The sequence below is a fragment of the Mobula birostris genome, chromosome 2 (assembly GCF_030028105.1).
Source record: "Mobula birostris isolate sMobBir1 chromosome 2, sMobBir1.hap1, whole genome shotgun sequence".
NCBI classification, from domain to species: Eukaryota; Metazoa; Chordata; class Chondrichthyes; order Myliobatiformes; family Myliobatidae; genus Mobula; species Mobula birostris.
This window is the reverse complement of record NC_092371.1, coordinates 41602614-41716529: the sequence shown is the minus strand read 5'-3', so window position 1 is coordinate 41716529 and position 113916 is coordinate 41602614. Positions and strand designations below refer to the sequence as shown.

General features: G+C 39.7%; 1 protein-coding gene across 1 annotated transcript; it reads right to left on the bottom strand.

The window, feature by feature from the left end:
• Positions 1-7038: 7038 nt before the first annotated feature.
• On the bottom strand, positions 7039-72112 carry dpm1 (dolichyl-phosphate mannosyltransferase subunit 1, catalytic). The gene is made up of 9 exons (XM_072239963.1): positions 71797-72112; positions 29831-29930; positions 22733-22766; positions 18268-18344; positions 18166-18191; positions 16051-16146; positions 9837-9905; positions 8881-8995; positions 7039-7327 (listed from the first exon to the last, which is right to left on the bottom strand). Exons 1-9 carry the CDS (start codon positions 71919-71921, stop codon positions 7223-7225), a joined length of 747 nt encoding a protein of 248 aa, XP_072096064.1. The 5' UTR covers positions 71922-72112; the 3' UTR covers positions 7039-7222.
• Between the last annotated feature and the right edge of the window lie 41804 nt (positions 72113-113916).

Below are 113916 nucleotides of genomic sequence, written 5' to 3'. Positions count from 1 at the left end.
CTTTGATGTGAAAAGATGAAGCTTAAAGCACCTAACCATTCAATTCAACATGAAAGCCCAACATTCATGCAGCTTGACACTGGTGCAGTGAGAAATCAGACAATGTAAGGTTTCACTAACTCTGAGTTGCATAACTTGGTTAAACAAGTGGTCAACATCTCTGATCATATAGATCATGAGCTGGCAACCACAACTTTCAACAAGAACCAATTTTTTTAACTTAATGTATTTGAACAAAGAGATATAGTGAATGTGATGTGACAATTATATAATTGTGAAATTTTTCAAATATGAATATTATTGTAGTTGGAACCTGAACATAATCAATCACAACAAAAAATCTGATTTTACACCAATAGAAAATGATGAAGCCAGAGAAGTCCAATCTGCTTTCCTCTCCACAGATGCCGCTTGCCCTGCTAAGTATTACCATCATTTTCTGTCTTCTCAGAAAGGTACCTCATCCATAAAATAAATGAATTGTAGATTATTGATTATTCAAATGTCAATTTGCCTCCAAATTACATTTTCATTTGCTTTTAAAACATAGAACCACCAATACCCAATTTTTCAAATGAGACTTTAATCAGTGATCCAATGTCTTTATTTTTATTCCTCAAATATACGGTATGCCTAAATTTTACCAATAAGGCAAACCTATTGAGTTGGTTCAGATTACATACATCAAAGTTGCTGGTGAACGCAGCAGGCCAGGCAGCATCTCTACGAAGAGGTACAGTCGACTTTGATGTGTGTAGCTTGAATTTCCAGCATCTACAGAATTCCTCATGTTTGAGTTGGTTCAGATGATCTATTCACCTTCCTAAAAACAAAAAGACTAAATATACCGCAAATCTCCAAATCTGACAACTGTTAGTTTTGTCTCCTCTGGATACCAGCAAGAAATATAAACATCTCATGATATTGAATCGATGTTTACAAGGTGATGGTAATAACTTTTCACTGGATATAATTCACTTAAAAATTTCACTTCTCTGAACATTGATGATCACATTTACATCTTTTTGTTTAAAAAATATTTGAACCCAGAAGTCCAAAGCCAAAATTATTTACCAATCTAAGTATCTATAAGACAAATGAAATGCTAGATTTCATTTTGTCTAGAATAAAGATACCAGAGCCATTTGTACAATATCTTCCTAGGCTCATATCTGGAATCAGGTCTACAACCTGACATTCAGGCCCAGTGACAGATTTTGCATCCATATTCATCTCAAATTACTCTGGGTCAAAGCAAAGTGTTAGCGCTGTTGAATCTTCAAATAAAGCTGATGGAAAAATAGCAATGCACAAATCACTTTAGCTTAAAACGAACCACTTACTTATTTACATTCCCTGTGCAATACAAAATTACTATTTTATTGTTAAATACAAAGCATGGGATTATTGTGTCAACATCAAATTTGTACCACATTTATGCCAACAAGGGTAATGTCTGTAAACATCCAAGTAAAAAAATTAATAGTTTCAAAGATTAGAGTAACAACTGGAGCAAACTTTATTTTTTTTACAAAGCTAGCTTTCTTTAAAAAAGAGCGGAAAAGAAAATGGAAGGCCTTAAGATACAAATGTTTACCTAAGATCAGATGGCATGATATTTACATTTGAAGATAACAAGCAACTTATCTACGGTGATTCCAAATGGCTATGATATTAGAAGGCTATTGTTTTGTATTTATCCTTCTTTATTCAGAAAATTTTGAGCTTACCTGATGAACCACTGCCCAAATTATTGTATGAAGGAAGATCAGAAACTTAGCTTGAAAGATTATTCATGCTCGCTGCACTCATATACCACCATTTTGTACAACACATCTAGTCTTCTTTATTATATTGATGCTTTTGCAGAGTTGTAGTTTTGATTAGTATATAATTAGATGTCCCATTTTTATTTTAAGGACACAGAATCATTGACTATGTGTTATAGTGATTTGAATAAGTATTTCTAATCTCAGCTTAATTTGTTCTAAGTAAAATATTAAATGGAGGCACGCTGGCAAGATGCTTTGCTTTATACTTTGCTTGCTGTTGTCCTAATCATGCCTAGTGTAATGCAATCAATATTAATGTTTTAAGACAATTGCTAAGGTAATTTCTAAGCTCAGTACTTTTGGGATGAACTGTTAACATTATATCAAAATCTGAATTTAATAAATTCCTTGATGCCCTTTGTTCATTTTATTAGCTTCACAGGCGTCACATTGCAATTCTCATTTAAAGAGTGAGCAAGTTCTACAGTCACATCTTTGTGAGCAAACCCAGAAGTCTAAATGAATTGTTAATTAAACTTCCAACCCAAATTTAGCATGTTTGTCTCATGAGTCACAAAGCTACAGATGTTAGAATTACCATGTTTTACATGGATGCTTTAAGAGAATTTAAGGGGTGCTGCCCTTCAGTTGGCATTTTAAAGCAAGGACCTGTTGGCTAGTTCTGAATTCCAAATCCCACACTCCAAATACAAGCAGTTATTTACTCTTCCATTTGGGTATAAATTGCCTACACTTTCACTTGCATGATAATGACCACACTTCAAATATGATCCATTGCTTGAAAAGCTGGTTTAGAATAGAGAAGATGTGAAAACTGATAAAAATACAACTTCTGGCTTTCTAAAGATTTTATTTGTGTGCATTTAGATCCAGAACTTTAGGAATAAACAGTTGTTCTAAACACAGTGTTTTCATTGATTAAGTAAAACATTACTTAGAATATATTTGGACAACCATGCCTTGAAATCTTCAACAGACACACAAATAAACATTGCTTTTACATGGTCATTCAAAATAGGTTACAATAAAGATTTAAATCAACATGAGGCATGCATGCATTGTGACTAAAGGTGAAAGTTATCTTAGTTTTATGTTGTCTGCTTACTCCACTGGAACAAAAAGTCACACCTTTCACAATCTTAGTGGAAAGGCAGCACAGAGGTTAGCCATCGAATAAGTACTTGCAAAGTCATGACAGTTGGAAATATCTCTCATAAAAGTCTGCAAGAATTTGGTATTTGTTGACTGATAATTTGTTTACTCACCACAATCAAGTGTATATAACAGGTCCAAGAATAGTTATTTTCAACAGATCAGTATCTGGTCAAATGTGTAAGAATCTAGTTAAAGAAAATCATTTTGTTTAGACAAAACCAAAAGGAGCACAGAATTCACTAAGGAAAGAAACTTTGACACATCTTAACATAAGTTAAAATATACCATGTCTTGATGTTACAATTCATATAAACACGACTGTACATCACAGCATAGATCAATTACATGAACTTAAAATGCAATTTTCAATGAGACTATGCAATAAACATACCTGTGTAATTTTCACAAATAACCTGAAATAATGCAAAGTTAGAAGGTTAACATTTCTGGATCCTATTTAAAAAAACGAACTCAAAAATATGACATTTTGTATGCAAACATGCATAAATCAGCAAGTGCAAAGCATGTCCTATTGAAAGTAAAACCCATACCAATTTTAGACAAACTTGTCAACCTGTAATTACACAAAAAGTAAGAATGCTAGTTTACATTCCCATCACAATCAGAGTCCCGTTAATGAAGATGTCAATTAAAGACTAGGAACTAGGACTAGAAATTTCTTCAACTGAAGTAAAAACCAAGTAAAACACCCACTGGATTTCCTTCTACCAATTATTAAGGTATTGAGATAACCTTGAGAGCAAGTTCTCCTGAATGACTCTTAAAAATCTGGTCCAGTGGGGGCAGTGGGAGATTATAAGGGAGTGAAAAGACAAAGGGTGCGCTGGGGGCGGGGGGAGAGGCAGCTGAGAGTTTACAGACTTCATATTTACAAAATTAATTACCTATTATATTCATTTTCTCCTCAGTGTCTCCTTCTTGAGTACAATGATCACGTAATCACCTCATCCCTTGCGAATCACCATTCTCTTAGACTTTGCTCAAAGCATGTAATTGTTGTTGAAAAGCAATGTGATGCTTCTGTATTTGGTATATCATGAGAATTCTGGACTGCAGAAATAGTGTTATTTCTTGGCCCAGCCTGTGCATTATTGCTATTCACTACTTTATTAGCTAGCATGTTTCAGCTACGCAATTCCTCCAAATTAGGTTATGGTGTTCAATGGGGTAAAGTTCAGAATCTGTCCTTTTAAATGGTCTTTACCACATTTCTGCAGTCCAAAGCCCAAATGAGCTATCATTGCCCACTTTATGTACCTTCATGCAGTCAGGTTTTGCCTGAGCTATTGTAACATCATAACTTCATCCTTTACTGACCACAGCGCTTGAGGTTGGATTTAAACAATAGATGATTGACCGTAGTCATTAATCCATGACAAAACTGGATTTTCTATTAATCTGTAATAAAAATGAAGCAAACCAAATGAAAGTAAGTGTGCACAGTATAGAGTGGAGTATTTGTAATATTGATTTCTACCAGCACCATGCAAACAGCAGTCAATTTGTCTGTTGTATTAGTAAGTTTTCCAAATCAGGCAGTGAAGCCAATGATTGTCATTAAACATGTGAAGAGAACATACTCTGATAAAGCAAACAAGAACTTGGCTTATTTTCAGCCACTGCATGAACATTTTCTGAAATGGAAAACACTTTAAAGCATTTTTGCTAGTGCTTCATAACAAAACTGTGATGGTTTGCATGCTTCACACAACTTTTCATTGTTCATTGCTAAATCTGGAAAGCCCAATTGGAGAACTGATTCTGCCAGCAGTAAGGGAGGTTCTGAGTACAGTTTTGAATAAGTCACCAACCAAATAATTAAAGCAATTCCACTCAGTGACAACTCCGTTCAAAGACAAATAGATGAAATGTCTGAGAATGTGGAAGACATGTTGTGCAACATACTTAGGACACCAGAATTTGCTTTGGAGTTGGATTTGTCAACTTTGCCAGGCAACAAATCTTTGCTTTTTGGCTGTGTTTGCTTTATAAAAGATGAAAGCATGGTTCAAAAGTTATTTGCAAGATGACTAGAAACAGATATGAAGGAAAGAGCAATCATTCAAAGAGAAGGACATTCCGCTCAACTCCATTCTTGCTTGTGCAACAGACTGGGCACCATTAATGACAGGATGCCACTGTGGGGTTATTATATTCTTGAAAAAGCTGTACCTAACGTATTTACTGTTCACTGTGTAATTCAGAAACAACACCTTGTTGCAAAAAAAAACCTCAGCGATCGGCTGCCCAAATCATTAAATACTGTTATCACAGCATCAAATAAAATCAAGTCCTACCCTCTCAATTCTCGACTATTTTGAGAGATTTGTATTGAGAAAGAGTTTGAACGCTTGCTGTTGCACACAGAAGTCAGATGGCTTTCAAAAGGAAACTGCCTGAGACATTTTTACATGCTTCTCTAATTTCCAAGCCTCTTCAAGTTGGAAGAGAGAAAGAAAGAATACCAAATGATGATCTTCAAGTAGACCGTGCCTACCTGGGTAAGCTGCATAAAGACATGGTCCATGGTCAGAGTGTTTTCAGGATTTTATCTCGATCTATATTCTAGATTGGGCAATAAATCTATTTCTAAACAGCTGCAATGAGGAGTTAACAGGAAGGATGAAGGATGAATTGATCTTACTACAAAGTTACTTTGAGCTGAAGCTGATGTTCAAAAAACCATATCAAGACTTTTGGTTGCAGAAAGAAATCTCTGTCCTGCACTGTGGAAAAAAGTCAAAATATTCTTTATTACCTTTGTAACAACATATTTAGTAGAACACGATTTCAGTGCAGTTGTCCAGCTTCTATCAAAGTAACAAAACAGACTGGAAATTACTGAATGAGGGGATCAGAGACTGCTTCTGACATTCAGTCTGACAATGAGAAGCTGATCTCACAGCGCTAAGGCCATCTATCTCATTGAAAAGGTGAAAACCCAGTGAAGTAATAAATAGTTGGACTAATAATGCACACTTAAATTGTTGATGGAACTATTTTATTTGTAGCTTTAAATATATTTGAATAATATTTGCAATTATTTTTCACTACTTTGAATTTCCAGTTCCTATTTTCTTTCACTGTGTGTTGTAAATCAAAATTCTTTATAGTTTTAATGTAATGGCTGAAAAGAGAGAGGGGGTGCTGGGAATGTGGTCTTGGAGACAAGGGGGTGGTAGCCCACAAGAGTTTGGGAACTACTAATCTAGAGGGATACAAAATTCTAGAGATAGAATTATTGAGGCTATTGACACAAAAGTGAAACATGTAAAACCTATACCCAAATGGGATCTGTCAGTATAGAAAATAATGTATTTGCATGAATATATAGATATTGGTACATTTTAATTTATCTTTGTGAGAATTTACGATAATTCCTTCAGTAAAGATAATATACACGGTTAAAATGAATATTATAATGAAATGAATAATAGAAAAAAGTGAAAATGTCTAGAAATTTAGTTAAATGGAAAAACTTGGAAATCTCAGAATATCTTGCATAGTTCTTTGGGGGGAAAATAAGAATAAATCACTAAACACAAGAGCTTCTGCAGATGCTGGAAATCCAGGACAACATACACGAAATACTAGAAGAACTCAGCAGATCAGACAGCATCTATGGAGAGGAATAAACCATCAGCATCTCGACCAAGACCCTTCATCATCAGAACTCCTTCCCCTTCCCCCACTTTCTTAATCTGTCCCCCCACCACCTTACTTCTCAGTCCTGATAATTGTCTTGGCTTGAAATGTTGACTGTTTATTCCTCTTCATAAAATAAATCACTAATATTAGAATTTGTATGTGTAAATTCTCAGAACAAAATTGAATAATAAAAAGAATGTCCAACTAAATCATACCTGATACGAAAAGTATTATTCAGATGTTACCATAATATAAAATCTATTGCTTTAATTGGGGACTAAAAGATAAATATTGGTATCAGCAGGCAGTGTTGGTGATTAGTCAAAGCTAGACCATGCTGTATTCTTAACAAGTTACAAAACAATTTAGCAATATGATTTGTGGCAGGAGGTCTATCAGCATTAAAATGAGTCAAACAAAATTAATATTTAATGAGATAGTAGGAATGATTTATTTCACGTATTACAATTGTTCACTCACTAAGGTGTGCTACAGATTTATACAGATTGGAATTTACAATGAGGCTGTGAAGCAAGGAAACATTACAAATCTTAAGACATTCTAGATACATAATATTTCAGCACCATACAGTATATTAGCTTCGATCATGTAGTGACAAAGAGATGCAGCAGTCCTTTCAAAAACGAAACTATTTCATTTCCTCCCAGTTTAGATTCACCATACACACGGTCCACAAATGTTATAGGAACCTGCAACAATTGGGAGGGGGTGAAACATGTTAATTGAATGTAAATATGAACATTACCAAGGGATCTATGTATTAAGAATTAACTGACTATAGTATATACATAAATTTCAATAATAAAAAATAGTCCAGCATTACATTATCTACCAATTTTACAGACCCAAATTTTATTAATATTAATACATTTTTAATGTACCTGGGACACTGTTGATATGATTTTGTGTAATTTCTTTTTGTTCGCTCTGTCATACTTGTCAATTTATCACGTGATGTCATTCACTATGAGTCATGAAGAAATAAGAATGGCTGTATTTTTCATGCAACTTTAACTACGTTTTAGTAAAACTAATCCCACAGCAACATGGTGGTTAAGCACAGTGCTTTACAGTGCCAGCTGTAAGATTGGGGTTCAATTCTCACTGGTATCTGTAAGGAGTTTATATGTTCTCCTGTGAACACGTGTTTCAGTTGCTCACAAGTGCTCCAGTTTCTTCCCACATTCCAAACAACGTATGGTTAGGGTTAGTAAGTTGTGGGCATGCTATGTTGACACTGGAAGCATCTCAACACTTATAGGCTGCTCAGCACGATCCTCGCTGATTTGATTTGACACAAACAAAACCTTTCACTATATTTTTCGATGTATATGTGAGAAATACAACTTAACTTTAATCTTTAGGGCATTATCAGCTTCCTTTTTTTAATGTTGTTAAATGTAGACAGATATTTGGAACATATCACATAATATACATACTGCCAAAAAGACTGCCCCCCCAAACAGTATATTATTTTTTCTGATAATTAATCAACTCTCAATCCATGCGAATAAAATTACATCCAGTTCTACACTTGATACTGCACGAGCCACATACTTTTTTTTTTACATAACATGGTTCCCTAATCATTCCCATATTAAAGAGGAATGAGCTATTCAAATTAGAGTTACATACAATGTCTAAAAATAAATAAACAATAAGGACACTAGGAAGCCAATCAGCTCCTTGAGCTAGTTCCACCATTCAATTAGATCATGGCTGATTTCTATTGCAAATCCATTTACTCAAATATATCCATTGATATATATACCCAAGAAACTTTAGAGATTGTAGCCTTTAAAGGTTCCATTGAATATCCGCATAATATTTCCCAGTTTCACCAAAATCTATTGGATACATGCTTTTTTCCCCCCACTCCATCACACCTAATTAATTTTCCTATTACATCTTTTTATTCTGGATTATTTACCAGAGGAAGCAACAACTGTTATATTCATTTCTATCATTTAAAATACTTATATAGCACCTACCTGAAACACCCATTCCCATTGATATACAAGAAACAGCTTACGTAATAGACTACCTTCTCTTCCTCCCCATGCCCCCCAAATTTCATCATAAGGTTTTATTATACTTGGGGTAATTTTGTAATAATATTGCAAACCGACCATTTTATTTTTGAAGCATGTAGAACAGTCATATATCAAGCAAGCTATTTTGTAAAGGACAAAGCTGACTTTCAATTAATCTCCATAATTATTTTGAAATTCTCCTTTCATACCTCTCCAATACTGTAGTTCAGTTGTCGAGCCCTAATGATCATCTCCATTTGAAAGACATAGCCTTTGGATACACACTTCTCAACCAGTTTCTGCAGTACTTCTTTTCTGTATAGTCTGTGGAAAGAAAATACTTTTAGAATATACAGTATGTAAATGCACTACTTTCAACAAGACAATTCATATCCAAAACAAGCAACACCGCCTCAACAAGTATAAAAAAGCCGTTCTCGAGTGGTATAAATCTTTCAACTCTGGAAATAGATGTATTGCAGAAATGATTGACGGGAAATTTAGTGATATTGTACTGAGCCATGGAGGACAGAGAGCTCAATATTTTGATCTGTATTGCATTCTGAGACAGTAGCAGGATAGTGCCAGAAAAAGCAAAAGGAGAGAAATGAGGCAGGTTTCACTTCTCTGATTCCTCTGTGTTGGCCTGTTGCTGGAAAGTGCTGAGTGCTCATGTGATATTGGAGGATGATTAGGATCAGCTACGATGCTGTAATGTTTTCAAAAACAACTATGACACTAAATGTTTCAGAAGGAAAATCGGAAAAAGCATTACTCCTTTTTATAAACAACGAAATATTGATGTATAAAGAAGAGGGAGAAACGAAAATTTCAAATGACTTGCCAGCTAGTGGACCATAATTGTAGCACATTAAAACACGTACTGATCTCTTGTCAAACCAATCTACCTGTACTAGTAGCCCATGGCTAGGTACAGATATAAATCAGCTAACTATTCTTCAAAGCTAGCAAGATACAGAATTAACTTTTCAATTCCTTCATTACATTTTCTTCTTCATCACTCTCCCTGTACAAGACAGCACAATGAAAAAGTGGAATTCCTTTGCTGTGGTCTAGATTATATATAATTACTTCAACATGCCCTGAAGTTAAACAACTACACCCACACAAATATAAAGCATAAGTTATTAAACTGCATTCTTACCTAAAGCTACCGGTCAAGTCTGAAGCACCAGGTCTCAATAACACCTGAGTGATAAAATTTGCTCCACGGCTACATTAAAAAAAGATTGAATACAAATTAAAAATTGAAGTAATTTCATTTCTTCAATTAAACTTAAAACAAATGCCTTTTTTAATTCCACATTTATTAGCTGGATAAATTAATCTGATCTAGAAATACAGTAATGTGCAAAAGTCTTAGGCATATACACAGTTGCAAGAAAAAGTTTATGAACCCTTTTCAATTACTAGGTTTTCTGCATTAATCATTCATAAAATGTAGTGCGATCTTCATCTAAGTCATATTAATAGGCAAAGAATCTGACTAAACTAATACACACAAACAATTGGACTTTTCCTGTCTTTATTGAACACATTCTTTAACCACTCACAGCCCAGGCTGGAAAAAGTCTGTGAACCCTTATATTTAAAAATGGTAGAACATCTTTCGCAGCAATAACCTTCAGCAAATGTTTCCTGTAGCTGCTGATCAGACTTGCATAATGGTGAGGAAGAATTTTAGACCATTCCTCCATACAAATCTGTTTCAGTTCATCAATACTTCTGGGATACCTTGCATGAACAGCCATCTCCAAGTTATGCCCACGGACCTTAATTTGAGTTAATGTCTGGACTCTGACTTAAGCCATTCCAAAATACAGATTTTCTTTAAAAAAAAACTATTCTGTTGTTGATTTATTCTTGTTTCAGATTATTATCATCCAACTTCTATTAAGTTTCAAGTTACGGACCGCTACCCTGTCATTCTTTTGTAAAATGTCTTGATACAATTTTGAATTCATTGTTCCCTTTTTTGGGGCAGTAAATATTGCTGAAATGCAGAAAGAATACAGAAGGAACTAGTGGGTCCTCATAGAAAGAAAAATATAGAAACCTATTTAAAGCTATCATTAAAGAAGGAATAGTGAGGCATCTGGAAAGGAATGGATCCATCAGGCAAGTGCAGCATGGATTCAGCAAAGGCAGGTCCTGTTTGACAAACTTACTGGAGATCTTTTGAGGATATAACTAACACAGGGGATAGAGGGGAACAGATGGACATTATTTACTTGGACTTCCAGAAGGCATTTGATAAGGTGCCACATAAAAGACTTACCTATAAGATAAGGAAACATAGAGTTGGGGCTGATGTATTAGCATAGATAGAGTATTAGTTAACTAATAGAAAGCAGAGAGTTGGGATACATTGGTCTTACTCTGGTTGGCGGTGAGTGGTGTGCTGCAGGGGTCAGTGCTGGGCCTACAACCGTTCACAATATACATTAATGATCTGGAAGAGGAAACCAAGTGTAGTGTATCTAGGTTTGATGATGATACTAAATCGAGTGGAAAAGCAAATTGTGCAGAAGATACAGAGAGTCAGCAGAGAGATATAGATAGGTTAAGTGAGTGGACAAGGGTCTAGCAGATGGAGTACTATTTTGGTAAATGTGAGGACATCCACTTTGGAAGGAAGAAATGAAAGAGCAGATTATTTTTTAAATGGTAAAATATTGCAGCATGCTGCTGTGCAGAGGGACTTGGGAGTGCTTATGCATGAATCACAAAAGGTTGGTTTGCAGGTTCAGCAGGCTATCAAGAATGCAAATGGAATGTTGGCCTTCATTGCTAGAGGGATTGAATTTAAGAGCAGGGAGGTTATGCTGCAACTATACAGGGTACTGGTGAGGCTGCACCTGGAGTACTGTGTGCAGTTCTGGTCTCCATACTTGGGGAAGGATATACTGGCTTTGGAGGCTGTGTTCAGAGGAGCTTCACAAGGTTGATTCCAGAGATGAGGGGATTAGACTATGAGGAGAGATTGAATCACCTGGGACAGTACTCCCTGGAATTCAGAAGAATAAGAGGAGATCTTATAGAAACATAAAAAATTATGAAAGGGATAGATAAGATAGAGGCAGATAAGTTATTTCCACTGGTAGGTGAGAGTAGAACTAGGGGACATAGCCTCAAGATTCAGGGGAGTAGAGTTAGGATGGAGATGAGGAGGAACTGCTTTTCCAAGAAAGTGGTGAATCGGTGGAATTCTCTGCCCAATGAAGCAGTGAAGGCTACCTCAATAAATATATTTAAAATGAGGTTAAATAGAATTTTTGCATAGTAGGGCAATTAAGGGTTATGGGGAAAAGGCAGCTAGGTGGAGTCGAGTCCATGGCCAGATAAGCCATGATCTTATTAAATAGTGGAGCAGGCTCAACAGGCCAAATGGCCTACACCTGCTCCTATTTCTTATGTTCTTATGTTCTAACATACAGGTGGATGTTTGTCTTCATCACAAAGCAGGTAGAATATAAAGTACAGATGGCTTGTTATAACGGTACACAGGATAGATGAAACCACATCTGGACTTAGTCTCTTTGCTGAAGAAGAAATATATTTGTATTCGAGGTAATTCAAGAAAAGTTCACTAAATTAATTCTTGGGAGGAAGGGTTGGGGAATTGTTCAGCAGATTGGGTCTAAATTCACTGAATGAATGGCAATAACCTTACTGAAACATACAAGATGTTGAGGGACCTTAACAGGTTCAGTAATGTCGATAGGGTGACAAGAACTGGATACAGGCACCAATGATGTAAATGAGTGCACATTTATAAAGACCTACAATTGGAAGTTGGCCTAAGAACATTGTCATAGTTCATCATGAAAGTAGTACAGGATGGCTTCAAAAGCATGTTAGCTGAAGCAGAATCGGAATTAGGTTTATTATCACAGGCACGTGATGTAAAATTTGTTAACTTAGCAGCAGCAGTTCAATGCAATACATAATATAGCAGAGAAAAAAATAAATAAAATAAAAATAATAATAATAAACAAGTAAATCGATTACATATATTGAATAGATTAAAAAATGTGCAAAAACAGGAATACTGTATATTAAAAAAAGTGAGGTAGTGTCCAAAGCTTCAATGTCCATTTAGGAATCGGATGGCAGAGGGGAAGAAGCTGCTCCTGAATTGCTGAGTGTGTGCCTTCAGGCTTCTGTACCTCCTACCTGATGGTAACAGTGAAAAAAGGGTATGCTCTGGGTGCTGGAGGTCCTTAATAATGGACATTGCCTTTCTGAGATATTGCTCCCTAAAGATTTTCTGGATACTTTATAGGCTAGTGCCCAAGATGGAGTGGAATAGATTTACAACTTTCTGCAGCTTCTTTCGGTCCTCTGCAGTAGCCCCTCCATACCGGACAGTGATGCAGCCTGTCAGAATGCTCTCCACAGTACAACTATAGAAGTTTTTGAGTGTATTTGTTGACATGCCAAATCCCTTCAAACTCCTAATAAAGTGTAGCCGCTATCTTGCCTTCTTTATAACTACATTGATATGTTGGGACCAGCTTAGATCCTCAGAGATCTTGACACCCAGGAACTTGAAGCTGCTCACTCTTTCCACTTCTGATCCCTCCATGAGGATTGGTATGTGTTCCTTCACCTTACCCTTCCTGAAGTCCACGATCAGCTCTTTCGTCTTACTGATGTTGAGTGCCAGGTTGTTATGGATTAGTGTTGCAGAGGGAGCAGTAGAAACTTTTGAGATGGGTTGAATATAGGATTGGAAGCTCAGCTCCAGTTAAATAAGACACTGGGATGCTGCAAACAGCCTGGTGCAGATCAAGTCAGTGAAAAGTAATAATTGAGAGGGACATTCAAAGACAGTAGTTTCTTCTTCATAGTTACTAATCATGAATATTTCTGGTCTTCATATTGTGGAAAGTACATAGAATGGCTGGAAGAGGTGCAAAAATAGAGCTAAGACTATAAGATCATAAGAAATAAGAGTAGAATTAGGCCATTCGGCCAATTGAGTGTGCTCCATCATTCTATCAAGGTTGATTTATCATCCTCTCAACTCCACTCTCCAGCCTCCTCCCTGTAATTTTTAACACCCTTTCTAATCAAGAACCTATCAACCTCCACTTTAAATGTATCCAATGATTTGGTCACCAAGGCCATCTGTGGCAATGATTTCCACAGATTCACCACTCTCTATCCAAGGAAATTCCTAATATCTCACTACAAGGCATTGGTTGGACTGCACTTGGAGTGCTGTGAGCAGTTTTGGGCTTTTTATCAAAGAAAGGATGTTGTGGCATTGGAGAATATCCAAAGGAGGTTCACAAGAATGACACCGGAATGAAAGGGTTAATATGTGTAGTGCATTTAATGGCTCTGGACCAGTATTGACTGGAATTTTAGAAAAATTGGGGATGGGGGGGGGTGGATATCATTGAAACTTATTAAATATTGAAAAGCCTAGACAGACTGGGCATGGAGAAGATGTTTCCTAGAGTGGGAGAGTCTCGGACCAGAGGGCACAGCTTCAGAACTAGGGTCATAACTAACAAGAAAGACAGAGTAGTGTGGGGCTCTTTCCACTTGAAAGAAAGATTCAACAGTCACTTGTTAGAAGAGGAACGAAAGGATTGGGTATAGAAACTTCGAGAGAACAGACATTTGAAGTGTCCACTAATACAAGACAAACATTAATAAATTTACAGAGAATTTCAGGAGAAATATTTAACAAAGCTTTAGATAAAAGGACAAAATTGCTCTTCAGGAGTCAATGTGAGATGAACAGAAGAAATGTGGTTAAGAAGAAGCTAGAGAAACACAGATGAGATAAATTTAAAAATTTACAGAGAGAAATCAAAGTTTCATGCCATCAGGTTGGAGCTACCTAGATGGAATTTGAAGGTGTTGCTCCTCCATTCTGCGAGCAGACTCATCATTTCAAAAGAGGAAACCATGGACGTGCATGTCAAAATGGGAATGGGGATCGAAATTAAAATGATTGGCCACTGGGAAATTCTGCTTTTGGCAGATGGAGTGGAGGTGCTTGACATAGCCGTTCCCCAATTTATGTCAGGACTCACCAATGGAGAGGAGGCTGCATCAGGAGCAAAAATGCTATTCTCTTTTATCAGTTCCTTCATCTCCGCTGCATCTGTTCTCAGGAAGAAGTTTACCTTTCTACATCATCATCCATGTAATCCTTTTTCAAAGGATGGGCTTTCCCTTCCTCTACTGTTGATGTTACCCTCACAAGTATCTCCCCCATTTCCTGGGCATCTGCACTTAACCCACTTTCCCGCCGCCTTAACATGGATAGAGTTCCTCTTATCTTCACCTACCACCCCATAAGCCTCTGCATCTAACACATCATTCTCTACAATCTTTGCCATCTTCAAAGGGATCCTACCACCAAACATATCTTTACCTCCCCCCACCACTCTCCACTTTCCATAGATATCATTCCCCCTCATGATTCCTTTGCCCATTCGTCCCTGTCCACTAATCTCCCACCTGGCACTCATCCCTGCAAGTAATAGAAATGCTACACCTGCCCACTTACCTCTTCTCTTAGCTCCATTCAGGGCCCCAGATAGTCCCTCCAGTTGAGGCAACACTTCACTTGCGAATCTTTTGGGGGGGGGGGGGGTCTATTGTATCCAGTGCTCATGACGCAGCCTCCTCTATAATGGGAAGACCCAACGTAAATTGCAGGCTACTTTGTCAAGCACTTCCACTCCAACTGCCAAAACCGGAATTTGTCAGTGGCTAACCATTTTAATTCTTATTCCCATTCTCATTCGATATGTCAGCCCATGACCTCCACTTCTGCCACAATGATGCCACTCTCAGGGTGGAGGAGCAATACCTCATATTCCAACAAAGTAGCCTTCATCCTGATGGCATGAACATAGATTTCTCCTCTCTTCCCCCCGCCCTTCCCTCTTCTATTCCTCACTCTGGCCTCTTCTCACCTGCCTATTACCTTCCACTGGTGCCCCTTCTTCTTCCCTTTCTCCCATGGTACATTCTCTTCTATCAAATTCCTTCCTTCCAGGCCTTTACCTTTCCCATCCACCTGGCTTCACCCATCACCTCCTAGCTAGTCCTTCTTCGCCCCCCCACCTCCCCACCTTTTTATTCAATCCTGAAGAAGGGTCTCGGCCTGATACGTCGACTGTTTATTCATTTTTATAGAAGCTGCCTGACCTGCTGAGTTCTTCCAGCATTTTGCATGTGTTGCTCTGGATTTCCAGCATCTGCAGAATCTCATGTTTAAATAAGCCCTAAGTATGAGAGTAGGAGGTGAGTTACGATGCTATTTTACTGGTGTTGCAGTTAATCTTATAGACAGGAATTCAAAGTATTTATGATGCACTGCTGCATACCTGATAAGTTTCCTTCTCAAATCCCAGCCAAATACACCTCCATTTCCTATGTAGCGTGTGCCAGACACTACATCATAATTCCCTTCCTTCTGTTTTCTGTAATATTATGTAATACAAAATAGTGATTAAACCTAAATTAATTGATGTTCTGAAACAGAAAACTGGTATCAAAATCATCCTATAACAAATTGCATTACCACCCTTTATAGTCTATAAACTACACTTCAACAACGAGTACCATTCTAAAATTAAATTAAAATAATAAACATATACTTTGGATAATACAATTAAAAATACATTTCATATATCTTAATACCTAAACTGAAGACAAATTTCAAAGTGGAAGAAATGCAAAAGTTTTTATTGATATGACTACACCCATTTTCAGATTGTCAAGAAGCAAAAGCATAATCAATTTACTCCATACAAAAGATCATTTGGCTATCAAGAAAATTCAGAATAAAAACATCTAAAGAAAATAAGGAAGCAATTCCAAATCTATTTACAAAAGAACTTCTGAAATCCTCATGTTATGAGCTAGAGCTCATAACTTCAGCAATCTCATTCCATCTGAGTGGATTCTGCATGCTCTGCCTGTTTGCATTAGTTTTTTTCCCCCTAGGAATTCCGGTTTCCTCCCACATCCTAAAAACCGTGTTAACACTGTAAATTTCCCCAATGTGTAGCTCAGTTGGAGAATTGGAGGTGGGATTGGGGGAGCAAGTTGATGGGAATGTGTGTAGAATAAAATGGGATAGGATTAGTGTAAACACGGGTGCTTGACAGTTGGCATGAACTCAGTGGGCCAAAGGGCTTGTTTCCATACTGTGCAAAGCTGTTCATAAGACAAAAACAGGTGCATATACAGCTATCCAGAGAAGTATTCTCAACTTTGAAAAAAATCTAATCCACAGCCCCACATGTTGTGAATGCCAGAGAGAATTCTAAGTAGAGAAGCCATTACTTCTGTTCTTGAAGTGGAACCCTGGGAAGTTACCTTACAATTAAAAAAACACCTGCATGATTGCATTTTATGCTTAACAAGAGCAATTTACCAAGAAAAATGAAGTAAAATTAGTCATTCACACTTTCATAATTTGAGCAGATTTAGAATTCAGGAGATGCTATATTTATTTTAGAGTTTGTATTTCAGATTTACATGTTTTGGCCTTTAGCTCTCTTAAAGCTAGGACGGTGCTTTTGTTTAAATGGGAAGATGTTTCTCCTCCTACTCATGCTCAATGGTTATGCGATGTTATGTCATGCTTAGATTTAAAGATTCGTTGTTCAATTTCTGAATCTCGTCTAGACTTTCAAACATTGTGGGGACCCTTTCTGAATTATTTTCAAAACTTTCAAATCCCTCAATTCACTGTTTAAATTTAGATGTTGGTTATTATTAATTTTTATTATATGAGAAGGTATTTTACCCTCTTTTCTCCTTAATAAACAGCTTCGGTCTTGGTAAGGGTTAGATTCTTCTTTTGTAATAAATTAGTATATTTCAATTAAACTTTGACTAACCTACATGAATACAGGGTAATGAGATTGTTACTATGAATAGATATAATGTAATTGGTAGTTGTTTCTTTTGACCTTTATATATACTTTCTTGTACTCTGTATTCTTCTATGTAGAAACTAATAAAAATATTGAAAGAGAGTTTGTATAAACATGAATACAGTCATAATTCTGAATTCATTTATTATTACTATCTAGAATGTTGTTTTCTTATGTGAAAATATTATGACATAACCTCTTTTGTATGGATGGAGAAATGTTAGTGACAATTTTACTCTGAATGTGGACATGGACAAGATCTGAATTAATCAGGGTAAATACTTCAGCAGCAATTTACGAAGAAAGATAAAGTAAAATTAGTCATTCACACTTCAGGTTAATTTATTTCATGTCCATTTTCTTTTTATAATTGTTTCACACGATTATAAAAATATAAAGTTTAAAATCACTGACACTGATGTAACAGAGAAAAGGTAGAAATGAATCACTTATCAGTTATGCTATGTTCAATGATGAAACATTTGAGAAGGTACAGTTACATAACATTTAATATGACTAAGTAATACACAGTTGGAAACAAGGAAAATTGCTTACTTTATGAACTCAGGGATAAACTTTGGCTGAAATAAAAAGAAGGGACTGGTTATACGAATACATTAAATGTGAAATAAACAAATAAAAAAAAGATGAACTTACATGATGTGAAAGATCTGCATCCATGATAAAGACAAAGTTACCATTGGCATGCTGCATTCCATGAATATATGCTGTTCCTAGAATAAAAACAAGCACTCAGGATAAGCACACTAAGCAAATCAGTATTTGTTGACTTTCCTGAACATATTCCACATGTGCCTAAAGTAACAGGTTATTACAGAAAACACATTTTTTACATTATTACTCACTGAAAGAAAATATATTTGAAATTTTTTGATGTAATGTCAGCATACTTTTACAACTTTAAGTATTTTGTTAGAAGAATATCAAACCAATACACTCAGCAGCCAATGGCTGGAGTATTGGACATCATCATAAAATACACTCCATGGTCACTTTGACCACTGACTGTATGTTTGTGGTCTTCTGCTGCTATAGCCCATCAACTTCAAAGTTTGACAAGTTGTGTGTTTGGAGATGCTCTTCTCCATATCACTGTTATAATGTGTGGTTATTTGAGTTACTGTTGCCTTCTTGTCACCTTGAAACAGTCTGGTCATTCTCTTCTGACCTCTCCCAATAATGAGGCATTTTCGCCACAGAACAGCCCTTCCCTGAATATTTTTTGTTTTTTTTCCTCACCTCTTTCAGTAAACTCTAGAGACTATTATGCATGAAAATCCCAGGAGCTCAGCAGTTTCTGAGATACTCAAACCACCCCATCTGGCACCAACAATCATTTTATGGTCAGTCACTTAGGTTGTATTTCTTCCTCATTCTAATGCTTGGTCTGAACGACAAATGAACCTGTGGACCATATCAATGCATGCTTTTATGCATTGAGTTGCTGTCACAAGATTAGCTAATTATATATTCTGCATTAATGAGATATACAGCTGTACCTAATAAAGTGGCAACTGACTGTTTTTAGCTAGGGTTATCAGTATGAAGTCAGCTCTCAAATACCTTTGCTCTCCCATTAAATGGTAGAGTACCACAGTAACATATTGCTTCTCTGAAATGCACAATAAATATGAAAATACATCTTGCAAAGACTAACTGAAAGTATATTATAACAATAGTAAATATTACTTGAAAAAGAAGATGGGTTGTAATAGATGTGGTTTGTCCTACTTTATTACTTACTTCTACTTCAGATTTGGTCTGCTAGGCTAGAAATTCTCAATGAAAAGGCATGTTAAACAGATGCTATGCACAAACTCACAATATTTTTTATATAAGGTCACTCGGAAACTGAAATTCTATTGTATACGAGGCTTGTGTGATGTTGTGGAGCTAAAAGAGGAAGTAGCTGGGCTGCAGATTACAATGAGAGGTTATGGAGTTGAAAGTGAATTAAAGTGAGAGATAGTTAGGATGCAGTGTGATTAGAGATCAGAGGCATGAAGAGAGTTGGACATGCATTTAGAATTAGCAGGAGAGGGACAGTGATTAGATGTTGGGATAGGACTGATGGCCAAATGATCAGTCCAGAAGGATAAGAGATAGAATTAGCAGAAAGCAGTGGTGTGAAGATGGGGGGAGGGATGCTGAGAAGGGATAGTCATGCACGCAATCAAGAACCCAAAGGAAATCAGCAATGAGGGGAAAGGTTTGAGAGCAAACGAAGAAAACGACAGCAAAGCTGTTGTACCTGTAAGGAAAAAAAATGTTTCAGATCAGGGCAGTTCTAGTTAAGATAACCTTTGGTGTGAGAGTCTCATTGCTTTCATTAGCTTTATACGCACAGAAGAATTTTGCATGTGGCTAAAGCTGTGTTGTGTGCTACTTGACATGTCCAGAAGCCACTATGAATATCATACGTAAAAGAGATCTGAAGCAAATTTGTGCAAGTTGCAATGTACAAGCCAACTAATTTCACTTAAAGCTTCGATTTCAGGTTAATTTCACTGTCTATGCATTAAAAACACTGTGTTGTCCAAGAGAATTATAACCATTTATTTTTACTTATAATTTTGTTTTGTGCTTACAGCTATGATACATCATAATTAGCTATTCCTGTTGCTGTATGGTACATCAGCCACTGGTTCAGCACTATAATATTGCAAATATTGTAAAAAATAATATTTGAGATAGGTAGCAGGAACAATTGTAATGGTAGAAACTGCGCAAGATGTATTGTATAGTTGCAAATGATTTTAAACTAGTTTTGTTTTAAACTCATAACACATAAGCCTGCATGACACCCTCTAACCAATGGCCATTTCCAATGTCCTCCCCGTCTGCAACACAATAGTGCATGTGACATCCCAATTGTTAGCCTTTCTTCAAGTCTCAGAAAGGAACACTGACAACACATTTTGAGGCCGAAAAGGTACAATACTTAATCGGGTGGTGGTGGGGGGGGGGGGGGAGTTGGGGAGAGAGGATCTTTAACAACACATGCAAAGTACTGGAGGAACTCAGCAGGCCAGGCAGCATCTATGGAAAAAAGTACAGTCAATATTTTGGGACAAAAACCTCCAGCAGGACTGGAGGAAAAAAAGCTGGGAAGTAGACTTGAAAGGTGGGGAAGGGGAGAGAGAATCACTAGGCTCTCCCCCCACCCCCTTTTTTCTTTCTTCCATGGCCTTCTGTCTCTTTCACCAGTCAACTTCGTAGTTCTTTGCTCCAAGTTTCACCTATCGCCTGGCGTTTCTCTCTCCCCTCTCCCCACATTTCAAATCTACTCCTCAGCATTTTTTCTCCAGACCTGCCAAAGGGTTTCGGCCCAAAATGTTGACTGTGCTTTTTCCCCATAGATGCCTGGCCTGCTGAGTTCCTCCAGCATTTTGTGTGTATAGTCACAACAGTTCGGATTTGCAACATCTCCTCCACAATCACGATCAACCATAAGGCTGTGTGCTTAGCCCCCCTCTCTCCCAATCTGCTCACTTTATATTTTTTGACTGTGAGGCTAAGCTTAGTTTGAATGCCATATTAAAATTTGCTGACGACACAACAGTTATTGGCGGAATCAAAGGTAGTGATCAATCAACGTATAGGAGGGAGATTGAAAATCTGGCTGGGGGCTGCCACAACTCACTTAAATGTCAGCAAGACCAAAGAGCTGATTATTGACTACAGGAAGAGGAAACCAGTCCCCATTGGGCAATCAGAAGTAGAGAGGGTCATCAATTTTAAATTGCTCAGTATTATCATTTCAGAGGATCTGTCCTAGGTCCAGTATGCAAGTGCCATTATGAAGAACGCAGCTTTACTTCACAAAGATTTGGTATGTCATCTAAAACTTTTACAAACCTCTACTGATGTGCTGTGGAGAGTATATTGGCTGGTTGCTTCATGGCTTGGTACGGAAACACTAATGCCCTTGTACAGTAAAGCTTACAAAAAGTAGTGGATATGGCCCAGTCCATCATAGTAATACCTCCCCACCATCGAGCACATCTACATGATTGCTGTCACAGGAAAGCAGCATCCATCATCAAAGACCCCGACCATCCAGTTCATGCTCTCTTTTCACTGCTACCATCAGGAAGGAAGTACAGGAGTCTCAGAACCTACATCACCAGGTTCAGGAGCAGTTATTACAGCTCAACCATCAGGCTGTTGGATCAGAGAGGATAACTTCACTCAACATTCACTCACTCCATCATTGAACTATTCCCACAACCTATGGACTCACTTTCAAATATTCATCTCTTGTTCCTGATATTCATTATTTTTTATTATTATTACCATTTTTCTTTCTTTTTGTATTTGGCCAGTTTGCTGTCTTTTGCACATTGGTTGTTTATGTCTTGTTGGGCGCGGTCTTTCATTGAATCTGTTGCGTGCTTTGTATTTACTGTGAATGCCCACAAACCCGCAAGAAAATGAATCTCAGGGTTGTATATGGTGACGTGGATTTATTTTGATAATAAATTTACTTTCAACTTTGAACAGGTTTTCAACAATGAGCCTCTTAAATGGTATTTAACATCCAATGATGTGGCCATATGGTACACATAGTATGAAGTACTAGCACGCAAACAATAGTATTCAACACAGAATCAGAGGCAGAATTAATACCCTAGCAGTTAATTCATTTAAAAATGCAGATGATATAAAACCATTATAATTTGGAAAAGTAATATAGATTTTCAGGCTTGCATAAAAACTTAGCGTGCAACCCCGAATCACATCATTTTTTTGTTCCTTCCTGATGATACATTTACTCGGCTACATCAGGCTCACATTAATCAAAAATCAACAGTTCTCTGGGCTATTAGTCTCAGCCTTTTAACTGATAATCCATAAGTACAATCAGTTTTTATCTAGTGCCTGATATGCAAAGGAAAATAACACAAAGATTGGCCTGCTGAGTTTTTTTTTGACCTTGCACACAACAATGCCGTCTGATTCTGAGACTTAACAATAAGGCTTAGAATGATTTAAATCAGCATCCAAAAAGCTTCATTTCCAATACATGTTTCAACAATTATTTACAAAACTGAAAACATATATATAATTAAAATAGTTTGTATGCATTCATAGCTCTTACCTAATCCCAACTTTGTTTCTCTAGGTCGGAGTAACTGTGAAAAGATTAAACAATATTTACAGCAACATAATTAAAATTTTAACAGAGGCCTATATTACAGTGAGCCAGATTCCCAAGAGGTAATTTTTCCAAATGGACTGGCAAGTCATAGGCAACTTTGTACATTACCCAAAGATTACATTCATTATCATTAAGACACATCATCTGTGGCATTGTTCTAAAGGTGTCAGTTGCTGCACAAAGAAAAAGGTAGATTTTTGCTGTATGATTCACTGAAAAGATTTAAAAAGCATAATGTTAACAGCAATTCAGCACCAAAACAGGAGTCAAATGCTCTTTCTAATCTTGTTGAAGAAAACCAAATACTATCACAGGTAAATTAATAAATATTTTGCATTATGTATCACTGTTGCATGAAATTAACCTTTATATGTAATGTGAGGTGGTTTTCAATGCGTAGATTATTTGTGAAGAGCCAGAAATAAACCTTTACAAAAAAAATTGCATCATCTCTTCTTTACCAAATACCTTCATGCCTTAGTAATACAGCAAGGCTCCAGTTAGCTTCTTCAACAAAAAAATTACATAAAATTACTTACATAAAAACCAATTAGCATTTCACTTCACAACATGATATATACTCAAGAGTTTGAACATATTATTTAGTCACCTCTCTGTTCAAGATGGTGCCAGCGAACAACGTGACCAACAGCAGCATCCTGCAGACAGCTCATGAAACTACTCCTTTTACTTCTTCTTTCAAATATGATCTACTACTAAGTTGCGTGTGATTAGAACCTGTGATTTACAGTGGTGTGATTGAGTGCTCTGGTGCTTTGCTGTCTCCGAGGGAGTTTGTTGAGGTTGTGAGTCAAGTGTGCGGCTTGGTGGCTTGGCAGTCTGGACGACTCCATTGCTTCTCTCCGATTGAGGCATCGAGCAAGATTGAAGTTGACAAAGAAAAGAATGGAGTGCGAGTGGGTGTTCAGCGCTATCTGCCTGCGTTTTCCTCTTGCTCTTGCTAGCTTCAGTCAGACAAAAGTGCAAGAGCCTTGGGGGTTCCACATTGCAAGGATTGATCAGCGAGGCTTGAGCCTGTGGACTCACCTTGGGAGACTTTGAGGTTCACTCTGCAAGTTTCTGGATTCTGGTTACTCTTTTTTTTAGCTGATTTTGAGCAGTTTGATTGGGGCAATTGGTGAAGACTGGCTCTGCGGCCAGAACTGAATTCAACTCAATACTCCTGAATTCTGGTTTGGTACTTGATATTCTATGTGTTGTTCGCTCACTTCCACTGTATGCTAATTTGTTCTTTTTTTGCCCATTGGTTGTTTGCTGTTTCCTTTAAATGGGTTCCATGGTGTTTCTTAGTTACATGGCTGTCTGCGGGAGGACAAATCTCAGAGTTGTATTCTGTATACACACTTTAAATCTCTCCTTTGGTAATAATATCACTGCCAATAAAATCCCCCAAGCCCTCTTTCCATTTTTCCTGTGTCAATAAACTGGGTGTATGTCTTACTCCCTTCTCAACATGTTTGTTCTGTATACTCCTTTCTGAAATTTACTTAAGTTTGTCACATTTTAAAATTTAGGATGGTATGACAGCTTTATGGTTAGCAAAACATTATTACAGTAACACCAACCTTGGTTCAATCCTGCTGCTGTCTAAAAGGAGTTTGTAATTCTCTTAGTAATCGCACGTGTTTCCTCCAGGCGTGTGAGTTTCCTCCCACATTCCATAGACGTGGGTTAAGAGCTTAGTTGGTCACATGAGTGTAAATGGGCAGTGTGGGCTCATTGGGCCAGAAGCGGCTGTCACTGTGCTATATCTCTAAATATTTTCAGTATTGCCATAACATTGCAGGGCTGTTCAGAGGAGTGATATAAATAAATATTGAAACAGAGCCACAGGCAAATATTTGAACAACAGACTAAAAGCTTTGTTAAAGAAAGAGAGAGAAAGAGAAGTGGAAAAGTTGAGGAATTCCAGAGCTTAGAGCTATAGCATCTATACCACCAACGTCAGACTTAGAAGAAGTGCAGTTAGCTCAGAGATTTATGGAACTGGAGGAGATAATAATGATAAGAAAGGGTGAGAAAATGCAGGGTTTTGAATAAAAGCATGCATACTTTAAAAGCACAGTGTCACTTAGCTGGATTCCAATATCGGTTCGTAAATACAGCAGTAATACCGGAATGTGAATTATCGTAGGGATGGACATAAGCAGCAGGGTTTTGGATGACCTTAGTTTTAGAAAGTAGCAAGAGAGAGGGTGGCCAAAAATGCATTGGAATAATCAAAACTGATTTACTAAAGAGATGATTTATTGCATTTTTGGTATTACAGGATTCATTCTAAAAGGCACTGGTGAATTTCCTTTTCATATAAATGTTGGCTCCTTATTGGCAACAAAAGACTTCTGGTTATGCGTTATTATGAAATCAGTAAACTATCATTAATACTAAAGTCTATTGTGAAATAAAATGCTGTTTAAGTTTTTTGTGGGGAAAAGGAAGATATAAATGAATCTTCGAAGTTCGAATAACTTCATTTGGAACTGTAGGTTTTTGGATTACATTCCCATTTTGAAATCTACCAATACCAGAAGGACAAAGCAGTGGGGAAAGAAACATTCCTTCTCTCTCTGAGATTATTGTCAAAATTAAGTACTTCTAAATTGGGGATTGCTTAAATAGATGCTATTCAGAGAACTTGCACAGTTCTGAAAACAAAAATCAATTGCCAAATATTACTTAGATTCATGTCACAAGGTCTAAAATGTTAAGAGATTGATGAAATGGCAGAAATATGATTACTAATTTATGAAAGAAACAGGACCTCCCTGTAAACGAACCCATCAGAATCAGGTTGATTACAGCTGAACACCAAAACCTGTAGAAGCAGCACTAAAAATAAAATCAATTTATCATTCCCATAATAAAACGTTGAGTTTTTTTGTCCCTTCCCCATATAGCTGTTGCATGAAGTGTATAGCAGATGAAATCTTTTAGCCAAATTGCTTTCTTGGCTAACAGACATGACTGAAAACTTGTAATTTTAACATAAGAGGTTATAGTGCACAAGCTGACATTGAGCAATTCAGACAAATAGAACATGCTACTGATATACAAACAGCAGAAATTTTGGTTAAGTTCAATCACCCATAAATTAGAAGTGGCAATATTAAATCAGGCTGTTTAAGACTGCTGTTGTAAACACCATTTTGAATCACTGAATCCATGACAAATAAAATAAGTTTAATTATGAACAAAAAATAACCCAGTGGTATTGAACCATTTACGCCTGAACAATTATAGACAAACTATTGATGAGCTGAAAATTGTGCTAAGTGACAATATAAGGAACAATCAAAACTGCAAAGGAAATGACAACTACAAAGCAACTAACAGAATATTTCAAACAAAAAATTAAGTAATGACCAATGAAGTACATACCAATGCAAAGCAAAGGGATAAATCATACCACAATTGGTAAAGGGGAAAATGGAGGCGATACTGTGATGGCCAATAATTCAACTGCAACAGAATGAAGGTGAGCTAGACTAGCAATATAGTATCATCAGTACTATTGTCTTAGTCCTGCACACTACTGAAGTGTTGAGGATGATATATTAGAGGACAATCCAGGATTTCCCAAACCAGGAACCACGAATAAACTGGAAAATCCACTCTCTCCTTAAGTCTAGGACTGCAGTTTTGAATTCAGATGTCCCTGACCTTTATAAGAAATCAAAATATAATCTTCGTAAAGCTACAAGGGATGCCAAGAGACAATACCTGTCTGAAATCAATCTGAGCCAAGCTATCAGCTGTGACAGGGCTTACATGCTATAATAGATTACTAAGCGAAGTCAGGCAGCATTGCCAACAACCTGCTCAGAGAAGGGGAATGGAATGTCACCATCCACCATGACAGCCACCAATGCGCCTGAACTCAGTCACCACTGTAGATGCATGATCAGTCCTCTGGAGAGTGAATCCACAGAAAGCTTCAGGCCCAGATGGTATCCCTGGCCATATCCGTAGATTCTGCACAGATCAGTGCTTTGAAAAAGTACTCAGCCCCCACCCTTTGTTCACATGAGTATTACAACCAGGGATTTTGATCAAATTAACTGAGAGTATTTATTTGTGAATCACACGCTCCTTTTCCTCCCCATGGTGGAGCCCAAAAACACAGAAGATTGTAAAACATGAAAAATTAAAATCTCAAAAACTGCAGTGTCAACAGTTCAAAAAGTATTCTCTCTCCTTTGCTCAGTACTTAGTTGAACCACCTCTAACAGCTAATACAGCCAGTAGTCTTTTGGGATAAGTCTCTATTAGCTTTGTGCAACATGATGGAGCAAGATTTGTCCATTCCTCCTCACAAAATTACTCAAGCTGTGCCAGATCAGTTGGAGAGCAGCAATGGACAGCAATCTTGAGGTCTTTGCCTGAGATGTTCGATCAGCTTAAGTCAGGACTCTGACTGGGCCACTCAATAACATTAGTCTTCTGCATTTGCTCTGGCAGTGTGCTTTGGGTCATTGTGACAAAACAATTTAAGCTTTTTGGCAGAGGCTATAAAGATTTCCAGTCCCTGCTGCTGAAAAGCATCCCCACAGCATGATGCTACTTCCTCCATACTTTACAGTAGGAATGGTGCTATGTGGCTGATGTGCAGTATTAGATTTATGCCATACATACCACTTGGCATTGAGGCCAAATAGTTCCACTTTAGTCTCATCCAACCACAAGACCTTCTTCCACATCTTTACAGTAGCTTCTAAGTGATGCTTTGCAAAGTCTTTCAGGGTAAGGAAATGCTTTTTTTTTTAGCCAAGGCTTCTTCCCTGCCACTCTTCCATAAATATTCTTTTTATGGAAGGCCTTAGATTGTGTAGCTATGAACTTAATATCCAGTTGCAGCCACTGACTTAGGCAGCTCATTCAGAGTGACTGTTGGCATTACAGTAGCCTCTCTTACAAAAGCCATTATTCTTCAGGCAACTAAGTTTAGAGGGGCAGCCTGACCTGGGCAGTGTGACTGCGGTTTCATATTTTTCTCCCAGTTTCTCATAATGGACTGCACTGAGCTCTGAGGTATGTTCAGTGCCTTTGATATAGTCTTGTACTGTTCTCCAGATTTGTGCTTCTTTATTATCATTTCCTTGACCTATCTTGAATGTTCTTTTGTCTTCATTTTGGTTTGGTCCTTTGAAAATTTACCATACCGTTGGACCTTACAGAGAGCGAGGGTATTTATCCTTATGAATTCATTGAAAACAACTGATCTTCCAATTTTCTACATGAACAAATTGGGTGAGTTGATAAGGTAATATTGCACCTGAGGAAAGTTAGCGTAGTAATTACAAAGGGGATGAATTCTTTTTCAGACTTACAATTTTGCTTTTTAATTTTTAGTAAATTGTTGACAGGTTTTGGGAATTTTCTTCAATTTGACACAATGTTTTGTAGATTAGCTCAGAAAATCTTACTTCAATACAATTTAAATTTTAAAAAATGAGACAGTAAAATATGAAAATAGTTGTGGGGGCTGAATACTTTTTTAAAGCACTGTATTTGCAGGCATTTTTAACCTTTTCATGCTTCACTCTGAGATTCCATGCTGTTATAAGACCACTATCATCCCAGTACCAAAGAGAAACAAGGTAACCTGCCTTAATGATTGTCACCTGGTAGTTCTGGCATCCACCAACATGAAGTGCTTTGAGAGGCTGGTTATGGCACGTAACAACTCCAGCCTCCCAGTTAACTTTGATGCACTGCAATTTGCCCACCACTGAAGCAGGTCTATGGAAAATGTCATCTCTCTGGCCTAACACTCATCTCTGGAGCATCTGAAAAGTAAAGCGTCTTAGAAACAAGATTTAACTCTGTTTCAAACCATCAAACAACATGAGGATGTGGATCACAGACAGACCAAACACTCACAAGGAGAGATCCTGAGTCTAGGATTCAGAAAATAAAGGGAAGCCACAAGTCCCAGGCATGGATACTTTCTTTGCTAATCAAAACCAAAACTATCCAGTGCAAGAGCTGCCGTTTACTATTAAATGTTAGTTGCCACTGGGTTTACATACTTTCTAGATTTAACTGATTTGATTTCCTTATTACATAGCCTTTTATCAGAATCTTTCTTCAAAATTGCAAACTGGTGGCATTTAAAAAAATTATTTCTCAATTAGTTACACTTGTGGAATTCATTGACACAAACAGCTGTGGAAGCAGAGGTTGATAGGTTTTTTATAAATAGGGATGTTAAAGGTTTTGGGGAGAAGGCAGGTGACTGGGCTGAAAAAGGTAATGATGATAGAATGGTAGAGCAGACCCGATGGGATGAATGGCCCAATTCTGTTCCCATATATTTAGTCTGTCGAGACTAATCACCTCATGTCTTCACTTCTTATACACTGTCTTTGCATTTAAGAGTTTGAATAAAGTTTTGACTATTAGTGTGACTTTTATATAAATGTAACTTTGGCACAACTAAGGAAAAAGTAACAATTTCTTTGCAGTAATCCTGGATTTGGTAAGCCAGCAGTTCTATCTGGTGTTGTAGACAGTCCCCATTTGCAGATGCTTATGATTCATTACTGAAGAACTTACCAGTTAAACTAACATAAGGAAAAGGATTTGATTTTGCATAATGAATGAACAGTTTTTTTTAAAAAAATAGTATTTGACATATTTTGGCTATAAAATCAACTTTTGATTTTAGCTGTGGTTTGGGGTTTAGAGAATTATAAATAACTGCAAATAGGGAACAACTCCAACACCATAAAAGCACCAAATGGAACTACTGTAGATTGATAGCCTTGAATGGCTCAGTAGCTTTGTTAAATTCCTTTGATACTTATGTCATTACTTCCATAATATGACATTTCTACTTCCGATAAGTGATATCCTTATCAAATATCTCTGTAAAGCTGTCTACCAATGCCAAATAATAGGATGTTCTGTTCTTGTAACTTTGCCACAATTTTAGTCCCTTACCAACTGTCAGAGGAAACTCTTAGAGGTTAAAGTCCTAGAAATTAAAGGATTGTACATTCCCACCCAAATACTTACAATTTTATCAGATCCATAAATCTGCTCCAACTGCTTGGCAGCCTCAAGTGTTCCATCAGGGCTTCCGTCATCAATTATTATAATTTCATAGTCAAAACCACTGCAAAGCAGAATAAAGCATCACCATTATAGATTTCACGGCAAATAAATTCAACTTCTATCATTCAGCCAGAGGAAGTGAATTTTTCCAAGCACTGAAAATCTGTGTTCTTCCTTGTCATGTATGCTTATCAAGTCAAATTCCCATTTTATAAAGTGTGAGTTAGGAGATTATTGGAGCTTACTACCCAGAGTGCAGCAACTGCAACAAATCACCTGCATAAAGTTCCAATGATAGGTATTTTCTGCTATTTTCCCTTTTTGGCATTTTCTGGGCCAAGTGAAGTAGAAATATTGTACTTACGACAGGTTAGACGACATTTGTCTTGGGCTCCCTCAACTTGAAAATAAATCCTTCTACACCACCCCCATTAACTGGTTAAAAATAAGTATCTGCCCAGATTTTTTTTGAACTGATGGTTGAATTTACAGCTTGCTTTGCCACAAACGAACTCAATCTATGGCAAATCAGCATTGTCACCTCTTAAGATATTTCAAATTTAAAGTTCTATGAAAATCAAAATACATTCTTCTTCAAAAGTGTTAAACTGCAATAATTGTATTTTCCAATTTTATAACAGATACAACTTTAAAATTAATTCTAAAAAAATTTAGAACTCCTGATCATAAAAATCTGTTATAGCTAAAAAGTTGTACTCCTTCCTAAAAGGCTGAAGAAAAAAAAAGAAAAAAAATATTACAACCACCTTAACTCATTTTTATATTTTCTATCTAGATCCCTGCCTTTTTGATAATCTCAAATGAATACTGCATAACACACTCTAAACCCTGGAGCAAAGAAACAAAGACGCCAGAAATTCAAAACAAAAACAAAGAGTGCTGACAGCCCTCAAACAGCATTAGTGGGAGAAGAACAGTCTACATTTCAGGTCAACATCCTTCTCCAGAACTGGAAAAGTGTGAAAACAAGCATGTTAAGCTGCAGTGTAAACAGCAGGAATGTCTATGATATAGCACAAATCAAAGTTGTTACTATAATAATAACTTTATAAACCACTGTTTGAGACAAATAGAAAAAACACCTGGAGAGAGAAATCAAAGTGGTTACCCAAAATTGTTACATTCAATACCAAGTCCCAAGAGCTGCAGCCTAACCAGGCAGGAAATGAGGTCCTGGTCCTCATGTTTACATGGGCACCACTGAATAATGTAGGAAGTCAAGAACAATCCAGTTCAGTGCACGTGTGTGAGATGGAAAATTAAAGCTGGAGAAGCAGGAGATTCTGCAGGTGCTGGAAATCTAGAGCAACATGCACAACACATTGGGGGAGTTTGGCAGGTCAGCCAGCATCTATGCAGGGCAATAAGCAGTTGACATTTTGGGCCAAACCCCCATTATGAGGACTGAAAAGGAAGAGAACAGAAGCCAGAGTAAAAAGGAGCATAAACTGGCAGGAAAAGGGGAGCCCAGGTGAGAGGGGGAAGGTAGGTAGGTGGGGGGGGGGGAATGAAAGGGAATGATGTGAGAAGCTGGGAAATGATAGGTGGAAGAGACTAAGAGCTGAAGGAGGAGGAGGAATTTGCTAGAAGAGAACAATAAACCATAGAATAAAAGGAAGGAGTTGCTGGCCAGGTCTTGAGAAGTGGGGGGGGGGGGGGGGGAAGGGTGGGAAGAGGAATGAAGGGCCACAGAAATGAGACAAAACAATGGGAAGCGGTTACTGGCAATAAGGAAAATGATGTTGATGCTATCAGGTTAGAGACAATAGAATATGAGGTCTTGTTCCTCCAACCTGCATCTTGCCCCAACATGGCAGTAGAGGAGTCTGTGGGCAGACATGCTAGTGTGGGAATGGGAAGTAGATTTAAAATGGGTGATGACAGGGAGTTCCTGACTGTTGTGGTGGATGGAACAAAAATGCTCAATTAATTGATCCCCCAATCTACAGAGGGTTTCCCTGATGTGGAGAAGGCCACATCAGAAGCATCACATGCAATAAATAGTACCAACAGGTCAAAGTGCCACCTCATCTGGAAGGACAGTTTGGGGTCCTAAATAGTGGTGAAGGAGGTGGTGTATGGGGCACTTGTAGCACTTAGGGAGTGTGGAGGAACAAGTGGACAAAAAATTTGCAGAGAGAGTGATAATTACATAAAGCCAGAGAGGGGGTTGGGAAAAATGTTCCTAGTGGTGGAGGGATCCCATTGGAAACAACAGAAGCTGTGGAGAATGATGTGTTGAATGCAGGGGCTTATGGAGAGGTACACAAGGACAGGGTGAGGTCAAAAGGAGTCCTATCCCTGTTATATTTGGGGAGGTGTGATGGGGTAAGGGCAGATGTATGAGAAATGGAGATGCAGTTGAGGGCAGCATTGATACTGGAAAGGGAAATACCATTTTCTGAAAAAAAAGAGGACATCTCGGACATCCTGGAATGGAAAGCCTCTTCCCAAAAACAGATGTGGCGGAGGTGGAAGAAGCGAAAGAAGGGAATAGCATTCTTACAAGTGCCAGCATGGGAAGTGGTGTAATCAAGATAACTGCGAGTCTGTGGGAGAATTAACATGCCAGGTTTCTGGAAGCTCAAACTGAAGAGAACGTTCAGCATAGGATGAAAGTGGGGATCCATATAATCCATTATCCCATTATTTGAAAATCCCAGTTGTTCAGCATCTAGCTCACTAGGTACAGATATGCCCACTCACTTTAAACACATGGTTTTCCTTGCTCCTTTTAAACTTAGAATTCACCAGAAAATTTTATTATATTGGTGTCATATTTGTTAATTAAAAGGGTACAAGTATTTCACAGCTTATGAATCCCAAAAGTATATACAGCCCATACATACGAATGAGCATTTGGGAGACCAGATGGATGGACTTAACGGCTGCATGGGGTTTTGCTACTCCCTGTTTGAGTGCGTGGTCCATGCTATTTGCGTGGTTCAGATGTGAAAATGAATTTTGTAAGAATGAAGAAATATGCACTGCACACTATTTGACATCACTACACAGGTACAATGGCCATCATTCCCAATGGCTTGTGATAAATGAAGCAAACTCTCAAATGTGCATAACTGAACACAAGTGATCCAACTGCATCATGCAAAACTGATTTTGTCAACTTCTTTTGTATTCACAGCTAATTTCTAGCCCACCATCTTTACCAATACAGCTTTACTTTCTTTTGACCCCTCTTTTACTTTTAAATGCTACTGAAAACTTTTAGAAGTATCATTAGAATCCAAACACACTTCAGTGACATTTAAACTTAATTCTCTCTATGAAGTAACTTTTAAAATATTCTATCATTTACACAGAAGCATTTTAACATGGAATTCTCAAGTTTCATAAATTGGTTTGTTCTCTATGAGTAGTAACCCTAGAATATCTAGAAAAGTTTTAGTCAGAACACCAGAACAACAGTTGAAGGTAAGGCATAGTACTATACATTCAATTTCAGAAAATTGTTTTGGTTTCTCTATACATAAGATGTGCTAAAACAGAGGCTGATGATTAATAAGAGCAAGTAGTATGCAATCCATGCCTTGATACCAGTTGTCAAAAGTTCTATCAAACTGTGTGCGCCACTCATTTTAAAGCAGAGCTTATCTGTCAAGTTAGGTAGGCCTTTTCAGGTAAGTTCATTTGAGAGGACTCAACCTTGTCTATTGCTGAGGTTTCAGAGGCACTGAAAGTCACTCAGTTGGGTTTTCCTTTACGTAGCTGCCTTAAGTGTTTGCTCCCAGTTTCCAGACTCATTGCTGCCTACATCCCCAGGGTACTTGATATATAGAATTAATCTGTCCTCCATCTGCATTTACCTTTCTCAGGCTCCTTCACACTGATTGCCAACTTCTGACCATCATCCCTGCACCCTCTCTCTGATTAGCACCCTCCCAAGCCAAACCCCTCAGAATTTCTACTGTATTATGCACCCAAATGCCCAAAACTCCCAATTGTATCCCTGATTGCAACACAGACTGATTTTTACTTCTTTGTTTATTTTCTCTGGAATTACCTTGAATACCTTGGACTACTTTATGTTTATCATTTTAAAGCTACCCCCTTTATCCTATCCATATTTCCCTACTAACTCCGCAAAACAAAACTACCATTTTCTCATTTTCCCAATTTTGATGAGTCTTTGAAAGTTACCTTTCCACAAATGCTTCCTGATTTGTGGATTATTTATAGTACCTTCTTTTTTTAAAATCCTGAATAACCAGTTAGGCAAACTACTGTTCAGTTCTCATCAAGAACAAGCACAACCACAATCTTGTTCTTCATCCTACCTATCTGACAATATCTGTGAAGATGAGCTCTTCTACCCTGTATACACTATTTCAGAAAACAATAATCACAGGGAAGGGACAAAAGGATAAAATATAGCAGCTAATCTGAATTACCTCCCAGTATGTTCCTATTTATAATATGATGTTTGCAGATGACAAAATAGCAATCAGTGGATAACTGGGTGAGCAGTATGATGTTGGTATCTGGGAAAAAATATCTAATGACTATAATCAATTTATTTGTAATGAGAATAATATAGCTGCAAAAAATTACAAATGCAAAATTGCAGTCAATGACATAAATGTGTTAGGCAGTAAATCCAAATCACTTTGTAAATGTATTTTGTATTCAGATTGTTTGTCTCCCTCATTATATAATCACATGACCAATGTAACAGAAACTAACCAATAGGCAAGAGCACAACTGATTTGCAAACATTATTCATTTAAAATTAAACATTACTGCTTTGAAATTTCTCCCTCCAATTTTAGATCCTTCATTTTCTGGCTCAGATTGCAAACTGTCATCTTGCCAAGATATGGCTAATTTTGCTTTGTAACCAAAGACTGGAAAGCTCTTCAGTGTTTCTACACTTTCTACCCTTTAATTTTTCCATCCAGAATCACTGTATGCTGAAACAGGACCCACATACTTTCTGAACAGACCTCACCTACCTGGCATATCTGCAGATACTTCACCATGCTCTAAGCCCTGAAGACCGCTTCCCACATGGCCACACAGCAAAACACACAACAATGGCAGCAATGAAAGAAGGCTAAAATAGTAAAAAAAAAGAGAGCTTGCTTTTTCAACACAAGTGCTGGTGGAAAAACCAGAGGCCAAGAGGAAGGTATTATGTGCAGGGGAGAGAAGTGGTGGCAGATCCTCCAAGCAATCAATTAGAAAGAAGTGGCAGGAGATACCCAACATACTTATCACCTACAATAATCCCCCAAAATCTGGAGCAATTAGACATTTCATGATCTGGCAATAAACAAAGAAATAAGATAGCTCTACAACCATTAAATACTGTTCCTTCATGACACTTGGATATAAACAAATACATGAACAAATAGTCCTCCTACTCTGCTCTGCCAATCTTTAGAATCATGTCCAATTTTCTATCTCATCAGCATTCTCTTAAACTATCACTATATCCCTTAATTTTATTCCTATTCAGAAATCTTATCACTCTCTGTTTTGAAAGAACTGAATGATTGTCTTTACTGTTATCCCAGGTAGAGATAATTACACATATTTAATTCTGCATGAAGACATTTCTCCTCACTCAATTCTGAATGACCTACCTCTTTTTTTGAGACCATGAGCCCTGATTCTGTACTCCTTAGCCCTTTAAGTTTCAATGTGATCTTGTCTTGTACTTCTAAGCTCTAGTGAACACAGAACTGATCTACCCAATCTTAACCAAGAGAAAATCTGCAGACGCTGGAAATCCAAGCAACACACACAATATACTGGAGGAACTCAGCAGGCCAGGCAGCATCTATGGAAAAAAGTACAGTCAATGTTTTGAGCTGAGACCCTTCGACGCAATCTACCCAATCATTCCTTACACTGAAAACCCTGGAATGTCCCTATCGCAAATACTTTTTTTAAAAAAAAGATAAGAAACCAAAACAAAACATAAATCAGAAGGTGCAGTTTCATCTAGATGCATTAGAATTGCAGTAATCTACTTTACTCTCATGCTCAAATCCTCTCATCACAAATGTTAAAAAAACATTTGTTTCCTTAATTAATTACTGCATCGAAACATGACTTTCTGTGATACACGTACAAAGACACACATTGAAAATGAACATTACCCCAAATTTTCATTTAAAAATACTTTGTACAAGAAAGTGAATTTCACATTTTCCACATTATATTGCATTTGCCACATGCTTACACACTCACTCAAGTTCATCCATATCTCATTGAAGCTTGTACATCCTTCTCCCTGTTCACAGTCCCCCAAGATCTGTATGATCGGAAAACTTGAAAATACGACATCTGGTCCCCTCAGCCAAATCATTAATAAGAATTATGAACATCTGAGCCACAACCACTAACTCCACTAGTCATAGCTTACCAATGTGAAAAAGTGCAGTTTGTTCCCACTTTTTACTTTCTGGCTGGTAACCAATTCTTAGACTAGTCACTATATTTTAATCTCAATTCTGCCTTCCAACCTTCTTGACCGGTTTCCTATTACTCCACATACACTCACCTCCTTCCCTTTCTTTGAAACTTGCTTTCATCCCAACTTGATACTCTAGCTCCTCAACTACACTGATCACGAAAGAAAAGGTTACTCAATGCCTTTGAATTCTTCCATCCAAGTAAAAGTAGTGAGAAAGAGTCCATCCACACAAAGGAGACCCTACCAAGATTAATAGCTAACTATAGTGGTGGAAACTATCCTAAGAATGATGTGCCAACATGGCCCAAACATCATGTACATCTGTTGCCATTCATGTACATCTGCCTTCATTAGCAAAACTTCAAACTGATTATTACAGGCAACACATACAAAATGCTGGAGGAATAATCACAAACTGCTTATTGCAACCACTTTGAATTGATCAACAATTATGTTTGGGCTACAGGATTACTGTGAACATGTTTTGTCACAGCTCATGTGTGGTGTTTGCAAGATACTGGCAAATGTTGCCCCTTTTCCTTCCACTTAAGGAGGGGACAGAAGAGGCAGCAAGGCACAGTGGAGGAAGGGGAGATATTGAAAGGGGCACAAGCAGATGAATGCAGGAGACACTGGAGACAGGGTGGTGTAATAAGGACAAGAATTTGATGGTAAACACAGTTCGTCATTGCACTTGATATTTCCAGCATACATGTGGGTAGAAAGTTAGACTAGATGGACACAATTGTCAAAACAAGGCTGATACAAATACAAACTGAGATGGCATTATGTGCTGTCAGGTCTGCCTGACTGAATGCAGGAGGTTGTGAGAGGAATAATCTCTATGCTTTTCAGGAGATTATACAGAGTCAAGATGCCAGTACTCTACCTCCTTTCTTGAGGCATAAATACTTTTTTTTAAAGCACTTGTTCTTCAAGAAAACCTTAACAGGGATCCCTTTTCACACTGACTCCAAGTCATGTTACAACTACTGTGCAAGCATAGGCAGGAGTCACACAAAGTCTGTCTGTATAATCTAATTTTGACCCAGCTACATACAGTATATCAGAATCAGGTTGATCATCTCTGACTTATATGACATGAAATTTGTTGCTTTGGAGAAGAACAATGCAAAGGCATAAAAATTACTATAAACTACAAAATAAATAATAGCGTTAAAAAAAGGAATAATGAGGTAGTGTTCATGGACCATTCAGAAATCTGATGCCAGAGGGAAAGAAGCTGTTCACAAGACATTGAGTGTCTGTCTTCAGGCCCCTGTACCTCCTCCACGATGGTGGTAATGAGGAAAGAGTGCGTCCCAGATGGTGAGGATCCTCAGTGATGGATGCACCTTCTTGAAGCATCACTTCTTGAATATGTCCTCAATGGAGAGCAATGTTGTGCCTGTGATGGAGCTGGCCAAGTCTATACCCCTCTGCAGCCTCTTGCGATCTTATGCATCAGAGCCTTCATACCAGGCTGCAATGCCAACAGTCAGAATACTTTCTGCTGTATCACCAGAGAAATTTACATACGTCTATGTCCAATTGGTAGAGCTTCAAACCAGCAGGGAGTGGGTTTCATGTTCCCATAGAAATGAAAAATGCACCTTGAGGGACATGCTGTATGTCAACAGATCATTCTCCTGCATAAGCAGAGAGGATTATCCAGGCAGATCACTCCTACAAAAAACATATGGAAGCTTATCTGTTGGAATAAGAATATTCCCCTACTCACATCTCATAATCATAAGCACTGTCCAGTCACAATTGTATAGAGGGCTCCTTTAGAGAAGAATGAAGACAGAAAAGGACCAGATACCTGGCCCTATCATCTGCTAGCAAGTTCTGCAGAATCTAAAAGGTCCCCTCAAAAGGGCATCAGTTCTCCTGTCACTTTTGCTTCTCAGGCAGCACACTCACTCAAACCCAGAGCTAACAATGCTACTTCAATTGACGCTACACAGCAGTCAGAGGCTGGGCTGTCTAAGGCAAGAGCATTTTGTGAGTTACAAAGGAAATCTGCATAGACTCAAAGTGAAAGGAGTCAGCTATTGTATATAATGCTGCAGTGCTGTAACATCTAGGTTCACTTATAAGGTTAACATACATGCAGGGTTTTTAAGTTTTAGAAAATATATTACACTCCATTTATGTTTGGTGTCATTTCCTATCATAACAGAGATGTGAGCTGGTCAGCATTGCTGAAATGGACTCTCATTTTGTGAAAATAACATTCTTAATGGTGCAGAAATATATCATACCAGGGCTATGGCATTGCAATGCCTGAATAAGTACAAAGTTAATTCTGATTGAAATTTGTTTCCTCTGACATATGAAAACCTTGTAAATGCTGGCCTCAACAATTATAAATGCATACCACTGCTGCCATGTTGTCTGGCCATTATTGTCTAAGATGCTTGATGCCAAATTGATTACAGCGTTGTAGTTCATCTCCCTTGCTTGTTCTGCTTCTGAGAGAGGGATTTCTAAAGCTGTCAGAAAATAAGACAGACTTCAGAAAACAAGGACATTCATTTACAACCAAATTGAGGAGGAATTTCTTTAGACATAGGGTGGCGAATCTATGGAATTCATTGCCACAGACAGCTATGGAGGCCAAGTCATTGGGTATATCTAGGTTCTTGATTCGTAAGGATGTCAAAGGTTATGGGGAGAAGGCAGGGAATGGGGTTGAGAGGGATAATAAATCAGCCACGATGGAATGGCGGAGCAGACTCAGTGGACTAAATGGCCTAAATTTTTCTCCTATGTCTTATGATCTTATGGAAAATGTGACCCCCCTCTAGATCCTTAACATTTTATAAAGATGAAATAGAACAGAGTGGAGGAATCTTGAGTCAAAAATAATGGTTTCTGAAGGAAATCATTGAAAACACCAAAGCCTGCAAAGAGACAGTTTATAAGAGGGCAGTATGTGATGCCGAAGACTGTGAAGCAGCCTTTTTCTGAGAAAGACACATCTTTGTGTGCTGCGCTTATACTTCTGATTCACTCTACCTGGCCAGTGATAACCACAGCAAAGCCTGCACTAACAGGTTGTCAACTGCAATGTCACTACTAAGATTCCACAAATTATAAATGCTGGAAAAGCATGTGTGCCAATTGTGGTACAGTCAAGGTATTCTGAAAGATGACTGTGCAAGTTCTAAAGGCATCGATCAAATATCCCAGTTTCACAGCAGTATCTCTTTTAAAACAATAAAATCTCACAATATGCTCCTGGGTTCAACTGTGAGTATTCACGGAAGGACCCTTTTATTCAATTTATGCCAGTAATAAGAGAAAATAAATACCATACACTGAAAATATCATTGAGAGTATGTGTATGATTTTAGGGAAACATTTTATCACGATTGAGTAAATATAGCTGCAAGTGCACAGTCCAATTTTAAGATGGGCAAGAGCTCAACAGGAAATAATTACAGCTGTACATTATTAAAATATAAGCTGAAGTGGCTTATGTGTGTGACTTGCAGATGCTAGGTGCTCCATTTTCTAGGCTGGTGTTCAGTTTTAGTCAATGCTTCCACCAACTTTGCAATCAAAGTTCTTCATGTAGAAATATCCATTTTGAAGATGCTATACTCAAAAGGTAGTTATCCCTCAAGTCACTCAAAATTCACTTAACCAATCTTTGCTATACCAAAGGACTTTATTAATTCACTGCAGTGAAGGGTGGGAATATATTTAGAATCTGGCTTTCAAACTCAAGTCCATGAAAGCCAGTAACATTTAACGGTATTTTTAATAGGCAGAAGGCTGTGAAGTAAATATTTTAAATGGGTGATAAAAACAAAGAGCTCTCTTTGAGCATCTGCATTGATCCACTGGGCAGCAACAAAATTAAATGAATGGCATGTTAATCTTGGCTAGTCAAAACAAGTACATTTGATTTTGATTAACTGCATTCTTATTAAGAGAAGATTGACTAGCTTCTGCATCCTTTTCTTACCATTCACAGCAAGCAGTATCCTGGTGAAAAATGAGATTTTACTGTAGAAGCCATTTATGGATTTTTACATAGAGAATGGATTTTTTAAATGAACCTAACCCTTTCATTAACTCAGGGAATCCCATATATTAAATAAAGAAAAGTGTAATTGAACCATTTTTTCATCAACACTTTTAAATTTATGTCCACAGCTGTGCACAATTTCAATTCAACTTTTATTAGAGCAGAGCACTGCATTTTATTAAAAAAATAACACAATGGATTCTGGTTAACTGGGACACATCAAGATCAGCACATTTTGGTCCCTTTAAACAGCTGTCCCAATTAGCCGAAGTATGATGTAAATAGTTAAAGAGGTATATGAAACAAAGATAAACTGAGTATCAAATTATGTATTTGAATGAAATATAAAACAAATTAGTACACTACCAATACTGCTTCAGTACAATTAAACTGTACATTAGTTCCTAATAGTAATCAGAGGAATTTATCCAATGCACACAATAAACAAAATTATCGCACTTAGTGCATATGACTTCATACAATGCTATCGATGAGCATCCGCCAAATCTTAATTTTCATTCTAACATTCAAGCATTCAAGATGATTGTCGATATCTTCAAATTCTTCACATCTCCTAACTTGTTGAAATAGTGAATTTGTCTCATTTTCACTCCTGACCATTTTCTGTCATCTCCAAGCCTGAATGCTTGAAAACGCACTGAGCAGAACAGTTCTGAATTGTTTTACTGCTTATTCCTCACTAACTATCAGTGACAAAAAAACACTGCTTTTTGAATGCAAATACATGCAAATGATGCAATTTAAAAACGGATCACTTGAAGAATGGTGTAGCTTCTAATGACCGAGACTAACTCCAGTTAGAATTTGTTTGGCAACAGTCTCCTGCCCCAGTTAAGCAGCATAGTGTCCCAAATAAATGAAGGGAATCCTGGTAATTTTCTTGATTAGTTTTTGTTCTTTAAGAATTGTCCCAAATAAGTGGCTTCCCCAATTAACCGGAATCCACTGTATTAACGTTCATGCTAAAATACTCCTGATCGAAACAGGCTAAAAGCAGTCAAATTCCATAGTTTGCTTCTCTATGTGGTTCTAATGATGTTTGCCTTTAGCATCTTATGTTTTTCGTGTGCCCACATTCGTGAATTCCCATTTCTATCTGTGTTGCTAGCCAACTTGTGATGCAAAGAGTATTGAGCCCAGCAGAAAAACTTGTAACCAATAAAGGAAAATGCATGTTACTTTTCAGAAAGTAAAAGTATAGGTTTGAAGGCACCATTTCATACTTCAAGTTCTAGTAACCACAGGCAGCAAAACTAGAGTTTGTAGATTTTGTCAGATTCTAACTTCCTGCGACAACATGATATACTTGCTTCAACTCAGACAAACTGATTTTCAAATTCCTCAGGTAGTATACATTTTTATGGGGCGGAGGGGTGGTGTACAATTTCTAATGTAGGTTTTTAGCATATGTTAGCAACATAACAAATAAAGCTCATAAAATTGAGTGATCCACCAGACTCTTGCTAAAACATGCCTTTTGGTAACCAGCCAAATGACTTGTACACCATACAAATAGCTTAGTTAAATAGAACCATAATTTAACAAAGAAAAATTTAGTGAAACCAATAAGGTACCTAAGATGCAAGATCAAGTAATTATTCAGTACATTATTATCCCATCAAATCTGCACACATGGGGCAAGGCAGAGTCATCTGCGTGCCCACTGTTCTCCAAGTGAGGAACTCTGGAGCACATCCTCAGCGGCTGCGCAAGGGCACTTGGTGAAGGACGGTACCGATGGAGGCATGATCAAGTCCTGAAGACCATCGCCAAAGCCGTCAGTGCAGGAGTTGAGTGGGCGAAGCAGTCCCGACCCTCCAAGCAGACCATTGCCTTTGTCAGAGCTGGGGAGCAGCCAATACCCACCAAAAGAACATCTGCAGGCATTCTGACCTCTGCAAGTGACTGGCAGCTGTTGGTGGACCTCGAAGGACAGCTGAAGTTCCCCAACCATATCGCAGCCACCACCCTGCGACCAGACATTGTCCTTATGTCGCAGTCTACTAAGCAAGTGGTGCTGCTGGAGCTGACAGTCCCATGGGAAGATCGTTTGGAAGAGGCCTTTGAAGGGAAGCTCTCCAAGTACGCAGGACTAGTCAGCAACTGTCAGCAGGCTGGATGGAGAGCGAGGTGTCTCCCAGTGGAGGTTGGTTGTAGGGGATTCGCAGCCTGTTCCTTAGTTAGAGCCTTCAGCATTTTGGGCATCGAGGGAGTGAGGAAGAGGAGAGCCATCCGCAGTACCACCGATGCGGCAGAGAGGGCCTCAAGATGGCTGTGGCTCAAAAGAGGGGAGCCATGGAGTCATTCGTAGCTAGCCATCTGGACACAAGCTGGGGTCTGATCAGCCCCAGCTGGGTCACCTGGAGGAGGTTGTATGATGTTGAAAGACCCGAAACACCCGATAATTCCAGGAACATCACTGAAGATGTGTCCACAGCAATATTATGAGTCTGTTTCAGAAATGCCAAATTAATAAATCATGTTTCTTTTTAGAAAATACTGGAAATATTTAGCAGGTCAGGCCACATCTCTGGAAATAGAAACGGTTAATGTTTCAGGTCAAAGATCCTTTGTCAGAAAGTGATAAATTCTGATGAAGGGTTTCTGACCTAAGATGTTAACCCTGTTTCTTTTCTTACAGGTGCAGCCTGGCCTGCTGAGTATTTACATCCTTTGCTGTTTTTTTAAAAAGTTTCAAGGACCTATATTTTTTAACTTAAGTTCCTTTTCAGTTTTTAATAAAGCGCATGTCAGAGATAATTCAGAAACATTGACTTCAGGTGTAAACTTCTGCTACAGTTACTTTGAACTCTCGTTCATTGTAGCACAATTGTATAGATCCCTCATAATTTATCTTGATACATTCTATGAAACAACTTAAGTGTTACATGAAACACAACTGTTGGTGTAACCTAAGTAGGGAAAGAGAGTTCAATGTACTGTATTTGCTGGCACTCCTGCAAAGCAGGCTACTAACATTATGATCTCATTTAAAGATGTATGAAGTATGTAAAGTGTCAGGAACTTTGTAATTAACAACACTGAGCTGACACCTCTTAAAACAAAATTACAACTGAAAACCTACCCAAGTTATCAAAATTTAGCAATAACTTCAGTTTTAGGGTTCACATTCCATTCTTCAGTATCACTGATCATTCAATACATGACACAACACACAAAAAAGCTCACAATATGAACAGAGTTAAAAGTTTAAACATCGTAGATTAAGCTGATGTGTGTTTTTTCAGATATCTGAATTCTGCATATGATTGAGAAAATATCGGCTCAAAAATGAACTTGGAGCACTGCCATTTGAGAACATGAATAAAGTTTTGGAATTCACACTAATTAAAATGGAATAGAATTAGAAGGAAGGTACAATGTGAAAATACCATAGTAACAATAAGTGCATTTTCAAATTCAATTCACTGTACTATGTTGTGATGGTAACCAGAATTTGGAGCTGCTGCAATTCATTGCCTGCAGGCTATATTTCTAAAAGTGTGAGGTGGATCTTCCGGCAAGCGCCATACTGCCAGTATAAGCCACGTGCCAGTGCTGCTTTTATACCATTTACAGTTCCACCTTTTTCTCTGGCAAACCGCCAAAGCATACTAGTAGCTAAGATTATACCTTTTAATATCATTGCTGGTGGTTATTTCTACCATTTCAGCTTTTACATTTATACAATGAAATTAGGTGGGGGACAATGAAGAAACTGCAGGGCAAACTTTGGGTAGGAGATTGGTGGAGGTAGCAACAAAAGGGAGCATGAGTCAAAAATAAATTGCATGGATTCCCCTGTATGTTCCCAGAGGTCTTTACTTTATCTGTACCTGAGCTTTCCAGATTCAAAGGAAGGAACCACGGTATGTTCTTCCTTTTGGAAGACACTTGAAATAAAATTCCCATAAGAACGTTGCTAGTCAAAGGTTTCAAAGGTACATTCAATGTCAGAGAAATGTATTCAATATACATCCTGAAATGTTTTTCCTTCGCGACCATCCATGAAAACAGATGAGTGCCCCAAAGAATAAATGACAGTTAAATGTTAGAACCCCAAAGTCCCCCCCAGCTCTCCTCCCTACTGCACACAAACAGCAGCAAGCAACTAACCCCCTCCCCCATCAGCAAAAGCATCGGAACCGGCCACCAAGCACTCAAATGTGAGCAAAGCAACAGCAAAGACACAGACTTACAGTTACCCCAAAGACTACGCGTTCACCCGGTATTTGACATACCACAGATTCTCTCTCTCCCTATATAAAGGAGAAAGAGATGTCTCTGTTTCACAAATACATGTCTCCACAAGTATTACAGAATCTCATCTCACTGAAGGTCCATTGAGCCCATACTGCCTACGTGAAAAAGCAACTCAATACTTATTTTCCAGTCCTAAAGATTATTCCTCTTAAAATATACAGACATTTCCTGCATCCAACATTCTTTCCAACAACGGTTTTCAAATTAGAACTCCATTGTGTAACCAAAGTTTCCTTTGCCAATTCTTAAAATTGTTCTCTCTGGTTATTATGTCTTTCACCAGTTCCAAGATTCTCCTCAGCTATTCCGCTACAGGTACTGATAATTTGAACATTGTAGCGGTGTGCTACACACAGCGCTAAAATAACCACACGTAGTCGGTAAGTTAGAGTTGCAATGAAAGAGATTTATTCAAACTTTGCAGCCTGCTTTAAAGCCTTCCTGTTCCCGCCCTCCCTGGGCGGGACTGCTGTGGGGAATGCATATTCCCAGACCCTTTCCGCGCGTGGGATTTTCCCCCTGCTGGTGAAGATGGCCTGGCGCCCTTTTCGGGGCCAGCCTCTCTGCCTGCACGCGCTGTTTTGTGAGCCGGTTCGTGTGTGCTAGAAAGTGGGTTGCCACAACATCTCTGCTAAATCTTTCCTTAGACATACCGTATGTGGCCCACACATTCCAGATTCTTTCATCTCTCCTCAATTCCTTCATCCATCTTCCTGGCTAATCCCCCATGCACCATTTTCAAAGCAACCAAGTCAAAATTTTGCAATATAAAATTATTATTTCTGTAAGAGGACCCATCAACATTCATGATAGATGTGGAAAAGGTGCTAAAGGTGTACACAGCTCCAGAAAATCTTGGGATGTAACTGGTCTTTTCTGCAAGATGATTTAATATTGTCAGTCTAATCCAATAAATTTGAAAAATTAATGAAATTTGACACTGCACTTTAAGCAAGAAAACATTCATTAACTCTGTATTCTTCCTTCAAATTCAATCTTCCAAACTGAATCACTTCACACTTATCCAGGCTAAACTCCAACTGAATTTGAAGATTTGATTGATCCAGTATTATATTTCAAAGCAACAGATAACATTCAACTCTTTACATCAGTAAAATAGTTAAACAAACTAGGATTGGAAGTTGAATTGCCGTCCACTTAATTAAAGGCAAGATTTACTTTTGCTTTAGCCTAATTAAGAATAAACTTAAATTGTTCTTTATGAGTGACTTGGATGAGGAAGTAGAAGGTCAAATTACCAAGTTTGCAGATGACAAAGGTTGGTGGAGTTGTGGATAATGTAGAAGGCTGTTCTCGGTTACAACGGGACAATGCCAGGATACAGAGCTGGGCTGAGAAGCATTAAATGGAACTCAACCTGTAAAAGTGTAAAGTGATTCACCTTGGAGGATTGAATTTGAAGAATACAGAGTTAATGGCAGGATTCTTAGCAGTGTGGAGGAACATTAGGATCTTGGGGTCCATGTGCACAGATACCTCAAAGTTACTGTGCAAGTTGATAGGGTTGTTATGAAGGCATATGATGTGTTGGCCTTCATGAGTTGGGGCACTGAGTTCTGGAACTGTGAGGTGATGATGTAGCTCGATGAATGCTGGTTAGACCACACTTGGAGTTTTGTATTCAGTTCTCTTCATCTCATTATTGGAAGGATATGAAAGCATTGGAGAGGGTGCAGAGGAGGTTTACCAGGAAGGTGTCTGGATTAGAGAGCATGTCTTATGAAGAGAGGTTGAACGAGCTAGGGGATTTCATCTTTGGAGCAAAGGAGATTGAGAGTTGATTGATAGAGGTATACAAGATGATAAGAGAAGCAAATTGAGTGGATAGACAGAGACATTTTCCCAGGGCAGAAAAGGATAATATGGATGGCATAAATTTAAGGTGACTGGAAAAAAGTATGGAGAGGAGGGGTGAGAACATCAAGGCAAGTTTTTAAAAACACAGAGCGATGAGTGCATGGAATACCCTGTCAGGGTGGTTGTAAAGGCAGATACATTAACAACATTTAAATAAACTCTTAGGCATGTGGCTGATAGAAAAATGGATCAGCATAGAGGGCTGACGGTCCTGATCTGTGCTATAATGTTTTAAATTCAAATGAATTCAAAATGCCACTTCCTAAATTTAAATTCATCTCCATGAGAAATATTCAGCCCCCAAAATTGAGAGCACCCCCCAGCTGAAGGCAATTTAGAAAATGTGACTTTCAGCAATATCCCATACTGTTGAGGAAAAGTGAGGAGCAATTTCGATAAGTAAAGAAATCTGTGATACAACAATGCAATTTCCCATCCTTCCTACTCCATATATACTTGAGAAACATGAAGTGAATCCTGTTTTTGTATTGTGGATGAGATCCTTCAAAAACAATTTTGCAAACAGGTTCCCACTTGAAAGTAGCTAGTCCCATAGAAAACATCAACAACTGTGTGCAGAATAAAATTCCTGAGACTGTATTTCTTTATTACACTGAAAACATCTTCACTGTTGATACACCACACACTTTTAACAAGTTTCACTAACAAAATCTGCTCAGGAGAGGACAATAAAATAAGCAGCTGTAATAATTTGAGTAGAAATAAATGATGAATAAACGAACTATTGATTAGTTCAATTGACCCCTTTACCATGATAAGTTACAAGTTCAAACTTCAAAGCTCAAGGTACTTTATTATCAAAGTTGCTGGTGAACGTCGACTGTACCTCTTCCTAGGGATGCTGCCTGGCCTGCTGCGTTCACCAGCAACTTTTATGTGTGTTGCTTGAAATTCCAGCATCTGCAGATTTCCTCGTATTTACTTTATTATCAAAGTATGTTTACTATATACAACCTTGAGATTCATCTACTTACAGACAGCCACAGAATACCAATGCTAAGATTGATGCTTTATTAATGAGAGTGGCTGTGTAGCATCACAAGAAAAAAAAAGTAATTGTACTTTTCTATCTCCTGCTCAGTGGGAGAAGGAAAAAGAGAATGTCTAGGGGTGAGTGAGTGGGGAGGTGGAGGAGGGTTAGGGTCCTTGATAATGTTAGCTGCTTTCGCAAATCACCAGAAAGTGTTGACAGAGTCAATGGAGGGGAGGCTGGTTATAGAACCAGGTGTCACAATCTTAGAACTCAAGGGACAATATTTATGACTCTTTGGCCATAGAGTAGCAAATCTGTGAAATTCTTTAGCTCCAAAGGCTGTAGAAGCCAAGCAGCTGAATATATTTGAGAAGTACATGGAAAACTTTCTCGACACAACAGACATTAAAGGGTATAGAAAGGGAGTGAGAATACTGAATCAGGCATGATTGTTTTCAATGGCAGAACAGACTGAAAAGGCCGAATAGCCAATTCCTTCTCTGATTTTTCTATTTGTCTGTCACTTACATTTACAAACATTTAGCTATTGAGATTAGTTAAATTGAAGTTAAAAATCTGTCCCGAGCCTTATAGGCTCACCAGGCCGGTGATTATGCTGGTTTCCGTGGCATGAAGCGACTGAGAGTACGAGACTCCGATAAAGTTTAATCTCAAGATTCCTGTAAACAATGGATTCAGTACTGACTATGTCTGTGACTGCAGTGTGTTTGAATAACGTCTCACAGCTGCTTTCTTTGGAGAAGATAAGGGTTAAAGTTCGCCCAGATCTACATAGATGTCTCTGGGCTTTTCACACCTTTTGATTTTGACAAAAAGCAATACCTGATGGAAATTAGACAGAACATTCCTTTCTTAATTAAAGCATAAATTTGACGGATGTTCTTACCTTTGTAATTAAATTGTGGCTCCAGCAAACCAGGTAGGATATTCTTTTCTTTAATTAAGGTGGCTGGAGTGTCTAACAAATTGATTGTACTTCTGTATCAATTGTCCATTGACTTGACCAGAATAGTTATCAAACTGATTGTTCTTTTGTATCGGTGGCCTTATAACTTCTGACAATTCCAACATCAGGCAGTGAACTTGCAGAACCGCCAGGGAGATTAGAAAGGTTTTTTCCCTGATGTCGGGTCCAAGTTCACTCGCCGGCTCAGCTCGAAGGAATAAACGGGTGAAAAGATAAGTAACAATCTTTTTGTGCTCTCGTCATTTGATCTAGCAAAGTTACGTTTACAACTCCCCTCCGGATAGGATGCTAGTCTATCGCAAGGTTAACCTCCAGCATTTTTGCCAGGACCCATTCTCAGCTGGGTGGACTGGATTGAGATTAGATAATGAATGAAACTAAAAACATAACACACAGGTAAACATTTAAAATCGACAATATCAATCAACATTTAAAAAAATTATCTTTTTGAGAACTTTATAATCTCCAATAAAACCAACAGGGTCATGACATCTGAAGATGGCTGACCTGGCTCGAGATCCAAAAGATAATTCCTTATAGTGCCTTGAACTTGGCTTGGTAGAGTCCAGGAGAGAAATGAATTCTTCATTCAGTAAGCCCAGGACATCTATGTTTGACAGCTTAAGTAAAAGCAAAATCCTGAATTTTGCCTCCATTTAAGCAGGCAATTTCCATTTGTTCGGTTTGGCCGTGCTGGCATCTATCACTTGGCCATTGCACTGCACATTGCAGAAGACTCTTTTTCATGTATTACTAAAAATTATTGCTTTGAGTGAAAAGCAATAGTTAGTTCTTTGCCATATCATTCCATTAAGCTTAATTAGTTTGGCAACCCCTGATTCAAATTTTGATGGAAAAACTTTGACTTAAGAGTTGCAGCTCAAAAAAATGGTAACATTTATAATTTTAAAAATACAAAATATAATTCAACATTCTGATCGTCCATCTACTATGTGATAACAGTGTTTGCAGCAAAGGTAAATGGTGCATAAATCAACCTAAACTTGCTGAAAATTGCACAACACATTGACAGCATTCTGAGCCACTCTTTTTCTTATTTTAAAGGTCTGCAAATTTTATTTTCCTAATAGTGTTTTATCCTCCTTACGTAATGTATCTGGCCTTTTTTTTGTTAAACCCACTTCCCAACATTCACTATATTGAGGTGACCTATTGCTTTTTTCTGATCCACTAGAAGATTGTCAGAGATGATTATACGACACTGAGCATTTCTGGCATGCTGATGATTCAACTGTGCCAAAAATCTTTAATAAGCTATAATAATAAACTAAAATAGTGAGTCAGGCACTTGATTTGGACACAACAAAGCTGTACCAAACTGATTACTGAAATGGCCAGATTGTCATACAATTTAACATTACAAAGTCCATTTTACTGATAACTATATTCTTAAATCTACTTTGAGATGAGTCAGCATCTTCATTTTTTCACTACTCCCCTTACGTAAACATGTTCCTTTCAGAACATAACTCTTATTGAGTAAGATTACATACAATTTGACATACTGGTGCATCTCATCTTTTAGCCAACACCCCAAACATCTCCATCATAACTCTTGGGTATGTACAGTTAAAATAAGCGTAAAGACCTACCATACATGCCCAGTTACATCACATTACCACCAAGCCAAAGGACTAGCAAACACATAATCATTCTTAAAAAAAACAAATCCACACCAGCATTTCAATTTCAGTTCATCCACCTGTCGGATGGAAAGAATTGAATATCTATAGCACAGTTGAGCAGATTGAAACCAGGTAATTGGAAAATATCAGAGTGCTGGGGGGAGGGGAGATTGCTGTTCAAAGATATCACAGATATAAGGAAGGAAGGGTCTGGACTCAGAGAGAAAGAATGAAGTCAATATAGGAAGAAATACATCCTGCAGGACTTGAGCTGGCTGAAACAATAAGTCTGCTGGAACAGTCCTGCTTTTGAATATTATAAGATAGAAGCAGCTCTGCAGAACTGGGAGACTACAAAGCTGAGAGCTCTGGAGAGAAAATCTAAGGAAATGAGATCTGTAACTATCTGGCAGCTAATGGCCAGATTCGGTGATGCAGCCATGATCCAGAGAGAGAGGTAAGGAAGTAAGTGTTTGAGAGCTAACATCTGGGATTTGTGAGATAATATCAGCTTGTCTGACCACAACTCCATCCCATTCTTTGGTTCTGCTGGCAATACTAGTGTTGGTTTTTTTGTGAAAGTAGTGTTGTGTTCAGAAGGGAACATGTTTGAGTTGGTGGAGTGGGGGAAAATGAAGGTACTGAATGTTGCATCAGTAGTTTACAATGAATAGATCTTGAAACGGTAAGAGGTCAGAGTAATCAGGAATTCAGGAAATGGAAAGAATCGCTATCTGAAGTGAAGACCACTGATCCAAAAAAAAGTGTACAGAGGTGGAGGGAGCAGTTGAAATACTCACATCAGACTCAGAATTCACTTAGATGGGTTGGACCAAGGTGGAAGTCTCTACTGAGGACTGATCCCTTGGGCTTGGTGGGTGGAGGGGGAGTTGGGAATGATTAGAAGGAACTGTTAAAGCTGTAAGGGACTGGGACTGGAGGAAAAGATGGGGCAGAGGAAAGTTAAGGGAAGAAAGTTCAGAACTAATTTGGAATTTAAGAGCTATTGGAGATTGCAGTTCAGTAATTATGGCTGATTATATGAACAGACTAGCTCTGTAAGAAAATAATTGGCTGAGAGTGTTACAGATGGTTTGGAAAAACATATTTCGCATGTCCAGAACACATAAAAATGTTTAAAGATTCATACACAGGCATAAAAGAACACCACACTCCATATATGTAAGCCAATAGGCTTACTCTCTCTTATTTGCCTATATTCCAATGAATAAAGTCCCAATCTGATCAACCTTTCCACATAATTCAATTCTTCATGAACTGTTCTAAGCTAAGCAGGTGCACGGCTGCGCAATAACTGAAATGCGCCAGTACACATAGCATTTGATGCCGTGCAGCTGCAATTTTCTTTTATATAATGCTACCACAATTTTGAAATTACGATAAAAATTTTGAAATGTTAATAGAAATGTGAAATACCCTGTAATTTTGCGTTAATGAATATAACCCATAAATTTTCTAAATAATAAATGTACCATAACCTTTACTTTGAAACATTTTAAGAGCTTTAACATATTTACATCGTCAGATGTTTCAAGTTACAACACGATTATAAATTGTAACAATAAACAGAGAATGGAAGTCGGTAGCCCAATGTTAATAAACTGCTGGCCCCCGAATGCCAACGCTGTAATACACATATTACAAATAAAAGCATGTAAGAGTGCTGCGGTGTTCAAGCCATGTAAAAATTTCCTGTGTAGTCCGTGCAGCTGTAAAATAAATAAGAGAGGAATCTGCGCCCTCGTTTCCCACGAATGTCATCATAAACCAACACCTTGTACAGCTACAACAGCCCAAGGTCTGTACTCAGTGACCAGCCTGTCTACCTTTGATGCCACTTTCAGGGACCCATGTACTTGTACTCCTTAGTCCCTGTGTTCTATAACACTCCCCGAGCTCCCACCATTCACTGTAAAAGTCCTACACTGATTTGTACATTGCCTTGTATATTCTCATCTGACATAGAGAAAAATAACAATTAGTCTGTGAGCCAGGATCCCAAGTTTGGGCCAGAGGTACCATCTGGGGGGAATAATTCTTATAGTGATTTTTGGCGAGGTATACACCCCTAGTGCTAGAAAATTTGTGATAGCATTGCAGCGGTGGTAGCTAGCATGGTAACCTCCATGCTATAAGAACCATGATCCCATGGTGCTTTGCCTATGATGAGATGAATTATGCCAGGTACCTGTCCCCTTACTTTGCTCAGACGATGAACTTCCCAGAGAAGAATCCTTCTGTGTATGAGGCCTTCAAGTCAGGCCAATTCTCAGTGCAGCTGTCAAGTAACAACCCCTCTGGGCAGATCCCTGTGGACCAGGCTATTGAAGCCACAGAGAGCAAAGACACACAGACTCCTGGAGGCACATCATGGTTCAGCCTGAATGCTGGAGCTATCAAGCGTTACTATATAACAGCTGAGCACCGCAGTGCATTCGGGGGACAGTTAAGGGAGATGGTGCAAGGCGACAAGTCAAAGCTTTGTCATGCGGAGTTATAGAGGCCAAGAATCCAGAAAGATGAGGAAGCCATTTCAGCAATGGTTAGCCTCATACATGAATGGGTCAACCCATTTGCAGAGAAGCGGGATCTCATTAGCATCTCTACGGCAAAGGCAGCCCCCAAGGATATTGCCTCCAACCTGAAGAAGGCATAAGAGATTGGTGAGCAATGCTATGCAACCTTTAAGGATGAGAGACTAGAGGAAGGCCCACCAGCAAAGAAATTCCATGACCCAATGAAAACCAACAAGCCGAAAACATTCAGTGATATGTGTAACAAGAGAGAAGTGAAATCAAATGGGAAGGCGATCATCTTGAAAGCAGACAGGTCTTTGTTTGGACGCATCATAGTGATGGCACAAGGGTGCAGTCTACGTATGGAGAATATCCTTTCTTATCCCCTTGGACCATTGCCCGGGGCCCTGTCCACACCAGAAAGATTGCTGAGAAAGACAAATAAAGCTACTTTAGCCACAACCTTGCAGAAAAATGTAGCAGTAGAAGAGTAACTCCCAGGAAACTCTGTTACTGTGGTTGATGGAATGAACTTGGTCCAAAGAGTGAAAGGCGATCAAGTTACTTTCAGAGATGTTGCCACAACAATTCTGGGTATGGCTCTAAGGGAAGGCAGTCGGAGCAGCAGAATAGATGTTGTGTTCGACACATACAAGGAGAACTCTATCAAGAATAGTGAAGGATCTCTACGGGGTGAAGAGACTGGTCATGAGTTGCAAGGTATCACAGACACACAGATGGTGAGGCAGTGGAGGAGCTTCCTCACCGAAGTCAGTAACAAAAATAGTCTCAGTAGCTTCATAGTCCATGAATGGAGGAAGGCGAAGTACAGAGCAAAGCTACAGGAGAAGATTCTATATGCAACTGTGAATGACAAATGTTACAGAATCACATCTCAAGACAGTGAGGAGGTGTCAGCTCTTCAGTGTCAACAAGAAGTAGATGGCCGCCTACTTCTCCATGCTTCCCATGCCACAAGAGATGGATACCAATCTGTTGTGATCTGCTCAGAAGACACAGATGTCTTTATCATGTCTTTAACATTTTGTGACAAGATTGAGGCCCCATGGTTCCAGGAGTATGGCACTAGAACCCATACAAGGCTTGTAGACATCAGGAAGGTTGCTGCCACTGTTGGCATAGAGGTTTGCAGGGCTCTCATTGTGTTGCACGCATATACAGGATGTGACACTGTAAGCACTTCTGCAGGCAAAGGGAAAACAAGTGCCCTAAAACTTCTGACCAGTACCAGGGAAACTCAGGACACATTCTTAGAGTTGGGTCAGGAATGGAACCTCTCGCCAGAACTGATGGACAAACTGGAGGCATTTACATGTCTCCTGTATGCCCCAAAAGCATCGACCACCAAGGTCAATGAGCTCAGGTTATCACCTTTTCTGTGCCAAAAAAGGTGAAATCGAAAGTCATCAACTCTCACCTTGCAAGGACTGCTTAACAAAACATGCACAGCGAGCCAACTACCAGGCTGGTATATGGAGAAGATGTTTGGAGAAGGACCCACAAGCGCCAAGCCCTGTTGGCAAAGGATGAGAGAGAAGAGGAAGCTGAACAACAGGTGGTGCACTGGATGGAAGGCCAGCCAGCACTCACTGCCGTCCTGGATCTACTGGCCTGTAACTGTCCAAAAAAACTTTCACCCTCAAGATGAGTGTGTGTTGCAAATGGCCTCAGGTGTACTGACATGTGTAGACTGGCAGACTGTAAGAACCAGGCATCCACCTCAGAGTGTGGAAAGTTCAGATGAAGATGTGTTAGACTTGGAAAATTATGATTATTAATAGGTTATGAAAGTATGGAAAACAAAGTATGGAAAGCAGTCTTTGATTAAATATATTCATTTTACAAGCAAATGGGGCCTAGGTTATGGTCGTGTGGAACTCCACATTTGAATTATTGTACTGTAATTCTATATGCTATGACAAGAGCTTGATTGTTTGGATTTGATACAATATGGAAAATATCTTGACATTAATAAAACTCCAGAAATCTCTCCAAATGAGGCTTTTTTACCTTTTGTGGGGTGGGGTAACGTTTTCTGCTGTACTGATGTTACTATGGAATATATACAAAAAGTGATTACTTATTTGAAGTAACAAAGCTAACACTGGTGCAATGCTATCACATATTTTCTAACTCTAGAGATGTATACCTTGTTGAAAATCACTATGAGGATTATTCCCCTCAGATGGTACACCACTATTCATGGGCCTCATTCCAAAAAAAACCTTCCATCATCACCCTTTGTTTCATACCATTAAGCCAACTGAGCATCCAATTAGCTGTGTCTTCCTGGATTCAACAGTGAATCCTTTTTGGGTGATTACAACACTAAACTTTACTTTAAAACTTGTTTGCAATGTTTCCATGTGCAGTCTCAAGGATCGTCATGGGAAATCTATTATTTATGCTAAATGTCACAATGTTGATCAAAAATGGAAAAAAAACTAAATTCAAAGAAAATGCTGGTGATTATATTTTGAGTTGCCAGTCTGTACTATTTTGTATTTGAAAGACGATTCACATTACTTACAAAACTTTGTTGTCCATTTGGACACTGAAGCTTGCTATTCCGAAAGTGAGCATCATAAATACAGGTTAGTTGCCAAACTCCTGTTTCAATATTACTATGAAACTGAGCACGAAGCATCCAAACAAGACAATACACAAATTATGGTTATAATTTTACGCAGAAATTTAAACTCTACAGCTGATAGGATGCCACTAAATGGGGGAAAAATGTACTTAACAAATCAATCAGATTTTAAGCCAAGTACATGAACACACGTGGATGAAGATTCAGGCACAAAGGTGGCTCAGTGGTGCAACAGAGAACTGCTCATACATAGCTCCACGACTCACGTTCAATCCTGACCTCCAGTGCTGCAAGCGAATAAATAGCAAAACTAGAATCCCTTAATAGTCAATAGGAATGGGGGAAAATTTAGTTTAAATGGATGCTTGATAATTGGAATAAACTAAGTGGGTCATAAGCCCTATTTTTATGCTGCATGGCTGGCTCAGTATATTTGAATAAAGATGAAGACTTTGAATTGTCTATCCACAAAGAATACAAAGTGGAGTAGAAGAATAAAAGGACCTCAAAAGCACATTTATGGAAGAACTGTTTTCAGAAGACTTGGTATATTAAATGTGTAATGTCTTTTGCACTAGTTATTTTTTTATTTTTCTTATTGTAAGTTACAGTAATTATTTATGTATTGCACTGTACTGCTGCCGCCAAACAACAAATTTCACAAATATAGTATGTCAGTGATAGTAAACATGATTCTGATTAATAGCAAAGAGAGTTAGGATCTAACCAGTATGTCATTGCAAAGCACAACCTGCAAAAGCACTACTCCAGCTGCCTAAATGAGCTGCAACACCATTCCGAACAATGCAAATAAATTACTGTGAAAATAGTTGGATGATTTTATATTAAGTGGCAGTAATAACTCAACTAAGAATGTATGATACAGGAAATCAAAGCTGTCTTAAATAAGAGGTTGCATCATATGAGTAGCAATGGAATAAAGCACTATTCCAATTCTCCTTACCACCCTGCTTCAATGAAGAAGCAAAATCGTCAATTCACGTGTTAAAACGAGACACTGAAGTAACAGGCCAGGGAGGATCAACCGAACATGAAAATAAAACATTTTTTAGCAGCAATGTTTCTAAGCTAGAGATCAACACCACAATCCACAACGTGCTGCACTACAGTGGAAATATTGATGTTTAGACTCATGTCCTAGTTAAATCTTATTCAACCCAATTTAAAATAAGAATGTGGAGCTTCTTCCCCTCTGCCATCCGATTCCTAAATAGACATTGAAGCTTTGGACACTCTCCCACTTTCTTTAAAATATACAGTACTTCTGTTTTTGCACTTTTTAAAAATAATCTATTCAATATATGTAATTGATTTACTTGTTTATTATTGTTTTTATTTTTTTTTCTTTCTGCTAGATTATGTATTGAATTGAACTAAGTTACCAAATTTCAATCACATGCCAGTGATAATAAACCTGATTCTGATTCTGATTCTGAAAGCAATGCACAACTGCAAAGGCCAGCAGTTCAGTTTGCACAATACAGTTCTTGACACAGTCCTGGTAGGTCAGAAATGAGAAGATGGAACTTTTCGGAAATAGTAGAAATAAGCGGTTCTAAGAATAATCTCATAAAGATTGGAAAAAGATTTTTTTTTGAAAATCACATACTATTTGATCCTACACTATGATATTCAAGAGAATACTTAAGACAATAAATAACAACTATACTCAAGAATAAGTACATTCCTACAGGAGAGCCAAAGTGTAAATGTTTCTAAGGGTCGAGATGAGACAACTTAATTAAATCCAGAAATGGGTGATATTCTAGCAATCCTGGTTGGATCTGTAAGTTCAAAGTAAATAGCATTAATACTACTGCTAAGATCACAAAAAAATGTGGAAAAACTGAAATATGGCCAAACTTATAGATATATTAGATCAGTATGTGTGTTTCTTAAAAAATAGAGCTTTTGACAAATGCTACACGTGCTATTGTGTGGAGGGGCAGTGCTAGTAAACCCCTTTAATTCAATGGACACTTAGTTTGATCTTGTCTTTCACATTTAAACAATCTGTACACATGCAATGGACTTCCTTTAAAGGTGCTCATTGATTACATGTACTTGGGGATAGACAATAAACACCCTGCAAGCAATGCTTGCATCTTTGAATTGGTTATAAAAAGTTTGAGTGGTCTTCGGAGGTTATGAGAGCATGTTGGAGTTTTGCTCTCTGTGCAACCTCTGTTCCATTGGTGAGGGCACTCTGGTTGCTGGTAACAGGTGTCTAAAAAGCAGTATCACTTCATTTTGCCAAACTTTCAATCAGTCAATTTCATTAAGCTGGGTTCAAAAATCTTTTAAATACCACTTTTGGAAGCTTAGCTTTTAAAAAAGCATAATTACCAAGGATTATTAGATGCAATTTAAACGCCCAACAAATTTTATCCATAGTACAATATAGCCAGCAAGCTAAAAGGGGAATATTTAAATTATTTTTTTTAAATCAAGAAAACTGAAGCTTTTGTCTGAAAAAAAAATTCATGATTTTACCCTTTGTGTGCACCAATTTCAGCTTTTTTTGTTTAAACAGAATTAGAGCTAGCTTTACCACATCTGGAGATGTGTATACTATAACTGGTTGCTATGTTGGGATCATAGCAACAAAACAACCAATGCCTGGCACTTTTATTATACAACAATGTATTGTTGGCTGTTGTCCACCAGCACAGTTATTTTCCATCTATGCAGGAAAGTTAAGCTTTAGTTAAAGATAGCGGATTGATGTGGAAAAAAAATTATTTGAAATAATTGCCACAACAGTATTTTCAATTCCCCTCTGACCTTCACCAAGATAACAGTTAATACACAAGATTAACATCATAGCATTCTACAACAATGTTGTTAGGGGGGAAAATGGTGTCTACACTACTTTGTAGCATTAATCAACCTAATTGCTTGGAATTTGCAATCAAAACAAAGCCAATTTGTATCTATGGAAAATATTCCATTGACCTGAGAAAGGAAAGCCAATGATTAAATTACAGTTCATATACAGCTCAAGATTTTGTTTTGAATTTTGACAAAACCTGAAGCAACACTCTTCAGACTTACTTGGAAGAATACTTTTATTTCCCCTCTCTGATAAATATTCAAGTCAACAATAAATGTCAAATATGCAGATTTTACATTTTCATTCTTTTTTTTAAGAATGCCACATATGATTTTCAAAAATACTAATCATTTGTTTATTAGATGTGCATGTCACTGGTGTGATGGTAGCCAAAGTAACCAGCAGAGTAAAGCTGAGCAGAAATGGGCAATATTTTGGTGTTCATGATTAGGTGCAAGAACATTAAGAATTAGGAAACAAAGTAAAGCCTGAACTTGTTGGTGATCGATTCTAACACCTTTAATTGAGTAGTGCTTTAGAAATCAAAATTTTTACAGTTCACTATCAAATAATAAAGCACCCTGAACTGAATCAAATCAAACACTGAAACACCCTACTCATATTAAAAGTTTTATTTTATTTTCTTTGATTTTTAACTTTGTTAATTTTTTTGTTAATATGTAAATTGTGATATTGTTTGTACTTCTGAGAAACATTTCAAAATACAGGCTACCATAAAAGTTTCTTACATTTCCATACATTAACAGTTGCTTAAAAAAAATAAATATTGATTTTAACACCTAAAAGGACTGGGTACATTCAAATTTAAAATGATTTCATCATTCTGTACTTATATTTATTAAGAAATTACATAAGAGTGATAAAAGGATACCTAATTTTTGCCTGAAATAAATACAATTCTGTAAAAATATTTTAATATGGGAATCAATGGCTGTTTCATTAGCGACGAATCAGTTGGATGCTAAATCACAGATGGCTTTGCCTTACCTGTTGCTGTTGTATGAAAGCAAAATCTGGACCAATTTTATTGCATTTTATGTCTGACCCCAAAAATAATGTATAGCCATCAGAAAATGTAATAAAGCCATTGAATCTGTAGGTGGTCAATAAATAGGTTTCCAGTATAGTATGTGATAAGTCTCATATCATTAATCAGTTGCAATGCCAGACTGATAGGCAATAAACCAAAAATTTCCAATTTGTGGTAAAGATTCACTACAAGGAATGCTCATTTGTTCCATTGTCAATAGATTTAGTTTCCTGAACCAAACCAGTTGCTCTACCCTGCTGAATAGGCTTTAGTATTCTTGTAGATAGTTAAATTCTGCAAGGTGGAAGAGGTCAAATGAGAGTACCAGAATTACATGAATTGCCCTTTTATGTTTGCGTAGTTGGCAAAATGACTGCAATCATGTTTTTATTCCCTTGCTAACTTGAACAAAGTGGAAAACCTAATCCAATGTTTTTTTCATCTTTTAATATCGCAGTCATCCAGTACTGAAACAGGCTCTTTAACCCAGAGACCTCGCGAAGCTCCAAATGCCCTTTTAAACTAATCCTAACCCCTGTTTATTCTCCCTTTATCCCCTCCCCAGTCCCACTCCTCCCAGATTCTACCACTCACCTTCACACTTTGGAAACCCAAGCACCCAGAGGAAACCCATGTGGTCACAAGGAGGATGGACAAACTCCACACAGACAGCACTGAAGGTCAGGCTCAAATTCAGCTCCTTGTAGCTGTGAGACAATGGCTCTACTAGCTTTGGGGAAACTTTGTTCTATTTTGCATATATGGTATACATAGTGTTCGCAGAACTGAAGTAGTTACATGCATTCATTCTCAAAAAACAAGTTGTTTTAAAGCTCTTCAGAGTTGTGGGTTAGATTGGTGAACAAAACAGATTATTCCGAAGTTTTTAAATGGAATGGTGAGGAAAACATATGGAATGCTTATTTTTATAGGTCAGGACATAGAATATTAAATTTGGGCTGTTACATTGTAATTTCACAAAACACTATTTAAGGTTGCGCAAGGATGTGATTGTACGGTAGAGAGTGCAAGAGGAGATTTACCAGGATGTTGCCTGGAATGCAGAATCTTAGTTACGGAAAGTGATTGAATCGACTGGGCTTACTTTCCTTGGAGCAAAGGAGGCTGAAGGGATGGCCTAAAGGAAGTACAGTTGCAAGAAAAACTTAGTGAACCCTTTGCAATTACCTGATTTCCTGCACTAATTACTCATACAATGTGGTTTGATCTTCATCCAAGTCACAATAATAGACAGACACAATCTGCCCACAGCTCTATTGTTAATTCCATAATATTAATATTTCCACAGCATGTAATTATTTTTGTCCTTTTGTTATATAGAATAATGAATTTGTCACATTTATGATCAACATTATCCATTTATTGCACCTATTATGTTCATTAGAGAAATAAGACCAACAGACCATACAATATAGGAGAAGTAGGCCATTTGGCCCATCGAGTCTGCTCCGCCATTCAATCATGGGCTGATCCGATTCTTACAGTCATCCCCACTCCCCTGCCTTCACTCCATACCCTTTGATGCCCTGGCTAATCAAGAACCTATCTATTTTTGCCTTAAATACACCCAGTGACTTGGCCTCCACAGCCGCTTGTGGCAAGAAATTCCACAGATTTACCACCCCCTGATTAAAGTAATTTCTCCGCATCTCAGTTCTAAATGGACGTCATTCAATCCTGAAGTCGTGACCTCTTGTCCTAGACTCCTTTACCATGGGCAATAACTTTGCCGTATCTAATCTGTTCAGGCCTTTTAACATTCAGTTTCTATGAGATCCCCCCTCATTCTCCTGAACTCTAGGGAATACAGCCCGAGAGCTGCCAGGTGTTCCTCATACGGTAACCCTTTTATTCCTGGAATCATTTTCATGAATCTTCTGAACCCTCTCCAAAGTCAGTATATCCTTTCTAAAATAAGAAAACTGCACACAATACTCCAAGTGTGGTCTCACGAGTGCATAACAGAGCCTCAACATCACATCCCTGATCTTATATTCTATACCTCTAGAAATGAATGCCAACATTGCATTCACCTTCTTCACAACCGACTCAACCTGGAGGTTAACCTTTAGGGTATCCCGCACAAGGACTCCCTAGTCCCTTTGCATCCCTGCATTTTGAATTCTCTCCCCATTGAAATAATAGTCTGCCCGTTTATTTCTTCCACCAAAGTGCATGACCAGACACTTTCCAACATTGTATTTCATTTGCCACTTCTTTGCCCATTCCCCTAAACTATCTAAGTCTGTCTGCAGGCTCTCAATTTCCTCAACATTACCCGCTCCTCCACCTATCTTTGTACCATCAGCAATTTAGCCACAAGTCCATTAATACCGTAGTCCAAATCATTGACATACATCGTAAAAAGCAGCAGTCTCTACATCAACCCTTGTGGAACTCCACTGGTAACTGGCAGCCAGCCAAAATAAGATCCCTTTATTCCCACTCTCTGCTTTCTGCCGACCAGCCAATGCTCTACCCACACTAGTAACTTCCATGCAATTCCATGGGACCTTATCTTGCTAAGCAGCCTCATGTGCGGAACCTTGTCAAAGTCCTTCTGAACATCCAAGTACACCACGTCTATCGCCTCTCCTTTGTCTACCCTGTTTGTAACTTCCTCAAAGAATTGCAGTAGGTTTGTCAGGCAGGATTTTCCTTTCAGGAAACCATGCTGGCTTTGGCCTATCTTGTCATATGCCTCCAGGTACACCATAATCTCATCCCTAACAATCGATTCCAACAACTTCCCAACCACTGATGTCAGGCTAACAAATCTATAGTTTCATTTCTGCTGCCTCCCACACTTCTTAAGTAGCAGAGTAACATTTGCAATTTTCCAGTCATCTGGTACAATGCCAGGATCTATCGATTCTTGAAAGATCATTGTTAATGCCTCTGCAACCTCTCTAGCTACTTCCTTCAGAACCCGAGGGTGCATTCCATCAGGTCCAGGAGATTCATCCACCCTCAGAACATTAAGTTTCCTGAGCACCTTCTCAGTCGTAATTTCAACTGCACATACTTCACTTCCCTGACACTCTTGAATGTCCAGTATACTGCACACATCTTCCACGGTGAAGTCTGATGCAAAATACGCTTTCAGTTCCTCTGTCATCTCTGCATCTCTCATTACAATATCTTCAGTGTCACTTTGTATTGGTCCTATATCTACCCTCGACTCTCTTTTACCCTTTATATACTTAAAAAATGTGTGAGTTCCATGTTCAGTCAGCATAGGAATTGTGGTGTGATTAGACTCTGGATATATTGCCTTATTATTTAGACCTTATTTCATGAATCAAGGTCTCCAACTTATGCTTAAGACCTTGTTTTTCATTTCAGCTAATTATTTTTAGCACACAAGTTCTGTTCAATTTCGACAAGATTTATTTATCTGTGAGACTACTGTTGCCTTACAGTTGGACATCATTTTTTATTGGAAGAATGGAAAAAAATTGTCAGGATTGGGCTCACTTCATCATGGAATCAAATTTCATTAATAATCCGTCATAAATGCTACTCACATCAATAAGCCATCAGCATAGTTTAGGTGCTGAGGGAGTCAACTATGAAAAATGAAGAAGTTAAATCCTAACTGAATCTATAAATGGTTTGGCATGGACTAGATGGGCTGAAAGACCTGTTTCTATGCTATACTTTTCCATGCCTCTATGATTCTATGAACAGAATAACATTGTAAAACAAAATCTTATATTCATTAGAAACTCAGACGAGTTACGAATTCCACTGAACCCCAAACCAAGCCAACAACAATTAATCTCAGGTTGTGTTTATATATTCCCATTAGTTTATGTGGCTTTTAAAATGTTAGATCACTTCCACAATCAAATACATAACACATTATATGCTGTAAATGTATAAAAGTGTATTTTCTAATTTACTACAAGCAAATTCAAGTAAAACCAAATAATAGAAAATATTTTTAAACTATTTTCATAAATTTGTTTTTTTGTTGGCACTCTATATTCTGTAAAATGTAACTGATGTGACTATATTGCAAATATAATTTCATTTATAAAATAGAACAAAGGAATTATAAAAATAAAAAGTAAACTTAGTTGAAGACATGCAGATCCTATAGTGAAGGCTTCATTACATTATTGCCTAACAACACTTCAGAAAATCATAACTTTTAAAAAGAGCAGACAGAGAAAACTAAAACAAATGTAAACAGCCAAACTGATAATGCTTTTGTAATAACTACCTAACCATCTTTATGAATACGGTGCTACTTCAAGCACCTTTACATAAGATTCACAGATTCAATATGGCATCCACTAAATTATTACCAAACCTAGAAAATAATTTCAAGTATATTTTCCTTAATGATGCCTTTGATATTATCAAAGACATCATGTAATGAATTCATTTGAGAGTAGTGTTTATTAATGCAGGAAAATATGGAAGTTATTTTTATATATTTTGAAACTTAGACTTGGGTCCTTAAGGAATCTCCAAATTTCTCTGATTTCTCTCCTTCAGGGACTGAACTGCTCTTGAAATGGGCATAACACCTATTTAGGGCTTATAATTGTCTTACAGGTCTTTCACAGATCACAACAAAGGTGGCTTGAAGTGCGTCAATAATTCCAGAAGGACACTTACTTTCTAATTTTAAGAACTACTGATGTACAACAGAATTCCATAAATAGCAATAAGAACATTAATATGTTCTTTAGGGAAAATTGTGCCCTGGGGAAATGAATAAATTCCCTGGTGTTCTTGGAATAGAGTCACAAGATTTTTAACATTCATTATGAGCCATACAATAAGTGGATGTAATCTGTTTAATATTTCATCTGAAAAACTCAAACTACGCACTCCTCCCTCAGTACTACACTGTGTGTACTAAACGCTCAAATTAAGGGCAGGCAGAGGTAAAGTTGTAATCAACTAATTAAACTGAATCTTTGGAATATTCCTAATACTGCTAATAAGGATTCATTTTGCTGCATGGGCAAAAAGAAACAAAACACTTTACAGCCATCTGCTGTTTCCACTTGTACAAATTCAAGAGGAATATGTTTTAAATCTCCTTTTATGAACTGTTTAAAATTTATAAAAACGTATTTCATTGTGGCTTAAATTGAAAATACACCACCAATAATGACATACAACTTAAAAAAACAGATAGATGAACACATTGTGCACTGCAAGTGTCTCTGGCTTTTCAATTTAGTCCACGAGTTAAAATCCAGCTCTCATTATTGGGTTGACAGTATGTTTTCTCTAATGGATGTAAATGCCTCTGTGTTTACTGCGATCTCTACGATCAAAGTAAAGTCTTTAAATGCCAATGGCTCAGATAATGGTAAGTTGAAATCTATAGCTCTGGCACAATTCAATTTAAGATGTTCATATTGTTGCAGCACATCTTCAGATGCCATAATTTTCATTACTAGAGTGTTCTGTGCCACAATTTACATTAGCACTTTCAACATCAGATTATATTCTTAATGTAAAAAAAAGTCCATGAATTATATTCTTAATTACTTTATTAAGTGCATCTGTTACTTAAAAAAAAACAAAATTATGGAGGAAAATCTTTTTAAAACAAAAAGCCAGAAGACTAATTTTATGCCAATGCCTTTATTGTGTTGTATAGGTCTCAGTGTTTAATGCCAGTCTATAAATATCAGTAAATTATTCTGCTCAAAATGCTCCATCTAGGCACAACATATTTGGAAGGACGAAAATACAATGGTACACAGTGAAATAAGGAGAGGGAGATAAATCAGATATAGATTATAAATAATGTAACTGAATGGTGGGACAGAGTTCAAGACATTACAGCCAATGTCTATTTATGATACTGTGCAACATAAGTCATAGTCATACTTTATTGATCCCTGGGGAAATTGGTTTTCGTTACAGTTGCACCATAAATAAATAGTAATAAAACCATAAATAGTTAAATAGTAATATGTAAATTATGCCAGGAAATAAGTCCAGGACCAGCCTATTGGCTCAGGGTGTCTAACCCTCCAAGGGAGGAGTTGTAAAGTTTGATGGCCACAGGCAGGAATGACTTCCTATGACGCTCTCTGTTGCATCTCGGTGGAATGAGTCTCTGGCTGAATGTACTCCTGTGCCCAACTAGTACATTACGTAGTGGATGGGAGACATTGTCCAAGATCGCATGCAACTTGGACAGCATCCTCTTTTCAGACACCACCGTCAGAGAGTCCAGTTCCATCCCCACAACATCACTGGCCTTACAAATGAGTTTGTTGATTCTGTTGGTGTCTGCTACCCTCAGCCTGCTGCCCCAGCACACAACAGCAAACATGATCGCACTGGCCACCACAGACTGGTAGCCAGACTAGCCACAACACTTCATATACTAGCGATAGAACTATAGAGAAAATCTGCAGAACGTGATTAAGCATATTATCAGTTACAGAACTTACAGAATCTTCATAGGCAACTATTAAATGTATTATTGAAGAAATACAAAATATATTTCATACACACATATAACTTCAACGATGCTTTAGCTTCTGGTTAAGATCAAGTCAAGTCGCTTTGAGTGTCATTTCAACCATAACTGCTGGTACAATACACAGTAAAAATGAAACAATGATCCTCCAGGACCATGGTGCTACCTGAAACAACACAAAACTACACTAGACTACCTGAAACAACACAAAACTACACTGGACTACCTGAAACAACACAAAACTACACTAGACTACCTGAAACAACACAAAACTATACTAGACTACCTGAAACAACACAAAACTACACTAGACTACCTGAAACAACACAAAACTACATTAGACTTCAGGCCTACACTGGACTACATAAAGTGCACAAAACAGTGCAAGACAGTACAATAATTGATAAACAAGACAATAGGCACGGTAAAGGACAAACTACAATATAATAAATGATGTCAATGTAAATGTAAACAATGTTTTAGCAGGAATTGAGAAAGAAATGAGCAAAAATTGCAAAGGGTGTGGAGTGGTGTTCAGTTGGGAGGGGGAGGGAGTACGTATGTATAGGTTGGTGTCAGACTAGACTCTGGGAATTGAGGAGACTAATGGCTTGGGGGAGAAACTGTTACACAGTCTGGTTGTGAGAGCCCGAATGCTTTGGTACCTTTTGCCAGATGGCAGGAGGGAGAAGAGTTTGTATGAGTGGTGCATGGGGTCCGTCATAATGCTGTTAGCTTTGTGGATGCAGCGTGTGGTGTAAATGTCTTGTAATGGCGGGAAAAGAGACCCCGATGATCCCTTCAGCTGACCTCACTATCCGCTGCAGGGTCTTGCGATCCGAGACAGTGCAATTTCTGAACCAGGCAGTAATGCAGCCGTTCAGGATACTCTCGATACATCCTCTGTAGAAAGTGCTGAGGATGGGGGTGGAAGATGGACTTTTTTCAGCCTTCACAGAAAGTAGAGATGCTGCTGGGCTTTCTTGGCTATGGAGCTGGTGTTGAGGGATGTTGGTGGTGATGGTGCTACCAAATGTGTGCGACAGCTTCTAGTTGTCAAAAAATTAAGAAATCCGACTAAAAGCATAACTAAGAATATCTTTTCTGTGGTAAGTTGTGTTAAATCATCACCGCAAACAATAAAGGAGTGAGCGATGGTGAGGCATTTGGGGGATGAGTGAGGTAGTGTGTTGCAGAATCATTGCAGTTGGAGTTCTGATGCATGCACAGCTGACCTGGGAACAAAGTTGGATCACTCTGGGCCCTGAAAGGAGAGGTTTGGGCCCAGGTAGGGGAGTTCCTATGCTCCTTCAACTGGCCCGGGTGCGATGTTGGGTCGCTCTGAGCGTCAAAGGGAGAATTCGGGGCCTGGGCAGAGAAGTTCTGACGCTCACTCAACCGGCCTGGGTACAAGGTTGGATCGCTCTGGGCACTGAGCTGATCTAAAGTGAGTGAATGCGGCTTCAGGCCAGGTGATGGAACCTGGGCCTGGAGTGAGTCGCTGGGCGTCATGGCTTAGGCCAGAAGCCTTTCTCAGCAGTGCTGCCTGGCTCCTAGCGTCAGGTACAATACACTGTTTTCACAATTTAAACGCTGGCCCAGATCGGAGGCAGGAGCCTATTTTGCTCACTCTCCATGATCTTCACTCCTTGCTCAGGGCACTGGAGCCTTTCGCTGTTCCGCTGTTGGGTCAATTTAAACAATGGTCGGGATGAGAGCCGATTTCACTCGCTCTCCGCGATGGTCATCTCCATAGCACTGAGGCAACGAAGACAGTGCTCCGTGCCTTTTAATACGACAAACTGATAACCGAGGCTTTGGGCCTACTCCAGGGTTCAGATCTGAGGACTCAATTCTATTTTGTAATGGCTGTCGTTCACTTCAATTGTTTGCATGATTTGTATTTTTTTCTTTCACTTGCGCATTGAATGTTGGTCTTCCATTTTTAATTTTTTTCTTTAACTCGGTTCTTTTAGATTTCTTGCTTTGTAGCTACCTGTGAGCAAGGAAATCTCAAGGTTGTATAATTTATATGTTGTTTGATAATAAATGAGTCTTGATTCTCCATTTCTCTAAACATTACTGTTTGACAATTTTGGGGTTCAATTCAAAAACTGATGCTACAAAAGTTAGAAAGTACATCATATGTTACATTGTGCAGCCCACACTATTTGCATACCCAAAACAAGATAGTTTATTCCCAGCTTCATTGTAGATCACTAGGTGGAGAAAGAAAAAATATTCATTGATGTGCTCAAAGCTTCCTTGAGGAAGTTCAACATCCCCACTGACTCCTTTGAAGTCCTGATCCATGATAGCTCACGATATAAATGGATAAAGAACATTCAGGATGGCACTGAAAATATTGCAACCATGAACTGGGAGTACTCAGAAAGTCTGCATTAGCAGCTGAGGAATGCAAGGAACCCACCTGCTTATCCCATCACAATCTCCTGCCACATCCTTGGACATGTTGGCAGTTAATACATTGGCCTCAGTAGCCATCTCATAATCCAGATAACTTGAAGAAAGTCATCTTTGATCCCAAGGGACTGTCTGTGAAGGAGATCTCAAGTGATATGGTTGATGGAATGTTTCTTCTCAATAAGGTGTATTACCATATAACCAATGTTAAGCAAATAAATAGCTTAGAAGTCTGTCCAACTCCATTGTAATGTTTCCTACTCCTGCCAGTAGTGTAGGGAACTGACGCAATGTCATGTCAGTGAAATCAGAACTCAATGGTTGTCAGCCCTTTTAAAGTCAAGGAAAACACAATTCCTGAAGATAGTACATTAAGTATACTGTCTTTTCTGCTGTGACATTCCAATATCTGTATAGAGCAAATTGAGGAATAAGTTGGTAAGATGCTCTCACTTTGCAAAGTTGAAATCGAGATACTGGTATAGACTAAGTAACAAGGAAATCAAATTAGTTAAGTCTAGAAAGTATGTAAACTGGTAGCAACTAATATTTAATAGTAAACAGTAACTCTTGTTAACAGTAAGCATAGTTTTGGTTTTGATCAGCAAAAAAAGCATCTAAGCCTGGGAGTGAGATACTGAACTTTCATTATGCTGATCATAAGAATAACTTGATCAGCTACTTCCTAGCCTGACGGATAAAAGGCAAACACCCACATGAAAATACAGGGTACTGGTTGGAATAGAAAATTCATCATAGCAATATTTATGCATCTTTAGCAGTAAAATATCACAGAATATTTAATAGGATCATTAAAACAGAGTATAAATTTTAAGATTTGTGGATAAAAGCTTGGTCAAAGTGGCAGTTTTTAAAGGAATGAAGAGCTGTGCTTTAAATTACAAAAGTTTGTAAATTATAACGAAAAGTTTGGATGAATTTTGGGAAGACACGCTGGCCTCTTGGGTGGTGCATCAGTAATCAGATTTCTATGAAACGTTTGAGAAAGATGAGCTAAACGGCCTTTCTGCTTGGCATTTACCTTTTCCTTTTCTGTGGCAGGAAAGCGTTTTATGGATTTACCAGGCATTGCTCATTTACAGCACGACTTTCAAATGCAAAATGCAACCAGCATTTACAACAGCCTTCGAAATTGACTGTTTCATACATTTAAATGTGTCTTTAACCAGTCAACATTTTTTGATCACATTAAGAAAACAGAAAGAAATGCATCAGGTTGTTCCTTCCAAAGATCATGCATCATTATTTGCCATGGTCCTTGCCATCCTATTAAGAGGCATTTTCCAATTGACAATCTTTAGGAGAGAGCAGGTACAGTAGTACCGTGATCGTTAGTTGCTATTATGCAGAGATTTGGTCTGTTATTCCAAAGACACAATCAAATCCACCATGGCAACTGAGAATTTAAATACAAGTTGTAAAACATATTTGGAATAAAAAAACTACCACTGGTCACTACCAGAACTGCACGTTATCTTTAAAGCTTCTTTCCTGTAGCTATCCAGCTTCTTAACAAAACCCACTCAGGTGTAATATCCCAACGGTCCCTGCACAACATCCATTAAATGGTCTTTCCTGCTCCCCTTGTTCTGTTGATAATGATTTAGTCTGTTCATATGTTCACATTTATGTTTGATTATTGACATTTGCTCATGTGACCTTTCTGCTAATTGTTGATTGCTCGTGGCTGTTTGCACTATCATCTTGTAAACTGTTGTTTGCTTTTGCGTTGTCTGTAATGGTATTGTCCTGTCTTTCATGCTTGGCACCGAATCACAATCAATTCTGGTATATTTCACATACTGCCAATAAAGCGAATCTGATTAATCATGAACCTACTGGTTGGCATAAAACAGATTGATCTCCAGAGTTACTAAGAGAAAGAAATTTATTATTCATACCTGATCAGTCAAGATGCAGATTCACACCTCTCATCATGGTTGACTCTCAACTACCCTCTGAAACAGCCTATTTAGCACAGACAATAAGTAGTTTTCATCTAGGTAAACATGAGAGTTTCTACAGATGCTGGAAATCCAGAGCTACATACACAAAATGTTGGAGGAACTCAGCAAATCAGGCAGCATCTGTGGAATGGAGTAAAAAGTCAATGTTTTGAGCCTAGGCTCTTCAACAGGACTTGAAGGAAGAGTTAAAAACCATAATAAGAAGATGGGGTTAGGAGAAGGAGAACAAGCTGGCAAGTGAAACCAGGACAGAGGGGTGAAGTGAGAAGCTAGGTGAAAGATGGAAGAGGTAAAGGGCTGAAGGAGGATCTAACTGGAGAAGATAGTGGACCATGGAAGAAGGGGAATGAAGAAGGGCACCAGAGGGAGGTGATGGGCAAGTGAGAAGAAAAGGGGTAGAGGGGAACCAGAATGGGAAATGGAAAAAGAGAGAAGGGGAGGAGAAATTACTGGAAGTTAAAGAAATCGATGTTATCAGGTTGGAGGCTACCAAGATGGAATATGAGGTGTTGCCTTTCCAACCTGAGGGTGGCTTCATCGTAACTGTAGAGAATTACAGACATTTACTTTGTAAGGTTCTTCAAATCAATCTCCTGAATTATAACTGAAATACATTCAACTGGACAATACTTGGCCATCCCTACAGCCAGTACGTTCCACCCTATTTACTTCACTAACTGGACAACTCCAAGATCATAGTCAAGAGTACTACAGGCCCTTCAGCCCAACTCGTCCATGCCAACCAGGATGCCCGCCTAAGCTAGTTTTACTCGTCCACGTTTAGGTCACATCCCTTTCAATTTTTCCTATCTATGTACTTGTCAAATGTCCTTTAAAAGTTGTTTTTGTATCTGTTTTGACCACTTCTTTTGGCTACTCATTCCATATACGTACCAATCTTTGTGTAAACAAGCTGACACTTTATTTTACCCACGTCAACTTAAATCTATGCCGTCTAGTTTTTGAATTCCTTCCCTGGGAAAAAGCTGCATGCAGTCACCCTGTCTATGGCCCTCATGATTTTATGTACCGCTATAAGGTCACCCCTAAGTCTCTTGAGCTCCAAGGAATCAAGTCTTAGCCTCCCCAACCTCCCCCTATAACTAAGACCCTCGTGTCCGGGCAGCATTCTCGTAAATATTTGCAATCTTTACAGCTTAGTGGAGTCTTCCTAGTAACAGGGCAATCAAAACTGTACACATTACGCAAGGGCGACCTTACCAACATTCTGTACAAATGCAACAAAACGGCCCAACCTCCACGCTCAATTCTCTGACTGACGTAATCCAACATGCCAATCCCACAAGAAATACTATGATTAATAGCCACATTCAGAAAGGAAAATAATGTATTTGTTTTGGGTGGACCCCACTCGGAAAGATCTTGATTGAAGGATTTAGCCTATCAATCGGCCCTTTGCCCATTTTGGTAACACTGTGGGGAACAGGATGGCAGTCAGTAGTCTCCTATCTTAACCAGCAGATGTTCTCGGCCCCATTTACCTCCTCAACCCTTCACCTCCGGTCTCACACCCAACACCCCTCCCCCCGTTTCAGTCTGAAGGGCAGCCCCAGGTCGGTCCCCTAGTTCCCTTCCCCACCCTCCGACGGACACCCGCGGGTCAGCCGCGATACCGACCCGGGGAATGAGCTTGCGCTGGCTGCTCAGCGCGCAGCCGGGTACCTTTCATCGAAGTATCGGACCAGCAGCCAGACGATAAGTGGCAGATTGTCCCTCTCGTTGTAGGTGGGCAGTAGCACCGAGTATTTGTCGCCTCGCCACCTCTCGGTGCCCTCCCCGCTTGCCATGTTGGAGGATCCTACAGGAAGCTAGTGCTTCATTCAAAACAAACCCTCCTGCTGCTGTCGTAGCGGTTAAAGTGTCCCGTCCGCATGAGTGCGAACTTTAATCAACTCAGCTTTGTTAAATCCAGACCTTCCTACGCACGGCGCCGTAACGCAAGACTTAACAGTTTCCAAAAACAATAAAAGAATGTTTGCACTCAACATCCGCCTTGAACTGACAATAAAACATGCGCAACCAGTACGCTCTCCTTTGAGAATCCCGCACCAATGGCAACTAGTTTTTGTGACGAGGACTGCTTCAGGAATAAGAGTCCCCATGATCATTTTGTGGCAACCACTGCCAGCAATAGGTTGGAGTGGAAATAGTATTGAAGAAAAAAGGAGAAAATAATGAATGCGCATTATTTTAAGTGCAGGAACAGGCTATCTGCCTTACCAGCCTAAAATGGTACCTTGGAACAATAAAGACAAAATGCTGGAGGGACTCAGTAGGTCAGGCAGCATCTATGGAAATTAATAAGCAGTTGACATTTCGGTCCGAAACCCTTCGTCAAGACTGGAAAGGGAGGAGGAAAATGCCAGAATAAGAAGTGTGTGTGTGGGGGGGGGGGCGTTGGTGAGGAGGACAAACTAGGAGGCATTCTCCTCCTCAGCCTCCAAACTCCTGGATTACATGGATGCATTTAAGGAAAACATACAAATTCTTTTTCTATTTAATTTGTATGTTTTCCTTAAGTGCATCCATGTAATTGGTATCTACTCCATGTGGCAAGAAATCCACATTTTATTTGCAGAAAGCTGTAAAATTAGTCAGTACTATCATGGGTACCAGCTTCCACAGTATTGAGACATCTTCAAGGAGCGGTACCTCAGGCATATATCATTAAGGACCCCCACCACAGAGGACATGCCCGCTTCTCATTGTTACCATCAAGAAGGAGGCACAGAAGGCTGAAGGCACCCATTCAAGGATTCAGGAACAGCTTCTTCCCCTCTACCATCAGATTTCTAAATAGACATTGAACCCATGAACACTGCATCACTACTTTTTTTTATTTATTTCTGTTTTTGCACTACGTACTTGAACTTAACTATTTAATATACATATGTACATACTCACTGTAACTCATTTTTTCCAATATTGTATCATGTATTGTACTTACACCACAAAGTTAACAAACTTCACAACATATGCCAGTGATATTAAATCTGATTCTGAATTATAAGTGAAGAGGTTTCTCCAAATTAATTAGTTGCTTCTTTAAATTAATTTTTCAAGTGTTGCTTTATGATGACAAAAATATGTTGTGTTTGGAAGTTGGTGAGCTGTATTCCTGATCTATTGGATTCCTTGGTCGAGGGGCTTGTAATATATGGATCAGTTTCTTTCTCTTTCTTTCTCTCTCTCTCTCTCTCTCTCTCTCTCCCTCTCTCTCTCTCTGTCTCTCTCTCTCTCTCTCTCTCTCTCTCTCGTTGCAATGTGAATACACTAGTTAAAGCCATTTCCTGCGTGTGTGCCTTTAGTTGAGCACAGACACAACAATCTAGCAACAAGTATGAACCTGAATGTCAGAAAATATAACAAACGGCACCGACAGTTACCGGATGAAACAGCAAGAGTTAAATAGCATGAGAAAGCCAAAGGACCTGTGAGTAACAGTGAAAGACACGCTGAATTTAAAGTGAAAATAATACAGTGATGGCTTTATTCTGGAAAGTTGATAAATTTGATAGTGCTAATGAAGGCTGGGAGCCATATATTGAGAATGTTGAACTGTAGTGTAATGTGAACAATGTGGACAAGCAAAGGAAGACCCCTGCACTTCTTAGCTTAATGGGTGCAAGGACATACAGCCTCTTACGCTAACTAGTAACCCCTGAAAAGCCAGCCAGCAAGATGTTTGATGTAATTGTTACAATTTTACAAAATCACTTGAGCCCTAAACTACTGGCAATGGCTAATAGATTTAGGTTTTACAAAAGGAGCCAGTCAAAAGATGAAAGCATTTCTGAATACATTGTAGTAGTATGATTTTAGAGATGGACTTTCTGATGTATTAAGGGACATGCTTGTATGTGGCATGCATAGTCAAAGCACTCAAAGGAGGCACTACAGCATCTGAAAGGGACCTAACCTTAGAGCAGGGATTGACCATTGCCATCGTTAGAGACTGCAGCAACGGATGCAGCTGAACTACAGAAAAGGTTAGAATGTGAAATGAATAAAAAGACTCCAAATGCTGCAAAAAGCCAAAAATACTATCGATGTGGCAAATCCTCCTGTGATGCACATGACTATTGGTTCAAGGTTAAAGTGTGCAGAAAGTGTCACAGACAAGGTCACGTAGACAGAGTGCGCAAGTCAGACAAAAAGCACAACCAAAGAGAAAAAAACACACAGAGTGAAGAGTTTCACATACAAATCTAAGCAAATGCACAAAGTGACTGAATGTGAAACAGACAACACAGAGTCTGATGAAGGTGAGCTTTAATGTCCAGAATTGCATAGTATTACTGAAGCAGATCACAAAATCAAATGGATCACAATAGATGTGTCTGGTATAAAACTAAAAATGGAGCTGGACACAGGGTCAGCTTTGTCTGTAATTCCAGAGGTTGACTATAACAGATTCCAGAGGTTGACTATAACAGACTGTCTCTAAGATACCTTTAGAAAAGACTCCAGTGATGCTAAAGACCTACTAAGGTGAAAAAGTGTCTCCCGAAGGAAAATTGAAGGTAAGTGTGACGTATGAAGGCCAGACATAGCAATTTGAGCTTCATGTACTGAAAAGTGGAGGGCCAGCACTTTTTGGACGTGAGTGGTTGAGAAAAGTCCAACTAGACTGGCACTCAATCAAAGCTCTCAACAAGCACTGACAGCACAAATGGTAGCACTAACCAGAGACTGGAACAGCTGCTTAACGCTAATGAGAATGGGATTGGTAAACTCAAAGGCATAAAGGCCAGAACTGAACTGGATGAAGCAGCAACACCAAGCTTCTCTAAAGCGCATCCAGTGCCTTACGCATTATGTCCTAAAACGGATGCTGTACTGCAGAGTTTGGAGGCATCTGGAGTTCTCTTCAAGGTTGAGTGGAGTGATTGGGTCATGCTCATCGTCCCGGTGATCAAGACAGGGAAGGCCAGAGCCGTTCACATATGTAGGGATTTCAAGGTGCTGCATACTGTGCAGTATCCCCCATCACAAACAGAAGACATTTTTGATCTTTGGCAGTTTGGGAGTAGTTTTCAAAGATTGACTTGTCACAACCCTATCTGCAAATGGAAATTGAGGAGTCATGCAAGAATTTCCTCACCATTAACACTCACAAGGGATTGTTCCAGTATAATCGTTTCATCTTTGGCATCGCATCAGCTCCAGTAATGGGTGAAGTGTTCCAAGATATCCCAGGAAAACAATGTTACCTTGATGACATCATCGTGACTGGCAAGTATGATGAACAGCACCTCCAGAACCTGGTAAAGTGCTTACCAGGCTCAGTGAGTATGGTCTGAGTGCAAAGAGAGAGAAACGTGAGTTTTTCAAGAATAGACATATCAGAATGGGAATGGGATGTGGAATTAAAATGTGTGGCCACTGGGAGATCCTGCTTTCTCTGGCGGACAGAGCGTAGGTGTTCAGTCAATCCATGGCCTCCTCTACTGTCAAGATGAAGACACAATCAGGTTGGAGGAACAACACCTTATATTCCATCTGGGTAGCCTCCAACCTGTTGGCATGAACATTGACTTCTCTAACTTCCGTTAATGCCCCTCCTCCCATTCTTACCCCATCCCTTATTTATTTATTTATTTATTTATTTTTATTTTTCCTTTTTTTCTCTTCCTGTCCCTCTCACAATATCTCCTTGCCTGCTCTCCATCTTCCTCTGGCGGTCCCCTCCCCTTTCTTTCTCCCGAGTCCTCCCATCCCATGATCCTTGCCCTTCTCCAGCCTTGTATCCCTTTTGCCAATCAACTTTCCAGCTCTTGGCTCCATCCCTCCCCCTCCTGTATTCTCCTATCATTTTGGATCTCCCCCTCCCCCTCCCACTTTCAAATCTCTTACTAGCTCTTCTTTCAGTTAGTCCTGACGAAGGGTCTCAGCCCGAAACGTCGACTGTGCTCCTTCCTATAGATGCTGCCTGGCCTGCTGCGTTCCACCAGCATTTTGTGTGTGTTGCTTGAATTTCTAGCATCTGAAGATTTCCTCGTGTTTGCATGTTTATTTGGAATATGGGTTTAAGAAAGAGAAACTAAATGTTCTGTACATATACAGATTTATGTTGCATTAATCTAAGGTGGGGGGGAAGATTAATGCATGGATCTGTTTCTTTTAGAGCAATGACTCCACCCCCAGCCTTTAGCACTACATTTTGATTTGTTGTCTGCACGTGCACATGTCTTTCTCTCTCTTTCTCTCTCTCTCTCTCTCTCTCTCTCTCTCACTGAAATGTGAATACACCAGTTAAAGCCATCTCCCATGTGTGTGCTTTTATTTAATTGGCATGTCATTGTGCTTTTATGGAGAGAGCTCCAGGATATAGACCTAACAAAACTGCAAAATTTGTGATCTGTTTTCAGGATGCATGCAACTTGGGGTGGCAGCGGGGTGGGGGGCAACTTCTCATAGTCATAGTCATACTTTATTGATCCCGGGGGAAATTGGTTCTTGTTACAGTTGCACCATAAGTAATAAATAGTAATAAAACCATAAATAGTTAAATAGTAATATGTAAATTATGCCAGGAAATAAGTCCAGGACCAGCCTATTGGCTCAGGGTGTCTGACCCTCCAAGGGAGGAGTTGTAAAGTTTGACGGCCACAGGTAGGAGTGACTTCCTATGATGCTCTGTGTTGCATCTCGGTGGAATGAGTCTCTGGCTGAATGTATTCCTGTGCCCAACCAGTCCATTATGTACTGGATGGGAGACATTGTCCAAGATGGCATGCAACTTGGACAGCATCCTCTTTTCAGACACCACCGTCAGAGAGTCCAGTTCCATCCCCACAACATCACTGGCCTTACAAATGAGTTTGTTGATTCTGTTGGTGCCTGCTACCCTCAGCCTGCTAACCCAGCACACAACAGCAAACATGATAGCACTGACCACCACAGACCCGTAGAACATCCTCAGCATCGTCCAGCAGATGTTAAAGGACCTCAGTCTCCTCAGGAAATAGAGACGGCTCTGACCCTTCTTCTAAACAGCCTCAGTGTTCTTTGACCAGTCCAGTTTATTGTCAATTCGTATCCCCAGGTATTTGTAATCCTCCACCATGTCCACACTGACCCCCTGGATGGAAACAGGGGTCACCGGTACCTTAGCCCTCCTCAGGTCTACCACCAGCTCCTTAGTCTTTTTCACATTAAGCTGCAGATGATTCTGCTCACACCATGTGACAAAGTTTCCTACCGTAGCCCTGTACTCAGCCTCATCTTCCTTGCTGATGCTTCCAACTATGGCAGAGTCATCAGAAAACTTCTGAAGATGACAAGACTCTGTGCAGTAGTTGAAGTCCGAGGTGTAAATGGTGAAGAGAAAGGGAGACAAGACAGTCCCCTGTGGAGCCCTAGTGCTGCTGATCACTCTGTCGGACACACAGTGTTGCAAGCACACGTACTGTGGTCTGCCAGTCAGGTAATCAAGAATCCATGACACCAGGAAAGCATCCACCTGCATCGCTGTCAGCTTCTCCTCCAGCAGAGCAGGGCGGTTGGTGTTGAACGCCCTGGAGAATTCAAAAACATGACCCTCACAGTGCTCGCTGGCTTGTCCAGATGGGCGTAGACACGGTTCAGCAGGTAGACGATGGCATCCTCAACTCCTAGTCGGGGCTGGTAAGCGAACTGGAGGGGATCTAAGTCTGGCCTGACCATAGGCTGGAGCAGCTCCAGAACAAGTCTCTCCAGGGTCTTCATGATGTGGGAGGTCAATGCCACCGGTCTGTAGTCATTGAGGCCGCTGGGGCGCGGCGTCTTCGGCACGCGGACGAGGCAGGACGTCTTCCACCGCACAGGAACCCTCCGGAGCCTCAGGCCCAGGTTGAAGACACGGCGAAGTACTCCACATAGCTGAGGGGCACAGGCATGTGAGTTCCTCCAGCATTTTGTATGTGTTGCATGTGAATCCTTTATTTATTTTTGTTTTAGAGATGATGAGTGTGGGAGGTGCAGTTGGGATAGCCTAGTTAACTGTAATTAATTTTTACCATGGTGCTTACGGCAGCCAAGACTGAATGCTTAGTGGATGGTGTCGCATTCAAACAGGTTGCTTTCTCTTGCAGTGTGAAGCTTCTTGAGTTTTGTAGGGGCTGCACACGTCCACACAAGTAAAAGTATTTTATTACATCCCTTTTTACACAGCAAACTACCTCTAGGGATCAGAAGATAAATCCTCCACTACAGCATACTGTACATGCCCCCTGACCTTATCTCACAGCCACGGGAACTTTGTAGCTGTTCCTGTTAAGTTTATGGTCAATGAATACCTCTAGGGTGTTACTAGTAGGGGAGCTCAGCAATAGATATCTTGTTGAATATGATGGGCAGGTGGTTAAATGTCGCAATGGTATTTGTGTGGCATTAAAATTTTCTGTGATGAAGTACTATGAGAGGTTGGTCATGGCTAGAATTAACTCCTGCCTAAGCAAGGATCTGCAATTTCCTAACCCTCTCAATCAGTCTACAGCAGATGCAGTTTCAATGGCTCTCCACTCTTCTGTGGACTATCTGGACAATAGTAATACTATATGAGGCTGTTGATTATTGATTACAGCTCAGCATTGAACACCATCATCCCCTCAGTATGAATCAGCAAGCTTCAAAACCTGGGCCTCTGGACCCCACTCTGCAATTAGATCCTTGATTTTCTCACTGGGAGACCACAGTCAGCGTGGATTGAAAAAAACATCTCCTTGCTGATAATCAACACTGGTGCACCTCAAGTATGTGTGCTTAACCCGATGCTCTATTCTCTCCACATCCATGATGGTGTGGCTAGGCACAGGTCAAACACCATCTATTTATTTTAAGCAGAGTCCCTGATGGTGACGAGGAGGCGTACATGAGTGAGATAGATCAGCTGTTCGAGTAGTGTCACAATAAGAACCTTGCACTCAGAGTTAGTAAAAGCAAGGAATTGATTGTGGACTTCAGAAAAGGGAAGTAAAGGGAACATACACCAATCATCATCGAGCAGTCAGCAGTGGAATGGGTGAGCAGTTTCAACTTCCTGAGTGTTAACATCTCTGAAGATATATCCTGGGCCCAACATATTGATACAATTGCGAAAAAGGCACAAGAGTGGCTATATTTCATTTGGAGTTTGAGGAGATCTGGTAGTCCATCAAAGGCTCCAACAATTTTCTGAAGATGTACCATGGACAGCATTCTAACTGGTTGCATTACTGACTGGTGTGGAGGGGCCACTGCATGTGATCAGAATAAGCTGCAGAAAGTTGCAAACTCACCCAGCTCCATCATGGGCACTAGCTTTTCCACTACTGAGGACATCTTCAACAGTCGATGGCTCAGAAAAGTGTCATCCATCATTAAGGACCCCCACATTCTCTTATTACTACTGTCAGAGAGGAGGTAGAGGACCTTGAAGACACACACACACATCATTTTAGGAACAGCTTCTTCCCCACCACCATCAAATTAATGAGTGGACAATGAACCAACTCACGAACACTGTCTCACTAATTTTGCTCTTCTTGAACTACTTATACAGCTCGCCTTCTTCCAGCCACAGTGGTCTCCATAGCGTTGTTGAGCTCAGTCCAGTTAACCTTAATATGAATTTTTTGAAAGCTCTTTAGGTGAACAAAGAAGGCATACAGTGATTCATAAGTTATGTGAAATAAAACTCCAAAATGATATTTTCACTTTGCACAATTGGATTATTTTTGAAATCATACTTACATAAGCCTATCACTCCTACTAGGGCATAGGCTGCCAACGGTAGCTTGCCAGGGCCCTCTGTCCTGCGCCATTCTTTCATGTTACCTTCAGGTAACACACATCAAAGTTGCTGGTGAACGTAGCAGGCCAGGCAGCATCTCTAGGAAGAGGTACAGTCGACGTTTCGGGCCGAGACCCTTCGTCAGGACAAACTGAAAGAAGAGCTAGTAAGAGATTTGAAAGTGGGAGGGGGAGGGGGAGATCCAAAATGCTGGGAGAAGACAGGAGGGGGAGGGATGGAGCCAAGAGCTGGACAGGTGATTGGCAAAAGGGATATGAGGGGATCATGGGACAGGAGGCCCAGGGAGAAAGACAAGGTGGGGGGGAACCCAGAGGATGGGCAAGGGGTATAGTCAGAGGGACAGAGGGAGAAAAAGGAGAGAGAGAGAAATAATGTGTATATATAAATAAATAATGGATGGGGTACGAGGGGGAGGTGGGGCATTAGCGGAAGTTAGAGAAGTCAATGTTCATGCCATCAGGTTGGAGGCTACCCAGACGGAATACAAGATGTTGTTTCTCCAACCTGAGTGTGGCTTCATCTTTACTGTAGAGGAGGCCATGGAGGCCTTGAACTTCCAGCATGCTTTAGCAGGATCTCCCAGTGGCCACACATTTTAATTCCACATCCCATTCCCATTCTGATATGTCCATCCACGGCCTCCTCTGGCGTTGCTAGCCCCATACCCGACCCTCCTCATTTCTTAGCAGGGCTTGGGTCAGCCCATGATGGAATTTTTAAAATGATAGGACCCTGCTATAATACACTAATGAGACATTAAAAAATGGTCCAAATGAAGGATTTCAGCCTGAAACGTTGACTGTTTATCCACCTCCATGGATGCTGTATGACTTGCTGAATTCTTCCAGCATTTTGTGTGTGTTGCTCAACATCTGCAGAATCTCTTGGGTGTATCTAAAAAAGGTGGCAGCTACATCAGGAGAAGAAATAATTCAAGCAGCATGAATAATGAAAAATTACAAATTTGTTTGCTTCTGAAGTGGGTAATTAAAGTTAGTCTAACAAAGGACTGTTACCATGCTTCTTTTATATAGACATCGAAGCTTATCATTTTTGGACTGTGACTTGAAGTCCTTTTGTAAACTATTGCACAATGACATTGGAAATATTTCAAATAATCAACCATGAAACAGGCCATTAGTTCAAGGGTTCTAAAAAGATGTTGCTTTTGTATACTTCTGTCTGTAATAATTTGCCATTTCAGGAAAACAGGTTCAGCCAGTTTGCTCTGTTGTAAATGATCAAATAGCCATCAAGATGAAGAAAAAGATGCCTTTAAAGTGCAAAGGCAGGGTCTAAGAGCACAAAAAACAGGAGCCAGAGTCAGTCAACTTGCCCATTGAGCATGCACCACTATTCATTAAGATCATGGCTGAACTATCTGCCTTTTCCTCAAAACTCTTAAATACTCCTACTATGTAAAAATATATCCAGCCATGTTTTTAAATATATTTAATGAGGTAGCTACTACTGATTCCCTGAGCAGAGAATTCAACAAGTCCACTATTCTCTGGGAAAAGCAATTCCTCCTCATCTCTATCCTAAGTCTACTCATCTGTGGTTTGCAGTCACTGTTCTGGTGCAAATGAACATTTAGCAATTAAATGCCGCCACGTTACCTGCTCAGGGTGTTCACTGTTGTGGTCATCACCACTGTTTACATCCCCCGAGCACTGGAAGAGATTTACAATATCATCAGCTCTCCACAAAATAAGCATCAGGATGGTCCCTTCAATCATGTTAACCAACAGGACATTTTACCCAAATTCCACCAACATGTCACCAGGGCCACTAGGGAAACAAACAGACTCAACCATATACATACAAACATATGTGTTACTTACAACATCATCTCACACCCTCATCTTGGCCTCTCTGACCACATCTCCATAATGTTTATCACAGCTGACCAACCACTGCTGAAAGTGGAGAAACCAATCAAGAGGCCCATCACTATATGGCCTAATGAGGCAATCTCTATGCCTTAGGACAGTTTTTAACAGGACTAACTATTCAAGGAGGCCAACACAAATGGAGCAGGCACAGACCTCAAGAAATATTCCTCATCTGTCATTGGCTACATCAGTAAGTGCGTAGACTATGTTTATACCTCAAGAACAGTCATCTCACAGCCCATCCCGAGCCCCCGGCTGAACACAAAGGTGTGCTCCCTACTAAAATCCTGAGACGTTGCCTTCAAGTCTGGTGACAGAACAGCTCTCAGAGTAGCCATGAGAAACATCATCTTAGGCAACAAGGGGGCTAAGACCGCCTACACTCAAAAAATTCAGGAATATCTGTCCAGTAACGATCTCCAGTGTATGTGGCTGGGCATCAAGGGCATAACTGACTACACAAAGTAAAACAACGTTGATTGTACCAGCAACTTTGATGTGTGTTGATTGTACCAGTGACACCTCCCTCCCTGACGCTCTACAGAACTTTTCTGCTTGCAACATAACGCTGGCCATGAAAGCTACCCCTCTCCCAGGTGAGCAGCCACTGTCTGCAACAGCAGCAAACATGAGGAAGACTTTGCAGAGAGTCAGCCTGGGCCAGACAACATCCCAGGGAGTGTGCACACCAGCTCACTGACATCTTCACAGGCATCTTCAACACATCACTTATCCGGGCTGCTTTCCTCACATGCTTCAAATCAGCCACCACCATCCCTGTACCAAAGAATTCGACACCTTCAGAACTAAACAATAGGTTATTTTAAGAGACTCTTAAATAGGTACATGGAGCTTAGAAAAATGGAGGGCTATGCACTAGGGAAATTCTAGGCAGTTTCTAGAGTAGGTTGCATGGTCAGCACAACATTATGGGCTGAAGGGCCTGTAATGTGCTGTAGATTTCTATGTTCTATGTTAAACAACTTCCTCCCAGTGGCACAGACCAGTGGCCAATCATCATAAAGTGCTCTGAATGACCGGTAATGACACCTATCAGAAACCCCATTCCTGCCACACTGGACACTCTTCACTATGTTTACTGAGAGAACCACTCTATGACAGATGTCATCTATCATGCACCTGGCCCTGGCACACCTAGAAAACAAGGGCATTTATGCCAGAGTGCTTTTTCTGGATTTCAGTCTGGCAGTGAACACCATTGTCCCACAGACCTTGGTGAACAAACTCCTAGTCTTCGGTTTAAACATACCACTGCACATCTGGGTGTTGGACTTCCTTACCAATAAACCTCAGATAGTCAGGATGCAAACTGCTCCTCCCTCCCCATCATCCTCAACATGGGTGCCAAGCCCATTGCTGTACACTCTGCTCACACATGACTGCATGGCCAGACACCTGAGCAATCACTTCGTCGATTTCACCGATGACAAGACAGTGTGGGGTTCATCACCAATAACGATGAGACAGTCTTCAGGGAGGAGGTGAATGATTCGAGGTCCAGTGCCAGGCAAGTAACCCTTGCTTCAATGTCCTACAAGACAAAGGAGATGGTTATTGAGTTCAGAAGAACTCACTGCACTCGCACCCCCTGTTTACATCTGTGGCACAGCAGCAGCAGCTACAAGCTGTTTCAAACTCCCAGGAGTGCTCATCTTATACAGCGATCCATGGTTCTAGGACACATCATGCACAAGCAGGAAAGCTCACCAACATCTGTACTTTCTGAAGAAACTGCAGCGAGCTAGACTATGCACATCATTCTACAGACATGCAGTAGAAAGCATCCTAACAAGCCGCATAATTGCATGGTGCGGAAACTGCACTGCAGCAGACAGTAAGTCTCTAGAATGGGTAGCTAAAACTGCCCAACACATCACCAACACCAGCCTACCTGTCACCAAGCACATATAGACAGAAAGATGACAGAAAAGAGCCAGGAACATCATGAGGTATCTCACCAACCCTGCTCATGGACTGTTTGTCCTAGTCCCATCAGGGAGGAAGTTAACGTAGCATTATGCCAAGACCATCAACTCAAAAGCTGTCAACACTTTCACCACTAACCCACCGCTCTACACTCCCACCACTACATTATCATTTCCCATTAGTCAGCTTATGAACAGACACTTCTGTGCCTAATATCATTTTATGGACAATCAATCTATGTATAGTATATAAGCTATCTTACATATTTATATTTATTAAGCTTTTTTAAATTATTATGTTCCTGATCTTATTGTGTTTATTGTGCTGCACTGGATCCAGAGTATCGATTATTTTGTTCTGCTTTACAGTTGCGTACTGGAAATGACATTAAACAATCTTGGATCTTCACGTCAACTCCCTCCAATCTTGAAGTCTACTCTGCCTAATCATGAGTCTCTGACCCCTAGATCTAGGCTCGCCTATCAGTGGAAATAACTTCCTTGCTGTTAGTTCAAATTTCCCTTTTTTTTATGTCTCCATGCGATTCCCTCTCATTCTTCTAGATTCTGGGAGTATAGTCCCAGGTGACTCAATTTCTCCTCACAGGCCAATTCCCTCATCTTTGGATTCAACTCAGTGAATCTCCTCTGCACCACATCCAAAGCTAGTAAATCTGTTAGATAAGTGGGTGACGGGTCAGGGAAGGGAAGGGAAGAGCTCAGATAGTAGAGAGCACACCTTTGGCCATCCCCCTCAGTAATTGTTATCTCATTTTGGACGCGGTTGAGTGGGGTGACCTGACAGAGGACGACCACGGCGATCTGGTCTCTGGCACTGAGCCTGGTTCCGTGGTGCAGAAGGGAAAGAGGAAGAGGAGGAATGCGGTAGTCATAGGGGATTCCATAGTAAGGGGAACAGACAGGAGGTTCTTTCAGCCTGATAGAGATACCCGCATGGTGTTTTGCCAAGGTACGGGATGTTTCAGATCAGGTGCAGAGTATTCTGAAAGGAGAGGGTGAACAGCCAGAAGTCTTGGTACACGTTGGTACCAATGACATAGGTAGAAAAAGGGAGGAGGTCCTGAAGAAAGAATTTGAGGAGTTAGGTAGGAAGCTGAAAAGAAGGACCTCTAGGGTAGTAATCTCAGGATTGCCGCCTGTGCCATGTGGTAGCGAGTGCAAGAATAGCATGATTAGGCGTATTAATGTGTGGCTGAGAGACTGATGTAGGGGGCAGGGCTTCAGATTCCTGGACCACTGGGGCCTCTTCTGAGGGAGGTACGACCTGTACAAAAAGGACAGGTTACACCTGAACCCAAATGGGTCCAATTTCCTAGTGGGCATATTTAATAAAGCTGTTAGGGAGAGTTTAAACTAATTTGTCAGTGGGATGGGAACCGGAGTGATAGGGTTGAAGAAGGGGAAAACAGAAATAAATCAAAGGTAGCATGCAACAGAGATTATTGAAAGAACAGGCAAGAGATGAGGCTTAATCACAGCCAGCAGCATGTGTTACAGGGCAATAGAGGCATGGTGCAATTAAAACAGAAAGCAACAAAGACTGGACTGAAAGTGTTATATTTGAATGCATGCAGCATAAGGAATAAAATGGACAATCTTGAAATTCAGCTACTGATTGGCAAATATGACATTGTGGCCATCTCTGAAACTTGGCTAAAGGACGGCTGCCATTGGGAGCTGAATGTCCAAGGATATACCGTGTATCGGAAAGATAGGTTAGTAGGCAGAGGGGGTGGTGTGGTTCTGTGTATAAGAAATAATATTAAATCATTAGAAAGAGATGACATAGGATTGGAAGGTGTAGAGTCTCTATGGGTTGAGTTAAGAAATGGCAAGAGTAAAAGGACCCTAATGGCAGTTGTATACAGGCCTCCAAACAGCAGCTGGGATGTGGATTACAAATTACATCAGGAGATAGAACAGGCGTGCCAGAAAGGCAATGTCATGATAATCATTGGGGATTGTGTGTTGTGAAATGATCCGGAGGTGATAAGAGAACTTAAGGTGAAGGGACCCTTAGGGAACAGTGATCACAATATGATCAAGCTCACATTGAAATTTGAGGGGAAAAAAAAAAGAAAACCCAATGTGTCCAATGTTCCAGTGGAATAAAGGAAATTAAAATGGCATGAGAGGTGAAATTGCTGAAGTTGACTGGAAAGGGACATTTGCAGGAAGGACAGCAGAGCAGCAATGGCTGAAGTTTCTGCAAAAAATAAGGGAAGTGCAAGACAGATATATTCAAAATAAGAAGAAATTTTCAAAGGGAAGAGGGACACTACCGTGGCTGACAAGTGAAGTCAGAGCCAAAGTAAAAGCAAAAGAGAGGGCATACAAGGAAGCCAGAGCTAGTGGGAAGATAGAGGATTGGGAAGCTTTTAAAAACTTGCAGAAGGAAACTAAGAAGGTCATTAGGAAGGAAAAGATGAATTATGAAAGGAAGCTGGTGATTAATATCAAAGAAGATGCTAAAAGCTTTTTTAAGTATATGAAGGGTAAAAGAGAGTCAAGGGTAGGTATAGGACCAATATAAAGTGACGCTGAAGATATTGTAATGAGAGATGCAGAGATGGCAGAGGAATTGAATGCGTATTTTGCATCATTCTTCACAGTGGAAGATGTCTGCATTATACCAGGCATTTCCTCACAGCAGGAGGAGGAGTGAGAGGCTCGGGAGAGCACTGAATGCTGGGAAGCAGCTGAGGAGCTGAGGTGAGTATGCTTTAAAAGGAGCGTGGAGGGCAACTGAGGGGTTAAACAGAGTGTTGATTAGTTGATTGGGGGAGTGAGTACTTGAGATAATTAGCAGGGACAAATAAAAGGAGGGGTAACTGAAGAGGAGTGGCCAGCATGTGAGTGGCTCAGGGTAGGAATGGAGCTTTGAGGCTTTGGCTCGAGAGGCTTTGGCGAGCAGAGTCTGAGGACGAGCCTGCTCCCAGTGAGGTAAGATCGGGTAAGTCCCTTTAATTAATTTAATTAACTTAGGAGTAGGTAATGGAGGCAGCAGTTAGGGCAGTCGAGTGCTCTGTATGCAGTATGTGGGAAGTCAGGGACAGCACAATTGCCTCTGATGACTACACCTGTAAAAGGTGCATCCAGCTGCAGCTCCTGACAAACCAAGTTAGGGAACTGGAGCTGGAGCTGGATGAACATCAGATCATTCGTGAGGCAGAGGCAGAAATAGACAGGAGTTTCAGGAAGACGTCACCCCTAAAAGTCAGGAGGCAGGTAGCTGGATGACTGTCAGGAGAGAGAAGGGGAACAGACAGAAAGAGCAGAGCACCCCTGTGGCCGTTCCCATCAACAATAAGTGTACCGTTTTGGGTACTGTTGGTGGGGATGACCTACCAGGGACAAGTTGTAGTGGTTGTGTCTCTGGCACTGAGACTGGACCCTCAGCTCAGAAGGGAAGGAGGGAAAAGAGAAGAGCAGTGGTGATAGGGGATTCGATAGTCAGGGGGACAGATAAAAAGTTCTGTGGGAGAGATCGAGAACCCCGGATGGTCTGTTGTCTCCCTGGTGCTAGGGTATGCAATATCTCGGATCGAGTTCTCGGTATTCACAGGAGGGAGGGTGAGCAGCCAGATGTCGTGGTCCATGTAGGGACCAGTGACGTGGATAGGAAGGAGGAGGAGGTCCTGCAAAGAGAGTTTAGGGAGTTAGCCTTGCAAAGTTGAAGGACAGGACCTCCAGGGTTGCAATCTCAGAATTGCTACCCGTGCCACGTGCTAGTGAGGCTAAAAATAGGAAGATAATGCAGCTAAATACATGGCTAAGGAGATGGTGCAGGAGGGAGGGCTTCATGTTTCTGGACAACTGGGCTTTGTTCCAGGGAAGGTGGGACCTGTTCTGTTGGGACGGTTTGCACTGAACTGGAGGGGGACTAACATCCTTGCGGGTAGATTTGCTAGTGCCGCTCCGGGGGGCTTAAACTAGGTTTGCAGGGGGAGGGGAACCAGAGTGTTAGAGCAGATAGTGAGGTGGAGGAGGATAAAGGTCATGTGAGGACTGCATGTATAGACAGAAGTCAAAGGTTTGTACGTGACAGAAATGTTCTCAGGTGCATCTATTTCAATGCAAGGAGTATTGTAGGTAAGGCAGATGAGTTTAGGGCATGGATTGTCACGTGGGATTATGACATTATTGCTATTAGTGAGACTTGGTTGCAGGAGGGGCAGGACTGGCAGCTTAATATTCTGGGGTTCCGTTGTTTCAGACGTGATAGAGGGGAAGAGATGAAAGGGGGAGGAGTGGCATTACTAGTCAGGGAAAATATCACAGCTGTGCGTAGACAGGACAGCCCAGAGGGCTTGTCTACAGAGGCCATATGGGTGGAGCTGAGGAACGGGAAAGGTGTGATCACACTAATAGGGTTGTATTATAGACCGCCCAATAGTCAGAGAGAATTGAAGGAGCAAATCTGTAGAGAGATAGCAGACCGATGTAAGAAACGGAAAGTTGTAATAGTAGGGGGATTTTAACTTTCTACATATTGACTGAGAAACCCACACTGTGAAAGGGCGTTTGTTAAATGTGTTCAGGAAAGTTCTCTAAATAAATATATAGAGGTACGTATGAGAGAGGATGCAATACTTGATCTCCTATTAGGGAACCGGACAGGTCAGGTGACTGGTGTATGTGTAGGCGAATATTTTTGGTTCAGTGACCATAATGTCATTAGCTTCAAATTAATTATGGATAAGGATAGGTCTGGTCCTCGAGTTGAGGTTCTAAATTGTAGAAGGGCCAATTTTGTGGAAATGAGAAAGGATCTAGGAAGAGTGGATTGGGATAAGTTGTTTTCTGGCAAGGATGTGTTCAGTAAGTGGAAGGCCTTCAAAGGTGAAATTTTGAGAGTGCAGAGTTTGCATGTTCCTTCCAGGATTAAAGGTAAAATTAACAGGCATAGGAAACCTTAGTTTTCAAGGGATATTGGCGATCTGGTTAAGAAAAAGAGACAGGTGTATAGCAGGTATAGGCAACAAGGAACTAATGAGGTACTTGAAAAGTATGGAAAATGTAAGAAAATACTAAAGAAGGAAATCAGGAAGGCAAAAAGAAGACATGAGGTTGCTTTGGCAGATAATGTAAAGGTAAACCCGAAGGGTTTCTACAAGTATATTAAGAGTAAAAGGATAGTAAGGGACAAAATTGGTCCCCTAGAAGATCAGAGTGGTCGTCTATGTGTGGAGCCTCACGAGATGGGGGAGATCTTAAACAGTTTTTTTGCATCAGTATTTACTCAGGAAACTGGCATAGTGTATATGGAAGGCAGGGAAACAAGCAGTAGCGTGATGGAACATGTAGAGATTAAAGAGGAGGAGGTGCTTGCTGCCTGACAGCGAATAAAGATAGATAAATCCCCCGGGCCTGACATGACATTTCCTTGGGCCTTGGGAGTGACTAGTGTAGAAATTGCGGGGACCCTGGCAGAAATATATAAAATGTCCCTAGCTATGGGTGCGGTGCCAGAGGATTGGAGGGTAGCTCATGTTGTTCCATTGTTTAAAAAAAGGCTCCAAAAATAAACCAGGTAATTACAGGCCGGTCAGCCTGACATCAGTAGTAGGTAAATTATTGGAAGGTGTTCTGAGAGATCGAATATACAAGTATTTGGACAGTCAAGGGCTGATTAAGGATAGTCAGCATGGCTTTGTGCATGGTAGATCGTGTTTAACGAATCTTGTAGAGTTTTTTGAGGAGGTTACCAAGAAAGTAGATGAAGGAAGGGCTGTGGATGTTGTCCACATGGACTTTAATAAGGCCTTTGACAAGGTCCCACATGGGAGGTTAGTTCGGAAGGTTCAGACACTAGGTATCCATGGAGAGGTTGTAAACTGGATTTGAAATTGGCTGTGTGGGAGAAAACAGAGAGTGGTAGTGGATGATTGCTTATCAGACTGGAGGCCTGTGACTAGTGATGTGTCTCAAGGATCTGTGCGGGGACCATTGTTGTTTGTTGTCTATATCAATGATCTAGATTATAATGAGCTAAATTGGATCAGCAGGTTTGCTGATGACACTAAGATTGGAGATGTTGTGGACAATGAGGAAGGCTTTCAAAGCTTGCAGAGGGATCTGGACCAACTGGAAAAATTGGCCAGAAAATGGCAGATGGAATTTAATGCAGACAAGTGTGAGGTGTTGCATTTTGGAAGGACAAATCAAGGTAGGACTTACACAGTAAATGGTAGGGCACTGAGGTGTGCGGAGGAACAAAGGGATCTGGGAGTTCAGATACATAATTCCCTGAAAGTGGCGTCACAGGTAGACAGGGTTGTATAGAAGGCTTTTGGCATCCTGGCATTCATAAATCAAAGTATTGAGTATAGGAGTTGGAATGTTATGGTGAGGTTGTATAAGACATTGGTGAGGCCAAATTTGGAGTACTGTGTACAGTTCTGGTCACCTAACTATAGGAAGGATATCAGTAAGATTGAAAGAGCGCAGAGAAGATTTACTAGGATGTTGCTGGGTCTTCAGGAGTTGAGTTACAGGGAAAGATTGAACAGGTTAGGATTTTATTCCTTGGAGTGTAGAAGAATGAGGGGGAATTTGATAGTTTACAAAATTATGAGGGGTATAGACAGAATAAATGTGAATAGGCTCTTTCCACTTAGATTAGGAGAGATAAATATGAGGGGACATGGCTTTAGGGTGAAGGGGGAAAGATTTAGGGGGAGCATTGGGGGGAACTTCTTCACTCAGAGAGTGGTGGGAGTGTGGAACGAGCTGCCATCTGACGTGGTAAATGTGGGCTCACTCTTAAATTTTAAGAATAAATTGGATAGATACATGGATGGGAGAGGTCTGGAGGGTTATGGACTGGGTACAGGTCAATGGGACTAGCGGAATAAAGTTTTGGCACACACTTCAAGGGCCAAATGGCTTGTTTTCTGTGCTGTAGTGTTCTATGGTTTTATTCAAGAGTGTCAGGGAAGTGAAGTTTGTGCAGGGAACATCACAACTGAGAAGGTGCTCAGGAAATTTAATGGTCTGAGGGTGGATAAATCTCCTGGGCTTGATGGAATGCACCTTCGGGTTCTGAAGGAAGTAGCTGGAGAGATTGCGGAGGCATTAACGATGATCTTTCAAGAATTGATAGATTCTGGCATTGCACCGGATGACTGGAAAATTGCAAATGTTACTCCGCTATTTAAGAAGGGTGGGAGGCAGCAGAAAGGAAACTATAGATCTGTTAACCTGACATCAGTGGTTGGGAAGTTGTTGGAATCGACTGTTAGGGATGAGATTACGGCGTTCCTGGAGGCACATGACAAGATAGGCCAAAGCCTGCATGGTTTCCTGAAAGGAAAATCCTGCCTGACAAACCTACTGCAATTCTTTGAGGAAATTACAAGCAGGGTAGACAAAGGAGATGCAGTGGACATGGTGTATTTGGATTTTCAGAAGGCATTTGACAAGGTGCCACACATGAGGTGCCTAGCAAGATAAGAGCCCATGAAATTACAGAGAAGTTACTAGCACGGGTGGAGCATTGGCTGGTCGGCAGAAAACAGAGAGTGGGTATAAGGGATCCTATTCTGGCTGGCTGCTGGTTACTAGTGGAGTTCCACAAGGGGTTGGTGGTGGAACCGCTGCTTTTTACAATGTATGTCAATGACTTGGAGACTATGGGATTAATGGATATGTGGTTAAATTTGCAAATGATACAAAGATAGGAGCGGGTAGTGTTGAGGCAACAGAGAGCCTGCAGAGGGACTTAGAAAGTTTAGGGGAATGGACAAAGAAGTGGCAAATGAAATACAATGTTGGAAAGTGTATGTTCATGCACTTTGGTGGAAGAAATAAATGGGCAGACTATTATTTAGATGGGGAGGGAATTCAAAATGTAGAGATGCAAAGGAACTTGGGAGTCCTTGTGCAAGATACCCTAAAGATTAACATCCAGGTTGACTCATTTGTGAAGAAGGTGAATGCAATGTTGGCATTCATTTCTAGAGGTATAGAATACAAGAGCAGGGATGTGATGTTGAGGCTCTATAAGGCACTCGTGAGACTACACTTGAAGTATTGTGTGCAGTTTTGGGCTCCTTATTTTGGAAAGGATATACTGACATTGGAGAGGGTTAAGAGAAGATTCACAAGAATGACTTCAGGAATGAAAGGGTTACCGTATGAGGAACGTCTGGCAGCTCTTGGGCTGTATTCCCTGGAGTTCAGGAGAATGAGGGGGGATCTCATAAAAACATTCTGAATGTTAAAAGGCCTGAACAGAATAGATATGGCAAATTTATTTCCCATGGTAGGGGATTCTAGGACAAGAGGGCACAAATTCAGGATTGAAGGACGTCCATTTAGAACTGAGGTTTGGAGAAATTACTTTAGTCAGAGGGTGGTAAATCTGTGGAATTTGTTGCCACGAGTGGCTGTGGAGGTCAAGTCATTGGGTGTATTTAAGGCAGAGTTAGATGGGTTCTTGATTAGCCAGGGCATCAAAGGGTATGGGGAGAAGGCAGGGGAGTGACGATGACAGGAAGAATTGGACCGGCCCATGAGTGAATGGCAGAGCAGACTTGATGGGCCGAATGGCCTACTTCTGCTCCCATATCTTATGGTCTTATCTTTTCTGAAGAAAGAAGACCAGAATTGCATTGAGTCTTCCAGGTGTAATGCCACTGATACCCTGTGCAGTTGCAGCACACCCTCAGTACTCCTGAATTGAATAATTTAGCAAGGAAGGTCAACTTTCCATTTGCCTTCCTAACAACCTTTTGCACCTGCAACCAACCTTTAGCAATTCAGGCACAAGCATTCCCAAGTCCCTCTGCACAACATCATGTTGCAATCTATTACCATTTAAATAAAATTGTGATCATCTTTTATTCCCCTTCCAAAGTAGATAACTTTGCACTTACTAACACTGCACTCCATTTGCCAGAAAGTTTGCTCACTCACTTAACCTACAGTACCTACAGTATATCTCTTTGCAGAATCTCTACATCCTCTGCACAATTTGCTTTATAACTCAGTTTAGTGTCATCAACAAATTTAGATATACTACACGAATGGTCCTCACTTCCAAATCATTAATGAATATAGTGAATGGTTGTGGTAACCAGCACTGACCAGTGCGGCATAGCTGTCACCATTGACAGTCAAGCAGACAAACACCCATTTAACTCAAATTTCTGCCTTCTAATTGTGGACTAATTTTCTATTCATGCCAATATAATACCCTGCACGTCCCCCAACTCCATGGATCCTTACATTATGGATAAGTCTTTTACATGGCACATTATAAAACACCTGGAAATCAATTTTTACAACATCTACCTCTTCTCCTCCATCCACTACACAAATATATTGTAAAAGAACTGCAGTAAGTTCATCCATAAGACAGTAAGACCTAGAAGCAGAATTATTCTATTTGGCTATCAAGTCTGCTCCACCATTACATCATGGCTGATTTATTATCCCTTTCAACCCCATCTCCTGCATTCTCCTCATAAAGTTTGATGCCCTCACTAATCAAGAACCCAGTAATCTCCACTTTAAATGTGCCCATTGAATTGGCCTCCACAGCTACAATGAATTCCAGATACACCACCCTCTCATGAAAGGGATTTCTCTCATTCTCTGTTCTAAAGGGATGTCTTTCTATTCTGAGGCTGTGCTCTTTGGTTCTAGACTCTCACACTATAGGAAATATCCTCTCCACATCTACTCTAACAAAAGTTTTTCGATATTTAATAGGTTTCAATGAGAACCTCCCCCCCCCCCCCCATTCTTCTGAACTCCAATGAGTACAGGCCCAGAGCTATCAAACGCTCCTTAAAGGTTAACCCTTTCATTCCTGGAACAATTCTCGTGAACTTCCTCTGGACTCTCTCTAATGCCAGCACTTATTTTCTTCGATAAGAGCCCATAAATGTTCACAATTCTCCAAGTGTGGTCAGACCAATGTCTTATAAAGCCTTAGCATTGCATCCCTGCTTTTCTATTCTAGTGCTCTTGAAATGAGTGCTAACATTACATTTGCCTTCCTTACCATTGACTCAACTTTCAAGTTATCCTTCAGGGAATCCTGTATGAGGACTCCCAAGTCCCTTTGCAACATTGATTTCTGATTTTTCTCCATTTAGAAAATAGTCTACACCCTTATTCCTACACCCAGAGAGCAAGAAGATACACTTCCCAACACTATATTCTATCTGGACCTTCTTTGCCCATTCTCCCAATCTGTCTGTCCTTCTACAGACTCCCTGCTTCTTCAACACTACCTGCCCCTCCACTTATCTTTGTATTGTCCACAAACTTGGTCACGAAGCTATTAAATCTGAAATCAAAATCAGTGACGTTTAATATGAAAGAAAACACTCCCAACACTGACATGGCAGAGCACCATGGTCACTGGCAGTCAACCAGTAAAGGCCTCCTTTATTCCCACTCTTTGCCACCTGCCAGTCAGCCAATTTTCTTTCCTTGCTAGTAAATTTCTTGTAATACCATGGACTCTTATCTTGTTTAGCAGCCTCATGTGCCTCATGTGTGGCACCTTGTCAAAAGCCTTCTGAAAATCTAAGTAAACAACATCAATTGAATCTCCTTTGTCTATCCTGCCTGTTATTTCCTTAAAAAATTCCAGTAGGTTGTCAGACAAGATTTTCCCTTAAAGAAACCATGCTGACTTTGGCCTAATTAATGTGCCTCAAGGTACTTCAAAACCTGATCCTTAGTAACGGACTCCAATATAGAAACATAGAAAATAGGTGCAGGAGTAGGCCATTCTTCCCAACCACTGAAGTCAGGCTAACTGAATCCTGATGAAGGGTCTCGGCCTGAAACATCGACTATAATCTTTCCCATAAATGCTGCCTGGCCTGCTGAGTTCCTCCAGCATTTTGTTTAACTCAGCTATAATTTTTTTTGCCTCCCTACCTTCTTAAAGAGTGGAGTGATATTTGCAATTTTCCAGTCTTCTGGAACCATGTTATGGTGGCATGCATAAGACCTGCATATTGAAGACACAAATGTCATGTAATCCTGGGAAAGATAACTTATGATTCATTATCCAAAGCTTTATAGATGAAATTTATTCTCTTCATTTACTTTCTCCATAGGTTATTCAGCCCACTCTGTGTGTGGCAATTCTATGAAAATGTTGCTTGCCATATATATAAATGATTTGGATGAAAATATAGGTGGTCTAATTAGTAAGTTTGCCAATGAAAATCGGTGGAGTTATACATAGTGAAGAAGATTGCCTAAGATACAAAGGAACATAGTGTAGATTAGTTTGAAAGGGGTGGTGGAAATTAATCCAAGCCAGGGCGTGGCAGCGGCAGTGCAGTGTAAAATTCCTGCCACCAAAGTGCCATAAATACCTGTAATTGAAGGAAAAGTGTGGAATGGTGCCTTGTCTTCTGTGAAGGCTTGAATTGAATTTAACCATATCTAGATGAACCTCAATTCAGAATTTCTACAGGTTACGATTGGCAATTCTTCATTATGGCATGTAGCAGTGGCAGGAAGATTGAGCTATATCATGAGACCCCATAGAACAGCGGTGGTGTTGGGGGGGGGGGAGGTGTTTAGAACATAGAACATAGAAATCTACAGCACCTTACAGGCCCTTTGGCCCACAATGTTGTGCCAACCATGTAACCTACTCTAGAAACTGCCTAGAATTACCTTACCGCATAGCCCTGCATTTTTCTAAGCTCCATGTACCTATCTAAGAATCTCTTAAAAGACCCTATTGTATCCGCCTCTAGTACCATCGCTGGCAGTGTATTCCACATGTGAAGAACTTACCCCGACATCTGTACCTACTTCCAAGCACCTTAAAACTATGTCAACCCTTCAGCCTATCCACAACACCCCCAGCCTTTGTGTCATCAGCAAACTTACTAACATTCCCTTCTACTTCTGCTTCCAGGTCATTTGTAAAAATCACAAAGAGGAGGGGTCCCAGAACAGATCCCTGTGGAACACCACAGGTCACCAACCTCCATGCAGAATACGAACCATCTACAACCACCCTTTGCCCATCCACAAAACAAGGTCTCTTTGGAAGCAAACATGGCAGTGCCTCTACTTCCTTAGGAGTTTGCAAAGATTTGGCATGACACATAAAACATAGACAACCCTCTTCTAAGTATATTGACTGGCTGCATCACAGCCTGGTATGGAAACACAAGTGCCCTTGAATGAAAAATCCTACAAAGAAGTATATGATATGGTCCATTCAATGAGAGGTAAAGCCCAACCCACCATTGAGCACTTTTGCATGAAGCTTTGTCACAGTAAAGCAGCATCCATCATCGGGACGCCACCGCCCAAATCATGCTCTCTTCTCATTGCTGCCATCAGGAAGAATGTACTGGAGCCTCAGAACTCACATCACCAAGCTCAGGAACAATTATTACCCCTCAGCCATCAGGCTCTTGAACCAAAGGGGGATAACTTCACTCAACTTCACTTGACCCTTCATTGAAATGTTTGCACAACCTATGGACTCACTCTCAAGGACTCTTCATTTCATGTTCTCGATATTTATCACTCATTTATTTTTGTTATTCTTATTTCATTCTTTTAGTATTCACACAGTTTGTTATATTTTGCTCAATGGTTGAACACCCAAGTTGCAGCAGTCCTTCATTGATTCTATTATGGTTATTATCTTATTATGGATTTATTGAGTACGCCAACAAGAAAATGCATCACAGGGCAGTGTGCTTGGCCCCCGCGCCACTCACCTTGTACTTATGACTTAAGTGTAGCCTGAATGTCATCTTAAAGTTTGCTGAGGGCACCACAGTTATTGGCTGAATCATAGGTGGTTGAATCTAGCATATAGGAGGGAGATTGAAAAATTGACTGGGGGTTGCCACAGCAACAACAACCTGTCAGTTAAATGTCAGCAAGACCATGGAGCTGATTATTAACCACTGGAAGAAGAAACTGGAGTTCTATGATCCCATCTCATCAGGGAGGACGGGAGGGTCAGAACAGAAAAGCCAACCAAAAGTAAATGGATACGGCCCAGTCCATCACAGTAAATACCTCCCCAAAATTGAGTACATCTACACAGGAAAGCAGCATCCAGCAAACAATGACCCCCACCATCCAGGTCAAGCTCCTTTTTCACTGCAGCCATCAAGAAGAAAGTACAGGAGCCTCAGGACCCACACCACCAGGTTCAGGAAGTTATTACCCCTAAACCATCAAGCTTTTGAATCAGAGGGAATAACTTCACTCACTCCATCACTGAACCATTTCCACAACCTATGCACTCAATTTCAAGTATTCTTTATCTCATGTTCCTGATATTTATTGCTTATTTGTTTATTACTATTATTACTATTTTTTTCTTTTTGTATGTGACCAGTTTGCTGTCCTTTGCTCATTGGTTGTTTGTTTGTCTTGTTGGGTGCAGTGGTCTTTCACTGATTTTGTTGAGTTTTTTTGTATTTACCGTGCATGCCCGCAAGAAAATGAGTCTCAGGATTGTATATGGAGACATGTACTGTATGTACTTGGATAATAAATGTATTTTGAACTTTAAATACCAGGGATTGTTTTCAGAACTGTCCACCACAGTCAATGTGATTAGGCTGATCATTTCCATTTTCACATCAGGATATAATGAGCTGTTAGTTCTGTTTATTCAGCTTCCACATTTGTGCTATCTACACCTAGCTCCACCTCTCCACTTTATATGCAATTAGTTTTGGATCAGAATCAGAATCCTAACAATTTAAGAACTCCTAATGAAGTGGAACCACAATTTGAAACTAACATGTCACTTTTACTTCCTGTTGCAAATACTATCTCAAAGGCTGAATCAGATTCTGCTCAAGCTGAGATCCAAACCACATCCTCTCTCTCAGTATTCTTATTTCCATTTTGCAAGTCTACTTTCATCTGGTAAAATCTCCCATCATTATGCTGGAATTCTTGTGACCATGTCACCATCATCTTGTTGTGCTGTCCTGCTCAGTCTCTCATCATCCACCTTCCCACCTCCAGCTCATCCAATATGCTGCTACCTTATAGCGTATTTTACACTTACTTGCTTCAGCACGTCACCCTTACTGGGGTATAGGCTGCCGACGGCAGCTCACCAGAGTCCTCTGTCCTGGGCCAGCCTTTGTCGCGAGGGTGGAACATCCCGAAGGCTGTGTTGCCTGCCTAGTGCCCAGGTTCGGGACATCTTAACTGACCTGCAGAGGAATTTGAACTGGGAGGGGAAAGATTCAGTTGTTGTGGTTCATGTGGGTACCACCGACATAGGTAGAATGAGGAAAGAGGTTCTGCTGAGGGAATTTGAGCAGCTAGGGACTAAATTAAAAAGCAGAACCAAAAAGGTAGTAATCACTGGATTACTATCTGAGTCACGTACAAATTGGCATAGGGTCAAGAAGATTAGAGAGTTAAATGCGTGGCTCAAGGATTGGTGTGGAAGAAGTGGGTTTGAATTGATGGGAAATTGGCACCAGCATTGGGGACGGAGGGAACTGTACCAATGGGACGGGCTCCACCTGAACCATGATGGGACCTGGATCCTAGCGAATCGCATAACTACGGCTTTAGATAAGGCTTTAAACTAAATAGTAAGGAGGTGGGTTCAACAGATAGGTGAAGTATGGATAAAGTAAAAAAGAAAAGGGTGAATAAAGATAAAGAAAGACAAAAGATAAAAAAGAGAAAAGTAAGAATGGAGTGAAGAAAAGTCAAATGCAAAAGAGTAAAAGATTACAAGATTTTAAAAGCACAATGAGGGTAAGGGCACTTTATTCGAATGCCCGTAGTAATCGAAACAAGGTCAGTGAATTTGTGACACAAATCAGTACAAAAGGGTATGATTTAGTGGCTACAACAGAGACGTGGGTGTAGGGTGGAGAGGATTGGGAATTAAATATCCAAGGATATCAGGTAATACAGAAGGATAGGCAGGAAGGTAAGAGAGGTGGGGTAGCGCTCTTAATTAAAGATGAGATCAGGGCGATAGTGAGAGACGATACAAGACCTAAGGAGCAGAATGATGAATCCATCTGGGTAGAGATTAGAAATAGTAAAGGGGAAAAAAATCACTGGTGGGAGGTGTCTATCAGCCACCAAATAATAACATTACGGTGGCACAGGCAGTAAACAGAGAAATACCTGAGGCATGTAAAAATGGAACAGCAGTTACCATGGGGGACTTTAACTTGCACATGGATTGGGTGAATCAAGTTGATCGAGGCAGCCTTGAGAAGGACATCATAGAATGCATCCATAATGACTTTCTTGAACAGCATGTTATTGAACCTACAAGGGAATGTGCTGTCTTAGATCTGGTCCTGTGCAATGAAACAGGTAAAATTAGTGATCTTGTAGTTAGGGATCCTCTTGGAAAGAGTGATCACAGTACGACTGAGTTTCTCATACAATTGGAAGGTGCAATAGTTTGATCTAAAACCAGTGTATTATGTCTAAACAAGGGAGACTACAACAGGACGAGAGAGGTGTTGGATAGGGTAGACTGGGAACACAGGCTATATGGTGGGACCGTGGAGGAACAGTGGAAGACCTTCAAAGATATTTTTCATGGTGCTCAACAAAAGTATATCCCAGTTGAAAGCAATAACAGTAAGGGTGGGGAGAGCCAGCCATGGGTAACTAAGTTAATAAAGAAAGGCATCAAACTAAAAGCTTGTGGGTACCAAGTCACCAAGAATAGTGGGAAACTGGAAGACTGGGAAAACATTAAAATACAACAAAGAACCACTAAGCAAGCAATAAAGAAAGGGAAGCTAGATTATGAAAATAAACTAGCACAAGATACAAACATTTGTATAAAAATGAATAGTAAAAGTTTTTATAATTAAATAACACAGAAAAGGGCGGCTAAAGTGAACATAGGTCCCTTGGAAGACGAGAAGGGGGAATTGATATTGGGTAATGAAGAAATGGCAGAGGCTTTTATTGACTATTTTGTGTCGGTCTTTATGGTGGAAGACACATCTAACATGCCAAAGAGAGATGTTATGGATGCAATGGGATATGAGGACCTCGATACAATAGCTATCACTAAAGAGGTAGTGCTGAGCAAACTTGTGGGCCTGAAGATAGATAAGACCCCTGGTCCTGATGGAATGCAACCCAGAGTACTGAAAGAAATGGCAGAAGTTATAGTAGAGGCTTTGGTGAAAGTTTACCAAAATTCTCTGGACTCAGGGCAGTTCCTGGTGGATTGGAAGATGGCAAAGTCACACCACTGTTCAAAAAGGGATGTTGGCAAAAGGCAGGTAACTATAGGCCAGTTAGTTTAACATCTGTAGTTGGGAAAATGCTTGAAGCTATAATTAAAGAAGAAATATCGAGGCATCTGGAAAGAAGTGGATCCATCATGCAGATGCAGCATGGATTCAGCAAAGGCAGGCCCTGAACTTACTGGAGTTCTTTGAGAATATAATGAGCGCAGTGGATAGAGGGGAACAGATGGATGTTATTTACTTGGATAAGATGTTCGATGAGATGCCACATAAAAGACTTATCCATAAGATAAGGATGCATAGAGTTGGGTGTAATGTACTGGCATGGACAGAGGATTGGTTAACTAATAGAAAGTAGAGAGTTGGGATACATAGGTGTTGGCAATCAGTGGAGAGCGGTGTGCCGCAGATGTCAGTGCTGAGCCCACGACTGTTCATGATATACATTAATTATCTAGAAAAGGGGACCGAGCGTAGTATATCTAAGTTTGCAGGTGATACTGAATTGAATTGAAAAGCAAATTGTGCAGAAGATACGGAGAGTCTACAGAGAGATATAAATAGGTTAAGTGAGTGGGCAAAGGTCTGGCAGATGGAATACAACATTGGTAAATGCAAGGTCATCCACCTTGAAAGGGAAAATGAAAGAGCAGATTATAGTTTAAATAGTTTAAAAATTGCAATGAGCTGCTGTGCAGAGGGACTTGAGAGTGCTTGTGCATGAATCACAAAAGGTTGGTTTGCAGGTTCAGCAGGCTATCAGGAATGCAAATGGAATGTTGGCCTTCATTGCTAGAGGGATTTAATTTAAGAGCAGGGACTATACAGGGTACTGGTGAGGCCACACCTGTACGGTGTGCAATTCTGGTCTCCTTACTTGAGGAAGGACATACTGGCTTTGGAAGTGGTGCAGAGGGTGCTCACCTGTTTGATTTCAGTGATGAGGGATTAGATGATGAGCAGAGATTGAGTGGCCTGGGACTGTACTCACTGGAATTCAGAAGAATGAGAGGAGATCTTATAGAGACATATAAAATTCTGAAAGGGATAGATAAGATAGAGGCAGGAAAGTTGTTGCCACTGATAGGTGAGACTAGAGCTAGGTGACATAGCCTCAAGATTCGAGGGAGTAGATTTAGGACGGAGATGAGGAGGAACTACTTCTCTCAGAGAGTGGTGAATCTGTGGAACTCTCTGCCCAACAAAGCAGTGGCGGCTACCTCAGTAAATATATTGAAGACAAGGTTGGATAGATTTTTACATAGTAGGGGAATTAAGAGTTATGGGGAAAAGGCAGGTAGGTGGAGATGAATCCATGGCCAGATGAGCCATGATATTGAATGGCAGACAGGCTCGAAGGGCCAGATGGCCTACTCCTGCTCCTATTTCTTATGTTTTTATATTCTTTGGAGTTGTTTCCAGATGTAGCCCATCTTCAAAGATCCTTTAGGAATGAGATCTTTGGAGGTTTTGTTGGTGTTTCCGTAGCACTGGGGTTTTATGGTGTTGCTAGCCCCACGACTAATCCTCCTCCTTTCACAGCCAGGCTTGGGATTGTCAATGTTAGGGTTATATTTTGCACAAGTTCCAGTAGCTTATCATTTCTTCATGTTGACCTGCTTTGGTTCTACTATCTGAAGTGTCCCAAAGTTAAAATTCTCATTGTTTTGTTCAATCTTCTTATCCCTAGATGACTATTTCTTGTAACTAAAGATGATCTTTTGTTACAAAGAAGAGTAAATCTTTTGTTGCAGGCTAATCGGATGTTTCTATTATGAAATTATTAACCTATATTTTACATTGTACAGGGAAGTAAGTCAGAAAAAAACATTGCTTAGTGCCCAATGAAAATGGAAAAGAGTTGGAGATTTTTTAAGTGAATAAACTAGAAGTTCATGTTTAGATCTGAGCTCATTTATGACCAGCTTTATTTATGTTAGGAATTTAGTGCTAGAAAATTACACGATGTTAAAGATGCAGGCAATTCTACCCTCAATTACTATACCTTACAATTGTCCCTTATTGTTTGACAATAACAGTTGAAGGGGGGAGGGGGAATGAATAAATTTTTATCTACACATGGTCAATATGTCAGATGAGTGATGAACCTTCTATTTAGAAGTTCCTAACTGGTATCAAGGGAACAGTTAAGTTGCACAGAACTGAAAAATTGCAGTGTGAAGGAGGTGAATCTAGAAATCCTTTCTGTTAGTCATTATATTGATAGGTCCCAAAGAAGTATTAAGTGATCGCTCTATACGTAAGGCTATTTTTTAAAATGGTATACATTTTAGACGGTATTGGAAAAAGGCAACAAAATGAGATTAACTGCTTGATTTTTCTTTTGCATCCAGCACTGCCACACTGACTGATTAACCTGCTTGTGTGCTTAGAAATCCTGTTCACTGACTTGTGTCAAGAACACTGACCCTTTAGGAAAAGGATAGAAATCTTTTTGTTGACCTTCACACTCTGAATTGTTTTTTGTTGGCGTGCTTTCTGCCCAGTGACCTCTGCTGGTAGTGTGCATGTATGCAGTTTAGGAGTTGTCCATTTTGTGATGGGCTTTGGACATTGAATTTTTTTTGTGCATGAACAAAAGCTACAACTCCCCTCTGAGGTGATTCTAAAATATCCCATGGCAATATCAAATAAGGAGCCAGAAAGTTTCTCCAGTGAATTAGCCAATATTTAATCCTCAACCAAAGGGTCATATAAATTTACTCCACCCCCACCCCCGGTGAAGTACAGATTACAGATCAAATATTTTTCGTATGTAGACTAGGCGACAGATTCAAATTTTGTTTACATCTCAACACTGGTTCTTATAACCAAGCATCAGCCATCGGTAATTGTTTAAGAAATTGGAAGAAAGCCATAATACAATACTGTAGGTGGCACCATAATTGCACTATATCTTTGAAGAACAGATAAACTAAATTCAGTAGAGGGCAGCATTGGTTCACTGTTATATAAAAGGAAGGCAAAATTAAAGAGGGGAAGATTATTTAAAAGTTCAACTTTTTAAAAATATTTTAAAAATTTTAACTATTTTAAATATTAAAGAACTTTTTAAAGTGTTTATTACTGTGCATTTACACATTCTCAAAGTTAAATAAAGGAACGTTTCTGTTACGGACGCAGTGATTTTAAGCAATGGACAGAATCTCCCTGGTGGTTGGCTAGCAGTTGTATTCCAGTCTACCGCTGCTGAGAAGTATGGAGCACACTGAAGCATATCTGATCTCACGCTGTGTCCTGGATACACCACTAAGTGCAGAGCATTCCATGAGTTGTAAATTGCCCTGATGCTTTATGCTAGCAATAGCTTATTTGAATCAGCTTCACAAGCAACAAGGCAGTTCTGGGGGCAGAATATCAGGATTTATTGCCTGCAGGCTTGCTTGTAAACTGTGACTTGCTCAGTTATGGGCTGGCTGTGCCACTGAGGCTTTGAGCTTAATGGAAGCCACATGGTTACATACAACTAGTGGCCACTTTATTAGGTACATCTGCTGCTGCAGCCCATCCACCTCAACATTCAATGTGTTGTGCATTCAGAGATGCTTTTCTGCATATCGCTGTTGTAATGCATGGTTATTTGAGTTACTGTTGCCTTCCTGTAAACTTGAACCATTCTGGCCATTCTTCTCTGACTTCCCTCATTAACAAAGCATTTTTGCTCACAAAACTGCCACTCACTGGATGTTTTTTTATTATTCATACCATTTTCTGTAAACACTAGAGACTATTGTGCGTGAAAGCCTCAGGAAATCAGCAATTTCTGAGGTACTCTAACTGCCCCGAATAGCACCAACAATCATTCCCTGGTCAAAGGCACTTAGATCACATTTGTTTCCCATTCTGATGTTGGGTCTGAACAACAGTTGAAACACTTAACCATGTCATTATGTTGTTGCCACCTGATTGGCAGATTAGATACTTGTATTAATGATCAGGTGTACAGATGTACCTAATAAAGTGGCCACTAAGTATAATGTTAATGCAGCCATGGAACTAGTGTGATGGGATGAATATAGGTATGAACTGATGGAGTATAATCCAATTCAATCCAATATTTTTCCACAGCAGTAGAGCATAATAGTAGAGATGCAAGGTGGTCATTGAAGTCCATATATCAAAATTTGTAAGAGCTAGAGTAGAAGTTCAAAGTAAATTTGACTTTAAAAGTGCATATATGTCACCACATTCAAACCTGAGATTCATTTTCTTGTGGGCATACTCAATAAATCTACAGAATAGCAACCATAATAGAATCAATGAAAGATTGCACCAATATGGGCGTTCAACCAATATGCAAAAGACAACAAACTGTTCAAATATAAAAGGGAAGAAATAATAATAAATACATAAATATGCAATAGATATTGAAAGCATGAGATGAAGAGTCCTTGAAAGTGAGTCCATTGGTTGTGGGAAAATTTCAAAGACAGGCAAGTGAAGTTGAGTGAAGTTACCCTTAGGTTCAAGAGCCTGATGGTTGAAGGGTAATAACTGTTCCCAAACCTGGTGGTGAGAGTCCTCAGGCTTCTGTACCTTTTTCCTGATGGCAGCAGTGAGAACAGAGCATGACCAGGGTGGTAGGGGTCCCTGATGATGGATGCTGCTTTCCTGCAATAGAGTTTCATGTACATGTGCTCAGTGGTGGGGAGGGCCTTACTCATGATGGACTGGGCCATATCAACTACTTCCTGTGAGATTTTCCGTTCAAAGGATTAAGTATTTCCAAAGCAGGCTATGATGGAGCCAGTCTATATACTCTCCACTACACATCTGTATAGAGATTTGTCAAAGGTTTAGATGTCATGTCAAATCTCTTCAAACTTCTAAGGAAGTAGAGGCGCTGCCGTGCTTTCTTCATAATGGCACTTACGTGCTGGGCCTAGGGCAGGTTCTTTGAAATAATAACACAGAGGAACTTAAAAGTGCTGACCCCGCCTCCACTTCTGAGCCTCTGATGATAAATATAATCAAAAATATTATCTTGTTGAAAGTAATATTATCCTGAGAAAAGGATAAATATTGAGAGGATGTTTCCCCAAACTGGAAAACCTAGAAGTAAGAAATTGATTTCAGAATAAGGGGTCACCTAAGTAAGATGGAATTGAGAAGGATTTTCTTCTGTTATGGATTAAGGACTCTGCCTCAGAGAGTTCTGGTAGGTGAGACAGGCAAACTATTATTGGAGCAACCAAGAAATAGAGCTGAAGCTATAATCATATTATGCATGGTCTTATTGAACGACAGAGCAGGCCCAGACAATCACTTGCACCTCCTCCTTCTCTTTCTTATGTTCTTACGAAATGCTGGCTAAAACGAACAAGCAACAGATCCAAAACTCTGCATTCTTCTTTGGACAATAAAGAAGTCCAGAATCAGTCTTATATGGATAAGTTGTGAGCCAATCCTTTTGTTTCTACCTTTGTGAGAACAGCAGTTGAAGCTCAGCTTGATTCTATACAGGCTCAGCCTGTTCTCATACAAATTCTGCAAACTATGCTTCTGGCTCACATTGCTGCAATCATAGCTCTGGATCCAAATTTTCAAAAGGATGGTCAAAGTTTCACAGCAGTCCATCCATTTGGTCTCCATATATAGTATAGACTACCGAGGCCCTGCTGGTGGAATGGATTGCACCCATGATCCAACCATTGCCACTCTGCCTGTACACTTGCCTGGAATGCTCTGGGGTTGCCACTCTTGGCAATAAGTTATAATCTGCAACAAGACTTTCTAGGCCCAGAGCTCCTGCAGGTTTTTTTTCAGTAACCATCTGCAATCTTGTCTTTTGAAAGTCATCATTATTCCGTCAATCACACCACAAGCCGAAGTGTAGCAATGCCCAGAAACACAAGGACTAGGAAACAAAGGCACACAGGGAAAGAACAAGGATGACTAGTTGATGTTTCTATGGAATGCAGTGTTCTTTAATTTTTAAATTAGATTTAGAATTCAAAAGTGCAGCTGATGGATATCTGAAATAGAAACACGGATTGAACCTTGGCTTATGAATCACCTGACAAACTCAAGAGCACAGCAACAGCTGGGATGCTTCTCAGTGAGGAAGATCAAACTCCAGCCATGGCAACCAACCCCTCCTATGATGACTGATTTTGATCACGACAAAGTACAATTATGACAACCAAAATGGGGCTGACATACTTCACGACAGGAGCTTGGGGAAAGCAGCTAGTAACAGTAAACTGACATTCAAACATTGTTTGCTTCCAATCACAAATGTATTTTTGGGCAGTCAGCCAGAAATACAGCTTCCACCTGTGGACTGCTATTATCAAGTGGTTTAGGTCAGGAGGCAGTGATTTGGCTTCTACCACATTGCAAGGTAATTTTATGCTCAGCCTTGGGGGAAGTGGTACTGGCTCTGTGAAGCATGAAAGTGATGTCCTTTTTCAGGAAGTCGGCATCTGTTTTCTAAGCACTGACACTCTGACAATATCCAGTTCTCTGTGTGTCTCTCACTACTGCTGTTTCTGTTGCTCATGTTGTTTAAGACTTAGAAGACAAATTGCATTCAGCCCAGCGACCAGAACAGTCTCATTAATCCCATTCACCAACAATCTATTCTCTTTTAGAAGGCTACTAAAAAAGTCATTAAGAAGGCAAAGGTGGAATATGAAAGTAAGCTAGCCAATAATATTAAAAACGATACCAAAAGTTAACATAAAGTGTAAAAGCGAGGCAAGAGTGGATATTGGACCACAGGAAAACAATGCTGGAAAGGTAGTAATGGGGGACAAGGAAATGATGGAAGAACTGAATAAGTATTTTGCATCAGTCTTCATTCACTATGGAAGACACTAGCAATATTGTGGAAGTTCCAGGTGTCAGGGGTCATGAAGTGTGTGAAGTTGCCATAACTAGAGAGAAGTTTTTGGGAAACTGAAAGGTCTGAAAGTCACCTGGACCAGATGATGTACACCCAGGGTTCTGAAAAAGGTGGTTGAAGGGACCGCGGAGGCATTAGTAATGATCTTTCAAGAATTACTGGATCTGGAATGGTTCTGGAGGACTGGAAAATTGCAAATGTCACTCCAAGAAGGGAGAGAGGCAGAAAGAAGGAAATTATAGACCAGTTAGTCTGACCTCAATGGTTGGGAAGATATTGGAGTCAATTGTTAAGGATGTGATTACAGGGCACTTGGAGGCACATGATAAAATAGGCCGTAGTCAGCATGGTTTCCTGATGGGAAATCTTGCCAGGCATATCGGTCAGAATTCTTTGAAGAGATAACAAGCAGGATAGATAAATGAGAATTGGTTAATATTGTGTACTTGGATTTTCAAAAGGCCTTTGACAAGGTGCCACACGTGAGCCTGTTTAACAAGCTACAAGCCCTTGGGATTCCAGGAAAGATTCTAGCATGGATAAAGCGGTGGCTGATTGGCAGGAGGCAAAGAGTGGGAATAAAGGGGGCCTCTTCTGATTGGCTGCCGGTAACTAGTGGTGTTCCACAGGGGTCTGTGTTGGGACCAATTATTTTACGTTATATGTCAATGATTTGGATGATGGAATTGATGGCTTTGCTGCAAAGTTTGCAGATGATACAAACATAGGTGGAGGGGCAGGTAGTTTTGAAGAAATATGGAGGCTACAGAAGGACAGACAGATTAGGAGAATGGACAAGGAAGTGGCAGATGGAATACAGTGTCAGATAGTGTATGGTCATGTACTTTGGTGGAAGAAATGAAAGGATTGACTATTTTCAAAATGGCGAAAAAATTCAAAACTCTGAGGCATAAAGGGATTTGGAAGTCCTTGTGCAGGATTCCCTGAAGGTTAATTTGCAGATTGAATCTGTCGTGAGGAAGGCAAATGCAATGCTAGAATTCATTTTAAGAGGACTAGAATATAAAAGCCAGGATGTACTATTGAGATTTATAAAGTAATGGTGAGGCCTCATTTGGAGTATTGTGAGCAGTTTTGGGCCCCTACTCTTAGTAAGGATGTGCTGAAACTGGAGAGGCCTCAAAGGAGGTCCACGCAAATGATTCCAGGATTAAATGGTGTGTGATATGAAGAATGTTTGATGGCTCTGGGACTGCATTCATTGGACTTTAGAAGAATAAGGAGTCAACTAATTGAAACCTATCAAACGATGAAAGGCCTCGAGAGAGTGGATGTGGAGAGGATGTTTCCTATGGTGGGATCTAAGACTAGAGAGCACAGCCTCAAAATAGAGGAACATTCTTTTAGAATGGAGATGAGGAAGAATTTCATTAGCCAGAGAGTGGTGAATCTGTGGAATTCATTGCCACAGGCAGCTGTGGATGCCAAGTTTATGTATATTTAAGGCAGAAGTTGATAGATTCTTCATTGGTCAGGGCGTGAAGGGATGCAGGGAGAAGGCAGGAGATTGGTGCCGAGAGGGAAAATGGATCAGCTGTGGTGAAATGCAGAGCAGACTGGATGGGCCAAATGACCTAATTCTGCTCCTATATCTTATGGACGAAAGGTCTCTTGTGAATGCCATCAACTCCACCCTGATACTTCTGCCATCCTCCCACTCTGGCAAATGAGCCTGCCAACAAACATGAAATTGGGTTTGGGGGAATACTGGAGCATGTGGGGGAACCCATACAGTCACAGATGGACAACGTTGGAAGTCAGGATCAAACCTGGATCACTGGAGGCAGCAACATGACCAGCCATGCCACTATGTTGTTGTAGAATGTACGATCCTGTTCAAGACATTTAGGTCCAGAGCTACTCACCATCACCTTCGCCCAACTACAGTTGCACTCACTGATGTGACACGTTCTTTGACAGAGTCACGAGGGGTGGTCTGTATAAAGCTGGAGCTCAGCAAAACAATATAGAAAGCTGTAACAAGGGGGAAGCATGCTGGTTCCTGTTATCAATCTAGAATCTATAAAGATCCATTACCCTTAACTGCCACATATTTATATTTTATCATTATTACCTCCATGCTATCGACCAAAGAAATCTGCAACAGGGATGTTGAAGAAAGCCTCAGAACTCAGAACTGATGACCCCAAGCCATCAGACTTCTTAATACCCAGAGTCTTGACTGACATCTAACTCATTTATTATTATATTGTAATTTGTTCTCTACTGTGCCTATTGTCTCGTTTATTATTTATTGTACTGCCCTGCACTGTTTTGTGCACCTTATGTAGTCCTGTGTAGGTCTGTAGTCTAGTGTAGTTTTTGTATTGTCTTATGTAGTCTAGTGTAGTCTTGTGTTGTCTCACTTAGTCTAGTGTAGTTTTGTGTTGTTTCATGTAGCACCATGGTCCTGGAGGAACGTTGTTTCATTTTTACTGTGTACTGTACCAGCAGTTTATGGTCGAAATGACAATAAAAAGAGACTTGACTTGACTACAATCGTATTTTTACAATTGTGTGAAGCACTTTTAGCTACTGTTTGATGTATGTATGTGTGACTGATTGCTTTGTGGAGGTCAGACTTACCAGTGATATTTGTTGATTAGTTTCAAACTACTTATGATTCGTCTTATATACAGTGCTCACAGACAATATGCTTTTTTAACATATGTCTTAGGCACAGGCCTACAGGTTCCAAATTTCAACAAAATCATTTAGTATCATTAGATGTGTTATTAAGGATGTTACCTTTAGTTTCTAATGTGAGGGATCAGTGACTTATTTCACGTTTAAGGAAGGTGTTCCTTATAGAGCATTAGTGCCGATCTTTCATCTACTGATGTGCTGGTTGGCAATATTGACAAATGCACCTTAAGGTAATGGATTAACGATGTGCAGTACTTGAGGAACAAGAACGTTGGGTCAAACAGCAAGCAAATAGATGAACCGTCTTCCCTTCCTTCTTTAGGAAGCTTTAGAATCTTCAAATTCTTCTGCAGCACACTTGACTTTTGTATGAAAACAGAATTTGTTGGCCTATAAGCAATGCAAAGCCTGGAAAATGGGGATTATTCAAAGGTATTACCCATGAGTGCCCCTCTATGCCTCTAAACCAGAAAAAAATGGGCAGAGCATGAAAATGAGCGTAAGATTGGGATTAACTTTTAAATACAGTGCCTATGTTAAACATCCTATGTGCGGTCATTTAATCAGCAGTGTAGCATACTCAAAGAATTAAGCGGATTTATCATGTTTGTACAAATTACACACAAAAAGGTGGAAACTATGTAGAAGAATTTCTGACATGCAATCTTCCTCTAGTATTGGTTTTGCTGAAGTAATTTCTGACAACTTGGAATTAAAAATGGGTCGTTTTAGGCCTCCAGAAAGTAACAGTCTAGCTGGCACCAACACAGCTACAGGAGAAGTCATTGGCATATAATGCAGATTTATAAAATTAACATAGACAAGCAAAGCTTTGGTTGCAGGGCATGTTTAGTAACATGAATTGAAACAACCCTTTATAGAGTACTTTTACTTTAAAACAGACATATTTATATAAAAATAATCTCAACTAAAATTGCATCATTCAGTAGATGTTTGCCTTGTTGATGTCACAATATTACTAAAGTAAACTGATCAGACATATTGTTTTATTTTGACATCCTAAATCTCACTGTGTTAAATTACCAAAACCATTCTTCATTTTAATGAATGTGTGGTAAGGATCAAGAGAATTATAGAATCAGAAAATCCACTGATTTAGTTGGCAATTGTTATGGGATCATAATCCTCTGTTTAAAAATGGCCTCTAGTTTTATTTATATTGAAGTGTTTTATCAACATTAGAATAAAATAAAGTCAATATTTTTCTAAAATCTTTGCCAAAGGTTCCAAATGAAAATATGTGTTATGTAACCGACAATGGATATGTTTACAGCTTCCTGCCAGATCTGTCTTTTTCTATTGCAATTGCATTGGGATTTTCTTTTAAGTATTGTGTGCATGCCAAATGTCAAAATTTTAACCTAAACTTCATTATGCACAAAAACAGAAACTTGACCGGTTTTGGTCAAGTGCATTAAATACACACATATTATTCACATTAAAATATCTCAACACAAGCACGTACATCATATGCATGAATAACAGTGCACTCACTATTCCAACAAAAAGCTTCACGCAATGAGCAATCTGAATAACAAAGCCTCTTCAACATTAAACATTATTCACACTCTGTGTGTACATCAATAAAGGCTGGTACATAAACTCTCCTGTAGTTATCTGTCACTTTTCTGAGGCATTTCAGCATCTTACAATCAAAGGCCAGCCACATTACCTGTGTCATGGGCGCTAATGCCAAGGATGTGCTGTGAGAGCTTTATAGTATCTACAAAACAAGCATCTGGACAGTCTCTTCATATTTCACTCATACATTTACTTGTACATTGTGTTTTATAGGATTGCTTGTTTATTCATATTGTGTTTTTTATGCTTATTGTATTTTGTATATGCTGCATTGGAGCAGGAGTAACAATCATTTCATCCATTGGTTATCGAATAGTTCATTGTTGAGGTGAGTGTAGTTATCCACGCTGGTTCAGGAGCCTGATGGCTGAAGGGTGATAACTGTTCCTGAACCTGGTGGTGTGGGACCTAAGGCTCACGTACCTCCTTCCCAATGGCAGCGGAGAAAATGAAACAAGGATGGTGCAGGTTCTTCATGATAAAAGTTGCTTTCTTGTAGTTGTGCCTAATGATGTGGATCCCTTTACCTTTGATAGACTGATCTGAATTTTTAACTTCTTGCTGGCTTTTCTGTCCTTGAACATTGGTGATGCCATACCAGCCCACAATGCAGCCAGTCAGGGCACTCTTCACTGTGCAACTATAAAAGTTTATCAAAGTTTTCGGTGACATGTCGAATCTGTGCAAGATTTTAAGAAAGCAGAGGTGCTACCGTACCTTCTTTATAATAACACTTACATGCTGGTCCCTGCACAGATCCTCTGAAATGATAACACCAAGGAACTTAAAGTTACTGGGCCTCTCCACCTCCAATCCCTTGATGAGGACTCTGGTGTGCTCCTCCTGTAGTCAATAATCAGTTCTTTGGTTTTGCTGAGATTGAGTGAGAGGTTGTTGTTGTGGCATCATTCAGCAGATTTTCATTCTCCCTCATATATTCTGTATACAATAATAAAATAATTTATATGATATATTATATAATAATATTATGCACAACTAATATGCAAACTGGCTTGTTTACCTTCGTAATTACTTGTGTTCCATGTTCAGGGAGCTATAGACTTGAACCTCGGTATATTTATGGATCTTAAGGATTCTGTTATTTATTGTACACATTCCTCTTGCATTTACCCTCATGAGACGACACCTCACACTTATCCAGATTAAACTCATTTGCCATTTCTTTGCTGACGTTTTCAACTACCAGATTCTTTAACAACATTCTTGACATTCATAACTCGGCCACTTTTGTGTATTCTGCAGGCTTATTAATCAGCCCCACTAATTTGACAAAGCTGGCATAGCCAAGGAAATGACTCCATGGGATAAGATCATGGTTTGAGGCTATTGCACTCTGAGGTTTTGGAAAAAAAACTTTTAGACTATTTATTCAAGAAATGTAGTTGAAGAAAAATTGATGTCTTGCTGACGTAATGTGAATGGGACAACATAGCCTGCACTAAAAGAGTTCCATATATCTGTACTTACAGATTTTATATCTTTGGAATGAAAGAAAATCAACCCACTGCTGTCCAATTCAATCAGCACATTGTTATTGGTAATATGATGCCATGAGGTTCATGTAAACTATTAAATAAAACAAACTTGTTCTGTGGCTAAGCAACAGGAGGTCACTGAAAAAAAACTGCCCAACACAAAGACCGATTCTTACTGTCTTTCAATGTCATCTGTTGAATTTGCTTGTTTACAGACTGCAGTATTATTATGCATATGCATGAGCAAATAGGTTTAAAGAGACTGTAAAATCTCAATGTAAACTCTCATTTGAAAGCACTTAGGAGGCAGTACAAAAGGTTTCCAAGAAAATGCTTTGCGAATACAGGAAAGGAAGAAAGATGCATATATTTTCTGACAGTGTTCTATTTAACCTTGTTGGTTATATTCTTTAAAGGGAATTGCTGAATCCAGCCTGCAAATCAATGACAGTACTGACATACACACAATACTCTGAATAAGAAAATATTGAATAAAAGACCTTATATTGTGCCAGCCTTTTATTTTTTTTATATTTTTCATATACACTGACAAGAGTATTGCAGTCTCAGTCCAAAGAGAAAGTAACTATAGTGAATCAGTTTTCTTCCTGTCGATTTACATCATATCAGGACTACAGCTCTACCACGGTTCAGGACAGCAAACATCTCCATCATCATCACATGCTCTAGTATAATACAGTAGGTGCTAATCTGGAAACATTTCATTTTTACAATTCAACAGTATGGTGGTTAGTGTGACATTATCACAGCTTGAAGCATCGGAGTTCCGAGTGCAATCCCGATGCCGCTTGTAAGGAGTTTGTGTGTTCCTCGCCATGAACGCATGGGTTTCCTCCCACACTCATACCATTAGTAGGTTAATTGGTCATTATAAATTGTCCTGTGATTAGGCTAGGGTTGCTGGACGGTGCGGCCCATAAATAAAAGATAGAAAGAGGAAAATTGGAGTGATAGGTTCTGAAAGCTACAGATAAATATATTGTCTCTGGTTGCCTGTGGAAGTCAAGTGTATTGTCATAAGTACAAGTACAGTGAGGCACAGATACAATAAAAAACCTGCTTGCAGAAGCATTGTAGGCACAATCAGAGACAAATCGAGGCAGTGAAAAATGTGGTCCGCAGTGTTCCGTTGCAATGGTCCTACAAGTTAGTTCTAGGAAAGTAGCTGTTTGAGAACTAGGTGATGGACTGTGAGCTTCCACCTGCTGGCAGCAGCAAGGAGTTAGCATGACCCATTTGGTGGGGAATCTTGATGATAGATGCTGCCT

Bases quoted from the DNA above. Each gene is read 5' to 3' on its own strand.
- dpm1 (XM_072239963.1), bottom strand. From the start codon at position 71,921: ATGGCAAGCGGGGAGGGCACCGAGAGGTGGCGAGGCGACAAATACTCG. The intron at 18,192-18,267 runs GTAAGTTCATCT...TTTTTATTTCAG, and splicing joins ATGCAGATCTTTCACATCAT to CCAAAGTTTATCCCTGAGTT. The intron at 9,906-16,050 runs GTATGCAGCAGT...TTTTTAATGTAG, and splicing joins TTGAGAAGGAAACTTATCAG to CCGTGGAGCAAATTTTATCA.